The 143,888-nt window shown below is 43.4% G+C and overlaps 5 protein-coding genes across 11 annotated transcripts in view; 2 read left to right on the top strand and 3 right to left on the bottom strand.

Moving 5' to 3' along the window:
• Nucleotides 1-26,550: 26,550 nt before the first annotated feature.
• YDJC (YdjC chitooligosaccharide deacetylase homolog) lies at nucleotides 26,551-102,254 on the top strand. 6 transcript variants are annotated; one of them, XM_024105694.3, is made up of 7 exons: nucleotides 26,551-27,035; nucleotides 27,256-27,401; nucleotides 77,429-77,607; nucleotides 93,271-93,430; nucleotides 95,209-95,308; nucleotides 97,351-97,528; nucleotides 99,615-102,254. In XM_024105694.3, the coding sequence occupies exons 3-7, from the start codon at nucleotides 77,444-77,446 to the stop codon at nucleotides 99,955-99,957; spliced, it is 945 nt and encodes a 314-aa protein (XP_023961462.2). In that variant the 5' UTR covers nucleotides 26,551-27,035; nucleotides 27,256-27,401; nucleotides 77,429-77,443; the 3' UTR covers nucleotides 99,958-102,254. The 6 variants fall into 6 exon arrangements, with proteins under 6 accessions (XP_023961462.2, XP_042697492.2, XP_023961465.2 ...); XM_024105697.3 differs by lacking the exons at nucleotides 26,551-27,035; nucleotides 27,256-27,401 and adding exons at nucleotides 75,081-75,246; nucleotides 76,350-76,499; XM_065568385.1 differs by lacking the exons at nucleotides 26,551-27,035; nucleotides 27,256-27,401 and adding exons at nucleotides 75,216-75,451; nucleotides 76,350-76,499.
• On the bottom strand, nucleotides 38,941-44,117 carry SDF2L1 (stromal cell derived factor 2 like 1). The gene is made up of 3 exons (XM_005281094.4): nucleotides 43,854-44,117; nucleotides 42,179-42,375; nucleotides 38,941-40,068 (listed from the first exon to the last, which is right to left on the bottom strand). Exons 1-3 carry the CDS (start codon nucleotides 44,017-44,019, stop codon nucleotides 39,790-39,792), a joined length of 642 nt encoding a protein of 213 aa, XP_005281151.1. The 5' UTR covers nucleotides 44,020-44,117; the 3' UTR covers nucleotides 38,941-39,789.
• Nucleotides 47,791-60,231, bottom strand: CCDC116 (coiled-coil domain containing 116). The gene is made up of 4 exons (XM_042841557.2): nucleotides 58,593-60,231; nucleotides 56,451-57,062; nucleotides 52,516-53,406; nucleotides 47,791-48,855 (listed from the first exon to the last, which is right to left on the bottom strand). Exons 1-4 carry the CDS (start codon nucleotides 58,650-58,652, stop codon nucleotides 47,815-47,817), a joined length of 2,604 nt encoding a protein of 867 aa, XP_042697491.1. The 5' UTR covers nucleotides 58,653-60,231; the 3' UTR covers nucleotides 47,791-47,814.
• Nucleotides 102,252-128,174, bottom strand: UBE2L3 (ubiquitin conjugating enzyme E2 L3). Of its 2 annotated transcripts, none has more exons than XM_005281092.5 (4): nucleotides 127,651-128,174; nucleotides 118,222-118,317; nucleotides 110,669-110,855; nucleotides 102,252-105,098 (listed from the first exon to the last, which is right to left on the bottom strand). In XM_005281092.5, the coding sequence occupies exons 1-4, from the start codon at nucleotides 127,675-127,677 to the stop codon at nucleotides 104,944-104,946; spliced, it is 465 nt and encodes a 154-aa protein (XP_005281149.1). In that variant the 5' UTR covers nucleotides 127,678-128,174; the 3' UTR covers nucleotides 102,252-104,943. The 2 variants fall into 2 exon arrangements, with proteins under 2 accessions (XP_005281149.1, XP_065424458.1); XM_065568386.1 differs by lacking the exon at nucleotides 127,651-128,174 and adding an exon at nucleotides 124,942-125,030.
• Nucleotides 128,175-138,041: 9,867 nt separating this feature from the next.
• Nucleotides 138,042-143,888, top strand: part of RIMBP3C (RIMS binding protein 3C) — a 7,696-nt gene continuing 1,849 nt past the window's right edge. The window contains exon 1 of the mRNA XM_042841559.2: nucleotides 138,042-143,888. This exon is cut by the window's right edge and continues 1,849 nt beyond it. Coding sequence (XP_042697493.1) covers nucleotides 138,203-143,821 — 5,619 coding nt within the window. The 5' untranslated portion in view covers nucleotides 138,042-138,202 and the 3' untranslated portion in view covers nucleotides 143,822-143,888.

Genomic DNA, 143,888 nt, shown 5'->3' with positions numbered 1-143,888 from the left:
ATTTCTAGTTCACACACAGAAGATAGATTTTGGGTGGAGTTTGGGTTAGGGCAGTTAACAAATGAAAAAAAGATTTTTGATTAAAACCATTCAATATTTTAGGGAGAACTCAATTTTTTGCAAATACAGTGAACCCCTTATTCATTTAATAAAGTCTTAACAAATAAGAATAAACTTTTAAAAACCACTTTTTTTAAAAAAAGGATACATTGATTCCTCAAGATTTATCTAAAGATTCTTTTGCAGTTAAATTATCTCCTTCCAGTCTGAAACAAAATATTTTAATTGCACAAACATATAGTGAAATGAATTATTGAATGACTGTTTGCACAAGGTCACTATTTATTTTAAAAAGACTAAAATGATTGAACAAACGTTTTTTGTTAGTTAATAATATTCCAGTAACCTTTTAAAATTACCAAGACATTTCTGTGTTAGGGTTACTGTGTCAGAAACATCTCACCATCTTTGTTAATACATTTTAAAACGATTCATGTGTTTCATGATTTGCAAGAAAAATATTAGAATACTTTCCCCTCTGCCTCGCAAACTTTGGTATAAATTGTTCTCAGATATGTTGCATCATATGTAGTTTTACAAAAGCAAAAGTTCTTGGTGTCATTAAAGTGTACTGAAGTGACCTGGTGTGTGTAATAGTCACTAACAATTAAATCCCTTGTTTTGTTCGGTCCCATAGTAAGTGTATATCCAGTACAGTGAGAGTGTGAAAAAGCATGGCAATCGACGTTGTAATTTACTAATTTGATACAGGGAGAGAGAGAAAAAGAGGTTCTTACGGGAGGCATATACAAAGTTTCTCCCCCAACCCCAGAAATAAGTAAAAAGCTAAAAATAAGTGATAATAATACAATAAATAAATAATAATAATAGTTTTATCGATTTGTTTGATCAAAGTACAGGTTAGTTTTCTGCTACTAGGAAAGAGGTCAAGATTTAAAAACAAAAAATGTAGAAACTAGTTACAATGTCTTGGGCAAAGCAGAAAACACTGACCACACCTCTCAGATAAAAGCCAAGTGGGGATCAGTTTGTCTCCCCAACACCATCACTACCAAACAAAAGAGAGAGAGGGAAAATAATATTTGTTCAGGTTTCCCCTCTGTTCGCCTTTGATTTATCTGTTTACAACCAGGACCCCCTCAGTTGAAAAAAAAAATCAATGAAAATGTAGTTCGAGAAAAGGCGGGCAAAGTACAGAAAAAAATTTGTGAATGGAAGAATGTGTTTGTGCATTCATTGTTAAAATAAAGAGTATGCCGTGACGTAAGCTCCCGGATGCCAATGGGAAAGGGGATAATATTTTTAAATATCCTCCCCGCGAGCCAATGGGAGAGGCGGTGGCAAAGACTAGCGCAGGGATGCGCCAATGGGGAGGGAGGTATGCTAATGAGGAATTGGTCAGGCAGGAGCTGAATGTCAACTAGTCAAAGATGGAGGCTGGAGCTGGAAGGCCATGAGGTTTGTACTGGAGGATTTTCCCAGATTTTTATTGATTAGAAACTGAAGCTGAAATACAGCCGGCTCTGCCCAGGACCATGGAGCCAAGCCCCCAGGAGATGGGGGGAGAGAGCTGGACAGTTCTTGCTGCCTCTTTTGCTCTTCTTTTGACAACTTTTTTTCTTCTTGGTGAGAGGATCTGTCCCTCCCTTGGCCAGGTACCATTCATAGCATTTGGGGGTTCTCTCTCCCTCTCCCCCTCTCTCTGGCTGTGAGTGAGTAGCATCCGGGTGATTGGGCGGAAATGGCGGGAGCTCAGGGCTAAAAGGGGGAGGTGCGGGGGGGATGCAAAGGGATTTAAATCAGGTTAAATTGGGGGCGATCGGAATATCGGTCCAATGGCCAGGAACGTGCTCCCGCAGCTGCTGCCATGGGAGCGAGAGAGAAGCGGGGCAGGCGTGTGCTCTAGGGAGCAGCTGGGCAGGCCTGGGGTTCCCACTCCCAGCTGCTGAACGGGAGGGATTCGGTTCTTCCCCTAAGCGGGATTGTTGTAACGAGACTCCGGGCTGGAGGATGAGTGTGAGGGCAGGAGCAGAGGAAGGCGGTGTAAGGGGGGGGGGGGTTAAGAAAAGTCCTGCTTTTTCCTTCTTCTTTCTCCTCCCCTCCCATTCTCACTTCTTTCCTTCGAGATCTGGAATCGGGCCTCTGTGCCCCACCAGTTCTCTGACTTATTCCCGTCTCTGATCTGGGACTGGCTTCGCGTCCTGAGGGGGCAACGCTCGGAGCAGGAGCATTTTCACACCCTCTGGCCATTGGGAATGGGCAGGACACTTGTGTGTGTGTGTGTGTGCGCGCGCGCCCGCAATGCTTGGAGTAGATGTTCTCGGTGAGGTCCTGCTTTGTGTGTTTAGATTTCAGAAGTTAAGTTCTTTCTTGTGGTTGATTTTGGGGGTTGTTTTTTTTTGTTTGTTTTTTTACGGTGCAGTAGATACAAAGGATTAAAGTTTGTGAAGCTGTTTAAAACCCGTAGGAGCAGCCCCCCGAAAGGCCAAGGCAACAGAAATAAAACTCCCGATTGGAAGGAGTAGAGCCTAAACTGGATTCCTTTGATCAACTAAAAATTAGGGGGAGGCGAGGCGGGCAATAGCGATCTATTTAATGTACGTGTTGGGTACGTCTTGTGAGAAATGCTTTCGGGAAGGCTTGTCTGAAAAATAACTAGAGAATGGTGAGCTAATTCCCCCCACCCCCAACATTTCACCTATGCAAACACTTCTGAGAAATTGAGTGTGGTCCTACGAATCAAATCCTTTTTGCCAGAGTAGACTCCGTTGCCTCGCCTCCCCCTCCTTGCACACAGACACAGTTAATCGCTGAGTATTGTGTTTCAGGGGAGGTTTTCTCTCTGTGTTGCTAGCTTGTATTGTGCTGTAAAGCTTTGCTAGCCTGGAGAAAAGTGAAACGATTCCGATTTTTAACTTTGAAAACAAAATATTTTTGCTGAGGCATCATCTGTTGAAAATTCATCTCTTCCCTCCACCCCTTAAAAACAAAATAAGCGAGGCAATAAGTCACATGCTATCGCCAGCCAGTATTTATATTGGCTTAATATTTAAATCTCATAAAACTAATGCTTTGCTTAAATAGTCCAGAGTTTTTGCAATAAACCAGGGTGTGCAGCCCAAAGTGTTTCTTTGGCATTCTTGCACTTTGCCCCAATTCCACTCAGCTTCCCTCCAGTGTGTGGTCTTCGAGCCGTGTAAGGAAACCTCGTCCCCTAGAATACAAACCCAGGGCTGTGGAATTTAAAAACCTTCCTAAAGTTCAACACATTCTTTCTTCTTACCTCCCTTTTTTCCTTTAAACATCTCCAAACTAGTCCCGGCAGCCGGGCTAACCACTAAACTTTGTGCAAAAACAATAACGATAATCAAAAATAAAATAATTCGGCAACAAAATACAGATTCAGATTCAAATGGCCTTTTGGCAATTCACATCCAGTTGGATTTCTGCTAACTGCCCTGTAGATTTAGAAAGTAAACCTCACTTAGAACACTTTTTACTCAGGAAAACTCCCCATGACTTTAATCAGCTTACTGTTTTGTCTTAGTCTTACTTCACTACACAGTGTATGAAAAGTTGGTTAGATTTTTTGGTATTGTTTAAAGTTTGAAACCAAAGTATTTAGTTTTATAAAGTTTTATTTGATAATTTTGCCTTATTTAACTAGCAGTTACGTTTTTCAGATTTTTTTTAAATTGAAGTAGTTTAAGGAAACAAGGTAAACAGTTTTAAATCTAAAGAATAACAAGTTGCTTTTTAAATGTTACAAATTAGACATTGTAAATAATTGTAGGTAATGTTTAATTGCTATTTTTCTCCTTATTATCAATATGCTTTTTAAAAGAAAAAGTTTCAATGCTTTTGTTTTATTATGTAAGTGGATGATTTTGCCAAGTTCTCACACTTCTTGATGGCAGTTATTATAAGGCTTATTTAGTAAAAATATTTGTTTAAAAACAGCAAAACCTTATTTAGTGTTTAAAAGATAAATTAATCATAATACTTGGAAATAGTATCAAACGTATTTAACAAGTATCAAACATTTCAGCTAATGATTTAAAAAAATGGTATACGCTGTTCATTTCTTCTAAATCTTGTCTTTAATATAAAGCTTCATATAACTTATACATATTTTTGTAATATGTTGACTCCAAAATGTAAGGGGTAAAAAACAACTCTGGTCTTTCCCTTCCTACAATGTAATACGGTACCTTTATTATAAATTTAAAAAAAAACTAACAAAAAAAACTTGAGTTAAATTCTGGAACTTTTGCTGAAGTTAATGCAAGGTAAAATTTTGATATTTCACAAAGTTAATTTAGAAGAATGATGTTGCATCAGTGTGGCTGTTGAAGATACTCCTGTTGTTGAATTTAACATATCTGTTCTCGAGTAAATTATGCACAGAAGGCAATCTCTTTGAGAAGTTACTGATTTATCATTTATATTGGAAAGTCTCTGAAGTATACTGTTGTCCAGAGCCCTTTTTCTGTTGTACTACTGGCAATTATGATGAGCAGTGCAATATTAAAAGGGCATTGGCTGGCAGAAACATGACCCCCTTTAACAGCCCACCCTCTTCAGAGTGGGCAAACAACCCTAAAATAGATGCCTCCTCCAGTATATTTATGCACGTGTGTGAAAGAAGATTTTATGCATGTGAAATTGTTATTAAATAAGGAGAGATTGTGGATTGTAAATTCTTACATCTCTTAAGATAGATACTGATTTAAATGTCATGTTTACAACATAAAATCCAAACATTTCTGTGAGTTTTCAAGTTATCACACTACCTATTTTGTTTACCGGTATCTTGTGAATTGTGAGTGACTCATTGTTCATTTTTCACCCTATGTAGGGTCTAGCTTGGAATTTTATAACAATTTTTTAGGGTTTTTTTTCCTTTGTATTAAATTTTTCCTATATGTTTAAGGTGATCACCAACCTTCTAAGACTGAATTTAATGCTCTTATTTTGTATGTGAGATTCTGTGATGTTTATATTGGGATTTTTTTGTATAGTGGCACACACAAAAATATACGTGTGAGAGATTGTAACACCCACACCCACAAATACACACTTTGTAGATGTCTGATCACACTGATGTTTAGGAATTCTGTAACATTTTCCATAACACATTAAAGATGTGTATTTATACCATTATATACACCCCCCCCCATGTTTTATAGTCTATGTTGTTCAACCATCATGAAAAGTACAGTACAATCTGGAGAACTTTTAAAATTAATTGTGGATAAATGGCACCTATTGAACATTTATTTTAAATTGTGTATGTGAGATTAATTTACTGCACAATTTGCCTTTTATGGAGACAAATATTTGTGGGGACGCTGAATTTTATACCCATCATTCTTTTATTTCCCCTATTTAAATAAATATCTGTAAAGTGTACTGGGAATGGCTATACTGGGTATATAGTGAAAGACATGAGTGAATTAAGGAGCCATGTTTAACAGGGGTCTGTTTGTTTTTGTTGTTAACTAACTTTTTGTTGTTCTTTTACTTTGTCTAATTATGATCTCAAGTAAACTTTAAGCCATGCAGAGTTTTATTGGGGCGAACAGAAAAACCGTATTGTGGTCAACAATCTAATGTAACAGTCCCTTACAAAAGGATGCAGGGACAGCTGTGCACGATGTGACAGTGGCTGCTGGTATCGCTGGCTCTGACAATGTTGCACTACTGTCTGCACAAATAAAGCAGTGCAATAATATTGTCAAAGCATTTGGTTCCAGTCTTAATACATCCTTATGATCAGTTACTGTTGCACACCCAGTCCCCTTTGTGGAACTTTGTGTAGTTATTTAATGTGTCTTAATATGCAACTCTCCCTCTACTATGTTTTGTTTTTTTCCTAAGGCTTAAGTGACCTTAAGATGCCAAGATTGTGTAAAACCTGGCCCATAATATATATATATTGCTTAGTTTTTTCTTGGTCTATATAGAAATTCCTTGGTTTTGTTCCCATTTGTGACTGCTTCAGTGTACAAAATGGATTTCCTCTCCTGCCACTCGTGTGTGTTTGTGTGTCCAAGTTGTACAATAAAAAGATGGCCTATTCAAATTTAAAAGCCCTCTTGTCCTCCTTTAGAACAAACACCTTTACTAAAAATCCCCCTCGGGTTTTGATCTTCTTTTTGCTTCTGGTTTTAAACCAGGGTTATAAGAAGCTAAGAACGTTACTGTTGTCTATGGAATTCAGTGGCTTTTGTATCTATTCACAGACTATTTAATTTCTTGCTTCTTCCTTGCTGTATTTTTCAGGTTGCATTGTACCTCTTTGATTTTAGAGGAAATTATGATTTAGATTCAAGTAATAATGGCATAGCCATTTCCCTTAAAAAACAAAAACAAAAAATAGACATCTAAATAACAATAGGGGTTCCAAAGGCATGATCCTGCCTGGATTCCTGAATAGCAAAAGTGGAATGAATCGGGGAGCCGCATTGGTGAGGCAGACTTGGTAACAGTAAATTGTGTTAAGAATTGATCTTTAAATAACAGTATGTTGTTGACTGTCACTCGAATTTTTGGAGGCAGATGTGGAATTTTCACTTGCAGCTGCTGAGAAAGCAGTGTTGGGGGGGCGGGGCAGGAGAGGGGACCTTTTTGCTGGGGCCCAGGGCTGTTACCTGGGGGCAGGGAGAAGGGGAACAGAAGAAGTAGAAGGAAAGCTGTGATATTGGAACCCAAATCTATGGAAAAGAGCATTTGGGATTGGAATGCATATCTAAACCCAGCCCAGGGCGTGCTAGTGAGTGAGGCATGGGAGACAGAAAATGGAGTACCACTTCCTATGGGTTGAATCCCATTTCAGAGGGAGCAGGGGAAGCAGTGTCCACAATAACACACTCCAATTCTTTAATAATAAATAAATAAGTAATAATAATAAACCTTGCAGTTCCGATATTTAGTGTGAGGGGTTAGGAAAGCCTCTTCCTGCTCCACAGCCAGATGAGGGCGGGGGAGGGGGAAGAGGGCCTAAGCCTTCCAGTTTGAACCAGAAGGCAGAGTGATGGTGGCTGAAAAGAAAATCAGGCAGCTGATGCGGTATCATACTGAAGAGGAGGTAACATGAGCCTTCTTGGCTCCCTTTCTCCTAGGATTTTTTTTTTAAATGCATCTCTGTGCATTGTGGCACGTTTGCCATTTGTGTGTGTGAAAAAAACAGGAGGGCCTGGTTAGTTTCGGGTCTCCCCTCCCGCCCCCCGCCCCTGATACTTGATTAATCAAAAGCTTGGAGAGACTGAAACCTGCAAAGGCTCCGTTTGTTGGCATGACCATACTCCAGATTACCGAACTGGGAGCACAAGACTAACAACAGCTCATTGACCTGAGTGTATAATAAAAGGGATCCCTTTCATTGGGGGTGGGGGGGGATGGAAGTAATCCCATTGCACCTCGATGCTGGGTAGGGGCACAGACCCATGGAGGATCCCAGCAGTAAATTAAAATGAGCCTCGGGGAAGTCCTTGGGGGGGGTGGGGTGCAAGGATGTAAGATGGCCTCGCACTCATGGCAGCCTGGCTTGTTGTCCAGCGTGCCTGTTGTTTAATGAGTTTAAGTTTATGAATTGAACAAGTTCTAAAACATAGCAAATGTGCTTGAAGATGCCTCCTGGGGGCATCTGGGTCTGGGCGTGAAACTTACTGGAGGCTGTTGGGGGGAGGATTTGTGGGTTGTTGTTTTTTTAAAGATACCTAGGGCAATGCTATACTCCAGCCCTGTTTCCTCAAAGAGGCTCATCGGTAAGGCTCAGCCAGTGCAAACCTAGTCATGCTGTAGGCGAGACAGTTAATTCTATGCATGGGGCGTTTGCTGCTCCAACGCAGCAAAAGGCAGAACCCCAAAGAGGGTAGGGGGCCTTTCTTGGGAAGGAGAGGTGTCCCTGCCGCTTTTGGTCTGGAGATAGAGATTATACATTCCACACCCTCCCTTCCAGGGTTGTGTTGTTTTTTTAAACCCTGCCTGGTTGAGGAATTTTAACAGTAAAAGGGGAGGAGGAGGGGAAAGAAAAAGGGGGATTCGGAAGCAAAGGCCCCTTCAGGAGTCCCTATTTGTGTAAGGGAAACTATTTGCATGTGTGTGTGTGTGGAGACTCCAGGGCTTGTCTCCAGTTGGGCAGTGGAGGGGGAGGGGGTATTTTGTGGAATGCAGGGAATCAGGTCGGGCGGGGGGGGGGGGGGGGGGAGGGAGGGCTTTGGGAGAGCTTCCATCCTGTTGTTGCATAAACTTGTTAAAAGAACCCCTCCTCTGTAAAGGCAGCTTACATAGGGTATTAGTGTGCTGGAGGAGGCCAGACCTGCGCCCCAGCTACACAACCAATTGGAACGGAAAGTGAAATCAGATGGTTTAAGTTTTCAGAGGGATTTTTTTTTTCCAGGGGGACTTTTTGAGTCATTGCATTTAGTACCAGATTCATGTTAAGGTCGCTCATTCTTTGGCTTTTACTTGGGTGGTTTGGGGGAGGGACCTAGTCCTGCAGGGACAGGAGACCCAGTTTTTCTGTGAAAACAGTTCCTGTCATGTGTGGGGGTAATGCAGGGGGAGCCAGCCCCTCCATCAAGGCAAACGCCTTTTGCTAGCTGTTCAGATCGCTCAGGAGTGAAGTCTGCAAGGGGACCCCTTCCATCGTGGGGGAGGGGATGCATGCACCCTCTGATTTGTGAGCAGGGTGGTGGAATTTCACAATGGCCTGGCTACCCCAAAGCCAGTCCCACGTGTTTCATCAGGCAGCAGGGCACTTTTAAGGCATTTTGTTTGCTTTGCTAGATTTACTGGCTCAGCCTTTTGAAGGTGATAGGACTTAGCCCTATTTTGCTCCTGCATTTAGTACCCTGGTGCCACCTTTTTTTTTTTTTTTTCCACCAGACAGCAGAGCGCTGGTAAACACCATGCAGAAAAGCCATATTGTGGGGTTACAAAGTCTAGGCTGTTTAAGGAGCTCTGTCATTCCTTTTAATGGAGCTTACTGACGCAGAGTTGGCTTCTGCCAGCCGAGGAAATGTTACTGCTGAGAAAAGGGTTATTGAAACCCACAAACTAAATATTTTAAGCAAGAATCAAATAGCAGGGCATTCTGGAGTGTAATCCCCTCCGATTTCAAGAGAAGGGGAATGTACTGATAAATGGCTGTGGGTGACAGAATTCCCCCAAGCTCAGTTGAAATCCACTGTGGAAGCTAGTGTTTTCAGAGAGGATTTACAAACTCTTACTTTCTGGAATCTCTTGCACACCTAGACAGGTTGACTCTTGCATGGAGGCAAGAATCACCTTTTTATCTGGAAGGATTTGTACTGACTTGCTCGATAGGCTTAAGGAGTCATGAATGGAATGCTAAGAATTTGGTTTAAAAAAGAAAAAAAATTAAAAAAGCAACACTTCCCCGTTTTAAAACAATGATTTTTTTTTTTTAATGGAAAACTCTAAATCAAGTCTCGGCATCCAGCTGTTTCCACAGGGTTTGGATTGACCTTTGGTAATAATGTCAATTCCTTTTCAGGAAAAACATACTGTAGAATTTCATGCATGCATATATATGTATTGCAAGATGGCTTTTTGAAACATCTAGCTCCCCCAGCTATAAACAGCATGAGGAGGCTGGTGGTTTGTTACCTGGCCATTGTTTGTGAAGTAGCAACTGGTTTGAAAACAAAAATCTGCCTCCACGGTGGCACCTTAACCAGAAAGAAAGGAGAGAGGAAGACAGAAAACCCAGTAAGGGAAGCGGGGAGAGAGGGACAGTGAAATAGCTTCCTAAACTAAACCAGAACATCCAAGGTATGATCTAATAAGTAAGCAGGAGGCCTCTGTGCTCTGGGAGCCAGTTCACTACTTTATTTAGCCCTGAGCTCCATAATAGGGTCAGTTTAGTCTATTCTGCCTGTTAATATCAGGAATGGGGGGGCTGGGTTAAAAATATTGCAATGACTCCAGCACTGCCATGCAGGTTAAAACCTCAACTCATTTCCTTTACTGAGCAGCATTTAAAGCGTTATTTCCATACTAGTCCTGGTGACATTTCCATTTAGTTTCTATGAATGTGATTAAAGGCAAAAGAGTTTTCTAAACATATCTAGAGACGCTCAGCCTTGTGGTGTATAAATAGAATGCATTTCATAATCTCGTGTTTAAATGCTTATTTTAAAATAACCCCCATATACATTCCAGGGAAGCATTCCTGCAAAGGGGAAGGGATCAACACAGGATTTGCATATTGTTTGCAAATGGTGTGATTATTATTGGATGTTGATTCAACCTTTATTTTTCTCTCCTGTAAAACGGGGTGTGTATGTGGGGTCCTACACAAACACACCACCCCAGCGACCCTTGAGTTTACTTGACGTGTTGAACATAGAAATTCTTGAGACATATCTAGGCTACAGATCCAGCAGCATAGACACAAAGTGACATAAATGTGCATTTTCCTAGACTTTTAAGCTATGATTGAAATTCATAATTGTGTCCCTTACTCTCTCCTGCCAGCTGCAGGTTTCATAATAATGTCACAGATCAAAGATGTATAGAGATTGTTGAACAGTGGTTTCCCCCCCCCCCCCTAGATTGCTGAGGCAATAGTAATGTCACCTGAAGTGTGTTAACTGTAACTTTAAGCTATAAACTCACCAGTGGGAACAGTTGTTTGGGCCATTAGAGAGGTTAAAAGGATGTGGGGTTGTTTTAGTTCTGTTTGAAATAACATCCAGGCTGAAGGAGGAGAAAAAAAATGGTAAATGTGAATGAAAGAGAGACTGGAATTATTGGACTAGAATAGATGGAAAAGGTAAGGTTGTGCATAGCTGTATCTTTTAAAGTGTCATCAGTCTAACTAAAGATCTGGCTCTTGGAGATTGTTGAAAAGCAGGATTAACAGAAAATAATTTGCCAGGATAAGGAAAATACTCAACTTTGGTCAAAACCATTCTGAGCAGTTTACAACAACCTTCTGTGAACATGGCCTTTTAATTACTTCAAGGAAAGGTTAATACAAATAAATAATGAAGGGAAAAAAAGCTTCCTATCTGCCTCCAACCAACACCTGAAAAGGAGGTGGGTGGAAAGTGAGGGGCAAATTGGATGTGTTTTTTCTTATCAATCCATTAAAAAAAAAAAATTAATGCTGCCTCTGTCCTGGTCCCACTTTTTGGGTAGTGTCCTTGGTTTTTAGTTTCTTTTGGCTAGTGAGCCATCAAAGGGGATAGAGGGTTGTCTCTCACTAGAGTGCCAAATGCCAGGGATCTTTAATGGCCAAGACCAGATCAATGCGGAATGCATAAATTAGCCAGGAATCCATGAATTAGGGGATTGTCTCTCCATTCCACTCTTATTTAATCCGCTGGAAAGCAGGCTGAGGAAAGAGAAGCTTAAAGTGTCAAATTTGTGAATTGGTTTGGGATGGCCTGGGAATAAGATTTCCTTCCTCTTCGCCCCAGATTCTCAAGTGTTACGAGATAACAAGTATAATGGGGCAGGTTTATTTAATAGCTCAGCTAGAGCAAAGCAGGTTGACTTAGCGGAGCAGCTCTGAATTTGGAGAAGATGGAGAGGTGTCCTGGCTCTTTGATGAGATTTATTCATGTGGTCACCAATGTGTTGAGAACAAAACAACGTGTTGAGAACACCAATGTGTTGAGCAGCCACCGCTGTCTACAGAACCTTCCTGCCCTTTCAGTTATGCACAAAACGTGCTGAAATGTTCTCAGGGAAACATCAGCTTGAATATTAGGTTGTAATTTGTGCATGTTATTCTAAGGACTGAGCTACAGAGCCACCTCCACAGACCTTGTTTTGCTTTCTAATCTCTGTTGTGTGTTTAATGCTGTTGTTTCCAATGCAGGACGCGGAGAGATACTTTAAAACCCTGGCCTGTGTAAGCAGTAAAGCCCTAGAAAAGAAATTCTACAAGGACCTGAAGCATGTTACTATAGGTTCAAAATATAACGATCTAGTAATAAAATAAATAGCAGACTTTCCCTGCCTCTACTGTAGGCAGCTAATTGATCTGGTGTTTTAGATAGAGGGGAGAAATCTGGATTTAAGAAGATGATGCCCCCTCTCCAGGAAAAAGTATACAAATCTGGGTAACATCCATGCTGGAATTAAATATTTGTCATGGAGGGAGGGGGACCAATGAGATTCTATTTTCCAAAACACTCAATAAGTGTTTCTCACACTCACTCACCTTTTTTATTCCCCTTTCAAAGGTGAATAATTATTTATAGGAATGCTCTATTTTGTAGGGATGCTTTATTTTCTAACTTTTTTTACCCCTTCCACATTTGCAGACCTGTAATGGAGATCCAGTCACCTGCTGCAGGAAGCACAATCCAGCTTCCTAACCTTAAGGAAGAGACCCTATCAATATTGCCTCTGCTTTTGTGATCAGGGTAGTAGTGCAATATTGCTTATAGGGTCTTTTCTTTGGAGGGTATTCTTCACAGGAAAGAGGAAAGCAGCGTGCTGGTCAAGTTAAGGCAAAAGTTTATGTAAATTATGAACATTGTTAGCTAGGCAACTGAATGTGCAGAGAAGCTATTGTGAACATAAATGCTCCTGTGACAAATAATTGTGCATAGATGCTAATGCGATGACTCAAGTTGTGAGTAATTGGTATATTTTTGATGTTATTAGGCGGGGTACTAAAACAGCCTGGTATTACAAGCACGAACAGTTGTACATGTTTGAAACTGGAGTAACCCAACATACTTACATTTTAAAATAGTATGGGACAGGAGATGTTTGAAGGGGGCAGATTTTACATAATGCTGTAAACACCAATCAAGGAATGGGAGGATATACTTAGCCACATGCGCTGGTTGTATTCCTGCACTTAGTCTGAAAACCAGCACAGTTCTGTGAAGCAGGATTTTATATAGCAGCCGAAGCTATAATCCCAATAACCTTCAAAACAAATCTAACTTAGCTGATTAGCAAATGAAGTTTGATCCAGTAGCGCCTGGGCACACAGGCAGCAGTTTATGGAGCTGTGATTTATATTATACGACGTGTAAATAGCTGATGGGGTGGTTCTCGTCGATGGCCCCAGCCCCTCTGTCTAATCGTTGTTCGAAGGCTGGGCCCTCAGAACACACAGGCAATAGCTGTGAACCGTTATCTGATTAATAAAGGTTCTTTCTGCGAGCTGTATGGTAAGATATGTGGGAAAGTGGTGGGAGAGAGGGGTGTTAAATCTCTTATTCCTCTTTGTAAATTATCAGCTGAAGGAGGAGGGGTTGACAGAAGCCTGAAATGACTGAGTGGGTGGCCTGTACCAGGATTTTCAGGTGGTCCCCTCGCTCTCTTGTGGGACCTTTGAGGCCCAGGAAAAGGGCATAGAGGGAGGGGACTTCAGACCGGATTAGAAAACAGCAGAGGAGCCCTCGGCCAGAGAGGTTTCTAATCAATTCCCTCCAGCAGCAGGGCTGAAGCCGCCTTGGGAGCGCTGCGCCCCTCCTTACAACGGCAGCTCAGGGCTGAGCTGTCTCCGCAAGGTTGCAACAACAGCTCTGATCCCTTGACACAGAGCTCTGGGGAGTGCAATTGACCTGGGGGAAGCCAGGCTGGGTTTGGGAAGGGGGAGTTTTTCCCCTCCCCCCCCACCCCCCACTTGTTCCAAACCTGAGCCCGGCCTGCACTGGGAACCACCAGGCAGGCTGCCACTCTTTCCCTGTTGCACTACTGTTAAACTTGTAGCTAGCAGTGCAATAATGAAAGGGCGTCGGTCTGCCAGGGACCAGCCTTCCTCCAGTGACCGCCTGGGCGGGGAGCTGGGGCAACAGGCCCGAGGCCCCTCGGCTAAGAATTAGGTCGCTCTCACCTCCTCCACCACCTTAAAAAGGAGGCCTCGTATTGTGTAACTTTGTTTTCAGCCATAAAGCAGTTGAGATCTGGGGACTATGAATCAGTTTCTGCTCCTTCGCTCTGGCTGGGAAAGGTGAGCTGAGCAGAGCTGCTCAGACACTGAAATCAGACGTGCCTGGATAGTTAACAGAACAGAAGACACCTCAGCACAATTGGTATCAATGGGAGAGGAAGCGCAGGCTTCGGAGAGAAATCCAAAATGTCTCTACCTGACAGGGGGAGGAGAGGGAAAGGTTAATGCACTGGTCCAAAAAAATAAAGTAATTTCACTCATTTATTTTTCTGCCTGGTTGGTTTTATTTCAGGTTGCCAGAAACTTACCAATATTCAGCAGCACGATGTGGATTTAAAAAATAATAAAAAAAAATTAAAGGCTCCTCTCGTTGCAGTTCAAGTTGTCATTGGGGGTGGGACTGGGGCAGGCAGAGGTAGTGAAGAGGGGGTGGGGGAAGAGATGTGAAGTGGGGAATAGAGTAATGGGGGCGTTTGTGGGTGTTGCAGGAGGCTATACAAATGAATTAGATCAGAACAGCACTCGCTGCATGTGTGAGCTGGGCTGGGCGGTCCAGGAAATAGCCCTTTGGTTATTAGTGACTATGGTGAAATGGATTTGTCCGGGGGGGCGGGTGAGGAGGGACTGAAAAGGGTATTTCCTTTAGTAAAGGACATTTCCACGCTGGCCTATTGAACCTGCACTTCTCTCTGGCATGATTTCTGCTTCATCATGACTTTTTGCAGAGGAAGATTAGCACAGAAGGCAGGCTGGCTGTACAGGAGGGATGCAATCTAATCCTAATGAAAAGACTTTTACAGTCCATGCTTCATTTCCTATTTCTTTGGGATACTCTCTCTCTCTCTCTCTCTCACACACAGGCAGATCTAAAAGATGGATCCTTCCCTGCAGTCTCTCTCCCAGGGAGAAGTCAGCTCCCTCCCTAGCTTCACCTTCAGGCTTTGCACACATACAAAATGGCTGCAGCAGCATGTGGGTGGGCATGGATAGCACAGGAAACCGCTTTTCTCTTTCCCACCCTGCCTGCCCAGGAAGCCCCTTGTGCATTTATTTGCTGGGGTATTTTGCTCTGCATAACTGAGTGGAAGCGAGGGGTCTCCCAAGTGTCAGTTATGCACAGAATGGGGGCTGGGGAGGGGAATGGCCAGTTTGCATGAGAAGGGGACCTGCCGGGCCCCAGTGTTTATTTTTTTGCTGACCTTCTGGGGATATGGTCAGTGAGAGCTGTGACAGCTGCTGGAAGCGGCAGGGGCTTTGAAGATTGCAGAGGTTGTGACCTGGAGGCCCCTTTCCTCTCTCTGTCCCAGGAGCTGCTGAGTCAATCAGGGAAAAGGGGAGGTGAAGTAGGGGGGTTGCTCTTTGGCCATTTTTCAATCGGTGAATGAAACAGGAAAGGACAAATGCAAGAAGAAAGAGGAGCAATTACTTCCACTGCGGTGAATTGCTGAGAAGGGGGAATCGCTCTCTGGTCAAGGTTTAAAAAATAGTAATGAAAAAAACATGTGCTCCCAGCTCCCAGCCCATTCCAAATTAAGGGCTATTGCAAATCAATATTGATAATGGAGTCAAAAGTCGGTTCTTACAAACTGTTCTGGATCACTGAGATACAACCGCCTGCCATTTCCACCCTGACCCCAAGCTCTGCTCCTTGTGGGGGAACCTCTCCCACTCCCACCCCTTCCAGTCCAACTTCTCCACTGCCCCTTTCCAAAGGGGCTCCCACTGAAACTTCTGCCTCTTTGCAGAACCGCGCTGCACCGCATTGACGGTCCACGACAAAGTGTCATAAATAATGACGCCGGCGCTGCCCTTGCCAAAATAAATGAACAAAGTACATTTTGTGATGCTGGATCCTTGATTTTATTTTTTTTAAATGTTTGTTCACTGGGGAATTTGCACCATTTGGCAGCCTGCCATGGGGCTCCCATGCCTTACCATGAATCGGGGAGGCTCCTCTTGCCATATTTAATTCAATATTTTTTTTAAAGTTGTGGGATGACTTGGGCCTATGTGTCTTTCCTTTTAGGCTAGTAATCAGAATAGCAAACAGGGTGACTGCCTTCAGCTGACCACCATACGACAGAGGCAAGGAAAGCAAACAGCGGGCTTTTCAGTTAGTTTACACAAAGGTCACTTAAGTCCTGTGTGTTGGTTAAATAATACCATTTGGGGTTTGGGTTTTACACCTTCTGCTAAATATTTCTACAAGAGTTGTTATAAAATGGCCAACATAAATCCAGCCCCGGCTTTAAAGGAAAACTCCAGTGATTAGGTCGAATACCCCTAGGTAGCTCATAGGCCATTTACTAACAAACATTCACAATAAGAATGTCCTTCTAGGAATATCCGTCACTGTTGTCAACTGTCCCTTACGGAGAATGGCGTTGGTGGGTCTCAATGAAGGCTGCCATTTTTACTGTTACTTCCCAGCAGGAAGGTGAGTCCGCTGCCTTTCAGGGCCATATCCTGCCATTGATCCACATGCAGAACTCCCGTGGATTTAACCCAGCGTGGAACCAAGGCAGGATATGGGCTGACAATTTGTGACAAAAGAAGTGCTAATGAAGCAGATGAGTGCATGAGAAGGGCTGGAGCCCATCCCAGCTGCATGTTACATTTGATTATTTACTAGAAAACAAGATGGAGGAAATATATAAGCATTGTTCATATTAACAAAACCATCCTCTTCCCTTTGCATCTTCCCCCCTCCCCCCCTCACCTATGCCCCTTTCACTTGGAAACCCAACCCTCAGTCTCCTCCATTCTGTCTTCAGTCACATCCCTCCTTAAAACACACCACACTTCCCTTCCACTAATCCTTCCACCCGGAGTCCCCCAAAGGGAGCAGGATGTGTTAGCAAAACTGCACTGCTCTGAGATTTGAGTCCCCTCCCCCCACAATCCGCCCACCCCAGGTCATCAGAAGCCCGATTCAGAAAGTGCTCTAAGTGCACAGCTCCTGGTCCTCCCTTGTGTGGAAAGCTTCCATATTCAGGGCTTGTCTCTATCTGCCAGATCCTTGTATCGTGCTCATCTCTGTAGTATCTGCGTGGGTGACCAGCTGGAGGTAAAAATCTCAAAGCAGCACACCTTTAAATAAAGGCTCCTTTCTATGATGGGCTGCCAGGGAAGGCTGCACAGAACAAGGATCTGCCCTTTAGAACCCTAGCAGAACTAGGGCTGGGCATTTGTTGTGTCAACAGATTTGTCGAATTTAGAATTTAAGTTCCTTGGGGGCATTGTTTTCATCTGTGTTCTGCAGAGCACCAAGCACGCTGCCCTCAAACCAGACTAGTAAAATCCTACTTGCCCACTTACCTTGGGGTGAGGGGCGAGTATTTTTTTTAAATAGATTAATAAAGTATCAGATTTTTTTCTTTAGAATCATCTGACCTAACTAGATCAGTAAGATGTAAATTGGCCTACACCACAGCTAGTGACCGTTCTCATGCCCATTTTGTAAGGTTGTAATAAACCAATATCAAATTAAAAACTTCTATCAAATAATAGAATTTACCTTGAAACAAATGACAATCCTCAGCCTCTCTCCTATGTTCATCTGCTGATTGCCAACAGTCTATGCAGAGCTCCCAGTTCAAATCAATGGGGAGTTCTGCTTCATAAGAAAAGCCCACCCGTCACAGATCATAGTACAAGACAGACAAGCTGGCAATTTCTTGTTCCTTTAGTATTATTACTTTCATTAAGCTAAGAACAACTTTAAAATACTGGTGATCAGTTCCTCTCTCCTCTACACAAGCAATAGGGATAAAACTCGGAGGGATTTTTAAAATTTGGGGTTTCCTTTAAAATATCTCCCAAACTTTTCTGGGGGGGGGGTTCTAACAAAAGAGATTGTCCTTGGGAGCTTTTACTGATCGGAGGGGCTAAGAGTGGCAGAAAAAAGGTTTCTAGATCCAAAAGAAATGGATCCCTCAGCAGCTGGGTCTAGAACTTAGACTGGAAGTGCAACAAGTGCTTTGTAGTTATCCGTAAGAGTGGTTAACTAGACAAGGCTGAACTAAAACAACATTCCCTGCAGATTTTTTACTTAGAGATTCTCACCTTCAAAGCCACAAATATACTTTGTATTTAGAGTTCGGAATAAACAAACTGACAGTGCTAGTGTCTCCATTATTTCAGGCTCTCCAGTCAAGCTTTTCTCCTGTTGTCAGAAGCCAACCAAACAACCCATGCGTACCATTAGTAAATGGGAATGTTTAAGAAAGAAGTGAGAGAGTCACATTTTGGGCTGAAAGGGGGGGAAAATCTAAACAGTTTCTCACTCATGCCTAGATCAAGTTATGGTACCGTCCTTAAAAATCCAGGAACAGCTGAGCAACTAATCCACCAAGGTAGGTAGGTGATTTGCACATGGCAAAGCACATCTCCTTACAGATGGGTAGGCACCCCATGGCCATGAGAGACCCTGCCATGCAGCAGCAGGATTATTTAGGGTAGGGACAGCTGGGCTGGCTGCAAGTCTCCAGCCAGGGGATGGAAATCACTTCCCTGCTGCCTTGGCAGGAAGATGGTGCTTTCTTGGGGGAAGCTTGAATGAAGAGATGCACTTTCCTGTGGGGGCTCCTGTGAGGTCTAGGCAATGGTATTTACAGTTAAACGTGCATGTTAGAGTAAGTTTCTTGCACTCTTTCCCTAACGTGATCTTGAGCTTTTGTATCACCAAGCTACAAGTCACCTGACCTGACTGTGAGCAGAACGTGACCCAAAGATCATGAATCCGCAAGGGATCCTTTGCCAGGAAGTGGCTTTAGGCCGAAGGGATCCTTTTGAAGAGCCATTAGTGTCCGAGTCTCATCTTTGCCGCTATGTGAGGGATGGGGAATCACAGCAGCCACTGATCCTGATGGTTGTTAGTAAAACCCAAGTGCTGATTTCTGAGAGTCTTCAGGGCAGTGACCCTTGATTGAAAGGACCCTGCTCTTGATAATTAGTCTGACAGTATTTTTGTGTCCATACTGTTGTTTCTACAGCTCTACCCAATGGGAAACTGATGAGGGGAAGGAGAGTGAATCCAAGGGAGTCAGTCTGGAAGGAACTCCCCCACACTCCCTCCAGTGAGTGCTAGGGATTCAAGAGGGAGAGGGGTGGTGGGGTGGAAATTCTGTTTCTTATGGAGACAAAGGTGTTTCAAATCAGACCCCTCCAAATTGCCGATTCCACCGAGTTTATCCCTTGTTAGTGTTTGATACAGCTTACCTTCCACAGGGAGGAGAAGAGGTTAGAAGAGGTGGAACAGTGTCACAAAAGGTGTTGTTTTTTTATAAAGCCAATTTCTAGGCTAAGGAAATGCTATTTTGATGAGCCCAAAAGTGTGCAATAGAAAATAGAGGGGGAAAGGGTACCCACCAGAAGACAACATTTTTGTCCATGCCTTCTGTTTCCCAGACTTCTGTCTAAACCTGAAAAAGCCTGAAACCCTCAAATACATAAACTTTTCTTGATCTGCAGAAACAAATTTGAAATCTATCATTCTCTGCAATCTAGAAATAACTCAGAAAATTATCCATTACAGAATCTACTGTTTCTCTGATATTCTTTCCAGGAACTCTCTCTTGCTGGGTAAGCACCAGGTGCTGAACAGATCGCTGTGAGAGGGCATCAGGTTCAGAGACTCTTCCACTGCCATTTGGGGTTTCCACACACACAAAACACACACACACCACACCAATGTGCTATTTTGAGTCTCTCACGTGGAACAAAAATACGATTGCTTTGATTCCTCTCCCAGTAGAGGGGACGGTAGTGGGGTATAGGACAATGAATAAAATACCTGGCCTAGAGTCTCGGTCCCATTAGAGTAAGTGGGGGGGGGGGGGAAGAGAAAAAACACCTGCATGAGGGCCAGGATTTACACTTTGTGAATAAACTCATTATCCAGGGGTGTATTTTCTTGATCATTTTTCCCCACTGTATGTTGAGGTGTTTAGATTTATCCTCTGTTTAGAGACACAGAGGAAAAAACCCAAAACTAGCGATTCTAAATCCTTAAAGTCTTGAGACCCCAGTCAGGGATCAGAGATCACTTGTGCTATGGGCTGTATACACACCACTCTCTGGAAATGACAGTCTTTGCCCTGGAGAGTTTAAGACTGTGTCTACATTAAGCAATGCAACTGTTGCTAATTGAACCAACAGGATAGCTCCAGTGTTAAGTATGAATCATGCAGACTTTGGTGTGTGACCAGGTGTCCAAGTAGCTATCTGAGATGGGGGACCAGAGTGATAAGCAGTGCACAGAAAAGATCCAAGGGGCCAATGTCACAAGACTGACGAGTGTCATAGAATCATAGAATATGAGGGTTGGAAGGGACCTCAGGAGGTCATCTAGTCCAGCCCCCTGCTCAAAGCAGGGCCAATCCCCAGACAGATAGTGTCAGCACGATGCTGGGCAGAATCCATGGAACCTAGGCTTCCTCACAGCCAAGAGTGCTCTTGGAACACATGACGGCCACTGCTATGGTGGGTGACTACTGTGTGGAAACAAGCTGTTTTACATGCGTGCTAGAGAACAACATGGTGTTTAGCACACCCAGTTTCTCTAGGCCTAGGAATTTCTGAAACCGACAGGCTGCCTATAATAAGACATGACCCTCTCCTGGCTTTATATGCATCTTTTGACTCCAGATTTCCTATCCAGTCTCCCTCCTGCCATGAGAAGAGAAAGGCTTCTTCCCATACAGGAACTCCCATCTTTGGCCTTGTCTACATTAGGCACCTCTCAATATCCTCCCACCAGTGGGAATTCTAGTATAGACTGGGCATGGGTGGCTGCAAACATTTTAATCACAATATCTCCCAGCTCTAAGATGATATGGAGGTCAAAAAGCCAGCAGCTGATCTACACTAGAGCGTCCACCCTCACTATCACCTGGGTAGCTGCACAGGTAGGAAATAAACAGCCTGAGAGGGTTTTCCTGGCCTTCCTTGAACACACATTTCCCTTTGTTCCACTTTTTATTTTTATTTTTTAAATTCCTGATAGATTGTTTCCCAGACAGTCATATAGAGCCTGCATCTTAAACACGATTGTTGGGGTCAGGGATTTGCTGCCTCCTCAAAGACTCACACAAGCAGCTATAGGTAAGAAACAAAAAACTAAAGCAAGCAGTTCAGAGACAAAAGCAGCACCCCTACTCCCCAGAGCCTTGTATGCGATTCCACCACTGTCTTTCCCAGCTATTGTAGACCTTGAGCAATTAGTAAAAAAAGTTTGACTATAGACTGACAGATGTGGGTCCCACTGTAGTAGGCACTGCACACTCAATAATAGTCAGTCACTGCCCCAAAGAGGTAACAGGCTACACAGACAAAACAGATAAAGGAAAGATTATTATTCCCATTTTCCAGATGGGATGGAGGGAAACATGAGGTACACGGAGATTTTGTGATCTTGTGCAAATCAAAGAATCTGTGGCAGAGCTGGGAATCAAAGCCATCTCTCAACAGGACTTCCAGTGACTTAACCGCATGACCATCCTTCCTAGAGGATGTTAGATCATTCAAGGCATATATAAAGTCCCCTTGCCCCTCATATTAAATTGTTTATTTACCAGTGAAACAATGAGTCATTTTCCTTTGGTTTCTTCCGATGTTAGAATGAAAAGTCTGATGTTACACTACCAGGTGCTTTCCTTGTACTGAAAATTCTAGGGTGAACAACCTATGTGTGAATTAAGGTGAAAATAATAATTGCATGGAGATGGTAAGAGCTTTCTTCAATTGTTTCTTCAGAAACACCTTTTAACACATTGCCACACTCAGCAATATCCTTAACAGGGTTGCTTCATGCAGCTTTCTATCCTATCAAGGGATCATCTTCAGCACTGGCTGCTTTCTGCTAGTATAGGATTTTCCACCCCAATTCAATTTTAGTGTGAATCTAAGCACAGACTAAGCACAGAGCATAGGATATTCCTGCATTTGCACAAGGGGTGTTGGAAGGAAGGGTGAAGCAGAATAAGAAGGGGCACAAGGCACAAGTGACTTGAAGGGTCAAGCAGAGGATGACAGAAGTATCCTTTACCTTCACATTTCTTGCCATGTTGCCCCCACAATGCACTCTTACCCTCCATCACACTCATACTCCTCTCACATGCCAATTTCCGCTTTAACCCAACAGCCTTTTTTCCTGTTTCCCCTCCACACACACACACACACAAAATTGATTGGGGGCGGGGCACAGTTCCGTGTAAACTCTTTCTCCAGAGAAGTCAGTGTATTATAGTTAAGGTTGCAACGCAATTTCCACCAGAAGCCCTTGTTTTCACACCAATAACTTTGTGGTTCACCTTTTGATCTGATATTTTCAGTGTTTGATTTTTGCCCATAAGGTGACTTTTTTTCTATAGTATGAGCAAGAATCCTTACATGTTTTTATAGCTATGAGTGTCTGGGGGATGGGACCAGGGAATACTATTTTCCCATTTAAAATCTGATTACTTCCTTTTCCCTCTGTAAATAAAAGTCTAGATAAATAACTATAAGAACTGAATTTTCAAGTTTCAAGCCTTGCATCTAAGCAGTGGTTCTCAACCTTTTCCATACGTGGACTACACTTACTACCTTTTCCATAGGAAGAGCCCCCTTCCCATCTATCTGGATTCCCTTCTCATTGAGCAATATGGGAAGGGCAGGGTGATGGTTACCCTCCCACTCAGACACCTTATTGTAGGGACAATGACCCTCAGGTTGAGAATTCATAATCTACGGATTCCTCACTGACAGGTAATAAAGTTATATGCCATTGAGACATCACTTCTGTGCATGCGCAGTAAGACCTGCTAAGATTTTTTTTTTTAAGCCTAGTGAAGCCATGTTCCCTTGTGATATTTATTATAATGCACCTTTTCCCTGAGCAAAGAGCCAGCGGGCACAGAGGCTGCTGTCAAGTTGCTGCTGGGACTTTTTGTACAAGGGAGACTGTTTCAGCAAGTTGATAATATTAAAAATTCTGCCACAAATCAATGCTTTTGCATCAGGAGAAAATAGTGGGCATTAAAATATGATGTCTCTCTTTCTCCCCTGGGATTTTAGGGCCTTTGTTGTCTCTCTCTGCATTGTCCGGTAGTGTAGAAAGATTTTTTTTTAAATGAAAGCAATGAAATTTCATTGCTAAGATACAAGGCAGCAGCACATCTGCTTTAATGGCTGTAATATAACTTTACAGAAAACTGTCTCCAGGTAAACAATAGCTTCCTTTCCATCCCCATTCCACTGGTGGTACACATTTGACAGCAAAGAGCAATATATTAAAAAGTTACCACTGTAGCAAGACAGACAGGAAGATACACTGCTATGTATGTGCAACTTCACTGAGTTAAGGATGCTGCAGTTCCCGATTTTGATTTTAGCTGGGCAATCTTAATATTGCACTAACTGTCCCCTCACTACCCCCTACCACACACACACACTATATTCACTCATGTTTAAGGAATATGTGATTGTGTAGTATTTGCATGAGTTTGGGATTTGCACATTATGCACAAGTGAAGCCACATATAAATTACATGGATCATCCCAAAACAAGCGTTGATAAAGCCTTTGTACCACATCACACCTGCATATATTCTGTATATGACACATTACAGAAAGAACTATTCTACAAATGTTTTAGAGTTTAAAAAAAATGGGATCGGGACTATTTCTTGTATACTTCCCCAAGTGATGTCTAGAGCATTAATTAGCATGAGGCCAACTGTACAGGGCTATAGAGGAGTAATAAACAAACAAAAACAAACAAACAGTTTTTTAAAACGGCTTTTCTACACAATGTAACTTGTGACATTCTGGGGCTAGAAGTGAGTGAGCTCTGTTGGGTGGATCTGGGACAGGTGCACATTCCTTGATGGTATAAATGCCTGTTCTCTTGCACTCCCTGAATCTGTTCATTGTAACCATCTCTGATAGCTCATCTTTTACATAGATTGTGAGCTCTTTGATGCAGGGACCAACTTTTTGCTACAAGTTTGTGCTAGGTGTTGCACAGTGGGGCTTAGGGCTCTAGGTGCTACCATAACATTAATGACAATACAGCACCCTTTCCAGCCTTTTGCATGGTCATGAGACATCACATTTTATTATTTATCTGTAATACCATAGTGCCTAGAAACTCAATGGGGCCCTCGGCCGTCACTGGTGGTAACCATTATATAAACACAGAGCAAGAACTGTCCCTACCACATGGAGTTTACAATTTAAGTCTAAGAAAAAAGACAACAGATGGATACAGACAAATAGATGGGGGAGTCCAAGGAAACAATGAGACAATACTGGTCAGCATGGTAGGCAGTGAGATAGCTTTAAAGCGGTCACTGGTCAAGGAGGGAATACTTAAGTTTGGGGAACAAAATCCACGTTTGAAGGAGGGGAGGAAACAGTGTACAAATAAATGATGGTTGTTTGAAACTGCTCAGAGATTTGGAATGTTATCAGTAGCCCCAGAATAGAGGGATTAGCGGGCAGGCGAGATGGTCAAAGTGGCTTTATCCATGGCTATGTACTATATCACAAGAACGATACATACAAGGTAGCATGGCTTTTGTTGGTTATGGTATTGAATAATATTGATAATTCCTTTTAAATTCTAGTATCAGAGAAAAGTCTGATCTCCATGGCTACTCCAGTATTTAAAGCATAAAGGCTAATACCACCATGTGTTCTAGCATCATTACTGGAGACTTGGAGTATGCAAGAAACAATCTTTATTAAAAGTCTTGTCACACATTAATTGGTGTTTTCCTATAACTGTCACATAAATTGCAAAGGTTGGGAGGGAGGGGGGAAAAAAAAAAAGTATCGAGCACCAGGATTTCCAATTCTTTCGTACTCACATCTCCATATGGAATCCTGAAGAAGAGTGCAGGTGGCCGGCTCCTGTTGAGGGTCAGGAAAGGATGACCTCCAGGAAGCGGTGACCTCCAGCCATCTGCCAGACCCTATTTATAATAAGTTACACATATGCCCACCAAAGCTAATTAATATGCATGAGGGTTGAACCCCCTCATGTCCATCTTTGGGAGGGTCACCCTGATATTATCAGGAACTCTTCATCTGATAGGCCACTTGGATAGATTAAAAAAAAAAAATCTGTCCACATTTACATCACCATCTTATCACCATAGTAACCCGTGGTTAGCTTACAAGTCTCTAATATTTCCCCCAGCTACCAACACACACCTTGTGGTGTCTACTGATCTCTCAGACATTTTCTTCCAAACTCAGCAGTTTTTTTTTCAAAACAATCAGTATACAAACAAATATAAGCTCAAAAGATTTATAATTTACTTGTGCTAGTTTATCTTTATACTATAGCTAACTTAATCTAAGTCCCAAGGCCTAATAGTGGCTAAGCTAGGTATCTTTCAGGCATAAACCTGTAGGTTTCTTGCATTTCAGCTTTAAACATTAAGCTTTATTTAAACCTGTTACCTACCAGGTATTAGTGTCTTATATCCGGCCCTTATAATAAATTAATTTGTGTTACAAGCTACAGTGGAGTGGTACAAAGTTGTCATTGATACTTGCTTGGAACGCCAGGCGTAATTCACTCCTGCGCCATCACTTGTGGACCATAGAACTCCTGCAGATGAGCTCCCCATCACCATGTATCCCATAGAGAATACTTACACCCCTTGACTATCTCCTATAATAGCCTTATGTCAACGTAAGCTGCCTTCTATCGACCTAGCTGTGGAAGTGTCTTCACTTAAATTTGTCTCCCTCTGGCATAAGTGCCTCTCTACGCCGATCTGGGAACACCACCTCCCCCAGCAGTGTAGAGTCAGGGTCAATGTAATCAGGTTGATGCCCCGTCAGTGTAGACCAGGGGTAGGCAACCTATGGCACACCTGCCGAAGGTGGCACGCGAACTGATTTTCAGTGGCACTCACACTGCCTGGGTCGTGGCCACCGGTCTGGGGGGCTCTGCATTTTAATTTAATTTTAAATGAAGCTTCTTAAACATTTTAGAAACCTTATTTACTTTACATACAACAATAGTTTAGTTATATATTATAGACTTATAGAAAGAGACCCTCTAAAAACGTTAAAATGTATGACGGGCACGCGAAACCTTAAATCAGAGTGAATAAATGAAGACTCGGCACTTCGCTTCTGAAAGGTCGCAAACCCTGGTGCAGACACTGCATGGCTTATATCCATTGTTACTGGCTTTCAGGAGATGTCCCACAGTGCCCTGCAAGGACAATATCATCGATACAAGTGCTCCTGCTGAGGACACACGCCACGTGTCCACACACACAGGCGATTTAATATGGTTTAAATCCACATAATTCTGTTGTGTAGACATGGCCTGTATTTCCTTGCCCACTCTCTCCCAGTCCCAGTGAGCCCTTTGGCCAGCCTTCGGAAATCACCTGACGGCTCATTGGCTGCCTAGAGGGAAGATCAATGCAGGGTCTCCCAGGAACTCCGAGCCAGGGTGGGTTTCCTCGGGATAGATAACCAGCCTACCCAAAGCTGGAGCGGCTCAGCCCCCAAACCCTCCAGCAGCTGCCTCCCGGAGGTGAGTTTTCTCTGCGCAGTGCAGACCCCTCGGTTTCCCTACAGAGCCGTGTTGGGGGCATAGGAGAAGGGCGGGGGGGGGGAAATCTTTTGATGTCTGAAGAGCCGCTAGAGCCTGCAATTGCTGTGGAGGCAGAACCGGCCCACACCCACTGCGTGGTGCAAGGAGGGACAAGCCCCTCGCAGGCGAGTCTCGCGGCCGGGCACATAAACGAGGATCGGGGCCTTTCTGCTCCCCACCCCCATGCCGGTGTTTTGACGTGACCGCAGGCGGGGGCTGAAGAAAGAGACGTCATTTGGCAGCCGGCTGGAGAGAGGATCGCGAAAGATCGGGGAGGAGCGGCCCGAGGAGGGGGCGGCCGCCGAGCTGGGCAGGGTAGGGGCCAGGATCACCGCCGCTGCCAATGGACGAGGGCGGAGCGGGGGAGCACGGAGGCTTGCATGCTGCTGCCTGATGCCGAGGCGAAGGAGGCGATTGCAGAAGGGTCCTAGGCAACCCACACCCCTTCCCCGCCCCACTACACCAGGGCAGAGCGGGCCACAGGGAAGGTCACGCCGCAGACTGGAGTGACCGGTGAGTTTGCAAGGGGGCAACGCTCCGCAGCTGGGGGACAGCGGCCCCGAGAGCTCTGCCTGCAGCCGCCCTTCGCTCCCCGCCGAGCCGGGTGCGAGGCGCAGGGCGGCAGAGGAAGGCGGCCCGGGGGGCCGCCGCACCGCAGAAACAGAAGGAGCAGCTGGATTTTGCGCAGAGGCCGGACGGTTCCCTTGTAACAGATGGACCGTTTCGCACTCAGGTTCCCCGGGAAGGCGAATGTGCGCGATGGATGGCGCGGGCCCGCCCTAGGGGATGGCCGGAGAGTGAAGCGCTCTCTTGCCGGGGCCGGAGGTGTAAGATCTTGGAAAGCATGGCTAATTGCAGCTAGCGGAAAGGAGCATCGATGTAAGTATTACCATGGATCGATGGCCTGTATCCGGCGTTGGCTAGAGACAGACGATGATTTCAGCGCTTGTTTCGGGGAGATCCCAAATGCAAACGATTTGCAATAGTTTAAACAGGGAGCTTTCTTCTCTCATTAAGCCTAGGCCTTCCAGCATATTTCTGGCAACCCCTTTGTGTATCCCTCTCTTCCCCTCCCCCCAAGAAAATTAGAAACCAGTTTGCATTTTAATATAGGGGTAATTGCTTTAAATAAGTCTACTGGAAGCACATAGACTCTAGTTTGGGTTGAGCTTTCCGGGTCCTGTGGAAAGACAGTAAACAGAGACGCCTAATGCACTGCTTTACAGGCTGCGCTAATGTTTTAAACTTTCCTTTTAAATAGCTGAGTAGTATATGACTTGGCAGAGTCCACCTAACAAGCAAGACGCGGCTAGAGGTATTACAGTAGTGGATCGCCTTGGCAGTTGTAAGGCGAGGGAAGTGGATGTTATTTGTTTCCCCCCGAAGAGTATAAATTTGTAGGCAATCCAGGCTACGCTGCTGGGTTGCCAAATCTGCAACATTCCCATGAAGTTCTGCACACAACAAGCGAGCTTTTCATTGCTCAGAGGCGTGACAATCACAGCTCCAAACAGAAAGAAAGAAGAGCAGCGCTAGCTAGTGGCCGTGATAGATACTGCTCAGCGTCCCTGCCTCCGGTACCCTGGAGTGCTGCGTATTTCCCCTGCTAAAAATCTGCCACGACCGTTTAAAGCAAATAAACTAGACATTTGCAACATTTGGGTTTTAGATCAGGCTTCGTCTGAAGCTCGGTTCCCTCCATCTCCTTGCGAACCAAGGGGAACGTAGGACAGAAGTTTTACAGTCCAATCCTGGCTCTCCCACTCTCCAAGCCAGCAGGCTTGCCTATGAGAGGAGCCACCAGTGATGGTCAGGGCAGCCGTTTGGGGTGTGCATCTTATTACAACATAAATATAGTAACTGCCTGGGCGTCCAAGCCTTGGCGATAAAAAACATTGTTAAGAGATACAGAATGGTACGGTTCCTGTTCCCCACAACGAGCAGCAGAGAAAACAGCTGCCAATGCTGTCTAATCCATCATATTTGCCAGGAATTGAAGCAAATCAAAACAAAACTGGAGCAGACACTAAACTGAATCTTAGGCTGTGCTCTGGGGGAGCTGCCAAAGAAAGGAAGTTCCAAAAGGATGAGCGCTCCACTACACCGCTCGGCTGCCAGTTCTGGAACACACAATTCCAGGAACTGGAAAGTAGCATTTTGTGTCTTCATACCATGCTTGCTTGGTATGAATCTAGGGTGATTCCTGTTCATCTCCATTTACCATGGCAGGGTGCAAGATGAGAGGTGGGGGTGATCCCATGCCCAGGAATATTTGTACTAAAGGCAGAAATGAACTGGAGGGAGGGCAGAGAGACATTTGCTACTGGACAGAATATGGGCACAGAATGAATGGGATATGAGCACCCTTTTTAGGGGGGTTACTTCCAGGGTGAGCCTGAAGTGTATTGTATTGACAATTATTCCTTATCCCTAAGCTTCCAACAATATTTTAATATCTCTAACATGCACTTATTAATCGCTAGGCATTTTAAAGAAACCATAACTCCCCTTTGGACAAATGCACACTTATCTATTCATCAACCCTTTCAGAAAGTGAAGGCTAGGTAAACGTATCGGCCCTTTTATGTGTCCTGAAGGTCAAACTTGGGCTGTCTTAGGTAGGATTCCAGACTTGAGGACCCTCCTCCACTGCCAACGCTGTGCTCCAAGGCATACAAAGCTGACACTTGTATGTTAATTTGAATACAACAAAGCTGTATGTCAACTTTTGAGCAAACTTTAAACTGGCATATGCTTCTGATAAATTGGGAGTGTGTTTCATTAGCCTCAAAATGCCACATGGCTCTCCACACTTCCATAGCATTCTGCCATGCCAAGGTCTTATGTGAATGAATTTTTCCAAAGGTTTAGAAGGATCTGAAATCCTTCAAAAACAGGAGTTTGAATAAACAGTAAGCAAGCATGGTATGAAGACACAAAATGCTACTTTCCAAGCAAAATTTTGGAAGTTTCCCTGAGTAGCATTTAGATGGGAGGCTCTCGGGGAGAAAAAGTTCTGGAGAGTGCAGGTGTAATAAGTATTTTCCTTTCCATCTTCTGCTTTCCCCTTGCCATTTGTTCTCATAGACTTTAAGGTCAGAAGGGACCATCATGATCATTTTGCTCATTGCAAGCCACAGAACCTCAACCACTCACTCCTGTAATAAGACTCCTAAACACTGGCTGAGTTACTGGAGTCCTCAAAAAAATGATTTAAAAAGACTTGAAGTTACAAAGAGTCCACCATTGGCACTAGTTTAAACCTGCAAGTGACCTGTGGCCCATGCTGCAGAGGAAGGTAAAAAACTCCCCAGGGTCTCTGCCAATTCCTGACCCCAAATATGGCAATCAGTTAAACTCTGAGCATGTGGGCAAGACCCACCAGCCAGACACCTGGGAAAGAATTCTCTGTCCTAACTCAGAGCACTCCCTATCTAGTGTCCCATCGGCAGCCATTGGAGATATTTGCTGCTAGCAGTCACAGATCTGCTACATGCCATTGTAGGCAGTCTCATCATACCATCCCCCCCATAAAACTGATCAAGCTCAGTCTTGAAGCCAGTTAGGTTTTTTTGCCTCCATTGCTCCCTGTGGAAGGCTGCTATAGAACGTCACTCCTCTGATTATAAACCTTCATCTAATTTCAAGCCTAAACTTGTTGATGGCCAGTTTATAAGCTGTCATGGGATAAGAGGGAAGGTTCTCTCATGCATTGGTAACTGGTTAAAAGATAGGATACAAAGGGTAGGAATAAATGGAGAGGTGTAAATAGTGGTGTGCCCCAGGGGTCTGTACTGGAACCAGTCCTATTCAACATATTCATAAATCATCTGGAAAAAGAGGTAAACAGTGAGGTGGCAAAATTTGCAGATGATACAAAACTACTCAAGATAGTTAAGTCCAAAGCAGACTGCAAAGAGCTACAAAAGGATCTCTCAAAACTGGGTGACTGGGCAACAAAAATGGCAGATTAAATTCAATGTTGATAAATTCAAAGTAATGCACATTGGAAAACATAACCCAACTCTACATATAAAATTATGGGGTCTAAATTAGCTGTTGCCACTCAAGAGAGAGATCTTGGAGTCATTGTGAATAGTTCTCTGAAAACATCCATTCAATAATGTGCAGAGGCTGTCAAAAAAGCAAACAGAATGTTGGGAATCATTAAGAAAGGGACAGATAATATCATATTGCCTCTATATAAACCCATGGTACACCCACATCTTGAATACTGAGATGTGGTCACCCCCCTCTCAAAAAAAGATATTGGAATTGGAAAAGGTTCAGAAAAGGGCAACAGAAATGATTAGGGGTACGGAATGGCTTCTGTATGAGGAGAGATTAAGAAGACTGGGACTGTTCAGCTTGGAAAAGAGATGACTAAGGGGGGATATGATTGAGGTCTATAAAAATCATAACTGGTATGGAGAAAGTAAATAAGGAAGCCTTATTTACTCCTTCTCATAACACAAGAACTAGGGGTCATCCCTGAGCGCTAGCTCCACAGCTCCCATTGGCTGGGAACCACAGCCAGTGGGAGCTGTGGAGGCGGTGCCTGCCGGCGGAGACAGCGCACAGAGCCACTCCTCTGCCTAGGAGCGGCTGGCACAGGTCACTGCTTGCCGGGAGCCACCCCAGGTGAGCGGCCCCCGGATCCAGCACCCTGCACCTCCTCCCGCACTCCAACCCGCTGCCCCTCCCACACCCAAACTCCCTTCCTCTTAGTTAACTGGCATTTTTCACTTACCAACACCCCCTATTCCTCCAACATGCTGGATAAAACAGCTTTTACTGTAAATTAATGAAGGATAGGTCCATCAATGGCTACTAGCCAGGATGGGTAGGGATGGTGTCCCTCTGTTTGCCAGAAGCTGGAAATGGATCACTTGATGATTCCCTGTTCTGTTCATTCCCTCTGGGGCACCTGGCATTGGCCACTGTCAGAAGACAGGATACTGGACTAGATGGACCTTTGGTCTGACCCAGTATGGCCGTTCTTATAGTCATTTGTTCTTGTTCATTTACAGTTTTATGCTTAGTATATATTTAAATTAGTATGTTGCTACAAAATGGTGGAGCCTATCGTCTTACCCTTATAAAACCCCACTGAGGTTAGTGTAAAGCCTGATGTAAGGATGTAGCTCTGGGGATGGCATTTCCTCCTTCCTGCAGGAGGAAAGCGTGTTATTAACTATAAGTTATAAGGGTCTCTCTAAAGCAGTGGTTCCCAAACTGGGGTTTGTGAAATGTTATGGGGGTTCTTGGGAAAAAATTCCCTAATGGCAGACAGAACTGCCCCTGGGGACCCCAGGAAGCACGGGGCCAGCAGCCCAGAGCCCCTGGACTTCCAAGAGCTAAACAGATCAAAGCAAGCATATCTATCACACTGAGGAGATTTAAACTTCAAGACTCCTTATACGAAATGGAAAGAGGTGGATTTTTTTGCGGTTTTTAAAATTAAATAGGCAGCTAGTATTGTTTTTAAAATTATTATGAAGAACAAGTTTAAGCTTTGTTGTAATGTGCATTGTTTGCCTGACCTGCTCAAGATCTGAATGTTTGTGTAGGAGGAACTCTGAGTTGACTTCTTAAATACCTTCATGCTGTTTCACATCTGATACTCCTTGATGAAACATAGGAGCCTTGTCTTATAACAGGCTTATTCAAAGTGATACAAGCTACGAAAGTGAGCTCTTGGAAGAGTGTTGCTATTTTCATAATGTAATAAAAATACTGTAATGATTAATAATAGTGTGTAATAAGCATGTCAAAAAAACAAATTTTATATTTCCAAGATCACTGCCTTTATAATTTATACTCAGGTAAAGGAGAAAATCCCTGGAAATATTCATTTTTAGGAGGGGGTTCACAAGACTTGACATTTTAGTGAAAGGGGTTCACAGGTTGTTAAAGTTTGGGAACCACTGCTGTAAAGGATTGTTACAAATATGGGCGCAATAAAACGTGCTTGGGCTATGTATTAATTTAATCAGACATTCATTTTCCCAGATCTATGTATTTGTTATATTGATTTTTAACTGTACTTTAAGACCCAAAGTCTGCCTTTCATAATTACACAAGAGTACCTGTGAGATATGCACACAGTACATGCTATACACCTTTAGGGATACTCAAATTGCCCTATGCCCCCAAAGCAGCCCCAAGATTGGCCTGTCTGTTCCTTCCCCAGGCAGGTACACTCCATCTCTGCTTTCTTCTCTATGGGAAAATTCAAGGGAAGCTGTATGAAGGGAACCTCATGAGTTTCTGGCTGGTAGGTGGGTGGGTATTTCCTTGTAGGAGCATGATTTCATCCTAAGTTTTTTCCATTGAGTTTTACCACAGCACAGATTGTAAAAATTGAGTAAAGGACCTTATGATGTAGCCGCAGGTCCTAAGAGCACTATGATGCAAAACTTACACATTGTATCACTTTTTATGAACAAACACTTTTGAATAGTGCCCCAGAGATAGATTAGAGTAGGAAGTTATACTTGAACAGAGTACATAAATTCAAAGGTAAGAAATAGAAAGTGAGATACAGAAGGGAAAAATGATCAGGCAACTCTGCATTCTTCAACCCCTGACAGGCTCATGGCTAATTTCCCAGCTGCCAGCAGGGAACCCAACCAAAAAAAAAAAAACCCCAGCAAATGTGCCAGCCAAGGAATCAGACGCCCAACAAGATGCTGCTGCTGGAAAAAGATATTCTGCAGCTTGGCTTCTGTGCAGGACAGCTGTCAAACATGGTCCATCTGTGGCTACAGCTGTTGATTCCATTGCTGAAGGAAAGGAGCAGGCAGAAGACAGACAGGGGGTTTCCACAGGACTAGCAGGATCAGAAATACTGTCAAGTCAGCATCGCAATTAGAGGGTTGTGCCAACTTTTTTTTTTTTAATTGCACATTTTAAAATGTGCTTTGCTCGCTCATTCAGTAGATGCCCACATGTAATGGCTGAAAGAACATGATGGTTCAGGAATAATTCCTCTTCACTGACATTCAGAATAGAGAATCAAGAACTGATAGTTTCTTCTGACATTTTAAAGAAACCAACACGACCTTATTGGTCCCCTTTCATATTTCAGTCACTACAAATGAGACCTCTATAGCTCCTGACGTGGCAAATGTACACACATTGATCAGTTACATAGAGCTGTAAAGTAGAAAGGGAAAGAAAATAGCATTTTCCATAGACATTTACCCCTAAAAATTAAAACAAGGGCATCAATATTTGGTACAGGATACATTTCAGACTGAACTACAAGTGTGTGGAATTAATTCAGCATTAAGCAGATACTTTGAAATAACTACAGCCTGTACATTCAAACTACAGTAATTAGATTTTATAAACAGTCGTCATATCACTTATTTAATAAAGTTATCCCCAATTCTGTTTTCCAAAAGTTTTTCCAGTCCACTATTTTGAATTAAAATGGGTCACTGTTTCTCTTCCAAACTGTCCCTGTTTACAACACTGATGTTCTCAAGGTTCTTTGTGCACCTTTCCCAGTTATTTATACAAATTATCTACTAAAGTCACTGGCCCCAATAATTGAGTTTATGATGTAAGCTTACATGCAGACATTAGTTCCGTTCAGTGACGAATATTGTAAAAAACAGTTTGGTGCCCTAAGAATACAGCAGGGACCAACTAAACAGTGTCCCAAATCTCACCATTTTCATCACAAGTTTCAAACTCATGTGTTTCATAAAGCCCAGCTCCTGAAGTCAGGCAGGTACATGAGAATCTCAACTCCACACACCCACCCCACCCCGCCCGCCCCCCTCATAAGTTGCCAGCCTTCACTGGCGTGGAGGAAAATGTGAATGCTAAGGGCTCCAAAGGTAAATAAAAATGCCCCAAATTAGTTATTTTCTAAAAATCTCATTATTTTTAAGCCAATCTCATGATATTTAATACTTGGTATAGAGGACACTGAAGAATAATAATGTAAATATCTATCTCCAGAGTGCTTCACACATATAGGAGAGCGTGCCATCACTGTTACAAGCCATCCGTTTCTACAGCTGTAGCACCACGTTTCCCAAATGCATTCAAGGCTTTTGAAACTGGTATTTATTAAATTGATTTGGGTCTGTGCTAGACCTTGACAATCCAAGCCTGGCTGTATTTTACAGCTAGGTCAATCTATAACAGTGGTTCTCAACCAAAAGTACATGTACCTCTGGTGGTACACAGAGGTCTTCCAAGGGGAACATCAACTCATCTAGTTATTTTCCTAGTTTTACAATAGGCTATATAAAAAGCACTAGGGAAGTCAGTACGAACTAAAATTTCATAGACAATGACTTTTTTATACTGCTCTATATACTATACACTGAAATGCAAGTACAATATTTATATTCCAATTGATTTATTTTATAATTATATGGTAAAAATGAGAAAGTAAGCCATCTTTCCAGTAATGGTGTGCTGTGACACTTTTGTATTTTACGTCTGATTTTGTAAGCAAGTAGTTTAAGTGAGGTGAAACTTGTGGGGTACTCAAGAGAAATCAGACTTCTGAAAGGGGTACAGTAGTCTGGAAAGATTAAGAACCACTGATCTACAAGATCTTTATCAGTCTGACTGCAGGTATGAGAAGAAATGAATGTGACACAATATTCCTGTTTGGATGAAAGATTATTGAAGCATTTAAATTATGGCATCAATTCATTTAGAATCAGAAAATAAATTAATCTCAAGTTTCCAGATGTCTTATTTCTTAATTTGTCAAGACATCTGGGGGGAAAAAAAAAGAGGAGGTCTTCATTACTGTTAAACTTGTTATACGGAGCATTGAGAAAATGTCAATATCACGCTCAGAGAAAGAAGTGTGCCTACTACAAGAATGATGGAGAAGGGCTTTAGAATGAGATAGCAGAAATCTGTGATTTAATAGAGAGCTGTCTGAATTCCTATCTATTAAATTTGTATTATCTTCAAAAACAAATAATGGAATATAAAGGAGGCTAAAGACCCCTTACTTTACTAGGTTTTTGCCTGGAAATCAATTTCTCTTACATATAAGAAATAGCACTTAGCAGTATGGATTTTTGAGTCTCATCCAAATGCAGAATGATTGCTGTACACACAAAACAATTGTTTATCAAAAATTTCACAAGGATTTTTGTTAAACCCACAAACTGGAAATAAATAGTTGCATGATACGCCACAGTTTCACTATCAAGGAAATGATTAGTGTGTTTAAGGTGTTCTAAACATGGAAACCATAAACATAGAAAAATAGATTGTCTAGTCAGTCTCCCTGTTAGTATACCTAACGAGGTTTTTTCTCACTATTGTTAATGATTCTCTGAATATCCAAGGCAAACTAACATTATTGTATATGGCTCTAATCCTGCAGACACTTGCCAAGGTCAATAGTTTTACACTTCTGAATAGCCTCATTAAACTAACCACAAATTTGCTGGACTAGGGCCTGAAGTGTTTTAAAACTTTGTTAACGTGAAAGGGACAAAATGACTTGTATCCTCCTAACCAAAATAACCATCTCCTGTTCTTCTCGGCTCTAGAAACAGCCACCTCAAGAACAGGGAAGGATATGCTTGTTGTGGAAGTCAAGCTGTATTGCAAAGTTAAAGATCAACTTGCTGAGGGACAAGCACTTCATACATTGACCCTCTGTGCTAAAGACTCAAATGTTGTAGGGAATGAGGAAGAGTGGTAGGGTAGATCTCCTTGGGTATTTCGGTGGGCTTTTACGCCTACATACTCAGAAACAAAAGTATGTGAGTACTTATAGCCCTACTCTCAGTTTTCTCTCTCTCATTTCTGCTTCCAGTCTTCTTGTACCAGTGGTCATAAGGGCAAGGAAAAAGGGCCAAGTCCAGCAAGCTCCTACTCAGTTATGGTAATTGGAGAGCTAAATGTCCAGGCCAAACATATGGAAGAGAGACTGAAGGGATATGAAAAGTTAGGCGGGTAAATCCTCTGGGGAAAACCAGCCTGCTCGTGTCCACAGGCACAATGCTCTGCCCCTCTTTTCCAGCCAACTCAAAATCTTCCACAGGACAATGAGTGCATATGCCTAACCTCCCACCCCCCACACCAAAGCTTCTGGGTTTGTACATAAAGGTCCTTGGCTCCTGGCAACAGTACAGATAAGAAGCTGTAATGCCAACTATCTAGCACATGCTGCCACCCCTCTTGAAGTTATTTATAATGCTGGCTTCAGGGGAATGGTCTTTCATAGAACAAGGAAGGAAAGCAGCAGCTTGTATTGCAACATTTAGAAGAAATATTTTTGTAATTATACATTTGGGACTATCATTTATTGATCTTTATTTTAAAACAGAGTATTAGTAAAATGAATTCATCTGTACTATAATGGGTAATACAAACATTGATCCTTCAGCCTGATCCAATTCCTACTGAACTCATTAACTTTAGTGGCAGCTAACCCTTAGTTCTTGTACATTTGCTAAAATGTTTGACTATTAGTTAACTGATTACATCTCAACTAAAAAGTCAGTGAAAAAGTCTGTGCACCCACAGTCTCCAGCTAAAGTACTTGCAACTTCTGAATAGCAATGTTTAGTGAATTTCTGCAGCATCAACAAAAAACAGTCTCACTCACCTCTTTTTGTAAGTAGGAAAAGCAAATAAGTGCTGCAAAAAGGCATGGCAACAGAAGAATTCTTCCACTGGCAATGCTAATTACAAACAACTCTAACTCTTAAAGGAAAAACTGAAGCCACCATGTGAGGCTTAACAGCATAAATGATCACAGGATATTAAGCACTTGTCACCACATTTAATTGCAGTGGGCTGTGTTTGAGCCAAATAGTGGTATAGCTCCTGCATGCTTCACATTTGTAACAGTTGTGACAGTAGCAGTAAAGGGAGTAAATGTAATAGCCCAAGCCAATTTCCTGCTTCAGTAATTGATAGTTCAGTGATTCCAATTGTAATTAACAGTGTATTCTGGGAGATAAGCGCGCCTAATTTTGTTACCTTTCGCCCACCCTGCTGTGCTGAGCAAAATGAGGGCAATTTCTGTATAAAACAAATAGAGTAAGCAACTTACATAGCAATTTGCATCTTAAAAATATTTTACAAACATTATTTAACCTTCCTCATACCCCATTGTGACAGGTGAGTGTTATTCCCTTTTTACAGGTGGAGAGAAAGAGGCACAGAGAAATTAAATGACTTTTTCAAGGTCACAGAGTTCCTGACCACTACTCAGAGACATGAGGGCTTGAAGGGAGCTCGAGAAGTCATCAAGTCCAGGCCCCTGAAGAGGCAGGACCAAGTAAACCTAGGCCATCCCTGACAGGTCCAACCTGTTCTTACAAAACTTCCTGCGATGGGGATTCCACTTCCCTTGGAAGCCTATTCCAGAGCTTAACTACCCTTACCACTAGGATTTTTTTCCTAATATCTAACGTAAGTCTCCCTTGCTGCAGACTAAGCCCATTACTACTTGTCCTACCTTCAGTGACATGGAGAACAGTTGATCACAGTCCTCTTTATAGGTCCTTAACATACCTGATGACAGTTACCAGGCCCCCACCCAGTCTTTTCTCAAGACTAAATGTGCCCAGTTTTTTTAACCTTTCCTCATAGGTCAAGTTTTATCATTTTTGTTGCTCTCCTCTGGACTCTCTCCAGTTTGTCCAAATCTTTCCTCGAGTATGGCACCCAGAATTGGACATAGTACTTCAGCTGAAGCCTCACCAGTGCCGAGTAAAGCGGGACAATTAGCTCCTGTCTCTTACATACAACACTTCTGTTAATAAATCCAAGAATGATATTAGCCTTTTTTGTAACTTCACATTGTTGACTCATCTTCAACTTGTGATCCATTATAACCCCCAGATCCTTTTCAGCATTTTGTAGCTGTGCATTTGATTTCTTCGTTCTGTGAAGTACTTTGCACTTATCTTTATTGACGTTCAGCTTGTTGAATTCAGGCTGATTCTTTAATTTGTCAACTTTTTTTAATTCTAATCCTGTCCTCCAAAGTGCTTGCAACCCTTTCCAGCTTGATGTCATCCATAAATTGTATAAGTCTACTTTCCTCTCCATTATCCAAGTCATCAGTGAAAATGTTGAATAGTCCAGACCCAGGACTGACTCCTGCAGGATCCCAATAGATACATCCCTATTCTAATAGGGAATCATCGATAACTACTCTTTGAGTACAGTCATTTAGCCAGTTGTGCACCCACCTTATAGTAATTTTATCTAGACCACATTTCCCTAGTGTGTCTCATTCTCAAAAATACATTAGCTGAGGTTTGCTCTTTTTTCTAAAGCTGAACAATCACGAACACATAGCCCTATTTTCAATTCATCTGGTTTCTTCTAGTGATCTTTCAAAGTGATGTGTGAGTACAAAAACCAAATAAATAAAATGAAAAAATTAAAGTTCAAATGCAATTGCTCCTTCAGACTATTTAGAAAAATTTGTTTAATGAACAGAATTCTATAAATAGTAACTTTCTGTAACAGTTCTCAGAACAATCTTACCACTTAAGTAGTAGCAGCAGTATCACTACCAAAATGCAAATTCTTTAAAGCAAAAAAAAAAAAAAAAAAAAAAGCCAAACAAAACACCACACATCTAGAGTGAAAAATAACTGTCTTTACCCCATCTTACACAATATTTACATTTTCCAGTGGGATGTCTTTAAATGCAGATACAGCACACATTGAAACCCATTACAAACATTAGAAGCAATTTTCAACTGAACTACAATTTTTTTCTGGAAGATTGGATTGTTGATTCCATCACCTCTACATAATGCCATGTTTGAGAAATATTTTCCCCATTCTAGATCTATTCCATCTTGTCATTTAGTAACGTTCATTCACTAAACAGCAGAGACTAGTTTCCAAAATTTTAATTATAACTGCAAAAAGAACACAAAATATAAATGTGCATTATATTTGGGATTGATCAGAGAGATGCTTTACTTCAAATCTGTCACTTCCTTTTGGATTGGGTAGAGGGGAAGAAATAAGCAAAGGGAATTACAGTGAAAACTAACAGAAACACAAGCTTTTTCCCACCAATTAAATTAGAAAATTCAAACAGTACTTTGCCAAACAAATTTCAATATGTGATCCAGGAAATTGCAGTTCCCCACAGAAGTGTTGCATTCTTAGAATATCCTAATGCCCTTCTGTTGTACAGAGAGTCAGTTAAACAGATAAGACAGTATTTACAAGAGACCCAGGATTGGCAGCTCCTACTCCTGGATTAACAGATACATTAAAGTCCTTTAACCATTCATAGCTCATCGTGTTTTGCAGGGTCCATGCTGGGTTTAATGAAAACTCCTTCCATTGCCATCCAGTAGTTGTGATGATTAGGAGAATGCATGCCATGAACTTCCCGTTGGCCTCTGATTGGGTGGCCATATTGTTCTCCCGTTATTGAAAGGAAGACGTCAGTTCCTATGTGCTTGAAACGCACTGCATCCTCCCGCTCCCAGTGTGTCCCACTGCACTGTACTGTCCATATATCCAAGTCATCTCCTTCACCATCATCACCAAAGGCACTTACTTCCTGAATTAGAAATAAGGGAACACCAATGATACTTAAGACACCAATCACTCAGCCAGCAGGGGGATTGTAAAGAGAAGGGTAGGTGGGAAACAAAAAGTGATGTTGTATTGCTTTTATGACAATGGATCTAACCCGGATGGGATAATTTGGCCCCTCTATAGTCCAGAGGTAAAATGCCCAAAATAAAGGCATTATGAACAAAAATAAAACAAGGGAAACGGGACAATCCTTTCAAGAAAAAAACAACACCTTGAAATCTAAAGAATAAAATACTCCTCAGATACAGGGCTCACCTTCCTTCCTCTCAGCAAGATAGTATGGCATCAATCAGGTATTTAAGTCATTCTTAAGAAACATTTCCTCTCCGTCATTTATTTTATTACTATTTATATCGCAGTAGCGCCTAGAGATCCCATTGTGTGAGGCACTGTACAAACACACAGTAAAAAGACAGTTCTCAAAGAACTTAGAATCTAAGTAGACAAGACAAATGGTGGGAGACCATGTGACTTGCCAAGGTCACACAGTAGGTCTGTGACCAAGTCAGAAATAGAACCCAGGTCTCATGTATCCCAATCTAATGTCCTATCCACCATACCATGCTACCTCGCAGGAAGGAAGACTCTAGTGAATACTTATGGAAACCCACAACAGCTAAATAAGAAATGTATTTTAAGACATACACTGGAACCCCGCTATAACACGCCCTGTGATAACGCAAATTCGCTTATAACGTGGAGCGAGTCTGGCCCCGGCGGCTGCAGCAGGCGCGGGGCGTTTGGGATCCATGCCCCAGCAGCTGCAGCAGGAGCAACTCTCCCTGCAGCCCCGGCCTGCCCCTGGGGTTCTCACCTCTGTCCCCGGCAGGGCCGGCTCCAGCCCGCATCCTTCCCTCCGCGGACCGATGTAGGGGGCGGCAGCGCGGAGGAGGGAAACGCCCTGCTGGGAGCGGGCTGCAGGGTGGTGCGGAGCCCTCCCGGCAGTCAGCGCGGCAGGCCGGCGGTGGTAGTCTTCGGGGGCCCCGCTCCCCTGGCCAGAGCACCGGCCGGAGCGCGGCGAGCCCCGCGGCTCCGCTCTCCCGGCCGGAGCGCAGCAGCCCCGTTCTGCCGGCAGGACTCTGGCCGGAGTGCGGCCAGCCCCGCGGCTCCCCCCCCACCCCCGAGTCGACAATCTCAAGTGCCGCCCCAGGAATCGGGCCCCACCAGCCCTGGCGGCAGGAGGGGCCGAATGGCCAGCGCCCCAGCTGAAGGAAGCCCTGGCCGCCCCCCTTCTCTCTCTCCCTCCTCCCTCCCTCCCCCTAGCCAGGACGCGGAAGCTGAACACAAGTACAGTGGAACCCCGCTATAACGCGACCCCGCATTTACCGCAATTGAATTTTTTGGACCCCAATGATCGCGTTATAGCGGGGTTCCACTGTATTTTCAAATTTTGCAGAAGCACTTGCTTAATGATGGAGGGAGGGAGCCGGGAGGACTAAGAAGGGGAAACACTGATCTTCAGAGAAATACAAAGATGAAGTGTGTAAGTGTGGAAGCAAAGGGTTCTTTTGATGGGGTGGGAAGAGAGCAAAATGAGGATAGAGAGAGACTTAGGATATGTCTACACAGCAGCTGGGAGGGTTTCCCAGCATGATTAGACAAACTACTCGAGCTAGTGCACTAAAAATAGCAGCGTGGCTAAAGAGCGGCATAGGTGGTGTCTTGGGCTAGCTGCCTGAATATAATTCTGCCTGACCCCTGGGTACGTACTCGGGCAGGTAGCCGAGCCACTGCAGACACATTGCTATTTTTAACATGCTAGCTGGAGCTGAACTAGTGTGTGTCTGTCTACCTGCACTGGGACGCACCCTTCCAGCTACTGTGTAGATATACCCTAAGTGACTTGCCCAAGCTCACACACAAAGTCTGAGGCAGAGTAGGTCTCACAAGTCCCTGGCCAGCATCCAAAACCCTGGACCGTCTTTAGTCTCATGCTGGTCTCTAGCTTCGCAAAAACTTTTACTTTACCAAATGACTGCTCCAAATTAGGGTGAAGACTATTTTAGATATTTTTTCCACACACAAGAGAAATTAATAAAGCACAAGGTTTGAAGCACAACTCACCATCTTACCTGATTATTGGACAGCGGTGACGGGAAGTGATGTGTGTGTAAGTTTTTTCCTGTGTTAACATGGGTAAGTCGGATTGCTTGCCCACACTTCACTGGTGTTCCTCGTTGGCAAGTGTCGTCATTTTTCCCTCGAATCCGCCAGTAACTGTTAGCATCATCTGAAACTTCAACTCCAGTCACCGACTGCTGCCCACTTCCTGTTTCAAAATAATTTAAATGGTAATTGACCTAACCCACCTTTCTCCAGTTCAGGGAATCAAAAATACTTTATTACTAAAGAACATCAATCTATTCAGACTAATAATTGGAGGGGAACAGCAAAGGAGGGTTGCAAGACTAATTTCCCTTCTCGCCCTATTTTTACACCACTCCTGAAACTAGTACAGCTTCTAGATCAACATCCTCACCTGTGATGCAAACCCAGAAAAAAATATATACTGAACAGTTGAGAAGCAGAAGAGTCACTAACACACAAATATTACCAGGGGATAACACGATTTTCCCGTGCCAGGATTCTCATAGGTGTTGTGCCCTCACATCTCCCCTACTGACTTCAGTGGGAGTTGCAGGTACTCTGCACCTTAGAACAGTGGTTCTCAAATCAGGGGTCCAAGGCCCCCAAGGGGGCCATGAGCAGGTTTCAGGGGGGCCGCCAAGCATGGCCAGCATTAGACTTGCTTGGGCCCAGGGCAGAAAGCTGAAACCCCACCGCATGGGGTTGAAGCCTGGGCCCTGAGCCCCGCCACCTGGTGATGAATCCAAAGCCTGAGCAATATAGGGGGGGGGGGCGCAGCATGAGGCCCCAGGCAATTGCTCTGCTTGCTATCCCCTAACCCCAGCCCTGGCTTTTATATGCAGAAAACCAGTTATTGTGGCACAGGTGGGCCATGGAATTTGTATAGCCTGTTGAGCGGGCCTCAGAAAGAAAAAGGTTGAGACCCCCTCCCTGCCTTAGGATATCAGGTTCTGAAGCTGTTGAAACTGACGACTGCTCATTAAATGAAGCATTTTTAAATTAAAGTGACTGTTGCCAATGGCTCCAGACCCCCTTTTGGATACCCCCTAACTGCTCTGAGTGGCTCAGTCCTGGATATTTGCTTACTCCCGCTAAGGAAGGAGTCAGGCTCCGTGGTAAGTGCTGCATGTGAGAACTTGGCTGGTGATGTGGCCTCCAGATGAAAAACGAAACCTGTGGGATACTAGCAGGACACTTTTGCATTTTCTCCCCCCCCCCCGGCTTTGTGCCAGCGGCATTTGTCCATGGGAGCTGCCCTTCCTTTCACCCTCTTCCGTCGCCCCGTGCGAGCCCACTTAGCAGCACTTGCCTAGCAGCCGACTTCTTCAGGAGCCAGCCACCCTCCCCACATCTCCCGCCCCCTTCCGGCGCGGGGAGCGCCCGGGCCAGCCCGTCAGCTCGGCGGGCAGGGCCCCGTCAGGGCTCCCCTCCCAGCCAGGGCAGCCGATCTCAGACCGCCACAGGGCCGGGCTCCGGCCTTAGCCCGCGCCCACCCCGGATACCTCCCCGGCATCCCCATCGCCCTCCTCCAGTCCCCGCCTCCGAGTTCTCCCGCGCGACCCACCCGCCGCCCCCTTCCTCAGCCCGGCCCGCCGGACCCCTCCCCACCGCCCCCTCAGGCCGCGGCCTCCCCCCCCCGTCTCCGGCCCCGATCCTCACCCGATCCGTACTTGACCTCGTGCGAGTGCAGCCGCACGTTGTGGCGGGTGTTGAGCAGCTTCAGCACCGACCCGCAGGTAACAGCGCCCGGCCCGGGCTCCCTGCCGCGGCCCGGCCCGCACAGCAGCGCCAGGAGCAGCAGGAGGCAGCAGCAGCGGCGCCGCATCTCTCCTCAGCCCGGCGGCCCCGGTGCCCAGCGGCTCCACACACAACCAACCCGCCCGCTTCCGCAACCGACCGGCACCCCGCTTCCGCATCCCGGCCAATCATACGACGCCAGCACCGCAGCCTGCCAATCCCCGCCCGCCTCTCTTCCAACATCGCCTCCGCATTGGGCCGCCACCTGCTGACCGCACAAAGCGTACACGAAGGAGGAGCCCATTGGCCTAGGGAAGATGCCAAAACAACCAATCAGAAGAGGCGGCGTGGCACCTCTCAGGGAACGGACCCAGAGGGAAACTAAAAGTTGGAGTCCAAGGGAATTAGTCAGTGGGGGCAGGTGGGAGCTAACAGGTGGGTTGGACCTTTGATACGTGGGGCTACCTCATGGCCAGTCCCTGCTATAGGGATTGGCAGCAACAAGAGGCCCAATTGTCACTCCTTGCGGTGCCACATAGCCAACCCACTCCAAAACATCAGCGTGTTAACCTTGTGCTTCGCCACCCTCCCCTGGCACCCGCACATCAAGCAAAGCATCAGCATGCTTCAAGGCCAGGCAGGGACACTCCCCTTGCACTGGAACATCAGCATAGTACCATGAGTAGAGTTGATCTGACTCTTTTTATCCACTGAAAATTCCTACCTTTCAAAAATAAACAACCCCTCCCCCCCAAACTGGAAACTCTTCAGTTTTCAGACAAAAAACCCAACACAAAACAAAAAAGATTGCTTTGAGGACAGCAAGCACGTTCTGCTAAAATATTTGTTTAGTTGAAACCCCAATTTTCCGTTGCAAAAATGTAAATGGAAAGTTGTTGCCCAGCCCTAATGATAAGGGGAAAACGGGACCCTCAAATGGCCTGGCAATGAGACTGGGCTATTAAATAACATGGCATCCTGGAAATAACAGTTCCAAGAAGTTCAGTGAGCCTCTCTGCCACATAGTTCTTGTCGTTCTCAATGCCACATTTAACAAAGGGCTGAAAAGAAAAGTCAAAATATTGTAGCAGATTGGTTAGTGTGTGTGTGTAACACTGCCCCTGTACTGGATAAAAGCTTCTCAACCATGTGGCATAGCCAACATATTGCTAACAGCTAATAATGACTTTCATTCAGCTCAAGTGATTGTGTGCCTGTGCTTTTGGAGCAGAAATGTCACTTTTTTATCCCAAGTGCTACTATGAAGTTATTGTAGCATAAAGCAATTATTAAATTATAAAAACTATAACAGAAAAGTACTCTGTATAGAAAGTAACTGAGACAATGAATGGATCCTTTTACACTTCTAGTGCAGTTCTGCAGACTGAAGCAAATTTTTTTTCCTTACATGGTTCTGGAAAGAAGAAGAATGTGTTTCTCATCACTTTATCTACAGGAGCAGCTGGGGCAAGAGGTGACACTGAGGGAACTATAATGTGGGCTCTCTTAGGTATGCATCTGATAGTGGATACAGGGCCTGTAACAACATACCATGTTCATTGCTGGAAGCATGGTGTGAGGATGCCAAGCTACCAATTTAATGCTCCTATGAGGGCAACATAGGTAATTTTCTTGGGACAAAGCAAAAAGTCTCCAACCCTCCAAGCCACAAGGAGGTAAATAGGAATGGAATTGCATGTGTGCAGAAGTGGGCTCTCCTCTAAGTTATCCTGACCTGGATAGTTTGGGCAGCACATCACCATTTTGGGCTAGTGAGAGCGTCATGAGATACTCAGCTGACTCCATTTTCCACCAGTGCTGAATCCGTCAAGCCCTTTGCGCCCCACATGATGCAACTCATTCATTCGCTCACTCAAAGGTTTGTTATTTGAGTTGTTGATATTAACCTATTACATATGTAGAGAAGTGTCTCTGACTTTTGGTTCATGCGTGTTCAAATTGCCTGTTTTAAATTAAGCTTCAGTCCTAAATCTCCCTCAACCACAACTGTACCCCTACTCCCTACACCATGTACATTTCTGTTCATCAGAAAATCATTTTCTATTGCTTGATGTTTGTGTCTGATCCAAAAGAATGCAAATGAGTATGGTGCATTGTTTGGCACTTGAAACCTTATTTCTGTTTCTTCTAAGAGGCTTTCCTCTTCTTCTAACTAAGACAACAGCTCACTTTTGTTACTGTTTTTTAAACAGGGCAAAACAGATGTCTGTGGTTGCCGTTTTAGCCATGGAAAATCAATCAAATGGAGCTTTAGCTGGCACCTGTTTATCTTTCTGGGAGGTCACTAACTCCGAGTGCATTTAGTACAGTTTATATGGTGCTCCCTACAATGCGTTTCAGTTGTACTTTAGAAACATAATTGGGTTAGAAAGCTTGCCAACAAAGAACCCCATTGGTGCCAAACAACTAGGGCAATTAACAACCACATTATTGCTATAGGAACTGTTGTTGTTTTTAGTAGGCTGCTGTGAGCTGCAGGTAAACTCTCCCCTGAAATTATATGGTGGGGGTGGGATTGAGATATATGCTTCTTGGAGGGGAACATTATAATTTCTCTTTATGCACATGAAACAAAAAACTCAGTGAAACTGAACCAGTATAACAGACCAGACCAGCAAACAGCTAGAATGCTTTAGGCCCTTAGTCACTTACAGGGCCGGCTCCAGGCACCAGCTTAACAAGCAGGTGCTTGGGGCGGCCAAGGGAGAGGGGCAGCACCTGCGGCAATTCGGGGGCGGCAGGTCCCTCACTCCCTCTAGGAGCGAAGGACCTGCCGCTGAACTGCAGCTGCCGATCGCGGCTTTTTTTTTTTCCCCCCCCAATTGCTGCCGCCGATCGCAGGGCAGAAATGCTGGAGCCAGCCCTGGTCACTTAATCTTACAGTCCTTAAGTTGTAGTCTTGATTTTTAGAGATACTAAGCACTCAACTTCCTTTACACTGTACTTGTGGCTACTGAGCACCCATGAAAATCAGGCCATAATTGACTTTGCAGTAGGAATCAGTCCTGTATTAGAAGTGCAGGGACCCATAAGATACAGGGGTGTACCTTGAGAGGAGTATTTTGGCACAAAGCACTTTATTTTACAAGAGGATTTTCCTTTCTATTATATTGGTCTTTGTGAAACAAGCTTTGAGCTTTCTGTTTAGTGTGTATGACAAAAGCACTAACTGACAATGAGGCTAACATGGCAGGCAGCTCTCAGGTTTGATCCACACCAAATTGTACCGATTTAACTGGACTCATGACACTTCATATACAAGTGCTTGGGTATGAAGAATGTGATAGGACTCTTGGCTTCTAATCCTCAGATTCCTGCTAATCTGAGGCAAGACATTCAGGGCCTGATCCAAAGCCTGTTGAGGTCAGTGGGTGTAAATTAGGAGTCATTCCACTGAAATCAGTGAAATTACAGTGGGAAGAAGGAAATTACCCCCCTAACTGCTCTGTGGCTCACTACACCTATTTTCCTTTGCCACCTTCTTTCCCCCCACATTGATAAACTGGTTGTAATGATGCTTCTCCAGATTGAGTACCGTAATTTTATTATCTCACTTCATTTAGCATAATGGGGCCCTGATCTCAGCTGGGGCTCTAAGCACTGCAGTACTATAAATAATAAATAATAGTAATAATCATAATAGGAGTCAATCACCCAAGGAGAGCTAGATGTAGTTAAAAGAAAGGGTAGATTGCAAAGAATTTTTGGAAATGCATAGCTCCCTGCCCCCTAACTGACATGTCATTTGTGGAGTGGGGGCCGATAATAGGTATTCAGGTGTGTTAGCAATACATGCAAATAAATAGAAGAAATTTGACAATAAAATACAAATATATTTGTTTTATTTTAAACTGGTAGGGTTTCAAATTTTGGGGAGAACAGTTGATGATTTTCGGCTGCTGTCCCCTGTGATGCTAGTCCTTTGAGAAAATGAGGATTGCCTTAGAGATTCTACAGAATTCTGGCCTTCAGTGTCCGGTAAAATAGTCGATGATTTTCTATTGCTCCCCTCCATGATGCTAGTCCTTCGAGAAGATGAGGTTTGCCATAGAGGTTCTACAGAATTCTGGCCTTCAGTGTCCAGTAAAACAGTTGACGATTTTCGGCTGCTCTCCCTGGTGATGCTAGTCCTTCTAGAAGATGAGGCTTCCCATAGAGGTTCTACAGAATTCTGGGCTTCAGTGTCTGATAAAACTGTCGGTGATTTTCTGTTGCTCTCACTGGTGATGCTAGCCCTTCGAGAAGACAAGGATTGCCTAGAAGATTCTATAGAATTCTGTCCCTCAGTGTCCAGTAAAGCAGCAGATAATTTTCTCTGGCTATCAATGGGAATGATAGACTTTCCAGAAAATGACATTTGTCTTAAGGCTTCAACAGAATCCAGACCTTGCAAATCCTCTCCACTTTGTGGTATATCATCGGGGAATTTTAGAGGAACTATTTCAGTTATTTCTGGCAGAGAAGAGATGTTTTGTTCAGTGGGTTTCTCAATTAATTTTACCTTGCCAGTGATCATTTTTGGTTTAGAATGAGCAGTTTTTTTGTCACCACTCTTTGAACTAAGTTTTGGGGGTTTAGTGGGTCTTTTTGCATGTACCTGCTGATATACCTCAGCCCAATCAATCTGTGATGATAACCTTATGCCGCTGCCCTTTAATTTTTTAAAGCCAAACATTATCTCAAGGAGTATCTTTGTTACAGGAACTGAAATAAACCCAAGTTTCTCTGACAGTGACTTTTCATAGTTATACTTGTACAATACATGTCTGGCTGCATTTTCAACAAGAAAGTCAACAATCTCCTCTTGTCTTCTGTAAAGCTTGCCTTTCAAGCGTCCACCTGATAGATCTTTTTTTAAAATCTGTCTGTAAAACCGATGTCTTGAAAGAAAACGACCAGTAGACTATCCATAATTTCAATGGGCAAAACAAAAAAAAAGGTTATTCATTAAAAAGTCTATTTAATACCAACATTTTAAATGTAAAATTTAGTAAGTTAAGTGTTTTAAACCTATGGGGCCCAACTCTGCAACCACTCACTAGTATATCTCCATGGATTTCCATGGAGCTATTCTTGATTTATACCAATCTGAGAGCAGAATCAAGCCCTTTGGGCCAAGTTCTGCTCTCTGTTAGGTGTAAATTGAAATCAGTAGAGTTAGTCTGGATTTCCACCAGCCTAACTGCAAATAGCATTTGTTCTATCAGCTGTGCATATTTTGCAGCAGATCCAATGTGAAGGGAATCTTCCAAATTTTGGTTTTGATTGCTGTTTGTATTTGATTTCCTTTTAGTTATTTGAAGGTGGGGGAATGCAACATTTTGGGCTAGATTTTTAAAGGTATTTAGGCCCCTAAAGATGCAGATGGGCACCTAGTGGGATTTTCACAAGTGTTGAGGCACCTACCTCCCACTGATTTCAATGGGAGTGAGGGCACCTTTAAAAATCTGGCTCGTTGTGATCTGCATGAATGTGATATGCTACATACCTTCTTAGGACACTTTCCTTTACATATTTACATTAGAAAATGATTAAGAATTTCTTTTCAGACATTGTCATTTCATCTGCATTTGTGAAGTAGTTTTGCTGCGATGAGCCTGTCACTCGGATTCGAGATGAAACCATCACTCCTACCATTTAGTCAAAATGTTTGTATGTTTGGTCCCATTATTTTACTCTTTGTTAGGGATTCCCCTCCTTCTTCCTTCCCCCTCCCAATCTCTTTTAACTTTACAAACCCTTTTATATTTTCTAATTCTTGTAAGAATGTGGCATAAAAGCCGTTTGTGGTAGGGACAGACAAACTTATTTGACCTATTTTCAAAAACCATGGACTCCAAGTTCATCTCAGACTCAAATGTTAATGGGTTTGCATTATATGTAGGAGAGACTATGAGGAAGAGGAGGGGGGATGGAGTAAAATCAGCTGTAAATGAACATTAATTAATTTAAAATATAGAAAGGTTTGGACATTCTGACTTAAGGGTGGTGTATGAATATTAATTCTAATTAATAGCCAAATCTTGGTCCAGTTGAACTTTAGTGCAGTGGTTCCCAAATTCTATTGGTATATGTACACTTCCTTAAAAACACTGATGTTTGAAGTGCTTACCACATGCAAATTTCTCCTTTTTGTGCACATATATTTTAGCCTTAATAAGCGTAATGTAAGTATTTATGGATTCACAGTAAAATAAGTTTTGAATTTGGCTGGTGGAGATCTGCCTGGGGCAAATTAGAAGAGAAGAGAGTTTGCCTGAGGGAGTCTGGGTGGAAGAATTAGAGGCCATGAGGTTTAAATCTGGTAGGGAATTTTCTGACAAAACCATTATTCATAAGAAAATGCCAGTTTGTCAAAATTGAAACTTTTCATGGGAGCATACCAGTTTCAACAAAACTTTTGCTGGGAAAGATTTTGCAAATCCAGGATGGAATTTCTAGTCAAAACCAAAGAGAGCGAGAGCGAGACCCACCCCATGATAACCTGGTGACAAGGGCACTCACTTGAAATGTAGGAGACCCAAGTTCCGGTCCCTGCTCTACTGCATATTTGATTTATACCATGTTGAACAATTGCACCTGAAGATATTGAGAAAGACCCACCCACTGAATAGTCTGTGGCCAGGGGACTTACCTTGGGTGTGGAAGATCCAGGTACAAATCCCTGGTCTGGCTGATTCAGACCAGGGTCTTGAAACTAGGTTGTGCACATCACAGGTGAATGCCCTGTTCACAGGCTATTGGCTAATCTGAGCGAAGGCAGAGGTTTCTCACTTTGTTGTTGTGGGACAGTTTTATGTGAGTGTTTGAAAGTTCTCAGTTTTGTCCTGATGTGAAATATGAACATTTTTGAAATCCCCAAAAATGTCACGAGATATGAATACCATTTCTTGGCTAGCTCTAATGAGGTTAGACTTATGTTAGTGGTTCCAGCTGGAGTGCAGGGGAGCTCTGGTGCTGTGTGTGTGCGCAGCCCCTGGATTCTCTCTGGATTGTCTTTCCTACATGTCTCCTCCTCCTGTCCTCACAATTCTTTCCTCTTGGTTAAGGGATTCCACAGCTCTTCTCCATGGGATTGTGCTGTGATTCAAACAGGTTTCCTCATCCCACCAGTATCCAGGTTCCAGCCTTATTCCATGAAACCTCCCTTGGTCTCATTCATTTCTTCCCTTTGGTGTAGGCCTCCACAGCCCTCCTCTGTGAGGCTGTGGAGTGATTAAGGCAGGCTTCCTTAGCCTGCCAGTCTCCCTTCTGTTTCTAGGCTCCATCCTAGGGATGCTCCCCTGTAATTCTCCTCTCCAAGTGGCCTGCCCTCTGTCTCCTCCTGGGAGCCATCTAACATCAAGGTTTTATCATGTTAAGGTGATAGCTACCTGATTAACACTTGGTCCTATTCCCCAGCTAGTCTACTGCTCCCTTGAAAACCTTTTTCCTTAAAGGGGTCATGTGATGGAATAAAGGTTGCCTGGCCTCAGCTCCCCTCCTCCCGCTTTTAGAGGGGACAGACCATCCTGTTACAGTGTATCACTTCCAACAAGACCACCTACCACTGTTTGGGAATCCCTGATATAGGGTAAAACTCCAGTTGACTTCAGTGGGACTAAGATTTAGCCTTATATGCATATTTAGGTCCTGATCCTGCAAGATACTCCAGCACCTATGCAGAGTCCCACTGAAGTCACTGGGGCAAAGACTCTGAAGTCTGCCCACATGCATTTCCTTGCAGAATCAGGGCCCGAGTTTAACATTTTCATACTGGAAAATTAGCCATTTAATATTAAACCCGACATGACAGTAAAAGCCACCACAATCACCACCAAAGGCCAACTCCTCCCTTCGTTTACACTGTGCAGCCTCCCGCCCTTCCCCTGGACCAGGTTCTGATCTAATTGACCAAAGTCCATGATTCAGCATGGGAATTAGAAACCGAGTCTCCCACATCCCAAGTGAGTGCTCTGAGCATTGGGATAGAAGGTTAAAGGGGCGGAGGCACCACTAACACCATTTCCTCAATTTTGTAAATGGCTCCAAAATGCGCTTGTGAATCCAGCCCTTTGTTTCCAAATTTCCCTTGCCTTTATTTAAACAAAAAAGCCTGAAATCTAAATGAACTGTTAGTTCTGGGTTGAGTTTTGTTCAATTCAAAATTAAAATGTTTCCGACTTTTTGATTCACTGAAAATTCCAACAAGTTTTGGTTTCGGGTTGACACCAAATAATTTTTTTTTCAATTTTTCAGAACTGCCAGCACCCTAAAAAATCAGTTGTTCACACAACTCTGCTCCTGCGTGGTTGAAGTATGAGGACTGCATAGTGACCTCTGTGAGCTCTCCTAAATTGAACACAGTCCTATAACGACTGAATCTGAGTTTTGAGTCCACGCTGTTCAAGTGGGCATGAAATTAGGCAAAATGAGTTAATTCATCCCTGATTCTTAAATAGACCTCATACACTATGAAGTAGGTATAAACAGCACCAAGCACTATGGAATGATAACAGTACTCAAGTATTCCACAGATATATGATTATAAATAATTTGGTTGAGCTAAAAAATGCAAAGGTACCTGGGAAAATGAAAGTTCCTCTTCTACCATCGCTGGTTTCTTTGGTTTAGGCTTAGGAAGTGGGGGTGGCACATATTTTGGTTTGGGAGGAGGTTTCTCAACTGGCGGCCTAGGCTTGGATTTAGGGAGTGGAGGCGGTACATATTTTGCCTTGGGTGGAGGTGCCTCATCTACTGCCCTAGGCTTGGATTTAGGGAGTGGGGGTGGCACATATTTTGGTTTGGATGGAGGTTTCTCAAGTGGTGATTTTGGCTTGGATTTATGAAGTGACTGTGGTCTATGTTTTGATTTTTGTGTAGATTCTTTTAATGTCTTCTTTCCTGTCTTTGACTTGGATTCCTTTCCCTCTTCTGTCTTTTCCTCCTCTGTCTTTCCCTTCTCTGCATTTTCTGAAGCTGTTTGAGTCGACTCATCTATTTTTCCAGGTGAAGAACTTTTTTCATAGAGACTTGTTACATTCAAATCATCACCACATGGTTGGGAATCACCAATAATGCCAGAGTCATCGGCCATGTTAAATAAAGGGGATCCATCTTTCTTTGTTGTATTCAATAATTCTAGAATGGCCTGATTTACAATATCTTGAAGAGCAGAGAATAATTTATTTTCTTCTAAGAAATCAAGCGTTTCAAATGGTTGCTGACCAGGATAAGAGAGAGCAGTATCAGATGGAGTGGGTCGTTTCTGGACATTTGTGATTTCTTTTTCAATGTGTTTAGTATCAAAAGATGAGTCTTTCTCAAACTGAGACTTATCTTTCTTCTTAATCTTAGAGAAAAAATCTGATGTAGCTCGTTGTTCATGGAGGCCAACAGAAGACTCTGCCAGTTGTGCCCAAATGTGAAAGTGTTCTTGACGGAAATAATAATCAGCTGATTTTTCTGTAACACTCTGTAACAGAACAGAAAGAAGGTGAAGATCTGAAAAGAGTAAATAATGTCATGGCTAGAAGCAAAAGGACGCATTAGGACATTGTAGCAAAGGAAGGAAAAGAGGTAAGGTTTCAATAGACAAATCCCATTTCAGATTTGAGAGATGGGTCCTTGAATCTGAACCCCTGTGAAATTCAGTGAAGACTGGAGTTTAATCCTTGTATCTGAACCTGTCCTTTTCAAATATTGGTTCTGGGATGGATCCAAAACCAGAGAGACCTATTTTCTGTTTGGATGCAACACAACTCTTATGAGAACGTTCCCATGAACTAGCTGCATGTAGGGTGGAATTGTTCTTCCAGCACTTAGGTTTAAAATTGCAAGATTGCAGTATAATAAAATCAAAGCCTGAACTGCAGCTTTCATTCGGCCTCATATTCTGTTACCAACTTTTGCAATTTTATCACAAATATCGCAAGATTTGTATTATGCTTGAAGCCCCAGCTCCTGGAGTCATGTGAATACAGGAGAAGCTGAGATTTCATATTTTTAAATAAGTAATTTTGTAGCATCATGATTGTAGAGAAGAGCCTGAAAATGTGACCCAAGTACACCCTAAAGAAACCAGAAGGCAAATAAAAAGAATCACAAATTAATTATATGTGATTTTTAGGTACATGATTCATGGTTTCTGAACCGTTGGGCTAGCAATGCTGCCCACTCCTGAACCTTTAGAGTAAATCAGATCCAGACCCAAACTCCACTTTCTTGGCCCATTTCCAATTTATGTCCCTATTTTACAGTTTATAGCACCAGTTAGCTTCATTGGGACTACTCAAAGTGCATACTGTGGTGAAGGGAAAAGCAGTGGAACACCCATCCAGGGGAACTCTGCAGTTCCACAACAGGTTTGAGCAAAGGAAGGGCCCCCACGCCAGCTCAGGAGATGAGCGGCAGCCCATATCTGTAGTGCAGACCACAGTCCCTTCCATGACTATGCAGCCCAAGCCAGGACTAGGGAGCCTTCTGTGGTGACATGAGGCAGTACACACTGTGCTTAGTGAGGCTGGAAGCTGGAAAGCAAAGTGGGTAAGGTTGCCCAACGTTTTCTGTTATACGACCCTGTTTTCAGTGGTTTATAATTTTGCCAAACTTTCACCATTCAGGCTGAAATTTTCCATGGTTGGTGTCTGCCTCAGGATAAATTGTTTTTAGAAAATTTCGACAAAAAATATTCAGCCATTTCTCAGAATGAGATGGGGAAAAATATGCTGTTTTGCCCTTATTAGAAAATTAATATAGCTGTTTCATTGACAAGTTCTAGCATCTTCATGCTTTGGAGAAGGCCAGGGAAGGGGGACCTTGGTGTCAGGGACATGCCTTTTTCTTTCCCCATGAAAATAGACCCAAATTTGGTCAAATTATGAGTCTCTGAAAATCCCAGTTTGCATAAGTAAATCAGAGACTTGTTAAGAGTCTGGCAGCTAAATTCTGCAAACAGTCCATTTGCACAGGGATGCAGGAGCTGAGCAGGACTCTCCTGGCAATTGCTCCTCGTGGGAGCCAGGGGCTGCTGTAATGCTGGGCATAGGAACTGAGAGCAGGGAGACTTTCTCTCTTGTGGTCTCAGTGGTTCCCCTGTCACCCAGGCAGCAAGGAGAAGGAGGAGGAAATAGCCTGACTGGAATACAGAGGGATGAGGAGTCAGGCCTGGGGTAGTGATGGGGGATGTGATGTGTTGAGGAGCTGAGGGAGAGTGGAGAGGCACTGAGACATGGCACTGTGGCATGGAGGAGGAAAACAAGCATGAAGAGTCAAGGATGTGTGTGGGGGGGAACTGGGACAAGAAGCAGTTGCAGGGACTAGGGTGAAAAGTGGTCAGGTTTTGGTGGGACAGGGGCAGATGGGTCTGTAATGACTAGAATACACTCCCCTCAACACCTGGAACAGAACCCAGAATTCATCCACGCCAAACAGCTCCACCCCTTCAGCAACTACTGTAAAATATTTCTAAAGTTTCTATCACAATTCTGTACCTTCATTTGTTAGATCTCTAGTCTGCAATGATTTTTGTTGGTTCCTTGGCTAATGGCATAAACCAGGTTTCCCTGTATCTTCAATGCATAGCTTTGGTGCAGAGAATTCATGGCTCTTTTAATAGCTGGATTCTTCTACATTGTGTTTAATTTCAGAGATGGCTATGCCATTCTTAACTCACCATATTGTGCCGAGATAATGCAATGCCCTTCAAACAGGGGGACACATACTCCCTGAATTTCTTTATGGTAGACTAACATGAAGCCCAAAGGAGAAAGTTCAGGATGAAATTTCAGCTGGAACTTGGAATTGCCTTGCTTTTATGGCAAGTATTCACAACTGCATGTGTACACAAAAACTTGTATGCATTTGCACCCATAATTTGTATATGCAGTTAGTGCATTTGCATGTGTATTCACGGCACTGGTGCATGCAAAAGGCAAATTAGATACACACTTATAAATGCATATGGATTAGGTATGTGATAGATTATGGGTCAAATCCAGTGCTGTGCTGCATGAGTAACCTAGCTTGGGGGTGGAAGAACAGGGCATAAGAAACCTCTTACCTCCTACCTCTACAAAGCAGCCAGCATACCACAGAGCATTAGGGTGGGGGAGTTTGTCTGCACAGGCAAGCACAGCACAGGCCTCATGGGATATGATCTGGTGACTAGATGGCATGGCCAAGTCCCCAGCTGGTGAGCGTACATGCTCCTTGGTATGTGCTACCCCAACTGTGTATGAAAAGGAGGAAAAGTATGTGCTTGGAAGCTGCCTGCCCTGAGCCATTTCATCACGCTCTTGCAGAATGACTCTTGCGCTGAGTAAATAGTGGGCACAGATCCTTATCTCTTCCCCTGTCAGTGAGGCACCTACTGGTAAGGGCAGTATTTTGCTGCTTGTGTATGTCTATGATACTATAAAAGTAGTGTCAAGTAAAAATTGGGAGTACTTTCTTTCCTACTTTAATCTTACGGAAAAGAGTCCTAGTGCCCAGAGAATTAGAAGAGAGGAGTAGAAATACCTTTTTGTGGACTATCCCAGCCACTTCTTCTGTCCTCCTCCTTGTTTCTTTCTTTGGGGCTTGAGCTACAAACTTATCCAGCATGCACTGATTCTGGAGTTTGGTTTCACTGCCCAGCTTATCCCCGGCCTTGCTTTTGAAACATTCCTTCCAGTCTTCCTCTGAACTGGATGTGGAGGGATAATGACTTGAGCTGAAACAATCACACTGCTTTCGACAGGAGATGGTCCAAGACTCACTTTCTGGACTAGAACTGACATCCTCTTTGAAATCAAGTAAACCCTCTTCATCCTCCATTATTACTTCCCTTATTTTCCGGATTGCCTCTTCCATGGTTTGCTGGAGGCTGTCCAATGCATCCATGTCGACCAAGAAGTCCACAAAATTGGAGAAATCCTGTGCAGCCCTGTGGACATTAGAGATGGGATCATCCTGCTTCCCTTTTTCCTCCACTTTATTGTCAATCTCAAATGTGCTAAAAGCCATAACAGCTGGTGATACAGTTGGATTCTGACATCCACAGGGAGAAGCTGGTCTCAGCAGGGCTTTCCAGTCATGTGTTTTTCTCACTTGGGTGACAGTTGGCTTGTTTGACGATTTGTCTCTCTGTAACTAAGCAAAGCAGGGAATGTCATTAATGAGGAGACTGGGAAGATCTGAAGCCCCATTGCTTGAGACTGTGAAAAACTAGATTGGCTTTTGCAGTCTTAACTGTAGAGTAACTATTGTAACTCCATAGTAAAGCCCGAGAAATTACACTAATTTTGGAATAATCCTGCATTTGCAGGAGGAAGGACTAGATTATTTAGTAAGTCTTTGATTAATAAGAGAATAATCATTTAAGAATACTTTGCACTTTTCTGGTGCTTTCCATCCATGATCTCTAAATTTTACAAGCATTAATGAATGTAACCTCACAATAGCCCATGAGAAAGGAATGTTTTATCACCCCGATTTTACAAATGAGGAAACTGAGACACAGAGCAGTTAAGTGACTTATCTCAGCTCACACAGTGAGTCAATAGCAGAGCTGGGACCAGAGAACCCAGATCGCCTGTCTCTGTGCTTGACACTTTCCTTTGCCAGTTCTAACTGTTGTGATTCTAATATTCACTTTGCAAGGAAAGAAGGTTAAACGTTATTTCTGGTGAACAACTTTGAATGTGACCCTGAAATTGGTTGCAGGTGTGGAAAGGCCAAGTGTCAAAACTGATGCATTAATGGGGATTGTTGAAAGTTTATATAAGTCCAAAAGAGGAAACCATCTCACTCAGCTGAGGAAACATTAATATAGACATTGTGATGAGCTGTAATAACCAGCCTGTTCTTTACAAAAGCTACTTGTCGTCTCTCTCCTCCCACACTGCCCCCCTGCCCAAAACATATGTTTTACCTACAGCAAGTCGAACAGAAATATCATGGGCAAAATATAGGCCTGATTCTCCTCCCTTTACACCTCTTTCACACCACTGCAACTTCACGGGAGTTACAATTGATCTACACCAGTCTCAGTGAGTGGAGAACCAGGCCCAAAGGACAAGTCAGGCTGTCTCTGGTGTGTGCAGGGTGGAAGGGGGAGGGGGCAAGGAGCATGTATGTGATACTGGTGTATATAGGGGGTGAAGATGAGGTCTGCTGGGAGGTACTAAGGTATGTCTGGATGGTGTATGAGAGGGCTGGGGCATCTGCTGTGTGTGTCTGAGGATAAGGTGTGCAAGTGTGGGCAGTGCAAGTGGTGGTGGGGATTGAGGTGGGTGAGGGGGTAAACTGGCAGGGAAGGATGACTTGCACATGTGGAGCGGTGAGGATGTTGTGTATGTGAGTGTGTTGGGTGCATGGGTAAGTGGGGGAGGCAGGTGAGGTGTATGGGGAGCAAGGGGTGTGTATGAAGGATATTTGGGAGTATTAGGGTGGTGGGGGGGGACAAAGATAAAATTTGTGGGGTGGGAATGGATGTATAAGGTAGATGAGAGGGACCAGAAATCTTTCCCGTGGGATTGGAAATAAAAGGTTATTGTGGTGACTCCGGGTAGGAAAATGTTGCAGGCCCAGGGCCCACAACCCCCATTGTGTAGACCCATGGCAGGATGTGTCCCTAGAAATGCAAGCTAAGGGGATGTTTTCTCTTTCTCTGTTTCTTACCTGGGCTCCTTGAAGATCTTCATCATCTGCCAAATAGCCTGAGTAGTAGCGGCCCACCATGGTGCTGAAAGGACAGCGACTCTCCGTCCTCTCCTGCCTGCAGCTCCCTCTTCTTCCTCTTCCTGCTGCAGCTGCACAAGGCTCTGGAAAGAGTTTCCCACACAGAAGGGCTCTCGAGGGATGAGAGATACACAGCACTGGTGAAATCCTGACCCTATTTAAGTCAGTGGCAGTTTTGCTATTGTCTGCCGTGGGGCCAGGATTTCACACCATCTGTCAAATAACCCCCGCCATCTCCCTCTGCACACTCACCCCATCCAAAAGCCTTAGCAGTACCTCAGGAGAAAGTCTAAAAGAAAATCCAAGCACATTTCTAGATCAGATGAATTTGTCACAAGGGCAATAAAACAGTGTCAGAATAATTCGAGCCATTCTTGATTTACCCCAGTGTACCCCAGAATTTAGCCCCTTATAGCATATTTAAAACATCAAAATGCCATCAAATATTTAATTGCTATAGGTCATTTGTTACCAGCAGATAAGAACATAAGAACGGCCATACTGGAGCAGACCAAAGGTCCATCTAGCCCAGTATCCTGTCTTCTGACAGTGTCCAGTGCTAGGTGCTTCCGAGGGAATGAACAGAACAGGTAATCATCATGTGAGCCATCCCCTGTCGTCCATTCCCAGGTTCTGGCAAACAGATTTACTCCTTCCAGCTGTGTTTAATACTTACAGCTACTTTCGTAAAGGCTGAACTATCCGGGCAATTAGAGAGTGTGGTATCCAGGACTTCGGTTCCTTACGATTTCTTTCAGTGCCATAAGATTTGAATATGGAAAGTGCCTAATTCTGAAGTCAGCAGAGTTTCAGTGGACGAGACCTTGCAACCATGAGGGAGAAACCTGACTCGAAAGGTTCAGATGGAAGCCAGAGAGTTAAGCACATCACAACCCCACCCTCTCTTCCAAGCAGTCTTCCCCAGTGATTGTTATGCAGGAGATTCTATTTGTTTGTGCAAAAGATTCCATGCATTTGCATAGTGGTTTCTGTGCATTTGCATAGAGGATTCCATTCTTTTACATAGCATGACCTGGCTGGTGAAAAAGCAGTTCCAAGCTCTCATTTCACTGATCCTAACAATCATCTCTCTTTAATATTCTTCAGAAATCATATAGAATGCTCTGAATAAAATGAAAGGATGCCTAGTTGTGCATTAAAAGTTTGAAAATATGTCCAAAGATAAATGATATAGAGCCTGATCCTTTTCCAGTTGAAATTTGGGGGCCCCCACCATGTGAGACTAGGAACTGAACTTGAGGAAAGTGAATGGTTCAGGGAATATGGAGCCTTTCACCTCTCAGATGCTGTTTCAAATTAGGTTTGATTTGTTAGGGACCAAAAGTCATTACCAGATAATGACCTACACGAGGACTTGAAGACATATTTGTTATGGGGGCCTATGTGAAAGGACTTCATGGTTGCAATCATAGGTGCCGACTCTGTGGGTGCTCCGGGGCTGGAGCACCCACGGGGAAAAATTGGTGGATGCTCTGCACCCACCGGCAGCCAAGCTCCCCGCCCCGCCCCGCCCCTCCAGCTCACCTCCGCCTCCTCCCCTGAGTGCGTGGTGTCCCCACTTCTCCCCCTAGCTTCCAGCACTTGCTGCCGTGAAACAGCTGTTTCACGGCAGCAAGTGCTGGGCGGGAAGGGGGGGAGGGGGAATGCGGTGCACTCGGGGAAGAGGCAAGGCCGGGGTGGGGATTTGGGGAAGGAGTCCAATAGGGGCAGGGAGGGGGTGGAGTTGGGGCAGGGACTTTGGGGAAGGGGTTGGAATGGGGTTGGGGAGGGGGTGGGACAGGGGTGGAGTCAGGGCAGGGCAGGGCCGGGGGAGGGGGTGGGGTCGAGCACCCACTGGCGCCGGGAAAAGTTGGCGCCTATGGTTGCAAGCCAGTTCCTTGCAGACAACTGCCTTTATCACAAAACAGAGTGTGACAACTAGCCTCCTTTTGAGCAGTCCCACGAAGAGCAAGGATTGGGTGAGCATAGGAAATGAATTGGTGGCCTCTAGTTACCATGCCACAATTCAACCATGAGCTGTTCCAGATTGTGACTTCCCTCTGATGTGACAATTCTAGAGAAAGGAGGAGAGAGAGAGAAACAAGGAAGAGGGGGAAGAGAAATGGAAGAGGAGAGGAATAGGGGGAACTGCCTCTGATGTCACAATCCTATCACAAGATAGGATATTCCCAGCATGGAAGCAGAGGGAGAGGGAAGAGAAAAGGCGAGGAAAGGAAGGGGCCAGGTAAAGGCTGAAAAGAAGATCAAGATGGGACATGGCAGGGGGATCAGAAGAGAAGAGAGAAGGAAGAAGTCAGGGCTGTGACCTACCCCTGATGTAAGTACCCCCCCCAGTCAAAGTGAAACAGTGAGAAATGGAGGAACGGGCAGGGGAAAGAAGAAAGCTGTTTAAGGTGCAACTTGCCTCTATTGTTGCATTCTCACCACTTATGAGTGATCTGCGGAAAGGCTTAAAGACAGTGTTGGCTTAGGGCCTCAGTGCAAGAGCAGCAGAAGGAGGAAAGCTGAGGAAAGGCAAAGAAGAAAGTAGTGGTTGGCGGCTACTTCTCCTGTCAAAATCCCACTAACCCACCCATCCTCGATGAGCTACCAGCTAAGCTGGCTTGTATACCACAGTTTCTTCAAGGTTGTTACTTTTATGTGTGGTGAGCACAAAATCATCACCTTCATCCAGTAAAACACTCAATCCTGCTTTCATTGAAGTTAATAGTAGTTTTGCCATTTACTCCAATGGTAGTGGGCCTAGATTCAGAACACTTTACTTTCCATGCCCTTTAAGGGGCATCTGAATGTGTAAAAGCACCCATTTGAAAACAACCTACATATACAGCATGGGGCACAGGACTTTCAGCTCAGACTGGTATATTCTAGTGCAGCAAAAGCTGTATCAATGTGGGGAGAATTCAGGCCCAGTTACCATCTCATGCAGGCTGGAGCTCTTGGGCTGCCATATTTCTTTGATCATAGAATATCAGGGTTGGAAGGGACCTCAGGAGGTCATCTAGTCCTACCCCCTGCTCAAAGTAGGACAAGATTTTTACCCCAGTTCCCTAAATGGCCCCCTCAAGGATTGAACTCACAACCCTGGGTTTAGCAGGCCAATGCTCAAACCACTGAGCTATCTGATGTGATTAATTTATGTATTTGTTTCAAGAAGCACTCCCTAGGAATGGGGAAATATGCGCTCCTATCTCACTAAAGCAGTGGTTTTCAACCTTGTTTCATTTGTGGACCCCTAAAAAATGTTGTATGGAGCTGTGGACCCCTTTGGAAATCTTAGACATAGTCTGTGGAGCCCCCGGGGTCTGCGGACCACAGGCTGAAAACCGCTGTTGTAGGGTAATGACAACCTTTCACAGACCCCTTAGACATATTGTGTGGACTCCCAGGGGTCTGCGGACCCAGGTTGAAAACCACTGCACTAAAGATTGGAATTCACCTTTCCTGTCAAATTGTATGAAACATGGTCCCAATGGACCTGGCCCTCGGTTCCCGGAGTAATTATGTTTTTTTAATAATTCTACTCTATTCTATTTAGGTTCTATCACAGCGCTTGATAATGACAGATGAGCTGACATTGCCAAAACAGGCTTTGCATCCAAAGCTGTTGGAATTAAAAATAAGAGAGAGAAAGACATTTAAAATCCAACATTCTTATGCGAGCCATTAAACTGTCATGAAATATATTTCGTAAAACAAGTGAGACTGGGTCAGAAAAGAAAATTATATTTTCTATCATTTTAAAAACAGTTCTTGCATCATCTCATTAAAATGTCTTTCATATTTTATGAAACACACTCATTTCAAGTAAATTTTATCCTAGGGAAAAGATCCTGTCCTATTTAGCAACCACCATCATCTCAAGTGAACATTAACTCACAGCAGCCGAGGGAACAGAAAAACAAAATGCATTTTAATGTCAGCATGTACAAACAAACAGATTTCCCAGTTTGCTGGAAGCATTAATTGTTGGGCAAATGACCTTCCAAAATGCAGGAAACCCTTGACAGTGCTATTGTTAATCAGGAGTTTAACAGATCTCTGGGGAAAGTGAGTTAGCCCCTGAGCCAGGAAAACACTTAAGCTCACGAGCAACTTTAGGCATGCAAATAATCCTATTGAGTTCAGTGACTTCAACTTAATTCCATGAGCTCAATAGGTTGGTTAAAGTTACGCACATATTTAAAAATCTGATCTAAAGACCTTTCAAGTCAGTGGGAGTCTTTTCATTGACTTCAATAGTCTTTGGATCAGACCCTAAAGCCCAGATCCTCAAAAGTCTCCCAAGCAATCTTATGGGACACTAAGGGTATGTCTACACAGCAAAGAAAAACCCGTAGCTGGCCCCTGCCACTCAACGCCGGCTTGTGGAGCTCGGGCTGTGGAGCTGTTTCATTGATGTGTAGAGTTCCTGGCATGGGCTGGAGACCAAGCTCTGGGACCCTGCTTGTATGTGGAGGAGGAAATTGTAGCCCCACCACCATTAGGATTAGTTCTAAATTCAGACTTCTACTGTTTCCCTAGGGAGAAGTTGGTCACAATTGTGGCTATAGGAAAGCCTAGTATCTGGTTGCTTCTAAATTTAAAAGCCATCCCTTATTATATTCAGAGTCTTCAGTCTGGGGTCACTGCAAAATTTCAGTTGCCCATAGACCCATTCTGTGGCCCCATTGAATTAAAGAAAGGGATTTTGAACATTCACCCCATAATTGAAAATGATCCCTTCATGTTCTTGCCTCGCTTTAGGGAGATTCCCACTGGCCCCAAGCCCCCAAAGAAGGAATAACAATACCTTCAACTTAAACATAGACTCATAGACTCATAGACTTTAAGGTCAGAAGGGACCATTATGATCATCTGGTCTGACCCCCTGCATGCTGCAGGCCATAAAACCGTCCCTACCCCTTCCCTGGACTCTGCTTGCTCTGCAACACCAGTGGGGGCTGGATGCCTTTGAAGCACCTGACCTCTGAGACTTTCTAAAAAAGTTACACTACCTACCGAGGCCATTGGCCAGTCTGTAGCCATATCGGGCAAATTGGCAATCAGCAGTGCCAATGTTATTAAGAAAGGGGAATGTGAGCTGTCAGTTTCCCTTACCAACATTGTTGCATTCCTTATCAGTCTCAGACCTGCTTATCTGTGACCGTGCAAACCTGAAATTCCTGCCTCTGCAGCACTCCTCAATTATATGTAAAACAAAACTATGGAAAGAATGTGCCTCAACCACATACTTGTTATGAATAGTGCTATTTATTTACAATAAAACAACTTCCCTATTGCATTTTGACTGTGTTACAAAAATGTTCCAACCTAAGTCTACAGAAACAATATCTATGTATAATGGTAATTTAATAATAGTAGGGCTGTCAAGCAATTAAAAAAAATAGTCATGATTAAAAAATTAGTCATGATTAATCACACTGTTAATAATAGAATGCCATTTATTTAAATATTTTTGGATATTTTCTACATTTTCAAATATATTGATTTCAACTATAACCCAGAATACGAAGTGTACAGTGCTCACTTTATATTTATTTTTATTACAAATATTTGCACTGTAAAAAACAAAAGAAATATTTTTCAATTCACCTAATACAAGTACAATCTTGTAGTGCAATCTCTTTATCATGAAAGTTAAACTTACAAATGTAGAATTATGTAAAAAAAATGCACTAAAAAAGGAAACAATGTAAAACTTTAGAGCCTACAAGTCCACTCAGTCCTACTTCTTGTTCAGCCAATCTCTCAGACAAACAAGTTTGTTTACATTTGCAGAAGATAATGCTGCCCACTTCTTGTTCACAATGTCATTGGAAAGTCAGAACAGGTATTCTCATGGCACTGTTGTAGCCAGCGACGCAAGATATTTACGTGCCAGATGTGCTAATGTTTCATATGTCCCTTCATGCTTCAACCACCGTTCCAGAGGACATGCGTCCATGCTGATGTTGGGTTCTGCTCGATAACAATCCAAAGCAGTGCGGACCGACACATGTTCATTTTCATCATCTGAGTCTGATGCCACCAGCAGAAAGTTGGTTTTCTTTTTTGGTGGTTCGGGTTCTATAGTTTCCGCACTGGAGTGCTGCTCTTTTAAGACTTCTGAAAGCATGCTCCACACCTCATCCCTCTCAGATTTTGGAAGGCACTTCAGATTCTTAAACCTTGGATCAAGTACTGTAGCTAGCTTTAGAAATCTCACATTGGTACCTTCTTTGCGTTTTTCAAATCTGTGGTGAAAGTGTTCTTAAAATGAACATGTGCTGAGTCATCATCGAGACTACTATAACATGAAATATATGGCAGAATGTGGGTAAAATAGAGCCGGAGACATACAATTTTCCCCCAAGGAGTTCAGTCACAAATTTAATTAATGCATTTTTTAAACGAGCATCATCAGCCTGGAAGCATGTCCTCCAGAATGGTGGCCAAAGCATGAAGGGGCATACGAATGTTTAGCATATCTGGCACGTAAATACCTTGCTGTGCTGGCTACAAAAGTGCCATGTGAACGCCTGTTCTCACTTTCAGGTGACATTGTAAATAAGAAGCAAGCAGCAGTATCTCACGTAAATGCAAACAAACTTGTTTGTCTTAGCGATTGGCTGAACAAGAAGTAGGACTGAGTGGACTTGTAGGCTCTAAAGTTTTACATTGTTTTGTTTCTGAGTGCAGTTATGTAACAAAAAAAAATCTACATTTGTAAATTGCACTTTCATGATAAAGAGATTGCACTACAGTACTTGTATGAGGTTAATTGAAAAATACTGTTTCTTTTGTTTATCATTTTTACAGTGCAAATATTTGTAATAAAAATCATAATATAGAGTGAGCAGTTGTATTCTGTGTTGTAATTGAAATCAATATATTAGAAAATGTAGAAAAACATCCAAAAATACTTAATAAATTTGAATTGGTATTCTATTGTTTAACAATGTGATTAAAACTGTGATTAATCGTGATTAATTTTTTTAACTGCGATTAATTTTTTTGAATTAATCGTGTAAGTTAACTGTGATTAATTGACAGCCCTAAATAATAGGCATACTAAGCTTTGATAAAATAGTGTTTGGTTAAAGAAATAAACTGAAAGTCAAGGAACTTTATTCATTGGTATGTTTATGATTGATCTGTGATCACACCAAAACGTCTGGATTTCCACAAGTCTCATAATATCATAGGAGAATTAGTTGAATTCTTGAATAAGTTCCCTTGAAGTTTTTTTTGGAAGACAATAGTGTACTTAACTGACTAGTATTTATGTGCAACCCTGCCATCTACTGGAAGAAATTAAAACTGCTCAGCTGCATGTTAGGTCAAAATGGGCAAATAATTCACAGAGAATTATTTCTGCAATGAATTTCACCTTTTTCCCCCCCGCTTGTGAATCGTCCAAACACATCACAAAATCCTTGAGCATATTTGTTGTTCACATTCAGTCACAAATTTCTTCATCAAATTAATGCTAGTTTGCAGATTGCTTGCAATTTGTTACAATATTGTGATATTCACAGTTATTGGAGTTTAAGCTAGCAACAGCCAGAGCTCACAGCAATAAAACACAAATAAACAAGAAAACTGTACATAAATGTTTTTGAGAGTTTCCCAAAACAAAGTTGGGAGGAGCAGTGAAATTAGATTTTCTTGGACAGATTTGGAATCCAATTGGCAATCAAACTATATATAGCTCTTCTGCCTATCTAGATCATGTACTTATAGCCTTTATTACTATAGTATGTGAGTATCTCACAATCATTTAGCATCACAACACCCATGTGCAATAGGACAGTGCTACTTATCCCCATTTTACAGACAGAAATGAGGCACAGAGAAGCTAAGTAACTTGCCCAAGGTCACACAGGAAGTCTGTGGCACTGCAGGAACTTGACCCAGAACTCCTAAATCCTAGGCTAGTGTCCTAACTACTGGACCCTCAATCTTCTCTTGTAAGCTACTGGTTGTCCCCTGTAATTTTATGCTTCTGAGACCCCTGTTTGTCCTGACCACAAACCAGACAGATCACTAGCTTTTATCTTTTGGAGGAGACAATGTTAGCTCACAGGAAATACAGTTTTTCTCACAGAGATTTCTCAGCTTGGTTGGAGAGAGGTTTCCAGCCCTCCATCAGCAGGTGTTTGCACAGAGGGTCAAATTCAGAAATAGTGTGTAAGATGGTGTAAGTTAGGCTATGCTTCCCCTAGATCTACACTGCTACATCGATATAACGTGACCTGATACAACATGAATTCGGATATAACGCAGTAAAGCAGTGCTCCGGGGGAGCGGGGCTGCGCACCCGGTGGATAAAAGCAAGTTCAATATAATGCGGTTTCACCTATAACGCGGTAAGATTTTTTGGCTCCCGAGGACAGCGTTATATCAAGATAGAGGTGTACTTACTCCCACTCTACCAATGTTTGAGGACACTGATTGTAATTTACATGCTTAGAAGCTGGAAGAAGCTAGTATTATTTAAAGTAGAGTAGAAGATTCTAAAATTTACACTTTCTTCTAGCTCCTTAGCATGTAATTTACCTAGGGAGGTGATGGAATCTCCTTCCTTGAAGGTTTTTAAGGCCTGGCTTGACAAAGCCCTGGCTGGGATGATTTAGTTGGGGATTGGTCCTGCTTTGAGCAGGGGGTTGGACTAGATGACCTCCTGAGGTCCTTTCCAACCCTGATATTCTATGATTCTAAGTTCACCAAGTTTGCTCCTTTACTCCTCAGCTGAGTGTGTGTAAGTTGAGCTAAGGCAGTCTGAGGGAATGAAAGGGGGTCTGTACATTACACCACCTTATGCAGCACATCTGCATTTGGGCCAAAGGTTTTGTAGCTGGTCCACATGAATGAGTTTATTAGTCAAAGACAACTTCAGCCCTCTGTATTCAATAGACGTGATAGTCCTGGCTGCATGTCGGATTAGGTCCTTACAACCTGTGTGGGAGAGCGAGCTTGTATAGTCCCACCACCACCAGTCCTGCCCTCAGCTAGGGGAGCCTAGAGCCCTTTCAGTGTAAAGTCAATGTGGAATATTATATTTTTGAGTGGATCAGCTGTGTGGGGAAGGGAAGAACAGCCAAGCCAGGTGGTTGTGGGGAGGGGAGAAGTGTGCAAGGGGCAGGTGTGGGCAAAGACAGAGGGCTGGTTATGAAGGGAGGAGGAAGGAGAGACAGGCCTCTACTACCCACTTAAAGAAGAACTGGAGAGAACTCATTTATACTTCTGAAACGATTCACCCCTCAAAATCAAGAGAGGAAACACCCAGGCATTTGTCGCTTCTGCCATAATCTTCCTAGCCAAGAAGCTCTGCCTGCCCAGGAAACACTTGAGGGATTTAACTCACAAAACCAGACTCACTACTATTTGATCCACCCTGGAAAATGCAGATTGGGTATTTTTTCAAAACTTGCTATTTTGGAAACAGCAAATAGATGTCTGGATATTAGGATACGGGCTATGGACAATCATATTGCATGTAGAGACAGACAAAGGCCCAAAACAGAATTTGAGAAGCCTGGTAATGAAGGTATCACAGACATGATCACTTTGATGGACAGCCTGGTGCTCCAAGTTCTAAAACTTAACATTCACAAAGACCTGAGTTAAAGTCCCTAGAAATACCTTGTTCTGCGTGTGTCTAAAACGAGGAGACCAATTTTTAAACTTGGGCTTTGTTAGGGGACTCAGTTCTCCATCTGGGCACTCACATTGGCACCTGAAAGAACAACATGTCTATAGTTCCTTCCGTCTGAGGCTCTCAAAACACTTGGCAAATATTAAGGAATGAGCCTCCAGCTGTCCTGCGAGGGAGGTGATTATTACTATCCCCATGCAGCAGGTTGAGAAACTGAGCAACAAGTTTAAGCGACTTCTCCACTGTCTCTCAGTAAATCTGTGACAGCTGCGATTGGAACTCAGGTTTCCTGATTTCCAGACCTGTGCTTTAACCAAGGACTATTTATCCTCCTTCTATAGTCACTCCAGTTCTTTATGCATTTTAAAATGTCGGTCTCTCTTTCTGTCTATCTTAAGGTTTTAATCTATTGCCTATCAGTGTTGTGTTTGAGCACCTTCCCCGTAAAACTGATAGCGCTCAATTTCTTATCATCACTAACAATTTCTCTGCCACTAAAACTGAAAAGGTTATTTATTATTTGACAGTGCTTGGCATGTACTAGGTGCCTCCCAATACAGATAAAAGAACAAAGGAGCTTACAAGCCATGTCACAGATTCAACACATCTCTTAAGCATGCACTTAACTTTAAGCGTGTGAGTAGTCCCATTGACTTCAGTGCCACAACTCACAAGGTTGACGTTAAGTATGTATATAAGCCTTTGCAGGTTCTGGGCTTTGTTTCAGACATCCTCCCTCCCTGCATAGTGTCATAAGAAGGACCTGATCCAAAACTACTGAAGTCAATGGGAATCTTTCCAATAACTTTGATGGAATCTTGATCAGACAGACCCCAAGACAGCAAGAAGAGCTACAGGCAAGAAGGGCAGGGGTAACATTAATATGCAGTTGCTCAGGCCAGATCTATACTAGGAAAGTTTTGCCAGTATAGCTACAATCGGCAAACTCCCCTAAGCTTTGTCTACATTAGCACTTTTGTCCATAAAATTTTTGTCAGGGGTGTGAAAAAACAACCCCCCTGACCGGCATAAGTTTCACCAACAAAAGCACCAGTGTGGACAGCGCTATTTTCGGTGGGAGACGCTCTCCTGCTGACATAGCTTCCACTGCTCGTTAGGGGTGGTTTAATTATGCTGGCGGGAGAGCTCTCTCCCACCAGCATAGAGTGGCTACACAGGAAAGCTTACAGTGGCAATTTTCTTCCTCAATCAGTGCCACTGTATGGTCTGTAGTGTAGACAAAGCCCTAGTGTAGATACAGTTTATATTGAGGGGAAATGCTTTTGCTGGTATACCTTATAACAGTTCCTTGACTAAAATAAACTATACTGTCAAAAACAATTCTATGCCACTATTACTCAGTCTACTCTAGGGTTTTTGCTGGTATAGGACTGTCATAAAATAAATCACACCCCTAACTGACACTGCTATACTGGCAAAAGTTTCTAGTGTAGAACTGGCCTCTTTGAGGCTAATGCCCAGCACAATGGAGTAAAGAACTTGTGCTTGGTTAAATACGTGCAATATATGAGAGTCCTTGCTGGCTAGTTTTCTCATGGCATAGGGTAGTAGCCTTGGGATCAGCTCAGGAAGTGGTTTCTGGGAGGAGGGGGCAGCATGGAAGGGATTCAGAAATGTCCTCAATTTGCTGAGAGAGAGAGAAAAAAAAAGATTTCAAAAGGGGGCAAAATGGCAAACGATAAATGTCTCTTAAGGTGTAGCTCTACCTCCTGCAGCCCTGATTCTGCAAAGGTTTAACATGTGCTTAGCTTTAAGCATGTGAGTTTTTCCAGTTAAACCTGCATGAAAGTCTTTGCAGGATTGGGGCCTAAGAATAAAACATAAATAAGAAGAATAAATAAAATAATAAGAAGAAAACCTGTGTTACTACAGCATGCCTAGCAACCTTCTTTGCTCTTCTCTGTCCATAATGGCTCCTGACAGCCCTTCTGTGGCACTGATTGAGGAAGAAAATTGCAGGCTCCTTCTATCTAAAACCTTGTCCCCAAGCTGTTACCTAATCCTAGCTTTGCCTCCCCTGTGATTAGAGCTCAGTTCCCCTCCCCAAGGTGCCCATATATAACAGCTAACAGTTACTCGTTTCAGGTCATCTTATAGAATCATAGACATGTAGGGCTGGAAGGGACCTCAAGGGATTATCAAGTCCAGCCCTCTGTGCTGAGGCAGGACCAAGTAAACCTTGACCATCCATGACAGGTGTTTATTCAACCTGTTCTTAAAAACCTCCAATGCCGGCGATTCACAGCCTGCCTTGGAAGCCTGTTCCAGTGCTTAACTATCCTTAGAGTTAGATTTTCCTAATATCTAACCTAAATCTCCCTTGCAGCAGATTAAGCCTGTTACTTCATGTCCTACGTCTCGTAGATATGGAGAACAATTGATCACCATCCTCTTTATAACAACCCTTACATATTTGAAGACTGTATTCAGGTCCCTCCCCCTCCCCCACTCTTCTTTTCTCAAGATTAAACATGCCCAGTTTTAAAAAACTTTCCTCATAAGACTCCGTGGGTGCTCCGGGGCTGGACAAGATGGTCATTTCCTTTGTGGGAAGCTTGCTCACACGATACATTCCTTTTGGAAACCATTTTCCACTGACTCCTGTTTAACTTTCGCCCTCTCCCAAACATAAATGACTGTTTTCTGGGTGTGTCCATGTCTCATCTCTTTCTCTCTGAGAGTTGTGTCCATATACAGTCATTTGTCGGGCTAATGACTCTAAACAACATCAGCATCTGCAAGGAACTCCCTGAGATTTGGATTTCTTATTCTCAGATTCCACAGAATTGAGAAAAGGCTTTTGGTTCCTGGAGAAACCTGCCAAAAGGGATTTGTCTAAATACAGGCAATTTTAACAGGATCCCGCATACAACAATGGAGTACTTCGGTTAGCCTCTCCTTAGTCCAGTGGTTCTCAAACTTTTGTACTGGTGACTTCTTTCACATAGCAAGCCTCTGAGTGCGACCCCCCCCCTTTTAAATTAAAAACACTTTATAAATGCTTTATAAAACCATTATAAATGCTGGAGGCAAAGCAGGGTTTGGAGTGGAGGCTGACCGCTCACGACCACCCATGTAATAACCTCCCGACCCCCTGAGGGGGTCCCGTCCCCCAGTTTGAGTACCCTGCCCTAGTCCAACACCAGCTACTCTATTTAATCTTGCTACTTCTTCTTCTGGCCTATGCAAGAAGAGTACAGCAGTAGTCTGAACATTTAGGAACAATCCTAACAACTGAGGTGAGGCTCACTGAACACTGATGAAACTTGGTCCCCTACCTTCATAGTTGAGAACGTTGATAATATGTCTTACTCAACATTTTTGGGACTATTCACACAATCTATTAAACCTTTTTTCTCTCTGTATTAAGGAAAAGAAGCAGTTAAAAGCCCAGAGAAACAGGATTTTACATACAACATAAGGGATAGGCCTGAATCCAATACTAAATGGTAGCTTGTGATCTAAGCTATGTTCCCCCAGACACTTATCTATTCCACCCAATGCCCCTCCCCATCCCAGGATAGGAAGTTTAGGCACTTCCTGATTAAGGTCTATTGGATTGGATTTCAGCACTAGATCAACACTTAAGCTCAGAGCTGCAAACAGACAAAGGTAGGTAAAAAACAGGGCTGAGTGGCTACCCTGGCAATTCATGAACCAAATGTGCCAGTGAAAGAAGATTTTGATTCATTTTACACTGAGGAAACAAAAGAAAACATCTCGTGTGATTGCACTAGTCATGCCATTTACAGCTGCAGGTACAAATCTAACTTCATCAGTAGGTCTGAGAAAGGGAATCATCTCTTTGTATGGTGAGTGTTGTGGGCATGTTGTCTGGGAGAAAAGGATATTCTATCTATCTGTCTATTTCAGGGCTTTCTATACCACTCATTACTGTAGTGTCTAAGCACTTCCCAGGCATGGTAAGGCTGTGTTTGGGAATAGTTTTATATGTGAATCCATTGGGGCATGTTGGGGTGCAACAGGGGGAAATATACACCAAGGTCATATCAGAAAATATTAAATACAGTATAACCTCAGTTTTATGAATGTCTCACAGGACACCCAAGACCTTTGTAAATGTGAGGATTCAGATAACTCAGGTTTTCTTGATAATTGGTTGGTTGATTTAGCACACAAGAGCTTCAGTTTCATGGATCTTAGTGGCCCTGTAGAGCTTAGCAGATGGCGAGGAGTGTAGCTTCAGTCTGCAGCATTTGGGGGCCTACCTGCTGTATTGTTGGATAGAGTTTGGACAGTTGGATTTGCTCTAGGAAGCCCAGCGTAGTTGATCCAATAGGGGTTTCTTTCATTCTGAATAACATGCATTTCCTACTGGTGGGATTCAGGTTCTCATGAACCTGAGAATGCAACACAAAACTCAGCTGAAACCAGAGCATTTCAATTAGTTTTGTGACAAAGCTGTACAACGATGCAAACTGATGTGAAACCATAAATCAGCCCCAGGTTCAGCTATGGAAAAAAAAGTTAGCCCAAGGTCCCTGGAAACATCCAGCATTTTAGTGCATCTTTGCATAAATGTAGACTGAGTTTTTGCATTTATAACAAAGCAGGAAAGCAGGAGAGGTGCCTGTGTTTTCTAGTTTCAGGAGTAAAGTTTGGTAATAATACCATCCAATCTTCTTACCGTCTCGTACCATGGTGCTGGGTTAGGAGCACCCCGGCCTTTTGGTATAAATGAGGACACCCGCCATGCTCAGGTACTATGGCAATGAGTTCTATGGAAATGCCCACCAACAATGACAAGGTAAATAAAATATCTTTTATTGGACCAACTTCCAATGGGGAGAGAGAGAGAGACACAAGCTTTCCAGCCATGCAGAGCTCTTCTTTAGGTGTGGGAAAGGAACTCCCAGGGTCAAAGCAAAATCCAAGGTGGAACAGATTGTTAAGCAAAAGTAGTTCACACATATTGTAAGAGACCATTCAGGGTAGAGTGGCCTGTTAATACCTTTGCTGTCACAGGACAAAAAGTGGGGGTTAGTGGGTTATATATTGTTGTAGTAAATCCAGTGTCTCTGTTCAGTCCATGATTTTTGATGTCTGGCACAGTAATGAATTTAAGCTCCCAGGCGCATCTTTTGAAACTGTTGTGCAGGTTTCCTGTGAGGATGACAGGTCAGATATACAGAAATCGCTTTGTGAAAAATGTTCGCGCACAGGTGATATGGTGTTTTTGTGTTTTATCATTTTCCTGTATGAGTTCATTCAAGAGCATAGTGATTGTCTGGTTTCATCCACATAGTTGTTATTGGGGCAGTTAGTGCACTGGAGGAGGTATACCACATGTGTAGGACCCATGGATCTTGAAAGGTGTGTTGTTTGGGGGTGTGGATCGTTGTAGCAGTGTCAACATGTCTGCAGGTTTTGCATCTGTTGTTCTGGCAGGGTCTGGTGCTGCTTTGAGTTGGTGTGTCCTGGTCTGTGGGGAGCTTGCTTCTGATGTGAGCTTGGAGAAGTTGTGGGGTTGTTTGAAGGACAGAAGCGGGGTTTCAGAAAGATTTCTTTCAGGATGGGGTCCCCATCGAGTAAGGATTGTAGGTATTTGATGATATCCAGTATGGTTCCAGTGTGAGATGGTAGGTGACAACTAGGGGATGTAGGCAGAGGGGGGTTTATTTCTGTATTGAAGCAGGACAGCTTTTCTTGGGGTATTTGGGTGGCCTATTCCATGATGCAATCTACTTCTCTGGTGCAGTGTCCTTGTTTGGTGAAAGTGGTTTTAAGTGTGTTAAGGTATATCTTGGACTTTCTCCTTGGAGGATATTCTGTGATATCTGAGTGCCTGGCTGTAGATAACAGATTTCTTGGTGTGTTTGGGGTAGTTAGTGGATCTATGAAGGTAGGTGTGGTGATCCATGGGTTTCTCGTATATAGTTGTCTGTCGGGTTCTATTATTGAAGCTGATTGTGGTGTCCAGGAAGTTGATGCTAGTTTGGTAGTGTTCCAGGGAGAGTTTAATGGATGTGAGTTTGTTGTTGAAGTTATAGTGGAAATCTATGAGGGAGTTTAAGTCGTCTGTCCAGAGGAGAAAATATCATCAATGTATTTCAGGTATATCACTGGTTATGTGGTGCATTTGTCTAGAAATTCTTCTTCAAGGTGGCCCAGGAAGAGGCTGGCATATTGGGAAGCCATCCTAGTTCCTATGTCTATGGCCGTGGTTTAGATAAAGTGTTTGCTGTTGATTGTAAAACTTATGGGTGAGGATGAAATGGATGGAGGTGTTATCTGGCCACTCTACCTGGAATGGTCCCTTATAATCACTGCTAACTACTGATGCTAAACAATCCCTTCCACCTTGGATTGTGCTGTGAGTTCTCTGTGTGGCTTGAAAGCTTGTCTCCTTCACCAGCCGAAGTTGGTCCACTAAAAGATATTACCTCACCCACCTTGTCTCTCTAATATCCTGGGACCCACTTGGCTACAACTACCCTGAATACAACAATGACGCGGGAAGTGCCCTTCAGAGCTCTGCCAGCAGTGCTTTATTTGTAAGGAAAGAGGTGATGGGGCTCAAAGAATTTTTTTTTAACATTCATAACTGAGGCGCAAGCCCAGAGGTGCAGGGGCTATGAACTCCCAAGCCCTAGAGGTGCCCGGGCTCAGCCCTGACACAAATTAAGCACTGTCTGCCAATCACTCCAGTGCACGGGGTACATCCCTCGTTTTACTGCCTGCTGCTCGGCCAGTGCCCCAGCTCCAGCAGGGCCCTCGAAATCCGAGCCACCGCCGCCCGCTTTCACCACTGGGGGGCGCACACGCCACAGCCCGGGAGCCGCGAGCCTCCCCGGCGGCTCTGTGCAGCGCATCACTGCGGAGGCGCCTGGCTCGGGAGCGGGTCACGGATGCTGCAGCTGCTGCCGGGGCGGTGCGGGCGCTTCATGATGGGTGAGTCCAGGGACCCTCCCGGCCAGGGGGGCACGTGCCCTGGCTTGCACGGGCCCCGCTTCCCGCCCTTTGCCCCGGAGCTGGAGGGAGGGAAGCGGCAGCGCCGGCTGGGGCGTTCCAGGGGAGGAAGGCGGCCGCAGCGCGGGGCTGGCCCTTGTGGACGCCGCAGCATGTTGGACACTAGCTTAGCGGCCCAGCGCTGGCTGTAAGTACCTGGGCCGGGGGCGGCGCTCCTGGGAGTGGCAGCCTCCCTGCTCTCCGCAGCCCCCTTGCAATGGGGGGGGTCCCCCTCCTTTGCTCAGTGCGGGGGAGCTGGCCGAGGAGCCCGGCTCGCAGGGCAGGGATTGGGCAAGGGAGTTGTGGGGCTGGGGAGCCTTGTGTGCAGGCAGGGGGCTTAACTCAGGGACTAGCCAGGAAATCATTAGGGCAGCGCCTTCACCCCAGGACTTTATAGGGTCTACCAGCAGCTTGCAGGGGTCAGAAGCCCTCCCATCCCTGATTGATCAGGGGCTTTTTGGTGCCTGTCTGTCTTCTCCAGGACAATTCCATCCTTGCCCCAGGAGGGGACCTCCCCTGCTCCTGATTGTTTCAGGGGATCAGGGCATTTGCTGTCACTCCACAAATGGGATCTGAATGTCCCTGCAGTTAGGAATTCTTGTGATGAAATATTGTAGCGGGCAGTGTTAAGTGCTCCAATTAGGGTGACCAGATGTCCCTGATTTTATAGGGATAGTCACAATATTTGGGGCTTTTTCTGCTATAGGCACCTATTACACTTCACTTCCATCCCGATTTTTCACACTTGCTGTCTGGTCATCCTAGCTCCAGTGGGGGGTGGTTTGTTGCTATATTTTTATATGATTTATGAGCAAAGACAGCATGGCCCTATGAATAAGCCGATTAATTATACTGAAAAATCACTTACAAAATGAGACAAGTACGCTATTGCTTCAGCCAGTTACTTTCTGCCCTATTGATTTTGGGCCGCTGTTATGAATTCTAGGTCTCTTACCCTCTTTGTAAGCAAACACTGTGTGGCGTATATAAATAGCTCACTTCTCTGCTGCTTGATTCACTGCTCCACACTTCCTGCTTGTTCTCAGCGCATGCACCGCAGCCTCCTTACTATTGCTGGAGTTCCAGCTCAAAAACAAAGGCACAGAGATGATGAACCGCTTCTACATGGAAAAAAGAAAGGAAGAGCAATAGAAGGGGTGAAAAAAACCCAAAAGAGGGTGTGATTGACTCCCAAGGTGAGTTCTGCTCTCAGAGCTGTTCTGGTGAAGCAGAAAACCTCCAGCTTCCTGTGTGTCAAATGCTGAACAAACACCATATGCTCAATAGTTAAACAAACCTCAGATCTGTGTGACAGGAAAGTGCGAATACCGATGTGAAGGAATCTTGCTTACTCTTCATCAGAGGAGGCATGCAAATTGGAAAGGGAGAGGCAGCGTGAGGAAATTAAGACTCTGACTTCGTTCCCTTGTCCACTGTTTTACTTAAAAAAACCCACCCCAAATGTAATGCCTGTTTGAAACCCTGACGTAGGAGAATGTAAGCTGCTTCTGTGGAATAACTGCAGAATTCAGACAGCATATACAGAACCAGGAACCTTCTTTGGACTGGACTTTCATTGAGATTTGGCTATTGGAAGAAGTCAGTCTTTTAACATAGACTAACGGTTTAGTTTCTTCTAGGGTCTGAGTTCTGCATTCCGGATGTTTCTCCTCTTCAGATACTGTAAGCTAGCAGCTCAATATGATGGAGTCCAGAAACCAGAGGGTTCTGAACCTTGATGTACCATCAGTCATTTAAATCATCATGTAAATCAGTGACCTGTTAAACTGGAAAAACTACTCTTAATCCAGATGGGTAATATAGCATGACACTCCTTCCTTCCCTGAATAGAAAAGTGAAGGAGGCTGATCTTGGCACCGAGGGAGGGACAGAGTACTGTCTGTGAGAGCCACAATTACGGTAAAATGAAACTAGCACGCCAGTACATTAGTCATTACCATTGTAAACAGCTAAGGTGGAGCAGCAGATCTGGCAGGAGGCAGAGTCACTTCTCTATTCTCTCTCTCTGTCTCATTCATATATACTGATCCTGCCTTTTCCTGTATCCCTTTAATGTGCTACAGCGATCCTTGCTTTGATTTTGTCTCCTTTGATTTCCTCTCAGGGCTGACCCCTAAGGATGCTTCAGGCCAGAGTGAAGTTAATTGTAACCGGAGATGACTTTGGCTACTGCCCAAGGAGGAACCAAGGAATCGTGGAGTGTTTCCTGGCTGGAGCAGTTTCCAATGTTTCCCTTATGGTCAATGGCAGCGCTGCGCCAGCTGCAGCACAACTAGCAAGAAGGTGAGCTACTTACTTAGTGCAACCTCCCCAGGCCATATGAGCAGAGCCAAGACTGTAACATTCACTGAATCCATAACATTCATAGCCAAATGGAAAAACTCAACTTTCCCAGGCTTTTGCAGGAAAACTAGAGCTCGTGCATAGAGAGACAAGGTGGGTGAGGTAATATCATTTATTGGACCAACTTCTTTTGGTGAAGAGGAGAAGTTTTCGAGCTTACAAAGAGCTTTTCTTCAGGTCTGGGAAAGGTACTCAGAGTGTCACACCTTGTATTTAGTTGTAACAACTTCTTTAGCATAAGGAAGTAACACATGTTGCAAGAGTCCACTCAAGGTCAAGTGGGCAGTAATTTCATTGCAGTTGTAGGACACAGGAGGGTTAGTGGATTACAGATTGTTGTAATGAGCCATACATCCAGTGTCTATCCAGTCCATGATTTTTAGTGTCTAGCACAGGTATGAATTTAAGCTCTCAGGCTCGTCTTTTGACGGTGTTATGCACATTCACCAACAGAAGTTGATCTAATAAGAGATATTACCAGCCTGACCCACCTTGTCTCTAATATACTGGGACTGATATAGCTACAACACTACTTTATTAACATAGTCAAACAAAATATACTAATCTGCAAATGTTACTCTAAGGGTGCATCTACACTGCAGTTCAACACCTGTGGCTGACCCGGGTCAGCTGACTCGGGCTTGTGCTAAGGGACTGTTGAATTGCAGTGTAGATGTTTGGGCTCAGGCTGGAGCTTGAACTCTATGACCTCCTTCTCCTGGGATCCCAGAGCCTGGGCTTCAGCCGGAGCTCCAACGTCTGCACTGCAGTTAAACAGCCCCATAGCCCAAGCCCCACAAGCCTGAAGCAGCTGGCACGGGCCAGCCGTGGGTTTTTAATTGCAGTGTAGATGTACACTAAATGGTTCTGCTTCCTCTTAGCCACTACTTTGCACATTTTTCCTCTGACATGTATCGGGGGTGGAATGGAGATTATCCTGATTGTTATTTCTTTCATTGTCACAATCTGGGTTTGTTGGTCTCTCGCTTTCCAGAGCACTTCAAGGGACACCATCAGGTGAAAAGTCCATGCTTTAAAAAGCAAATGTTCATTCCGAACTGCTTACACCCTAGATTATTAGAACTGAATGAATTTTAAACATCTCACTTATTTTTATCATTTATGCTGTTTGTTTACTTTTTGCATTTCACTCAGCTTGGACACTGAAAGTAAACTAGTGGGTTCCACTCTCTGGTTCTCAGGCACTAGCACAATTCTGCAATGTTTGGGTTGCAAACCTGTGCAATTCCAACCAAAAAAACATTTTTTTTTAACAGTCATGAAAGCATTTTACTCATATTAGGTTTTGTAAAACCATAAATAACACACACACACACACACACAGAATGTTTTGGGGTGTCAGGTACCTGAATTATTTTATATATTCCTGATTGCTGCTGAAGCTCTTTAAGAGATGCTGTCACACTTGGCTCTGTATCACATCACATGGTATGTTCAGGGCTCCTGGACTAACCCAGCAAATCCTTTAATATGAAGTATTATTTGTAACTCATTTAGAAGGTAAAACCCAGCTTATACCGCAGCTCCAGACAGGGTTAGCACTTGGAAAGAGAAGTAAGTCCTGAAACAGTGAGCAGCTCGGTAACCTGGACAGCACTGTGTAGACTAAAAAGCATCTTTTTAAAAAGAGGGCTCTGCTGGGACTCTGAAACCTTGTGTCTCATTTCCCAACTCCAGTTGTTCACAGGAGACAGCTTTATATTAGCAACTTCATGCTAGTTCTCTGTGCGCAACCAAAGCCACCTTTGGAAGAGGTTTGGATATGCTTGGAGGGTGGCATGTGTGTTTTGCATGATGTGTATAACTGTAGTCATATTTTTAAAGACAAGAATGTCTTCAGTGAATTTGGCCATCAGGGAAGGGGCCCAATTGGCAGCCCTACGGACTGTGATCTTCTAGCCACAGATCATAGGTGGCACCAGCGCAGGTTTCCCACCATCATACATCAACCCTGAGCTAGGGACTTTCTCTAAGGGAAAAGGCCTCCAGGCCCCTTCAGTCCACGGCCTCTCTGCCTACAAGAGACCAATTATTAGTGGCAAGTTTGTCTGTTGTTAGAAATGACATGGAACTGTTGCCAGGAGAGCAGATCAGGCAGAAGGAAGTGTCAGGGGGAAATGTAACCTAGAGGCCTGCTTATTAGTAAATCAAAAAAATCACGTAAAACAGTGAGGTTAATCAAACACTTTCCCAAGATACAGATATAACATGAAAAGCTTTAAACCCCGGCACTCTGGTAATAGTCTGGCATTATAACTCTACTTTTGAGCCCTACTCACTGCCAGGTTTTTAAATATAGACTCCACCTGGCCTAGTTTCTGGTTACGTACACTTCTGTATTCAGAAAGTAGGCCATGTGACTGCAGTTTAAAAAGGCATAACTGAATCCAGGTCAGAGCATTTATACTATCAGCTGACTAAGTGTGCTAGGGCAGGGTTGGAGGGACATTTGTCAGTACAAACTACAGCCCTCCTTTCCCCTCCCTTATTTTATTAGCACAAACAGGGATTGTTTTGGATTCTAAATGTGTGAAATTGATTTAAATCATTTCTGGGAAAACAAGCTGGTTGGCCTGGGAAACATTTTAATACTGACAAGTGTCAGGGGGTAGTCGTGTTAGTCTGTATCCAAAAAAACAACAAGGAGTCCGGTGGCACCTTAATGACCAATAAATTTATTTGGGCATAAGCTTTTGTGGGTAAAAAACCCACTTCTTCAGATGCATGGAGTGAGAATTACAGGTGCAGGCATTGTTATACTGACACGTGAAGAGAAGGGAGTTACCTCACAAGTGGAGAACCATTGTTGACAGGGCCAATACAATCAGGGTGGATGTAGTTTACTCCCAACAATTAATGAGGAGGTGTCAACTCCAGGAGAGGAAAAGCTGCTTCTGTAATGAGCCAGCCACTCCCAGTCCCTATTCAAGCCCAAATTAATGGTGTTAAATTTGCAAATGAATTTTAGTTCTGCAGTTTCTCTTTGAAGTCTGTTTCTGAAGCTTTTTGTTCAACTATGGCTACTTTTAAATCTGCAATAGAATGTCCAGGAAGATTGAAGCGTTCCCCTACTGGCTTTTGTATGTTACCATTCCTGATGTCCGATTTGTGTCCATTTATTCTTTTACGTAGAGACTGTCCGGTTTGGCCAATGTACATGGCAGAGGGGCATTGCTGGCACATGATGGCATATATCACATTGGTAGATGTGCAGGTGAATGAGTCCTTGATGGTGTGGCTGATGTGGTTGGGTCCTCTGATGGTGTCGCTAGAGTAGATATGGGGACAGGGTAGGCAACAAGGTTTGTTACAGGGATTGGTTCCTGGGTTAGTGTTTCTGTGATGTGGTGTGTAGTTGCTAGTGAGTATTTGCTTCAGGTTGGACTGGCCTGCCTCCCAAGGTCTGTGAGAGTGAGGGATCGGTTGTAGATCGTTGATGTGCTGGAGAGGTTTTAGCTGGGGGCTGTATGTGATGGCCAGTGGTGTTCTGTTATTTTCCTTGTTGGGCCTGTCCTGTAATAGGTGACTTCTGAGTACCCGTCTGGCTCTGTCAATCTGTTTCCTCACTTCCCCAGGTGGGTATTGTAGTTTTAAGAATGCTTGATAAAGATCTTGTAGGTGTTTGTCTCTGTCTGAGGGGTTGGAGCAAATTCGGTTGTATCTTAGGGCTTGGCTGTAGACAGTGGATTGTGTGATGTGTCCTGGATGGAAGCTGGAGGCATGTAAGGAAGTATAGCGGTCAGTAGGTTTCCGGTATAGGGTGGTGTTTATGTGACCATCACTTATTTGCACTGTAGTGTCCAGGAAATGGATCTCTTGTGTGGACTGGGCCAGGCTGAGGTTGGTGGTGGGGTGGAAATTGTTGAAATCCAGGTGGAATTCTTCAAGGATCTCCTTCCCATGGGTCCAGATGATGAAGATATCATCAATGTAGCGCAAGTAGAGGAGGGGCACTAGGGGACGAGAGCTGAGGAAGCGTTGTTCTAGGTCAGCCATAAAAATGTTGGCATACTGTGGGGCCATGCGGGTATCCATCGCAGTGCGGCTGACTTGAAGGTATAAGTTGTCTCCAAATCTGAAATGGTTGAGGGTGAGGACAAAGTCACAAAGCTAAGCCACTAGGTGTGCCATGGCCTCATCAGGGATACTGTTCTTGACAGCTTGTAGTCCATCCTTGTGTGGAATATTGATGTAAAGTGCTTCTACATCCATGGTGGCCAGGATGGTGTTTTCAGGAAGAACACCAATGCATTGTAGTTTCCTCAGGAAGTCGGTGGTGTCTTGAAGATAGCTGGGAGTGCTGGTAGCATAGAGTCTGAGGAGAGAGTCCAAATAGCCAGACAATCCTGCTGTAAGAGTGCCAATGTCTGAGGTGATGGGGCGTCCAGGGTTTCCGGGTTTATGGATCTTGGGTAGCAGATAGAATACCCCTGGTCGGGGTAGTGGGGGTGTGTCCGAGTAGAGAAGGAGCCTTAAAGTAACTGGCCTCAAATTTATCAGACGCAGACATAGCTTAACTATTGAGTACAAATAAATGAGGGCTCTTCTCTCTCTCAGATATCTCCTTTCAGAATGACGTGGGAATTAGTTTATTTTTGTGCCACACTATGGATTTGTCTAAATGAATACTTAGTTCATTGCTAGCTGGGGTGTGAACGTACCCTGCTGCAGACTGTCTGCGTGGACCCTGCTGCCATGCAATAAGAGCTCCCTAGTGCATTTTAATCTATCATGGTTTGACACAGGAGTAGATCAAAGTACACTAGGGAACTATTAGTGAGCGTCAGCAGGGTCCACATGAAACTTAGCGCACAGCAGGCTAGTGCGGGGTAGATTCACACCCCAGCTTGCTGCAAACTAAGTATTTGTTCAGACAAGCCCTATGATGGTGAAGTGTGTGTCATCCTAGACTTCACTTCGCCACCACTTTGCTAGGCCTCCTTTGGAGCACCATATGTTGCCTTATGCTGTGGTTGGGTGACTCAGCAGGAGTAAGACAGCAGGAATTAGCAGGTCTTCATAGCAGCTACAAAGCAAAACAAGCGACTGTAGAGTGTGGGAAACAGCAGCAAAAAAATAAAAATACCAACTCCCCCCAACTTGCAACATCCAGATGTAGATCTTTGCCTTCCCACAGTGTCCCCTGTCTGGCTGTTCTCCAGCCACTCATATCGTCCCTGAGCCCCCATGCAAGGAATACCGGAATTCAGCCTTATTTGCTGTGGAGCTGTACTGCGTGGCCCTCTGCCCCAGGAAGCTTTGGGGGAAGTCTGTGTGTAGGTTTTCAGCATCTGCAAAAGTCTATAGTGAAGTGTTGCTCTAAGATGCCCGTGGATCTGCACGCATTAGTGTTGTAAGGAACAGTGAGCATGGGTGAAATCCCACTGCAGAGAAGCAGTAGCTGTCAATGGCGTCTCCGGGAAATTGCTTAACCCTGCACTTTGACGAGAGAAGCTGCTTCAGCCATGGGGAGTTCTGAGTATGGAAGTATTTAGCCCGTCTCTGTCCCAGGCCATCCACAGTGGGGACAGATGACTTGTGTTTTCCCCCCAAGCATCTGCAGCCTTTGTGAGCCAAACAGCCAGCACATAATTATTCCCGTGTACAAGGCAGGGCTGCCTTGGGTAATGTTAACTTGCAATGTCTTTGCAATCAGAAATTATGCAGTGTTGAGATGGACAACTTGGCAAATATCAAGTTTCCCATCCCTCACGGCCCTGCTTTGCAGATCCCACCCTCACTTTCACTGAATCTATGACTGGGATTATCGATTCCAAGGCCACAAGGGACTATTGTGATCATCTAGTCTGACCTCCTGTCTAACACAGGCCATGGAACTTCCCCAAAATAATTCCTATAGGAGAGCTTTTAGAAAAGCATCCAATCTTGATTTAAAAATTGTCAGTGATGGATAATCCACTACAACCCTTGATAAATGATTCCAATGATTACGGTAATTATCATTACTGTTAAAAACGTACACCTTATTTCCAGTGTGAATTTGTCTAGCTTCAACTTTCAGCCATCGGATCACGTTATGTCTTTCTCTGCTAGACTGAAGAGCCCATTATTAAATATTTGTTCCCCATGTAGGTACTTATACACTGTAATCACATCACCCCTTAACCTTCTCTTTGTTAAGCTCAATCTATTTAGCTCCTTGAGTCTGTCAGTATAAGGCAGGTTTTCTAATCCCTTAATCATTCTCTTGGCTTTTCTCTGAACTCTCTTCAATTTATCAACATTGTTCTTGAACTGTGGACACCAGAACTGGACACAGTATTCCAGCAGCAGTCACCCAGTGCCAAATACAGAGGTAAAATCACCTCTCTACTCCTGCGCGAGATTCCCCTGTTTATGCATCAAGGACTGCATTAGCTGTTTTGGTCACAGTGTTGCATTGGGAGCTGATGTTGAGCTGATTATCTACTCCATTCCCCAAATCTTTTTCAGAGTCACTGCTTCCCAGGATAGAGTCCCCCATCGTGTATATAAGGCCTACATTCTTTGTTCCTAGATGTATACATTTACATTTAGCTGTATTTAAACACATATTGTTAGCTTGTGCCCATTTTACTAATTGATCCAGATCACTCTCTATCAGTGACCTGTCCCTCTCCATTATTTACCATGTCCCCGTGTAGACGTCCGGGGTAGGGGTTCGTCCCTTGCAGGGGAGACTGGGAGCTAGGCCGCCTCACGTCACGAGGCCGGGAAACCGTTCAGTCTGGCAAGTCCAAGCCCTAGGTCGGGGCGGGGCAGCAAACAAGCAGTAGTTCAGGGGCTCAGGCCCTCAGGCAGGGGCTGAGCAAACAAACAGTACTTCAGGGCTCAGGCAGGGCTGAGCCAACACACAGTCGTTCAGGGCTCAGGCCCTCAGGCAGGGGCTGAGCAAACAAACAGTAGTTCAGGGCTCAGGGCTCAGGCCCTCAGGCGGACTGAGCATTGGCATGAGGGTAGGGGAGGAGGAGAGACTGCCACCCAGGGTGGGGTGGCAGGGGGGACACAGGCCCACCCACCCCACTGTGTCCCAGCCCGGAGCCCTAACAGCAGCAGTCCATCTGCTGCTGGGTCAGTGGGGATCCTGACCGCAACACACTGACATGGGCTTGGGGTCCGTTATCCCCGAGCCACTTCCAATCTCCCCCTCCATGGGTACCTGCACGTCCTCAGTCTCCTCCTCCGTGTCCCAGACCATGGGCTCCCCAGGGCACCAAGCGCAGGGTAGGTTGGGCGGCTCCTCTGGACCCTTGTCGAGGGGAAGCTCAGGCCGCTCCTCGGAACACCGGGCTCGGGGCCGGCTCGGCCAGTCCTCCTCAGGATACCGGGCTCGGGGCAGGCTCGGCCAGTCCTGCTCAGGAGCTCAGGCACCTGCGTCTGTCCTCTCCCGTGGCCGGCACCAACTGAGCGCTGGGGCCGCGCCTTTATACTTCCTGTCCCACCCCTTGACTTCCGGGGGGGAGGGGGGGAGAGGGCGGGGACAGGCGGCGGTGACTCCGCCCACTCAGGCGGCTGTTCTGGCTCGTCCCTCGCAGGGGCGACCGGGAGCCAGGCCGCCTCACTACACCCCAATTTTTGTGTCATCTACAAACGTTATAAGTGATGGTTTTATGTTTTCTTGCAAATCATTAATAAAAATGTTAACTAGTGTAGGGCCAAGAACCTTGATACTTGCAAGACCCCACTAGAAATACACCTGTTTGATGATGATGATTTCCCTTTACAATTACATTTTGAGACCCATTAATTAGCCATCTTTTAATGCATTTAATGTGTGCCATGTTAAATTTATATCTTTCTAGTTTTTTAATCAGAATGTCATATGGTATCAAGTCAAATACCTTACATTAGTCTGTAAGTCTGTTACATCAACACTATTACCTTTCTCAACAAAACTTGTAATCTTATTAAAAAAAAAAAAAAAGATATTGTTAGTTGGACAGGATCTGTTTTCTGTAAACCCATGGTGATCAGCATTAATCATAAAACTCTCCTTTATTTATTAATTTAGTCCCATATCAGCTGCTCCATTATTTTGCCTGGGATTGAGGTCAGACTGACAGGCCTATAATTACTCTGGTCATCCCATTTACCCTTTTAAAATATTGCACAACATTAGCTTTCCTCCAGTTTTCTGGAACTTCTCTGGTGTTCCAAGACTTATTGAAAATCAGCCCTGACAGTCCAGTGAGCTCTTTAAAACTCTTGGATGCAAGTTTATTTCAATCCATACATTTAAAAATGTCTAACTTTAGTAACTGCTGTTTAACATCCTTTGACATATTAGTAGAATGGAAATAATGTTATCATACGATATGACTACATCATCTGTTTTTTCCCTAAATAGAGAACAAAAATATTTATTGAACACTTCTGCCTTTTCAGCATTATTATTGATAATTCTATCATTTCCATCTAGTAATGGACCAATACCATTGTTAGGATTCTTTTTGTTCCTCGTATACTTAAAAAACTGCTTATTGTCCTTAACTCTGCTGGCCATACATCTCTCCTTGTGTCCCTTTGCTTCCCTTATCCATTTTCTAAAATTCCTAGTTTCTGATTTATATTCATTACTGTCAACTTCCCCTTTCTTCCAGTTGTTGCATTTTTTATAGCTGCTTTCATATCTCCTCTAAACCAGGTTGGTTTTTTAATCAATACAGCCTTCTTCCTCAATTGTGGGATTGTGGCTTTGGGGCATCTAGTAAAGCATTCTTAAACGATTTCCAATTTTCATTCACATTTTTCTGATTAAAGTCTTGGTTTGCATATGGGAAATCCCTTTGCATATGTGGGGTTTTATACCACTGTTGGGGTTGTGTTCTGGTTTTGTCTCACAACACTTAGCTTGTCAGTTTTCAGTATTGCTTGGCTTACTTTGTACTGCTCTTCTTTGTTCCATAGCTCACAAGACACTAGTCTACAGCCATGTCTGCAGGTTTTAAGAAGCTGAATAAATACAGCTTCAAAGAAATAAGATGCTGGTCTAGTAGTCTGAAAAAATATATACAACCTGAATGTCCCCGGGAGTCAACACCTACAAAGTTTGAAACATCTTTTTTCCTTGTTAGGCCCCTCATTATATCCTGCTTTGAATATTGGCTCCCAGTCTAATGTGGCACCTCCCATCATGCCCCAGCTGAAGACACCTCCACAGCCACAGTAGGATATTGGGTGTTCTTGCAAAGTTATATTAAAAAAGCACAATGAAGCCTGGCTTAAGACAGCCACCCAATGGGCCAACAAAATTTGGTTGCCTGATGTAGACAGGACGTTCACTGGAGGTCAACTTAAATTACACTGGAAAGCTTGGAGACATTTTAGAGATATCACTGAAGACAAGGCTTGCCTATTGGAAATGGCCCTGAGTGCAGGTTTCACTGTATCACTCCCCAGTGGGACATAAAAATATCTAAGGAACTGAAGTATACTTAAGGGGAATTCCCTGCCCCCTCTGCTGGTTTGGTTGGACCAGCTGTGTGCTACAGCAGGTTTGTGTGGCTGGTGGGATGCTGCTAGCATCAGTGCAGGAGTTGGTGATCAGAACAAGGCCTGGATGTTGCAAGACTTGAAAAACAACTTTAATATCTTGTCTCTCTCAGGTAGTTGTGTGACACTCGTAAAAAGTTTATTGTTCACCCTGAATTGCAACTCCACCAGTATCAACCGCAGTACATAGGAGTGGAGGAGACTAAGACCTGCTATTCTTAGGTTATTTTGTTGCGCTATGTAGATAGATTCCAACATCTTATCTTTACTGGTCTTTTTAAACATTTTCCACAGTATTTTCTTCATTCTTTTGTCAGCTCAATTGTGATTGAACATCAATGTCCCTTATCTGTTACGAGCGGCTTAAACCAAAACATTCGATGAAAAAAATTAAACACTGTCAAATGGAAGTGGATAGTCTTCTCTAGTCTCATTTGGTTTTTTGTAGCTCAGGTGCAGAATGTTAGTTGCACAAACTCTACCACATCTGGGTACATTTAGAAGAAAAATTCTAACCAAACCACATCATTGCCCTCTGCTTTCACTTCCTTTCCTGTCAACGCTAATTGCAAAACGTGTGTGTAAACAGTGACTTCATTCTGATCCTCCTGCTTGACATTTACCTAATCTGGAAGTATTTCTGCTGCTCCCTCCACCCTCTTATCTGCTTGCTAACCACATCGCCCTCACTTTCTCAGTGAGCTGTGATGACCCAACCATTGAATGAATGGGGGCAGCACAGTATAAGGCCATGTCTGCCTGCAAAGTAGCGTACTCAGCCTCCAGATCACCCCTCTGACATCAGGGTGCAATGCTGCAAGGGGCCCTTGTCGCCAGTGACTCCTGGAAGCTGTCTGCCTCTCACCAGGTCTCTTGTGGCTCAGCCCTCTGGCCAAGTCAGAAAGTTCAGTCCCCTTCTGGGGTAGCACAAGGTCCAACTGACAGTCCAAGCTAAATGTCCAAATAATAATTCTTCCACCCTCTCAGGCTCCATTGCAATGTTTCTATGGGCCCTTCCTCAGGCCTCCCTCACAGGAGCCTGACCTGCTCCGGCAGAGCTCTCCCTTTGTTACTTCTTGTCCTAGCAGGTTTTCCCTCACTGCCTCCTTGGCAGGTTCCCCATGACATCTCCTTACTCTGGTCAGCCCTGGTTCAGGGCTTCCCCCACAGGAGCCTAACCTACTCCCTGGGGGCCCTTCTACCTGACTTTGTCCTTGGTTAAACCCTAGCCCAGAGCTTCTACCCCCACAGGTGCCGGACCCTGCTCTGCAATCCACTCTCCCCCCACTGAACTCCTAGCTCTATGTAAGTAGCAGTTCATGATTCCCTGCAGCTGGGATCACTAATGATTATTAAACTGCCATATCACTATCAGCTGGGGGCTAGTTAGTATGTGATCGAAAAGGCTGAGCCTGGCTTGCCTCGAGGGCCAGCCAGTGGCATTACCCTAGATAGGGTTTATTGGGATAGCTATTCCAGCAAACCCTCCTACTGTAGGCGTAGCTTATACCAGCAAAAGTGTGCTTTTGCTCTGTCGTTTATTTCATTCAGGTAATTGGTATCCGATTACTCCAACAAAAGAGTGCTTTTACCGGTATAGCTTATACAAGCTCCCCACATGAAGTAACTTATATGGCAAAAGGACTTTTTTGCAGGTATAAACTGCGTCTACTTGAGGGCTTTTGCCAGTATAAAAGTGTCATAATAAAACTACACCCCTAACCAACATTACTATACCAACAAAAGTTTTTAATGTAGATCAGGCCTAAGAAGCCTGGTCTCTGTATAAAAGGCTTTGTAATCAGAAATAATGGGAAGAAAAACAAGAACAAGATGCATGACAATTAGATGTGTTCTTTGACCAGAGGGAGGCAGTGACCAACTCTTATGCAACAACCTTATTTGTGTAAATGTGTTTGTATTTGCCAAGCAGAAATCCAAAGGTGTTCCGCTGGCATAAGTTCTTGTAAGCATTGCACAGCAGAGCATTGCTTTCCCTGGTGTCAGACACTGTGATATTTACTAACGTGACATCTGTATGCAGATATTTCTATCTTTATCCTGTCACCACTTGTAATAAAAGCCGACAAGCCCAGCCAGCTGGCGGTTTCCAAGGTAGGGATATAAACAGGATGCCAACAGAGATCCATTTACTTATAAAGGAAGAGAATAGCATTCACCCACCAGCACTGCTATTCGATGACATGCAGCTTAAAGCAAGAGCTCTGTGTGAGGGCCTAGGAAGATCCCTTCCAGATTCCCAGCTAGGAATTCAAAACAACTGACGATACTGGTCTCAAAGAATGAATCCCAGGTTTTGCACTGGGCCCAGCATATGGCTGGTCAGGACTTGGGGTCAGGAGACAGACATGTTCAGAAAGCTGATGGATCTGTTAACAGCAAGTTTAATGCAGTTATGCATGAAGCTCCCAGTAACCAGAGATACTCAACTACATTCTGAACTCGGCATTTATTGTGACGGCGGAAAGGTCAATTGTTTCAGCAGGAACATTTGCTTAGAGCACTCACGCTGAGAAACAACAGATCCTTGAAAAGGAAACGATTCCAATGACTCATTTACCTGGTTTATTCCCCTCCCTTGTTTGCATTTACCACAAGAGTGTGTTCTCCTTCCCTACCCCTGATTTGGATGAGGCATAAATCGCAGCCAGTGGGCTGGCTTTGACAGTTACCCTTCACTCAGGAGAAGTAACTGGATGCTGTCCCATTATTGAGTGCTGACAATATGCTCAGTGCGGTACAGAACACAAAACAGACTAGAATTCTGCCCCAAGGAACTTACTAAATCCTCCTTGTCTGATTCCTATGGATAGCTCCATTGGGTATTAGTCACGAGGTGTGTGCCCAAGTTCACAGAAATTGTGTTATTTAGGCTTTGTTTAATCACAATTTAGTTAAACCCTGATGCTGCACAGCTGTTGCCTCTCTGTATATTACCCAGAGATTATCCAGACAATCTTGTAAACATACATTTGCAGGTCTCTGTCAACTGATCACAGAATTGTGGTTATTGCTTAACACACTGGGTAAAACTGATTTAGAGACCAAGTGAATTCCCCAGCTTACTTTAGGGACTCTCTTGAATATGTTCAGTGTTTTGCATTTCAGGCCATTGACAGCAACTGTGGTTGTGATAAATCAGCGGTGTCATCAGATACAACTATTCTGCTTTACAAATAGTATCAGTTGAATTAGATGGGGTTTGGATTCGGATTGTTTAAAAACCATTTGTGTTAGTGGCCAGGAGTGACTGACAATGCTCATTCCGGAAGGGGGCCCGTGCATAGTAAGTGGGTGGAGAGGGTACCAGACTGCAAGCCAGGAGAGCTGCATTCTGTTTGGCCACTGAGCTGCTGTGTAACCTTGGACAAGTTATTGTCTGTGTGTGTCAATCAGTGCAGTGAGGATAACATCCCTCCCCTCCTTTATAAAGAGCCATGCAAGAGGAAAGTATTGCTACTGTGTAGGTGTGAGACAATTATCTGCCCCAGGCTGGAAATTTTCTTCTAAGGAAGAGTAAGGGTTGTCCGTCCCTGTTCCTAATGGACGTGAGTCTTTGGGATCCCCCCCACATATCTCAGCTTTCACCATCCCTTTCCGTTCTTATTGCTCATCAGTGGCTGGAGAGGTTCCTTTTCGGTGCCGAGAGGTACTGCAGCCTGTAGACGTAATGCCCATTGGAGTCCGTGGAAAAGCGCCTATTGAATTCAGTGGACACTGGGTCAGGTTCTGGTGGTGTTCCCTCCATACACCTGTACCCCACTGACCTGAATAAAGTGTGCCTGGCATCAGGAACAGAGCCCTGTCCCCTTGTGGCAGTGCAGATCACTGCCAAAATATTACTTTTGCTTTCGTTTTCCATCCAGTTTAGTTAACGTGGGAGAGTCTCTGTCCCCAGCGTTGGAATTGTTAGGAACACCATTGCAGAGCATCTGTTGCTGAATCCATGCAGGGACTCAGCGTTAAATGGCTTATGGTATCCCAAAGAAAACACACACATATAGAACAGGAAGATGACACGTTATCAATACCCCTCACAGGACTATAAAGTTAGAGATCTACAAGAGCGGAGGGTCAATCCCTTTGCCAGAGCAGAATATAGCTCCTCAATAGAGGACTTACCAGATGGTCAACTGATCTTAGCCAAAGTTTTGGAACATGCTCTGGAGTTACTCAGAGCCTCCTTTTACAGTGAAAACAAGCCCAGCTCTCTTACCCTGGTGACTTCAGCATATCTGCTGAGGGGAAGGGAAGCCAAGAAGCAACACAGTTGGAGCGGGATGTGCTCATGGATTCCCCACAGTCCAGGGGACTGTCCACTGCATTCCCTATGGATCCAATGGCCACTAGAGCCTTTCTTCAGGCTTTCCTATCCCCGCCCCACAACTAGAAAACTCCCACATGCAAACCAGACAGAATATCCATTGTAAGTATTCCAGCCTCATCGAGTGCCCTGTCGTTGGGAAAGATCAAACCCCATAAGCAGAGCTACACCGGGGAAGGGTAACATAGTTCCCAGGTGGGTTCAGCTGCATTGGTATTAACTGCATTGGGGCCCTTGTGTAGAAGGTTCTCTGGCTCCAGCAGTGGTTTTCGGCGCCGTGTCAGGTAAATGTGTTCAGAGGACGTGGCTGGAAACAGCTGCTGGAGCCAGAGCCCTGTCCATACTAGGGCACCCCATGTAGCTGACACCAGTGCTGCCGCCCCAAGTAGTCGAAAAGGGGGGCTTATAGAAGTCAGGACACACTGGCCCAGGAGTGGGGCTAGTTAGTGTGTGGAGTTTTGAAATAATAAGTTCACTTTCGCTGGCTTTGTTGTGGAATCCATCATGCCGGAGAGTTCCTACTGCCCTTTGTAGCAGCTACATGGAAAGGTCACATGAAAGGTTGGATTTAAATTGTTAAAAACCCGACAATTTTCAGTTATGAAGGTACAATGGCAAAGTCCCTCAAAGTGGCCACTCAGAGACTCGTACTTGAGAGAGTTGGGAGTGCTCTAACACAGCTGCCTGGTGGCAGCAGAGCTAGAGAGAGAGGCACTATATTATTCCTTTAGGAGACCCAGGAGTAGCTCTGGGAGAGGTTTCAAAGCAGAATTTAGCCAACACAGAAGCGTTTCCAGAAGCAATAGAGAAACTAACAACATATCTAAGCACTTGTGGTTCCTGTATTCATTGTAGGGGAAACCATAATAAACACTGAGCAAGAAAATGTAATTGCTATGCAAAGCATTTCAGTAAATTACATTTTAAGAGATCTGCTGGCTTTTGTTAATTTTTAATCCGCAGTTATTAAGTCAGACCCTTGCTGTTATTTAAGTATAGGCTTTGCATTTATCCTCTGCCAACTCTCTACTGTTACCATCCTTCTCTAATAGAGAGAAGTGCTAATTTGTACACCACCATCCATGTTGTTCAGTCAGCAATTGTCCTTGTACATAAGAAGACGACCTGGGCACTGTCTGTGATCACAAATCCAGCCTGTTGAACTGAGTTGCCCTTAAACTCTGGTGTTTCTTACCATACGCTCGTAGCTTGCACTGTTACCATAATATCTATATGTCTTATGTACTGTCTATAACTGGATTTTATCAAAGGGCATCTTAAAAATAAGCTGTCAGACAAACCTGGAATATCCCGTAAACAATGTATTTTAATGTAATAAATGCCATCTCTGGATGCATTGTCTATGAAAATACCAATGAACTGCTGTCAGAAGCAGGGTGATGAGGGCCAAATTCACTACAGTGGAGTTACAGCGGGGCAGAGTTTGGCCCAAGATGTTTCATTGCTACTGTTCCTGCCAGTCTGTCGCACAGAATCAAAGACATTTGAAGTGGAAGGGACCTATCAGATTGTCTCCCAGCAGACAACACCGGATTGATCCCTGGAGAGGATCTACTCTTGTTCAGCATCTCGCTCTGCCTCTCTTTCCAGAGGAGCAGCATCTCTAAATTCCATAATTAAAAGAGACAATGAAACCCCTCCACCTAAATCCAGCTCCTTAACTAGGCTCTCACCCACTGGCTACAGGAAGGGGAAACTTAACCAGCCTTTTGTTCATATTCTAGGCATAACATTCCAATAGGTCTGCACGCCAACCTGTCCGAGGGCTCTCCTGTCTGCATGGCACTCAAGAAGAACTCCTCCCTGCTCAACAAAGACGGATTCTTCCACGGAAAGATGGGATTCAGGACGGTTCTAGCAAAAGGTCTCCTGAAAATGTCAGAGGTGGGAGAAAAAGCAGCCGACGCTACCCAAACACTTTCCATAGACATAACTTGCCCTAAAATCATTTTGCTTTATTGCTCACCCATAGGTCATGTGGAAAGCTTCTCCAGGTCAGAGCTCAGGGTGTAGTTGGAGCAGGAGCCTGGCAGGCAGGCGCTCTGGGTTCTACTCCTAGATCTGCCTTGTGACTATGGGCAAGTCACAGCGCTTCTCCGTGCCTCAGTTTCCCCACATGCGGCTATGTTATAACCGCTTACCTAAGTGGATGGGGTTTTACAGGAATTATTGTTTATAAGGTGTCCTGAGATCATTGCATGGGAAATCAATAGAAGTGCTTATTAGGATTAATTTGCCTGCTGAGAAACTGTTTGATTCTGATAGTTGTCAGCTTGAATCATCAGAGTATGTTAAACACATTGACTTGGTGGGTTGGTGCAAGAGGTTTTCATCTGTGTTCAAACAGGATTTTGGTAGCAAGCGAGAGACATTTCGTGGCTTAAATCTAGTCCCCAGTGACTCTTTCAGAACACGAAGCCACCACACAATTTAACACCTCTGGTGTATCTTCAGGAGAGGCCCAGAAGCGTAGTAACAAGTGCTAAGGTGCATGGGCAGGTCAGGGTAGGAATCACCCATACAAAGGCTGGCGAAAGCCAAGAGCCTTCACTTCCCTGTTGCTTGTGAAGAGCTGCGCATTCAGCCATGGATAACAACATTCAAGGATCAGAGGGGTAGCCCTGTTAGTCTGGATCTGTAAAAAGCAACAAAGAGTCCTGTGGCACCTTATAGATGACAAGGTTAGTTCAATCAGGGAGGATGAGGCCTTTTCTAAAGGCTGTGAATGGCTAGCCAACCACAAAAGCAGCCTTTCCTCCCTTGGTGTTCACACCTCAACATTCAAGGAAAGGCTTCTCAGCGAACCTGGCAGTGGTGTCTAAAGGCCCCAGCCAGGACAGCCCCATTGCACAGACTGAAAGGTCGGCAGTGCCTGCCTCAAAGAGCATACAGGGATGTTGGACTGAGATTGTCAGAGCTGAACTATTTCCCATTCACTTTAATGGGAACTGGAAATCCAGCTCCCGTAGGAAGAGCTGCAGCAAAAAAACTTCAGGACCAGACTTCAAAGAGAAACTGCTGATTGACACCATCAGATCAGGATTAAACCAAGACTGTGCATGGCTAGCCAACTACAAAAGCAGTTTCTCCTCCCTTGGTGTTCACACCTCAAGTGCTAGAAGAGGGCCTCATCCTCCCTGATTGAACTAACCTCGTTATCTCTAGACTGATTCTTGCCTGCATATTTATACCTGCCTCTGGACATTTCCACTGCATGCATCTGACAAAGTGGGTATTCACCCACGAAAGCTCATGCTCCAATACGTCTGTTAGTCTATAAGGTGCCACAGGACTCTTTGTCGCTTTTTACAGATCCAGACTAACACGGCGACCCCTCTGATACTTAGGTGGCTTTGACAATCTCACTCTGCCTGTATAGCCCCGTGCACACAGATGGTGCTCTAGGGGCCTGATCCTAGAAAGCTAATGGGAACCGAGGGCCCTTGGCAAATTACAGAGCAGAGTCCAGGGTTGGCTTTGCTGCCAGTTGAGGGTGCTCAGCACCTCCGAGGAGCAGGCCCTACATGAGTAATAATGGATGGTGTCATGGATGGGGCAGGGTTTCCTCCAGTGAATACCTTGTACCAGACGTCTCCTATTCGCTGCACTAGTGACAACTCTCTCTTTCTCCCCCCCCTTCCCCCGCCATCTTCATTATTTAGGTGAAACAGGAGCTAACGGCACAAGTTGACCTCTTTCGTGAATTGACAGGTCATGTCCCTCATCACATGGACGGACACCAGCATGTTCATGTTCTCCCAGGTAGGGTGGTGGTGATATTCCTCCCAGCCCCCCAGAATTAAGGATAATTCTGCTTTAAGGGAACCCTCCCACTCTCGGTTTGTTGAATGATCCTTTACACAAAGGTATTTGGTCAAGAACTATAGCATGAAATGTTCCCATCCAGCACGAGAGACTGGTGACTGACTATATTTTGTGCCTTTGAACATCTTCCCTTCTCCCCCCGGATGTCTGTGCTGGGCTCTCCTTTAATGGCAAGGCTCTCTGGCTTGTGATATGCAGGAGATCTGGCTAGCTGATCGCAAGGGTCCCTTCTGGCCTTAAATGCTCTGAATCTATGAATCGTTCTGACTCCCTACCCAAACCAGCAGTTGTTTTGCTGCCATTCACTGCAGCTTTATAATCTCAGCAGCACATTTCTTATAATTAAGAAGCAGGAATTGCACACAATACATTAGAGCTCATACGTTTCTCCCTCTTCACTGGGCACAGAGGAGAGATTTGTGGGTGGGAGGAAGGGAGCTATGCTATACCGTCCTGTGCCCCTTCCTGTCACATACATGCAGTGCAGAGGTCTGTTTTCAAAGAGGCAAGTGGTAGGTCCAGTCAGAGAGGAGTTGGGAAGACATATAATGCTGCCCGTTTCCCAGACATGTCTGGATCATAGATGCTGAAAACATCCAGGGAAGTTAAAGCTTCTGAGTGGAGGGTGGAGATTTCCCTGGCTTCCCTTCTTACAGAACAACTCAAATGCTGCCTGTTAATATTTAATTATAACAACAAAGGGCAATAAATATTAGATTTAATTATAATAGGAAGAACTGATCAAATTACACTTCCAAGAGGACCCGGCCTGATGAGAGAAGTTATTGTACTGATCACACTGTCCTAGGGGGATTTTGTGTAGCAATAGGAGATGCCAAACCTTCTGAAGTGCTAACACCAGAGCTTCGCCTGCAAATACCCCGAAGTATATCATGCACTTTTGAAGGTTTCAGCCAAGCTATTTATCCACCATAGCTATGGTGCTGGCTTCAGGGAGCAGTAAATGGAGTACAGCTGCTGACAAGACTGGAGAGGTTTTCATTTCTGCCAGTCTCCCATGACAACAGTAATTGATCAGCTGAGCCTCGCTCAAAGATGTACATTGGGAGATCTGACAGTGGGCCACGGAGCTGCTACTTCTAGGGTGAGGAATTTCTAGGGTGAGGCCCCACTCTTCCAGCAAGTCTCTGAGAATCACAGGGCCTGACTGGAGTCACCTTTCACCCGTCAGCAGAGATTCAGATAGAGAGCGAGCCTCATTGTAGGCCAATCAGCTCATTGCAGCAATGGAAAACTTCACTGGAGGCTGGTGATTTTAAAGCAACTAGGTGAAATTGACACATAAAGTGCACTCAGAGCCAGCTCGTATCAGCAGGGTCACGATGTATGAGGCACAATATCTCAGGATGTGTCCATCCTGAAGAGCCTCCACTGCAAAATCCCATGTTAGCAGATCACATTAAAGCTGATGATGTCTTCAAGGACAAACAGCTCCTAGTGCCAATAATGCTTTGTATTTATGGAGCACTTTCCATCCAGAGATCTCAGTGTGCTTTACAAAGGTGGGGAGAGCATCTTTATTCCCATTTTACAGCCAGTGGCACTGGAACCCTTTTAATAGTGGGGATGCTGAAAGCCAGTCCCCGTACCCCTGTCCGCGCCTCCCTCCCCCCCACAGCTGGGACCGGGAGCAGTGCCGTGTCTCCGGGAGTGGGGGACCCAGACAGGGGTAAAAGGCTGGGGGCGGGCACGGGGCCTGCAGCTGGCACCGCATGTGCGGGGCCAGTAGCACAGCTCCGGCTGCAGAGTAATGTTACCAGGTGCTGATGGGATTCTTTGGACACTGTGCTTTGTGGGTTGGAGGGAGGTAAAGGGAGAGGGTCTTGGGACGCCCCACCGCTCACCCTTTCAGGGGGAGAAAGGCCATGTGGGATTATATTTTTCAATCGTAAGGAAAAGGGGAGCTGATTTCCTAGTTATCTAATTTCTAACTACATTCTCTCTGGCTTTTCTTGTAGAGGTTAGACATGTGTTTGCACAGGTGTTAGAAGAGTATGGGATCAAGTATACACGTGTGCCAATAGAACTAGGCCTTCACAGCTGTGCGTGGATAGAGCCACCTCTAATGGACTTTTATCTGGGAGTAGAAAAAGATTCCCTTGACACAGTAGATGTGTTTACAAGACATGGAATAAGGTAAGACAGACACACCCATCGCATATATACATTAAAGAATTCAGATCCTACCAGTTCTTGATGTTCTTCATCTTCCCACGCAGGCCATTACAGAAACAGAGCGCAGGCATTCTCCTACCTCAAAGGGGCAGTTTCTGTAGTGTTTTGTGTCTCTCTTGGACTCAAAGGCACAGATACAAACACTAGGTTTCTTACAGGAAACACCACCTTGAATCAGGCAATTGGCCTACAACTGCTGCTGATTTATAGCCTCCCACAGCACCACGGGGTGGTAGATATGTGGCACTGCAGGTTCCCACTGAGACATGAGGAAAAGTGTAAATATCAACTTCGGTTTGCAGTGTTGTAGCCATGTCAGTGCCAGGATATTAGAGAGAGAAGGTGGGTGAGGTCATATCTTTTATTGGACCAGCTTCTGTTGGTGAGAGAAACACGCTTTCAGCTTCAGGACCTGCAGAAGAGCTCTGTGTGGCTTAAAAGCTTACCTCACTAACAGAGGTTGAGCCAATGAAAGAGATTACCTCACCCACCTTGTCTCTCTAACTTATGTTTGTTCGTGTCTATTTTAGTTCCACTTCTCCATCTGGCTCCTGCTGGCCAAAGGCGGCAAACTGTGCTAAAACAAACACATGCCACAAAAAACAATCACAGAGAGATGGAGGGAGACAAAATGGCTGAAGCCAAAAGGAAGCAGAGCCAGAGACCCATGAAACTGATCTCTAGCATCTGTGCAGGCCGTTCAAACCCAAGTTCTTAAAGTGCTCTGGGCACGACTCTGTATAATTGATATGAGCCTGTGTTTATTGTGTAGTAATGGTGCTATGTCAAATTTCATCAGTTTACAATTAAAAAGACTGAGTTGCTGTCAGACCTGCAAACTCAGCCTGAAATCTGAAAGTCACGTTGGGGTGACTGCTTATGCACCGTTAGCAGTAATACAGATTAAAGCAGCCACTCACACGACATTCTGGTGCTTCCGGGAGCAGCGTGGGCCTGCCCCTGCTGGCATGATCTCATATGCCCAGTGCGTGAGGTCACGCCACACAGAGGCGGCTCCATCTTTAAGAGTTTGCTGCCCTGCCCCCATCGCATGATCTTGTACGTATGGTGCATTCAAGGTCATGCCACACAGAGGTGCCATTTTTAAGAGCTGGAGGGGGCAGAGCAGCATTCTCCCAGCCAATACCAGACAAAACCACATCCAGTACCAGACGGGACAAACCTTTCAAAAAGAGCACCGTCCAGTTTAACACCAGACAAGTGGCCTTCCTAGGCCAAGTTCTGCCCTCAGTTATACCTGGGAACTTTAATTCTGCACTCCCTTACGCCTATCAAACCCATTTGGGATTGCACAGGTGAAATGGCAAGTTTGGCCCTGCAGCTGGAACATAGCTAACAATTCTGTTGCTAATGCGTAAGAATACATAGCCTCCCTGTTGGGTTTGTTGGCTCTTCAGTACGAACTGTAGTAAACCCCTGTAATTTTGTCCCTAAAGTAAGCAAGCACGTCTCTGCTATACATGGGGGCAGATCTGTTAGCAAGCTTTCCCATGTTACAGAGTCAGCTTTACGCAAAATTAAGCTATTAGAGGGAACTCTAACCTGAAATGATGATTTATTCATTTTTTAAAACTGAAACTTTCAATAAAAACACACTTTTCATAGACAGTATCCTGCATGGTCACCACCCTTCCTCCCCCCATTCTAAAGTGGGTCTACAGCCACAGGGCCCCAGCAAGCGCTGTATCATGCCCCCTTTAAACATTCTCCCACCAAAGCAGCGGGCCAAGGGTTGACTTCATTGGGGCTCGGTGGGAGCAGGGTCCTCCCACACCGCACAGCCTGCAGGAATGGGGCCTTTGTTCAAAAACTGATGTGTCAAATGACAATGCTCTGTGGTGGTGTATGTTAATAATGAAAGGATGAGTTATCCTGTTCAGTGGTAGTTGTATTTGGTATTATTCTGTATTTAAATATTTACACTAACAGAAGATCATTTGAAATTAACTTTTTTTTTTAAAGTCTACACTACAGCTACATTTCATGCCTTTTGTTCATATTAATTTTTGTATCCTCCCCCCAACAGGTGGGCTGACATATATATAGGTTTGAGTACCATGGGCAAAAACATGTCTGTCAGCAACATTCAGAGCGCCATTGATACTGCCGTGGCGGCTTTTGCTACCAAGGAAAACTCTCTGATGACTCAATTTTCACCTCAACATCAGCAAGGCAGAACAGTCACAATTGAATTGATGGTACATCCAGGGTACCCCACTATTCCACCTGTTGGAGGCTGTGGAGAAGGACCAGACGATTTTTCACAGTCATGGGAACGCTTGCATGAACTCCAAACATTAATGAATCCAGAGTTGCAAAGCTATTACAAAACAAGGAACATTCAACTTTGTGCATTTAAAGATCTTTAAGCAAGAGAAGATAAATATAGCTTGTACCGAGAGGGGGGAAGAATCTGTAGCTGATAGAATACCTCATTAACGCAGAAGGGAACTGTGAATGGACTGGGAGCAGCCTATAAACTAATTAGAAATACCTGGACTCTCCAATGCACCTAGCGGCAATATCCCAGCCTGTATCTCTCTCATTGTCATCAGATTTGTAAGACACCTCAGCTGATTTGAAAGTGATGGATTTCTTTTGTGTATCATATTCACGCTCCACCCCAAAATTTAACTTGAAAGCCAAGGCCCAACTGTCAGACTAACAAAGAGTTCCTGCAGATGCTGCAATAGCAGATAGCACATCCACCCATGGTTGACAATCATGCATCAACTTTTTGAAAGATTTTTTTTTTGTGCGGTGGCAGGGAGTAGTTACAAAAAGATACACAGCCTAGAAAGTAAAGCCTCACCTGGCCAAGGGAGGCGGATTTCTGTAAGCCTAGTAACTTTGAGCATTCCCTTCCGAAATTACTGTATTGTCCTTTCATTTTTTTACTTGAACTGTTGCATCTTTACTCATGTCTACAGAAAAGGAATGGTCATTGCAAACATTTTTTTCTTCACTAAAAGTATCAACTTATATTAGCCTTCTGATGTCTTCAATCATACTCCATGCAAGTAGCTGGATGCAGAGTTACTGTTCTATTTAAGTAGGCTCTAGCCATTACACAGTCAAAAGAAAATTTTAATGCCAGCACTTCCAGACAGGCTTTTTAGATGATTTTACAAGAACAGCAATCGTTGACCCAATTAGCTATTTCATGATGACTGTTACCTGTAAAAATCCTACCATCACCTGTCAATACACCACACTCTGCCCTTTCTACGTGCTGTGATGGCCACTTATTGTAAACATAAAGATGTTCTAACATCTAGAGGGGGCAATGACAATGAGAAGGGAAAAACTCTGATTATCATCAAAGCTTTCTAATTTCTACAGTTCCACTACAGGTCAGTTTTCATTCCTCTGGTACTTTCTGAAAAATCCTCCTTGTTGTATGAGATTTTTCTGAGCTTCATGGCTGCCCAAAGCGTAATTTAATATGTCAGTGCTGTTCAGCCATCTTGGCTATATAAAGAGATGGAAAAATGCACTTCATCCAAGCCTGACCAGTATTTTCCCGCTTTTAGCTAATTCGAACCTCATTTTAGCACAAAGCCTTTATTTTTATAAAGTCTTAACTGTTTGATGCATAACCTGTAGAAAAATCAAAGTCTACAAGAGCCCAGTCATACCAGGGCTGTGTGCACAGAGGGCATGATTAACAGGACTTATTTGGCCTCCGGTTCCTAGCCAACTGGGAACTTTCTTTGTGTAAGGAAAAAACAAACAAACTTAACATTAAGATTGCTATATCAAGCACCTTTCAGGCAATTCCATAACCTTAGATTAGGCTACAGTATTAATTCCAGATTTACAGTCTCTATTGTAATAGGTACATGGTGTACAAGGTGGCTGAGGCAAAACTACAAAAGAAACCAATTTTTGGAAGTGCTTGATATGTCAAATAACTTTACATTAACACCAGTCTTTACATTTAGTGGTAAAGTTTCCAGGTTACTGATTGTGATAAAGTATAATAAAAGAACAAAGGATGTAAGAGTTGCACTCAACAATGAAAGAATGAGATTGTAAAAGTGCTGTTAGAAGTATGAGTGCCACCTAGTGTTTACTATATGTTGTTCATGTGCAGTAATATGCCTGGAGGCACTGTGGATTATCTAATACTGTATCTCAGATTTTTACACGACATGACCTTGTTTTATTACATAATTTTTAACCTTTGATTTAGTCTCATGAGTACTTACTATGAATTTGCTTTGATCACACAATCATCAGAACATCCCTTCTCTTTTCATGTATTGTACTGTTATTTGTACTCATTTTCTGCTTCCTTCACACTAACTGAACCCTGTGAAATCAGAACGAGAGCAGCCTTAACCCATTCAGTTCTGTACTGTGAATATTAGACAATTTTGTAAATGTCCATATTTCTAAATAAATAGGACAAAAACAGGATTTTAACATTCAAATGAATTGAAAGCACTTTAAAGTAGAAGTGTGAGTAAAGAACTCCTTGTTTTAAGTACCTGGACTTTTAGCTGAACTATTTTTATGTAAATAGGGAAATGATAAAGTGTTCTGAGAAAGTCTTGAGAGATACGAAGTTCGCAATAAGAACATTCAACAAACCAACTCTAAGCTTTCCCTGTATACAGATATTTTCAAAATTCAGTCTAAAAATAAACCATGCCACAAAGCCTTTGAGAGCATTTTTATTACAGGTAGCAGAATGGAATTGCAGAAAGCCTATACCAATACTCCTGGGTGTATAGTTTCACCAGTATGCTGTAGTTTTGGGTCTTAAACTGCACGTTTAGAATTGAGCATGGCTTAGGGAACTAGAGAGAACAGCTTGAATTCCTGAGTTAACACAGGACTGGCTTAGTACTTTTCATTTGTCTACTCCCACTTCAACCATACAGTACACACACTTATTTGGTCTGTATCTTTTGCAAAGTCACCTGTAAGTAAAAGCTACTACTTGTGTTTTACATCTTGTGGTTTGGGTACTGGACTATAAAGAAAGCAAGAAGAGAATTGAGATTAATATTTTCTTCCACCTGATCCCTAGACATAAAATTAGATAATAGGCATGACCTTGCTATAGGCTGATGTGAATTTGAACTGCAGTTCCTGGAATTATCCAACCTCTTCAGTTCCCTTTAAGTGGTATCTAATGGCACCAATTCACATGTATGCAGCATTTAACCTGAGAGGTTTACAATCAGAAGGTATATTCACTTTTTTTATAGAAACAAGAGTGACAAACAGGTGCTACAGTTTTTATAAATATGAAAGGATAATTTGGGCAATGGCAAGTTTCCATGCTAACAGACGTGATCAAGAGGAGAGAAAAACAGTGGGTCATTTAGGTATCTGATGCAGAAGTTACACACACTTCAGTTTGACAGATAATTTGGCTTTTTTTTTTATTATGAATCAGTGAGCGTGAATGAAACAAAATCAGTACCAACTTTCTGCAAATGAAGACACAAAGATGTGAAAATTTGGTAATAGACAGTGCTCTCACCAAGCCTGAAAACACTTAGGAAATGAAAGTTTCCTTAAATAAGGTGACCATGGTTTAACTTTATTTACCTGCCAAAGAATCTGTCTAAGAATACTTAAACATAAAAGTTCTTAAGCTCCCTCACTTATAAAATGTTTTACTTTTCAACAGAGGTACTGGGCTGTCATTCTTTATGCTAAATTCTAAATCAAAGCTGGATCTAGATAAAAAGGGCTGAGCAGAAAAGACAGGAAACATACAAGACATTAAAACCAAAAGGGTCTCTCTACTGCTCCCCACACACACAAGTCCTGAAACATTGCAAAGACAGATGCTGTACTAATGCTGATCGTAGGAGTACAAATAACCATCTGGGTGTGAAGAATTTACTAATACAGCTTCCTGCACATCAAAATGATATGCACTCCTAATTTCTGGAAATAACCCTGCTTGTTCAATAAGATATCAAAATTCTAATGGTTGGGAAGAGAAGGCGGTTTGTGTGGCTATGACCTCACTTTAGATTTGGGGGGGAAAAACAGGCAGCTAAAAAATATGAAAAACAGTTAGATTATAAAGGGTATTGAGTCCTGAACAGTCCTTTTATCTGAGCAGGCATGCCTTGGATTGAAGGGAAAATAACTTATTCAAGTAAAAATAAGGTAGGAGGGAGTGTTACTTTAAATACTCATTGAATCATCTAACTCAAACGTAGTATATTATTTCTTACAGATATTTATGAACAGTACTAGTGAAATGTATTCTATTTATTAGTTTATTGCTTAATGCTATTCTCATACCATTTTCAAAAAAAAATCATACAATAATTGGGAGGGGAAGGGGCAGGGGAGGGCCCATCCCAAAAAATACAGATGGTTTCATAATACATTTTGATGGAAAGATGTACTCAAATGACTAGCCGTGGTGTCAGATTTAACTTTTAATTTCAAAATTAACATTTCCAAAAAGTATCGATTTTTAATTCAAACACAGTTTGTTACTTTGGTACCTATTGGTCCCCAATTTCTGAAACTCTTCTGAAGTGGTTGCAATGCTGTTCTGTGCAAGGTTTTCCTAGCTAGTCTGCATAGATATTAAGAATTAAAGTGAAAGAACTTCATAATCACATTCCACTATTCATTTGCTATAGAATTTTGTTTTCAGTTTTCCGAAACCAGCACATAAGTCATATTTTAATTCAATCACGCACACAAAACTTGGGTTTCCCCATTTAATAAACATTATTGTGGTAACATCAGCCAGATTTACATAAGACCTAGGCTTTGTTTCTGATTGTTTTTGTGGGGGGTTGTTTTTGTTTATTATGTTACAAACTGAAGTTAAGGGGAACTTGCAACCTAAGTTCCACAAAGCACAGTGCAACATTTAAAGAGAAAAGTAAACAGAACTGCCAAACATTCAACCATTTTCTGTCAGGACAGGAATATATTTTCTAAGACATCAGTTTGGGGGAAGAAAATTAAATGAAAAATTAAATGAACGCAAGATAGTGGGAACTGCAAGGGAAAAGAAGAAATAACAGCCACAACCTTTTGAATTTTTAAGGGCAGAATATAAGTCTAAGATATTTTTGATAAATTCTGACAAGAAAAAGAAACAGCATCCTTTAAAGTATACTGAAGCAGTGATTTTTAAACAAAGAAAGCAGAACTAGAACATCTTAAATGTTTAATCCTTTCTTTACAGGTTACCTAGACCACTTTTGATTAAGAAAACTGTAGAAAGTTAGTAACAGCCACAAGTAAACACCAAAAGGTGGCACTTGTCAATTTTCCATAGAGTCCTGCTTTGTGGTGTGTCTGAAATGCACTGCTCCGGATCTTCTAACACACGTTGCTGACATCAATTGTGTCAGATTTTAGTCCACTGGTCGCTTTTCACCATATTTCTTTGTAAACTCTTCAGCGTTCTTACAGAATTTTTTACGGTCCTTAGAGTATTCTTCAGCTAGGTCAGCCCGAAGGGGGTGCTCGGGCTGTGGGTCATTCACCAGTGCTATGAGGGACTGGATTACTGTCAAAAGAAGTACAAGTACTGTCAGTGACTTGAACATTTAATTTTTAAATAGCCAAAATGTAAGTGATGCACTAAAAATAAGAGTTTAAATGTGTTAAAGAATGCCCCTATAAATCTGTATGCTTTCCAAAGACAGACCAAAACATTATATAAACAAGTACAAAGCAACTGCACACCGTTCAAAATTGTAGTTTGGTAGTGATTCTGAATTCATAGTTCATCTCAAGAAGGAAAAACTGGAAGTTGACACTAGAAAACTAATAGACAAATCCCATACAGCTCAAACTGCATTCCAGATTTTCTGGCTAAGTAATGGGCGCGATTGATGAAATATATTTTATCTAGCTACATATGGATGAAACTACCATTGTTACAAACAACCTGGTCTAAAATGAATACAATAAATTGGATATTCTCTCACTTCCTGAAACAATTTCTACCATTACTCCGACATGAATTGCCAAATATACCTGCTGGTGAAGATATACTGGATGAACAAACTGGTAATACTTCAGGGTGATTCTCACCCCAATATTCATGACCATGCTCTAAAACAGTCAATGCTCTTCATGAGAAATATCAGTCTCAACTAACCACATGAAATTAAACTAGACACGGCACTCAAATGATGGATTTGACATACCGCTGTGAAATCTAAAGCTACTTTTTTTTTTTTTAAATGAAAAGCAACAGAGAGTCCTGTGGCACCTTTAAGACTAACAGATGTATTGGAGCATAAGCTTTCGTGGGTGAATACGAAATATGTCTGACATGCGTCTGATGAAGTGGGCATTCACCCACGAAAGCTTATGCTCCAATACAGCTGTTAGTCTTAAAGGTGCCACAGGATTCTCTGTTGCTTTTTACAGATCCAGACTAACACGGCTACCCCCCTGATACTTTTTTTTTTTTAAATGTTCCTTTGGCCATTAGGAACTAACTAGCTAAACAGACAGGCTGCAGCAATCACAAATTCTCATACTGTACTACACTGTGTGCAGTCATTAAGAGGAGGATGCACAAATGGAAGGTAGGTGATCTGCGATAAATATCTTAGATCTACAGAAAACAGGTGTGTGGAAAAAAAAAAAAAGAGTTCACTGTCTGACATTCATTCATAATACCCCAATCCAGTCAATATACAACACTGCTCCCATGCTTTTCAGGCAACTATGTCAAAACTTTATTAACTGAATATTTTCCACACTGGTAACCAGCTGTCATATGGAATGGAAAACAGCTCTCTGGAATGTTTGGTTATAAAAATCGTTTAAAGGAAGCTTCCTTCCCTCAACACCACAGTTGCTTGATAAATATAGTACTTGTATAACAGGGGGAAGAGGGAAGTCTCTACTATAGTAAGTACTGTAGAACACTAATGCTGCTTCTCTCTACCGCAGTGGTTTCCAACCTGTGGTCTCTGGACCACTGGGGGTCCGCAGACTATGTATAAGATTTCCAACCAGGTCTGCACCTCCATTCAAAATTTTTTGGGGTCCGCAAATGAAAATTGCTCTATATTTAATAGACAGGAAGTAGTTTTATAGTAGCAAAATTTTGAAATGCCCTGGAGGTCAGAAGACTCCAGCTGAAAGCACACTGCAGACAGACAACTTACTTTTTGCTATGGGATTATCAGACTCTTGCAACAACTATCCTGAACTGCAAGTTAAAAATAAATAAATAAATAAAAAACCACCAACCAAAAAACTACTCAGACTTCCTGGGAGGAAGAAAAAAAACACTGACAAAGGAAACCAAGGGAAATAAGTGTAATAGGATTAAATCAATCACTGGTTTTGCAAAGTTTTATAGGAGATTACATAGTCAAAAGTACACAAATTAGTAAACATCCAAAAGCTTTAATTCACTTTTATATAGTGTCAAAAGCGAGCAGGAGCTTTGGGAAATGAGACCAAGACACATTACACAGAAGGGTGATGATCAAGAGGCAGGTGATCTCACAGTTTCAGGCAGCACATTCTTGGATATCAGATACATGCCTTGGAATATAATATATAGGGACAAAGGCAAACTAAGATTTGTTTTTTAAACACCTGCTCTGAAATAAGATGGACAAAGTGTCAATTGCAAGTTTCTTGGGGTAGGGACCATAACTTCCTCGTTGTTTCGTACATGGACAAGCACATCAGTAGTGCTGAATGTCGAAATGAGCTATGCTGCATTGTCAAATAGTGCAGAATAAGCCTAGACAGAGAACACTTACAGTAAACTGACCACTACATTCCTGTATTTATAGTCAACCCTTCCACACAATATATGACAAAGCCCAATTTTAAACAGGTCTGTTATAGAAATAACACTGGTTAAATGAGGATTTCTGCCCTGTAATTATTTCTACGAATGGTATGATGGTTACGGCTATGATTCTGTCACAGACAATAAACAAAAATTCACAGAAGTGTGACCTGTCCATGACTTTTACTAAAAATGTCCATGACAAAGCAGGGCGGGAGGAGGGTTGAGCACCCTGCCCTGTTGCGGCTTGGAGCTGCGGCCCCTCCCCCACCCAGTGGCTGGGAGGGACCATCGCCTGTGGCAGCTGGGGAGCTGCAGGGGATCCCCTGCCACCCAGGGAGCTCTGGGGGATTCCCCCCCAGACTGGGGAGCTCCAGGGGTCCCCAGCACCCATGGGGACTGGGGAGCTCCGGGGGATTTCCCCACCGGCAGCAGCAGCAGCTGAGGAGCTCCCAGGGATCCCCCGCCACAGCTGGTGAGTGGACATGGATTCTCCACAACCTGCGGGGGGATCCCCACATCTGCGGTGGCTGGCGAGCTGCAGGGGGCCCCCGCCATTCTGGGGCCCCCGCAGCTCCCAGCCACCACGGGAGGTGGGGGTACCTTGCAGCTCAGCTGCTGCGGGCTGAAGTCATGGAGGTGTGCGGAAGTCATGGATTCCGTGACCAAATCATAACCTTAATGACGGTGCATGAAAGACTATCATGAATATGTATTAGAAACCGAGTTTGACAAAAGTGGTCTTGATAAGTTATATTTTCTCTATAAAGTACTGAAAGAGGTTCCCAATGTACAAGACACATCACTCCCATGTTAAATATGTTGACACTATAGTCCCAACTACACTGTACAACAACCTTTACAATACAACCTATTGTGGTTACAACACAGCATCCTGAAATGTGCTACAGACTCTTGTAACATGTTGCAAAGGCTGTAGCAAAATTCAAGGGGCATGGTTAAAACACGGTTCAGTCTCATCAATGCTATAAGAATGAACCAGAGGATAACTGTGTTTGGACATGTTTTCGAGAGTTTGGAACAGCCTCAAATCAGGCTACAAATTACTGTTCTCCTGCAGGCAAATCATCTTCCTTCTCCATACCTCCCAACTTTAAATGCACTCAGATTTCCCCATGCTCCCCTATTCCCTCAAGTCCACAACAACGTCTCAGCAGATGAGGATTTGGACTCTGTTCATCACTCCGGCATCCATCACGTCATTTCAGAGTTCACCAAAGTGGTTACTAGAATACTACATGCGGTGCTTCTGCCAGAGGGTGTAACACATTGCATTCACATCACTCTTCATCCCTTGCCAACCTGAGAGCAAGGAACATAGCTCGAGACCAAAACTTGGATCCCAGCAGGATAACCTATTCCTCTACTGCTAAGGTAGGGGCTGGCTTACATGTGCTTACCTTAAACTAGAGTTGTTTAAATAAAGTATCAACACTACATTTCTCATATTGGCTGATTTCACAATTGACTTATGAGACTGCTGCATCTGAGAGCTGTTGCCATAGTAATGCTTGCATACCAAGCCATGTATCAACACTACAGGATGCCACAGCTCCTCTGTCACACACATTACATAATTCAATTAAAAAATATTACAGCAATATTTAACACACACAAGTCAGACCCTAAAATAGTATTAAGATGAGTCTTAACAGTAATTCCATCACACTGCACATGTATCTTTTTTAATATTAAGCGGCTGTAACCTTAATATGTAGTCTAGCCTTAAGAGGTGCACTTAGTATATGAAAGGTGGGATGAGTTGAGACCCCTAACTTTCCCCTTTCCTGACATTTGTGTGTTTAAAGCTATCTTGCTATTGCATTGAGTGATGTTGCTTTTTTTCCTTTGGTTCATGCAGACTTTGAAAGTCGTATCTCACAGCACGGAACGGGGATGAGGAAGAGTGCAGGGAACTGGACTAGATGACCTCGAGGTCCCTTCCAGTCTTACGATTCTATGATAAGAGGAATGTGCACCTCAGCCAGACTGCCAATATTTGGTTGCAGACAGTTTTATGCAAAGCTGGGGTAACAAGACTCTTTGCCACTGCAAGAGAAACTGAATTCTTTTAAACACAGCTTAAACTTGCAAAATGCAGCAAAAATGGTGGGATCGGAAATGTTTTTTCACATTCCTGCTTTTAAGCCAGTTTTATTTTTTCCCTTTGTTTATTTTAAAAGAGGATTTTTCAATTATTAGTATCAGTTGAAACTGCTGAGCAAAGTCCAGGTGTAAGGCCAGGTAGAGAGACTGTATAGTTCTCCTTTTACTCTTCTGTACCAGTCAGCAGACTGCTGTAGCACCACCTTAAGTTTTTAGCAGATGCACAGTTCTAACTTAAATTTTTCCTCAAGTTTGGCCAAAGGGCTATTCCTCCTGGAGGACTCACCACATAATAGATTTGGTGGCTTTTATTTGGCTATTTAAGTTACTGGTGGGCAAAAATACCTCAATTATTTTCCTAAATTCTTTTCTGGGCTGAGCTCAAGTATAGTATTAGGAAGTTATGAGTATATGGAAGTGAAAAGGGGAGCTCAGAGATGTAAGGGTTTTCATGGACATCCATAGGTATCTGTAGTATTTGGTTCGGTCAACACATAGTTCACGGCGAGAAACTGACAGATGGGGGCTGGGAGAAGGGAAATTTTTGGTCAAGGAAACCTGCACAGACTCTGCCTCCTACATAAAAAAAGCTCTTTGTGGTCACTAAAGCACTGATGAAAGATAGAATCTCTCTATTATTAATTTGGGTTTATAACACTAAAAAACCCATACAAAAAAGGAGCTCCCTAACAATAGTTATACTTACAATAATCACCCAACAGCATTCAAACGGAGACAAATTCTCACCCTGACAACAAATGGAAACAGAAAAGTCCTTCAAACCCAATCGTACCCTAAAATGTTTACGGTCTTATCCAAGAGACCTCCACACTAAGTCTGATAGTACTCAATTTATCATGTTTTAAGAACTAAGAGAGGAGCCATCTCTGGTAGGATTTGAATCTGTAGTTCTATGGTTTCCAGGTATTTCAGACCTGATGCTCTGATCATCAATGACAGAGCTCCACAACAACACATGCTAAGTCACTGCATTATCCTAACGTATAACTGAAGATCAACTACCATTGATTCACTACATTCCCAGAGGGAGTAATCCATTGCACAAACCTACAGACAACTGATACCTTGGGATATCAGCCACCACACGATAATACCAAGCATCCATTGGCTTTAACCAATGCAGTTACTTGAGATTAAGTTCACCATACAGAGTGTCTTACCTTGGTCAGTTTTGGTTGCTGGCTTCCAGTTTTCAGCACTAATTACTGGCAGACAAACCTGCCCCTTTTCATCGATGTTAGGGTGATAGATCTTTGTTTTAAATGTAATCTTAGGAGGTTTGAATGGATACTCTGCTGGAAAGTTGATTTCGATTCTGAAGGCTCCCTTATCATATGGAGGATTGTCCTGCAACGAGAAGACAGAACATTAAGGGATTTCAGACATCAGAACAGATACACTTGAAGGGACTGCGTGCTATAGATCTCAGTCTTTTGAATGGTCCATGTTTAAGATACACCTGTTGTCTGTATAGGCCTTCAAGTCCATTCACATGTCTAGATTTAGGTTTATGTGCCAGAAAACATCAAAACCAGAATATTATTTTGCAAAGGGGGAATAGTGTTTTATCAGTATCTGTATTTATCTTGAAAGGGGGAAAAAAAAGCCACACATGTTATGGCAGCACTGAGGGGTGACTGACATTTCTACTAGGTGAAAGCAGAACTTTGTGACATTGATAAAGAGGCCTCCAATCTCACAATTGTTTGTTATTCCCAATTTCATAAAGTTTTCAGGTCCTTTCTTAGATACCAATTTTCTTCCTCAAGTTTTCGGTTTCTGTCTCTAAACCTAGTTATTTCATTTCTCCCGAGATGGTGGTACAAACAACAGAGCAATTTGACTTGTCAGGTTTCCCTCTATGTTCCGAGAGAACCTTTTTGCTTTAGCTGACTGCATAAAATCTGCTGACCATTCATTTTTTTTTTTTTACTAAACATAGATATTCACTGCATCTGCTGATGAGAACACTAAATTAGTATGCAGTTTCAGGTTCCTTTAATCAGATCATCTTGGGAGGAGTACGGTGAGAGGACTATGAAAGTAGGGAGAGTGATTCTTCATGCTGAAACTGAACAAGACAATGCTCAGAAACTGATAGCAACTCCTGCTAGACATTGTAGTCCTAGTTTCAAAAATGTTTTTCAATTATTTTTGAGAAACCCAGAAGAAAAATCAACTTGATATTTTTAGAGTTTATCAAAATATTACATTTTATATTGCAAACAATGATTTCAGCATGATAAAACTACTCAGGATACTGGGGAAAGGGAGATGCAGAATAGCTGGAAGTGAGTTTTTACTCAGCGTACAGTTTGACTTCCCCCACCTAGCAGCCAGTCAGTCCAATCCCTTTAATCAAAGCCATTTTAGAAGTTAAAAATGAGCTCTCCAGTATTAGCATCTTTAGGAAAAACAACAACACTCTACACGGAAAGAAAAATGGTATTAAACCTATGGGAAGAGATTCTGTGTTGTCCCTGAAGACAGAACAGAACTCACAAGCCAGGATGTGGGGTGGCGAAGGTGGCTTTAAGCCACTTGACATCCATCCAGTCTTCTCAAGTGACCCTGGAATAATTTTGGTCAGCCTTGGAATCTTGTTTAACTTACAACAGCGTGCACAGGGTGTCCTATGGGCTGTAGTGCTGCCTGGAATCTCTGCAACACTTCATACTGAGGCTTCACCCTGGCCCAGATACACTCTTGAGTCAGGGCTTGCAAATCTTTCACAGATCCTGTGCTGGCCAGATCCTGGGCTTTTACAGCTACTTTATACAGCTATAACCCTTATTCCCAGAATCAAGAGGTCAGAGCAGGGGTAAGGATCTGACTCATGAAGTGGAATTAAAAGACTGCATGCAAAGGGTTGTTCTTCACTTACACTTTAACATGAATGACTGTAATGCTCACTTGGAATGTTTGTGCTATACCTTTCACTCCCCAAAAGGCCATCCATTGTGACCAGTATTTAAAAAGAAGATTTTGTTAATGATACAAGGGCACATGGAGTCTCAGACAGGTGTTCTTTTAGGTTTCATACGTTGAAGTTGAAACAAATATAGTATAGAAATTCAATGATATGCATAAATTTATATCAATGTATAGAACAAGAAACTATCTTATCCTGAAAGTTTTTTTTTTAAATTAATGTCCTGTTATAAATCATGTAAAACAAGCAATAACACACAAAAAAATCTGACACACGCATCTGTAGAGGAAAAACCCAAGATAACAAGCTGTTTTTGACTTGTTTCATAACCATGTGACTGCTTATATTTCTTTAACAATGTTCTAGGGACAAATATAGCAGGCTGGGCTACTTCTAGAAGTGTATCCTCCACAACAACCTTAACTGAGCATTACACAAAATATCACTCAATAAGCCTGCCTACTGCATATGCCAGATAAATGCTCAATTGTACATCAAGCATCATTTCTACAAAAGCTGTGGAGAGGGGCTGCCCAGAAGGGAGATTAAAAATACACAACTAGACAATCAATAACTAGCCAAAGCTAGTTGAAATACTGATAATTTGTTTTTAAAAAGTGCCGATAATGATTCTAAAAAAATACATATACCTGGTACTTCAAAAGCAAATTTAACATCAAAAAGCTTTCCTCTGTACCCAGATTATGTCTGCCGATTAAAAAAAAAAAGTTTATTCACAGTGCGATAGCTGAATTTCAGACAATTCTAGACCAGTGAAGCAAACAAAGGATAGGAATATTATTTGTATTGATTGTGTCCTCCCTTTAAATGGTGACCCAAGGTGCTTTTTAAACACGTAAAAAAACTTAAGATCCTTAATACATGTAGATTCAGTGACAAAACGTTATTTTAAAATAATTTCCTCAATCCTGCCAAAACACGAATTCAAAGTTCTGTTTCGCCTGCAAAAGCACGTAACAAAAACCTAACGCTGTCTTTGGGATGCAGCTCCCTGCAATGCTGTTTTTGGTGTTTGTGAGGTCATGAACCTTTGCAGAGGAAAGTATTCCAAATTCAAGTCTTAATGAGCAGAAATCTTTATTTAAAACAGACACCTCATTTTTAAAGCTACATATTTTCTGTTAATTTTTTTTTTAGCTCAAACATTTTGAGGTGGGTTGTTTTGTTCTTTTTTATTTGGTTTTTAAGGAATAGATCACCATAAAATGTTTTTCTTTCAAAAGAAACGCATACTCTCAGCTTTATACTGGTTAGGAAGAATGCCAAAGCAGTAAAATTCTGTACAAGAGCCATAAACAGTGTTTTATTAAAAAGATATTACTTAATAGAAATCTCCTCTCTAAAGTTCAAATCCTGCTCACTTTATTCACAAAAGAGGCACCAAAGACTCAAAGGGATTATTTGCATCAGTTGTTCTACAGTGTTTCAAATCCAAAGGATCAGTAGGAATCTTGATGTAGCAAGCATGATCCATGTTCAGGAGTGGCTTTTACCTAACAAAGCCAGAAGCACTGTAGAGTTGCTGTTGAAAGTTTTTAAGATCACATGCAGATTATATTTCTCTCCAGCTTTCTACTGCATCTAACCAAAAGGTAGCATTGATGTCCAAGTAGCCCAACTCTCCTTTCCGAAGACTAGATGCAGCTGTTCATCCAGGAAAGGGAGCACGGAACTCGGTAGTGGAAAATTCCCAAAATAAAGGTGAAAATCCATACGACTTCAACCAGACAATCCAATACACTGGATTCCTCCCTTCCCCTTTCCAACAAATCCCTCTCCGGCTCCGCTTTAGCTCCAGGCAAAAACCTGCTGCTCCATGCTCTGCTCCAAAGCCATGATTTTGACTAGTATAGTAGTAATTTACTTTTAGGGTTTGTCTAAACAGTGGGGTAATGCGGTCTACAGAGGTGTGATTTCTAAAGCGCTCTAACATATCAATTTATCCCTGTGGATCCTGCTGGTGCGCACTAAAGGTTCCCTAGTGAGCTTTCACATAATACAAAAGCATGCTGTTAAAGCACACCAGCAGGTTCTACACAGACCAATTAATGCACAGCACCTTAGTGCACTTTAGAAATCATACCCCCATATAATGCATTACCCCACCATGTAGACAAGCCCAAAAGTTGCCTATTAACACTTCTCTTTCAAAGATACAAAATCATGGGCAAGGTTTTTAAAAGTGGATGCCTAAAGTTAGATACCTAATCCTTACCTAAGTGCATAAATAAGTGGCCTGTTTTCCAAGAGGTGCTGAGATTTTTTAAAACCCAGCGCTTAGAGCCTAACTTAAAATACCCAATCCTGAAAATCCAGGCCAAATTCTTTCACACACCTTGGACTCCAGTTATTTTTGTACTGCCTGCACCAGTTTAAGACCTGTTAGTTTAGGCCCACCTACACTGACATAAAAAGCATACTAGCAGAGCCGTTTTAAAACAATTTCAAAATTATTCCTGCTAAAATGAGGTAAATATGGTTTGCCTGGCTCAGGGCCGGCTCCAGGGTTTTGGCCGCCCCAAGCAGCCAAACAAAACAAAACAAAAACAAAAAAAAGCCGCGATTGCAATCTGCGGTGGCAATTTGGCGGAAGGTCCTTCGCTCCGAGCGGGAGTGAGGGACTGTCCCGAATTGCCGCCGAATGGCTGGACCTGCCGCCCCTCTCCGGAGTGGCCGCCCCAAGCATCTGCTTGCCAAGCTGGTGCCTGGAGCCGGCCCAAGCCTGGCTACTATGATACAACCATAACTGTTTTAATACTCTTATCACCATGTCATAATGGCCAGGAAAACTATGTTTACACCAAATTAGCAGGAACCATTTTAAAATCGTAAAAATAGATTCACTAACATGATTTAAGTGCCAACATATACAAAGCATTAGAGCTTTTGTATCTGCTTAGTCTAGCTGTTTCAAAACACAAGATTCTTTACATGTTACTGCCTGACCCACGAATTATGAGCTACCTCCACATAAACAGATACCTGGAAAATAGTAGCGTGCCTACATCTCTCTCTCTCTCCCTCCTCCAACTAAGTTGACAATAAGTGATTGTTAAGCAACTTAAATGCTCAAGTCACTTTACAACAGTGTTGGTTTTATAGTCTACATAGCTTTTTAAAAATCTCATTTAAAATGCATAATGCCTTTGAGAGCAAGTAAAATTCTTGGATAAAATTTTCAGAAGTGCCTAAGTAACTTAGAACCCTAAGTCTCATAGAAAAATCAATGGGACTTCAAGTGCTTTTTAAAACGTTACCCCTTATATATACACTAAACTCTAACTTCCCCATCTCAGACTAAATTATGAAAAATTCTAGTTGCTAAATTTGGACACAATCTTCATACCTCCGCATTCAAAGCCTCATCTAGCTTAAAAGATGTTAAAACTTAATGTTAAATAGGAATTCCATGACAGGGTGTTTTTTTAATTGTAAGATAACATTTGTTATAAACATGATTTTTTTCCCCCAGAGAAAATTCTGGTCTCAATACTATGATAGAACACTGGGACTATAAAACAATGCCATTTGGGGACTAGGACACTTCAGTTAAACATACTTTGTTGATAAATTAAAAAAAAAACTGTATCAGGTTAGGTTAACATTTTAAGATTAAAACTGTCTTTACACTAAAAAAGCAGGGCAACAACATCACAATCCGACTAAGGCCCCAATCCTGTTCACATGGAGCCAGTTGCAGGATCAGGCCTAAAGTTTTCAAGCATCTAAGTACTAATATGATGTCCATCACAACAGCATTGGAGCCTCTCCCAAGTATCTATGGATTTATCCTCACACCTATGTGAGATAAGGTAATACCTACACCCCAATTGTCTCAGATGATAGGAGATAAGTAACTTGCCCAAAGTCATGAAGGAAGGAAGTCTGTGACAGAGCTGAAAACTGAATCCAGATCTCCCAAAATCCACTTTAGCACCTTAATCTCAAAACCTCCTTCCTCCCTTGAGGCTTCTAAAAATTTCATTATGCATCACATACAAACCTAGGTTACATTTAGTGCTGGCAGAACTAAATTTTTTCTATTTTTTATTGTTGAAAATAAAAATAAAATTTATTTTTTTCAAAAAAGGTTTTTTTCCTATTTTAAACTATTTTGATTTTTACTGTTGTGGAGGGTAGGGCTGGGGTTAGGGCAGCGCTAACAGCAGGGTTGCAGGGGGTTTCCTGTGCAGCTGAGGGACCCAGGACACCAGGTACATGTGAGGCTGCAGTCATCCTGGCCCAGTGGAGATCTCCTTCAGTCCTGGCCAGGGTAAGGATTAGCCCCAGGGAGGCAGGCCCCACTGCTGAACTGTTCCTGCTTGGGGATGGCTCCCATGCTCTGGGCTGGTGAATCAACAAGTGGGGCTCTGTCAATGGAGCTGCAGAGGGCTCCCTGCAAGGCCGCAGGGTCGGTGACACTGGATCCCTGCAAGGCACAAGGTGCGGGGAAAGCTGGGGTCCTGGCGGGACACAGCAGAGACCCCCATCCAGGACTGCAAGGAGGAGGAGGATGACAGACGAGTCCCTGGCTGTGGGGGAGGCCACCCCACTGCTAAATGGCTCTTGCCCAGCAATGGAGCCATTCAGCAGTGGGGTGGCCTCCTCCATGGCTGGGGACAATACTGACTCCTCCTCGCCAGGAGGTCCTGGCCAGGGGTCTCTAATCTGCAAGGCCAGTATCACAGCTTTCCCTGCATCTTGTGCCTGCAGTGATTAGGTGTCACCAGCCCCACTCACTCACCCTCCAGCCAGGAACGTGCAGGCCATCCTCAAGCAGGAACTCTTCAACGACAGGGTGGTCTCTTGCACAGCCAGGGGCTTGAGGTCCTCCTTTGCAATCCTGGCCAGGGATCTCTGTGCCGATGGGCCAGGATAATTGCAGCCTCCCCCGCACCCAATGCCTGCAAGGATTGGGTGTCACTGGTGTTGCAGCTGTCTAGAGAGCCCTCTGAAACTCTGCTGTCACACAAGTAAGGGAGTGGGGCGGAGACAGCGAAGTTGCAGTGGGCTCCCTACATGGCCACAGCACTGGGGATACCCAATCCCTACAGGTGCAAGATGCAGGGAAAGTTGCAGTCTCCTGGCACTCTCAGCTGGTGTGTGAGAAAGCAGGTCCGTGCTAGTGAGGCTGCAGAGGGCTCCCTGAACTGTTGCAGGAGCCATTCAGCAGTGGGTTGGTCTCCCCCACAGCCAGAGGCTTGTCCTCCTTTCCCTTGCAGTCCCAGCCAGGGGGCTCTGCTCTGTCCCCATTGTGGGATCAGGTGAGGCGCACAGAGCCCTCTGCAGCTGGACCCACTCACTCACTCCCCTGACAATAGGGCTCCGGAGTACTCCCCGAATGGCCGGAGAGACCAGCGACACTCGATTGCTGAAGGCACAGTGACTGTTACCCAATGATTTTCTTTTTTTGTCAGTTTCACTGTATCATCTGAAATCAACATTTACCAACAGTTATAAATTAAAACTGAATCCTGCTAAGCCTAGTTATTTTTATAACCAGTAAACAACAGGTATGTTTTCAGTGCAACCATTCACTGGATCTTTTCTTCTTCAAACATAACCAGAATAACCAAAGTAATGTTTTACAACAGCAAATAATCACCCATTTGTCAGGGTGCAACAATGATGTAATGGCCACCTACAGTACTAATAGACTATGGATTTGTAAGAGTTTTTTCCCCCCTCAACACAAATCATCACCAGGTACAAATGGTCTGTGGATTGCTTTAAAGCACAATATAAGTGTTCTATACTCACAGGAACAATAAGCCCTTGCCAAGTCAATAAATTAGCTTCATCAACCTGGATATTACGGAAGTTTTTCATTCCACATTTGCGGATTTCTTCAAGCTCCTGAAAAGCAAGCAGAGGGTAAGTCTACATTAATAACAGTAATAAGCAGCACGTTCATTTATTTTTTTCAAGAAGCTTAGAGATGAAAATGGGTTCCTTTGTTTTATATTAAATGAGTTTGTGGTCTCAGAAGTGACAAGCCACGTAATTAATAAAACAAATGGAATTCCTGCACCTATAAAGAATCAAGGTTATCTAAGCCAGGGAATCAAAATCTTTATTTGTTGAATTAAGAGATAAGCCATGAAGCTACAACAGAAGCACGGTTAATAATATTGCATCATAGCTATATATTTTATTTACACTTTTGTTACACTCACTTATATATCAGATATTCATTTGTTTAAAAAGTTTATTCTCAAAGAATTTGTGGACTGAGAATATTGTATCAACTTGCCAGCTACAAAAACAAGTAACAGATGTGTTAGGACTTGTTTACATGAGAAAGATAATACCTTTAAATAAATCAGTGTATTTTAAACCAATCTAATTAAACTAGTACAAACCACTGTGTGGACACTTATTTTGGTTTAAGATTTAAGCTAATCTGAAATATGCCCATTTTAAACCAAAATAAGTTTCCACACAGAGGTTTGTACCAGTCTAATTAGATTGGTTTAAAAACCAATCCAGTGCACCTCCATCATGTAGGCAAAGCTCTAAGTTAAGGTTGAAAACAAAATATAAAGTTAACAGCAATATTACAGCCATTTGGATACTTACTACCTTCAGGAATTGTGATATAGTTAACTAACTGCATGAGCTAAGAAACTATATTTTCCCTTCCTTCAGAACTTATTTCTGAGAGAATGACAGGCCTTGTGAGCCAAAACGTTATTAATTAGTTTTCAGTGAAAAATAAGCCAATTATATACAAATGTACACAATATTTTGAGAGAGTTTAGGTCAAGGAAAACAAACACTGTGTTTATTTCCTTTATTAATAAATATATCAGTAGTTTACAAAGGGCACTTCCAGTGAAACAAAAAAACTACTCTTATTCTTTCAGAACTAGAGCGTTACTATGGCATCATGACTAAATGAAGTTCAACAGGAAGACCAAAGTCCAAACTCACATACAACATACACTAGAAAATGAATCTTTAAGTATGTCAAAATAGATATAAGCACAGCTAAGGAGCATGTCCAGAACATAAGGTTCAGACTGGTCTTCGGGACACGAGAAATGACTAGTTAGTCTGGTTCCCTGGCTCCATTGCCATTAAATGTACCCCAACTTGTTCAATATTACAGAAATAGGGTTTTTTGTGATAAGATTATGCTTTAGAGCATGAAGTCACACATCAAGAGTCTCATGGATTTCCATTCACAGGGATATGCTAAACCTAAGCCACGCTGTTCAGTGGAAGATAACCTTTATTAGCAGCAGCAGCAAGGCATCACATGTCCATTTTAACTAAGAATCTAGTACTATGCTAGGTATTTGGTTTTGGACACTGAAAGTACAAAAGGTCTCAGTTCAAAAGCGCAGACGATTGTGGTGTTTTTCTGAGAGGCTCAGGAAGGTAAGTAACTAATTCAGTTGCGTTTTCAGCTGGTTCATTTTTTTGCATGTAGCACTGTCGTAGAGTCACACTGAACTACCCTTTTTCATAACCCACAATTTTAAACAATGAAACCCATTCTAAACCAAAAATAACTTATGAGATATCATGAAAAGGGCAAGTTACAGATACAGATAGATCACCAGCACACATTTAAAGCAGAACTTATGCATGACTGATGCCTTCTCCCACAAAACACAGATGGATAGAAAAATTGGTTATTTTAGACATTATCTAACTCTTAATAGATGTTTATATAATATGTATAATTTACATTAGTTTCTCTCAAATGGCCCCCATCTAGGATCAAAATCACATTGTGCTAGATGTTATACAAAAAACACAGGAAGATATGGTTCCTGACCAGAGAGCTTACAATCTAATACATATAAAAACAGATGAAGGATGAAGTAGTTATACAAAGAAAAGTTAACTATCAATGTGATCAGTCTCTTTGTCTCAGTCAAAATAATTAACACATTTAAGTGAGGTGAGCTTTAGAATGGAAAAAAAACACAAATGATGTTAATTTAAAGAGGTAAACTCTCACTTTTGTTTTAAAAACTTGACATGTCTAATGTGGTTGATTTAAGAAATGCAATAAATACAATGCAGAAGTTAACTGTGATCACCACAATTTTATTAAGCTTTGTATGTAACCAAAGAAAGTTTCAAATGAACCAGCAAGCCTCTCTTTGGTTTCCCTAAAATCCTTCACTCAAAATTGAGAGAATTAAATTTTTTCACCCACTAACCCTACTGGCTCTGCAGCGCTTCCATTTGAAATGACATAATAGTGAAACCCGTTCAAGAGACCCCCCGCTCCATCAAGTATCACCAAATATCTGAGCCTGATTTTCCATGACCTTTCACCTACTGTAGCAACTTCTACTTATGCAAAGGAAGTACAAAATAGGTATAAAAAGTTGCCAACTCAGACTAGAATCTAATACATATATTTTAAACAGGCATGGACTAGACAAGGTGCAAGATTGTGGAGAATCAAGTCTTTGAGTACAATCCTACTCTGCCTTTACTAGAAGACCAAGTCCATTAGACAAACGTTTTTTGTCAGTCCCTTGTGTGGTTGCTTAAAGTTTCACTTTATACTCAAAAATGACTGTCTGAAAGTAGCACCTTGAGGTTCCATATTTATTGCAAATCGGTAACTTCCATATTAAAGTTATTCAGTTTAGAAGAGGCTTTTTGCTTACTGACCCCCCTGCAAATTCAACCAGGAATCTGCAAATCAAATTGTATTCTTTCTGGCTGGTGCACTGCCAGGAATAAAGATTTTGTAACAGAAATGTAGTTACTTTTGTTGGTGAGACACAATTCATAATGCAATACTAGCACAGCAAAGGCAACATAGATAATGAATAAAAACATAATTTTGTCAAAGAAGAAAGAAAATATGATTCTGCTGAATGTCCACAGGCAACAGGCTGGTAAAAGGTAGTACCATGTTCAGAGTCAGAAAAATGACTAATTTCATCTTAAGATCACTGACTCTGAAAGGACAAAAAGGACTTTTGGAAGTGAGAGAATGAGGCCAAACATGCATTTTTTTTCTAAAAGAAATCTTAAGATTAGAAAAGTAGTGAATAGCTGAATTCCCATTCTCTCCCATCCCCTTTAATGTTGTTGTTTTAAATAATATAAATTAGTGACTATGAGAGAGTGCACTAATAGCTAGAACATAGAAGTGGGAGTGCACACTCCTAATTCTATTTCCAGTTCTGCCACTGACCCTGCGTGTGACCTTGCTGAATCAGATTTCCCTTTTATAACATGGAGATATCTACTGATTTTATAGGGATGTGTTCAGACTTCAAGTTTGTAAAGCATTTCAACATGTTCAGATAAAAAAACAAAGTACAGTATATAAAATGGAGAACATACTGTTTGATATGTAATATTTAATCTTCAGGTATAGCACTGAAGGGATGTGATCACAAAAAGTATTTAGTATTTTTCCTTACGCATGTTACATTACTGAAAATGAAAAAAGTACTTTTCACCATTTATGCTATTTGAAAGCATAAATTTCAAATTCAGCTTAAATTCAAAATTCAAAAGCAAGCAAAAAGTAAAAGAAATGCCACCAACTTGAAATCTAGTCAATTAAAAAAAAGTTAAAAGTAATTTCAAATACCTGAGTCCCTCTGCCAGTTTGTGATTTTATAAACAGGTTTAAAAAAAAATTGAAAAAGATGTTCGGACTCCTTTCTGAAAAAGCCACACAAACAAGGAAAAATGACTTCCTTCCCAATCCTGAAAACTCTTGCACATATGAACCATCCCAAGACTGGTGTCTGCCTCAATGATTGTCTACACAGGCAAACTGACTATACACAAAGGGTTTAAACCCAAAGCCCATTGAAATCAATGGGCAGACTCTCATTGACTCCAATAAGCTTTGCATCAGGCACAAAGTAAATAAACTGAATAGAGAAAAGATATTCTGTAATCTGTTATTTATGAACAAGAGTAGGTAAACAATTTCTAAACATAAGTGTTTTTATGATGAATATGTCCCTTAGCCAGTGGTAAGAAGTTGATCTATTTCAATTTCTAGTTCTCTGGTACTGCAAGGTAGTGTTTTTTTGTTTTTTGTTTTTTTAAACTTCAAATTTAAATAAAAAACCATGAGAATATTTAATGTTCATAAAAGCTATAGCTAAGGCTCCATTGAAATATTACAATTTTGTGTTTTCACATATTCTTTATTTTCTGAATAATTCTTTCTGGCAGAAAGTTTCTATGTTTGATCTCTGCTCAAAAGTGAATTTTGAGTAAAATATCATCACGCATTTTTGAGTTATAAAATCACACTGTTCTCACTCCTGCTGTAAAATGTGTAAAAAAAAACACCAACACGAAAACAGACAAAGTTTGTTTCTTCTGACTAGTTGTTACTGAGGAGTAAAGGCCAGAACAATTAAAAACCTACAAATACAAAGTATCAACGCTATAAACTGAAAAAAATTGATTAAAAATACAAAATTCTCAATAAATTTGGCGTTGTTATACTGTTTACAACACTAAGGCATAATGTAAATACGTGCATCAACATTAATTACATGGGTGTGGTTCTGATATTTATTTCACTGTGGAGTTCATTGCTTCATAAATGTTTGACTATGCAACTGTGGGAGTACACAAAGAAAAGATTAAAATAATCTTCCTTCTGCCCTTCCTCACTTCCTTAAAACACACAAAAACAAAAGCTTACATTAACAGAATATTAATTATACTTTTTTAAACATTAAAACAAAACAAAACAGGAAATGGAAACATTATAGACCTAACAGAAACCTTTACTAGGCCATATTATAGTTGGGACTTCAACAGGAGCTTTACCTGAGGAAGGAGGGTCAGATATTGTCCAAGAGAGTCTTCTGGACTACTAATTATATTTTTAAGTATATATCTCTATAAACAGTAGTCCCAACCCAATTTAATAAAAGTACAAGTTCCATACATGGTATTTTATATTAACATGATATATACCTGCAAAGACAAGTAACGTCACCACCTTTGCCATATAAGCCTCCCTCCCATCTTTAATTGTAACCCCAGCTAATGTCATCTCTCCATCCATCTATCTTAGGGTTTTATACCGGTGCCCATCACTGTGGTATCCAAGTGACTTCCGCATAAAAACAGTAGCAACAACAAAATCCTTTATTATGGATACCATGGAGACTCTGGCACTCCTTCCTTTCTGGGATCAAAACTCTGCTTGGGGTAGGGTTTTTGTGGTGTTGGTGGGTAGGGGTTAGTAACAGTTTGGAAATAAAAGAGGTGTTTGAATTGTGAGCATCAGCTATGGTGTAAAAACTCTCTCAAAAGGGAAGGCCTTACAGGGTTTCCTAAGACAGACTCCAGATTTACCACTTCTCTTCTGAAAGACTGTTCCATAGCTGGATCCCCTCGACAGAGAATGCTTTGTCGCCAGCTCTCACATGCTTTGAGATCTGCACTGTCCTAGAGCACAGCTGTCACGGTGGCTCATAGATTAAAATTGGGTCTTTGATGTACTCGGGGCTTAATCCGCTAACTGCATTTGTTATGATAAACTTGGGGCCTGATCCTGTAAAATGCTCTTGCAAGTAGCCCCCAATGACTTCAATTAGACTATTCAGATGAATGAGAGTTTGTGACAAAAGGCCCCTATCTATTTTCTGTTTGTACAGGGCCTAGCACAATGGGGCTCAGGCCCCTAAACACCACCACAACACCCCCCTCCCTGTTTTGAATGTTTATTATGGTAACCATACAATTGCATTTGTGTAAACTTTAGTATGTCATATTAAGATTTGTAAGTTATTAAATATAATTTTAGAAAGATTTGATTTTTATTGGTAAATATCAATTTCACTGTCACAAAACAAAACATATTTCAATCAATAATAACTAAAATGTATAGCCAGGCAAAGAAAGAAAAATGCAGCTTGAGAAAAGAGTCAAAATCCAGGGATTTAGACTTTTGAATTACACTTGTTACAAATGGACTAACGAATGAACTAATAAAAACAGCTATGATTTGTTGATTTAAGGATATTTACTTTGTATATTTTGACATGTTGACAATTTGTATTTTAAGTTATAAAGCTTGAATTTTTTGAATCTCAGTGTCTACTGTCATTAAAAGTCTTCTGATTCCCCAGTGCTTAAGACCCATAATTTCACACAAATGTAAAAAATTAAATTGATAAAAATCTAAAAAATGCTCAAAACAAACATCAATATTATCTATTGAAATTATAACAAATAAAAATTGAATTCTGCCAAGACTAAATAAATACTGGCTCACTCAATTTAAAGAGAGAGATCAGTTTTCACCTGTAAAGTGGGGATGATACTCCAATCTCCCACACTTTGTCTTGTTTATTTATACTGTAAGCTCTTCACAGCAAGCTCTATCACCTACAACAGGACTCTGATCTCAAGTGCAGCCTCTTGTTGTGGGTATAATACAAATAAATAACCATGATCTCAATGGTTCCAAACAACTCCAGTACTTTTAAAATAAAACAATTTCCATTCACTTACATCCCTGTTCACGTGAATGTTATATTTTGAACAATCTGCAGGAGGTTCCAAATTTATTTTCAGTTATAAAACAAACTATATTTAGTTCAAAGATCTGTAAGAAAATTAAGAGATTTTAAAATTATTATTATTATTATTATTATTAACAAGTGTGAAAATACAGAGCTAAAATTGGGTTTCCTTTGAGGTTTCGAGCATTCATTACATTTTATGACCCTAAGCTTTGTTTAAAAAGTATAATTTAAATAACTGAGAAAACATCCAATTATCATCACTATTTAAAAAAAAAAAAAGACAATCTGTTTGGCAATGGAACACTTACGGGTGCAGTTTGTGGTACTGTGGAATTGTACTATAGTCCAAAATCCTGAAACTGGGAAGGGATGATGGGGGTGAGTAATAATATCTACTAATCATGGTGTATAAGAAGGTAATTTCTGAACCGTTAAGAGCATAATGCAACTGCTGGACTCCTGGGGAAAAGTTTCTGATTACCACGATTCATGAACACGAAACAAAAATGAAAGTAAAGTCTAGTAATAGATTCTCTATTCCCAACACCACGCTCCCCAATCAATCAATGTCTGGCCACAAATTTCTTCTAGAAGAGATATGTCTAAGTGCAGACAGAAGAATCAAGTACTTCAGAAAACTAACATCTATATACTGTCTCCGTAAAAATACTGCAGCAATACCATTAACACCATAAAATGTAGCAGAATGATAACTAGCTTTGGTAGCTACTTAGCAAGATTAACTATTGCCTGCCTCTGCAGCCCTCCAGATTTTTAAGATTTTATTTTTTCCTCCTGTTTAGAAATGTACTAGGAGTATTTATGTACATTTTTTTACTTTACAAAAATTTTAAAAGGGTAAACATGGCTCTGAATATGAAATTCAATTTCAAACAAAACAGAAAAGCTAAGCTTATTAAAACATAAAATAACTACTCTTGTTCACCATGTAAAATAGAGGGGGTTCTTATTCTGACATATTTGCAATAGCTTCATAGGTGGTAGCATGAGAGATATTATTAAAAACAGAATATATCAAAAAATAAACAAAAAAGCAAGTTAGTTCAGTCTCATCAAGCTCCTTAGGAGCAGTTTGTGTTCCTCGCTGAGGTTATGGATGACTCTTGTGTGCATGACTCTGCATCGAAGGTGTTCTACTGTTTAAATTACAATCTACACTCAGAATAAATTTAAAATAGCAAAGCTAATCTTAAATGAAATTAATATTAAACTATCACAATTCTCTTTATCATTACAATCCTCTGGAACTTTTGAATGTATAAACTATGCATCTGTGTAACTCAAGTTTCAGACCCCAATCCAGCATCGGAGGTCTATCCTTGTCGAGCCAATGTCCGGGTGGAACCCCATTGATCTTAGTGAGGCTCTGGGCAGGGCTCCACCTGCCCGAAGCCAGTTTCAGGATCAAGACTTAAAAGAACAAAACTAATGGACGTGGCACCAAACTTCTCTCCCATCAAGTACAGGATATGTAAAAAAATGAAGAACATTTCACAACAGTCAGTTTGGTCCTTGCATCTATGTATCATGTGGTTAAATTATATCATCTATCTGAATTAGGTTATGAATACCTAGGTGCAAAGATCATAGTATCTTTGTACAGTACCAGGTACACAGATAATTACAGCTGTTGCAGTCCCACTAGGTGCTATACAGAAAGTGTGGCAGATCCCTGCCCTGAGTAGTATACAATCTGAACTGATGATCATGATGTCATCCACTACATAAAACTGTAAAATTTTAGGGGCAGTGACTGTTTTCCTAGGCATCGGAAAATCATCTTACACATTGTGAAAGCTATTGCAAGAGAACAAATAATAAAGATACAACACTGAACAACAGACTAGAATAAAACTATTAAATAAAACCATTCTTAAGTAAAAATCAACCACCACAAGCTCCGGCCACTCTTTACATCATTATACATAGGTCAGAAGGAATAAATGTTTAGAAACATAAGGATTTATGTTTAAGACGAACTCAGTGAAGTAACTTCTGAACCCAGGTCCATATTTCAACTTGATAAACCAGCCATGTCTCCCTCACAGGCGGGGCAGATTAACGTTAAAAGCACAAAAACGCCTGACAAAAATAAACTTAAAATAAGCTTGGGAGGGGAGAACCCTCAGTCCGTCCCACCCCATCCTAGCCTCATGGTCCCGGCGGGTCGGGGCTCCTGCCGGCCAGGGGCGGCGGGGCGCTCGGGCAGCACTGCGGCCAGTTCGGGCTAATCGTCCCCATCCCGGCCCGGGGGGAGAAAGCCCCAGCCCCCGGCAGGAGCCCAGGCGGCATTTCCTCCCGCACCAGCTTCCTCTTTGCTTAGTCACGGCAGGAGCCCCCTCGGGGAGGAGCATGGCCCGGCCCGGGGCACCCCAGCGCCCTTCGCTGGCTCCCCACACGGGGCCGGGCAGCCGCAGGGGCTCCGGGACCCCCTGGAGCCCGGCCCCGGGCAGAGCGGGTGGAGCGAGGCCCCTCCGAGGCGCGGCCTAGATGCCGGCTGTTCCCGTTCCGGTCTCCTCGTCCCGCGGGCTGCCGCGGTGGGAGGGGAGAGCTGCCCGCGCGCCCCGAGTCGGCGGGTCGCTGCCCCCCAGTACGGCAGGGGCCCGGGGCGGCAGCGCTCCCTCCCCAAGCCACCCCCCGCCCGGTCCTTCCCCGGCGCGGCGCTGGATGTTACCTTCATCAGCCTCCTGCTGGCCGCCATCTTGGATCTGCTAGTGCTGCCCCACAATGCATGGCGGCTGCGGGCAGGGCGGCTAAAGCCCTGCGCTTCCTGGAACGGAGGGAGGGGGAAGCGAGGGGCCCCCGTCCCCTGCGCCTAGGCTGCTCCCCTCCCCCGCCCAGCGCACACCTCGGGGGGCAGGAGAGGAGAGGAGACGAGACCCCTCCCAGGGGAAAGGGGAAGCTAGAGGCTCCCCACCCCACCCATCTCCCTTGGAGAGCCTGCAGCTCTGGGCAAGGGGAGAGTAAACACCCCTTCCCCTCCTAGGGGGTCTGTACCCGGGGGACAGGAGCGAGGGGGCCCCCTCCCCGGAGGCCTGGATGGGAAAATAAACTCCCCTCCCCCAGACACACACGGCGAGTGAGAGCTGCACACTCATGGGAAGGGGGGCCATAGGGGCTGAGAGAGAGAGAGACTCCCCTGGACCCTTTGGGGGGGCTCCCTCTCAATACTCCTGGCGGCCCCCGTGCGCGTGTGTGTAAGAGCAGAGATCTGCGCACACAGTCCTCTTGGGGCACAGGGGGGAAGAGGGGAGGGGACCCTTCTTCCAGCTCTCCAGCCCTCTTGGAAAGCCCTGATTTGGGGCAGAGGAAGAACCCAGCATTCACACTTCTGGGTTGAAGGGAGAGAAAACTGGAGAGTGCATTGCACACACCTTTCTTTGGCACTAGCTTTAAGACCGTTTTAAAAGCCTCTTCCTTTATGCTGTTTGCGTTGGGCTGTTTGGTATTTTCCAATTTTTACTGTCTTTTTATTGCTGCTGCTGCGTTGTATTTTATTTACTGTACATCATCTTCCATGGAAACATCTGTGGAAAGAGGAAATGTTACTGAATAAATCCATCTGATTCTCTGAGCCACAAATACTCCCTCTTTGGGTACCCTTACAGGAGTGGGGAGGGGGGCTGCAGTTCGAGCATAGACCGGGAACTATCATATGCCCCACTGATATCAGAGAAGATGTGCGGAGTAGCCCCACCACAAAATACACTAGTAGCACAGCTAGTTCAGGTGCCATCATCCTGTTGGCTTCCCCTCTGTAGCTATGCATTCCTACTTTCTCCAGGAAGAATGAAATCTTTGGAATAGTATAGTTAATACTAACCAACACAACAATTTGATGTGCTTTATAGCCTTTTCCCAAGTCTCCGAACATGGCTGCTCCCCAACTCCATCTCTCCCCAGCTGGGTTCTCAATTTTCAGTAGACCCTCTAATGCATATTGTTGGCACAATCCTTTCTGGGAGTACTACCCAACTCCATTCTGTTTGTATTTGTGCCCCTTAGTTCCTCTCTGCATTGGACATGTCCCCAAGTGACTGAGACTTGGCAAATCTAACTCTTTAGGAAATGCTGTTCCTCTTTCCTGAAAAGCTTTAAGTCTTACAACAAACTTGTAGAGTCATGTCAAACTCAGGCAATTTGAGAGGGTGAAATTTCAAACTGTTATGAGAGATTTTAAAAGTCTCATTAAAACATACAGAATAAATTCCTTTGAGTGGCATAGAATGAATCCACCAAATAATAATTATTTCATCAAATATTTTGCCTTTTTGTAGTGCTTTTTGTTCCAAGAACTCAAAGAATGTTACTAACATTAGGTAATGAGTTAAATCATGCTACACCCTTGGCAACTAATTTAGTACCTACCTCATCAGGGTGTTGTGAGAAATAATTAGTTTGTAAAATGCTTTGAAGGTTAAAATGCTATATAAATATTAAGTGTTATGATTACTTTATTCTAATATTAGGCATTTAGGGATTATTATATCCATTTTGCTGATGGGGAAAATGAAGCACAGAGAGAGGTTAAGCAAAAGGAGCAGGTTGACTCAGAGAGGTAACTGTATGTGTAGAGCAATTGCAGCTGTGCCTAGCAGGTACACAGCGGGAGAAAGCTGAATATTGCTCAGGAAAGAACGGAGAACATTGATATTTGATTAAAAAGGGTTAGTTGAAGTCTTACTGTACTGAAACCTGAAATATCCAAATCTGATACCATACTGACTGGGGAGAATATCACTTATGATGTGTCTTCCAGTCCTGTAAATATGTGACACATCAACCATTTCAAACACTATCTTCATTTCTTCTTTGCCAAAACTCTTAATCACACGTGGGCTGTATAGTCCTTCAAAGACACCATAAATCCCTATTCGTTAAACTTCAGTTTTTCCAAAATACAATTGCTCAGATCCCCACCTGTTGCTGGAAAAATCCACCATCTTCTTCTTCAACATGAAGTCCTAAAAGCACTACATGAAAACTGAGTCATCATCTGCAATTCTGATCCATGCCCTTCATGGCTGGTAAAACAGAGTCAAAAAAGTATCTGTGACCCTTACTAATGGAGATAGTCAGCACTTCCTTTGTAGAGGAAAAGCTACCACCCATGCTATAGTAAGCTATAATCCATCCATTCTTAAGGAACCATTGTTCATTGCAGTTCACTTCCCAAATAACCACCTGATATCTAAATCCCTTTTCTAGCCAGATGATTGAGAAGCTTGCAAAGAACTATGTACATTCCACCTACCAATATCCTGCATACCCCTCAAATCAAGTTTCAGACTGAACACAGAACAGATACAGTGGTGATCACACTGGTGGATGATCTCTTGTCTGTGGACAAGGGCTGTGTAACAGTGGCCGTGCTGCTGGATCTCTCCAGGATATTTGTTATTGTCAGTCATGAAATGCTGCTGTATCATCTCAGAGACGTGGTAGGGGTTTCCTCCCACAGGGGACTGCTCCTTTGCCTTCAGAGCCTGTACCACCATTCTTCCACATGTAATGAGACCAGGACCCTCAACTGTCCTGAATTCGGAGCATGTTCTGCATTTGCCTAATGTGATCCCTGCTTTTGTGACCTTCAGGCTTGACTACTGCAATACGCTATACCCAAGAATGAAACTTATGACTTAAACAAAAACAAAAGAAAACACCTCCAAGAAATTCAAAATGCATGATTGAGTTTACTTGACAATGAATACTGTCCAGAGCACGGGTTTCAGTCCTTATCTTCCAAATCCTCCAAGGGCCTACCCTAAACTACCTTGAGGGCCTCTTCATGCTCAAAGATCATGATCTCCCATGACAGTTCCATTGTTGCAGGATAGATAACTCATCCTTGAGAGGAAATAAAGTTTTCTCATCAACTGCCCACAACAGCAACTCAGTCCCAGAGGATATATTAGACATATCTTACAGTCTCATTAGACAAATATAAAACCCATATCTTTGATTAAGCTTTCTCATAAAAACAGAACAAACACAAAAACCCATGCTAACTTGGGGTGAGGGTAGGTGGGGTGGAGCAGAGAGAAAGAAATCCTTTATTATGTTTACCTGTAGAATTTGTATATGCTTAAATAGAAATTCAATTAAAGGCTCTAGCTCTATGACATTCACTTCCAATAACTACTAATGATAGGATAAAACATTTACAAAAATCCATTTTCCATGTCCCAAACCGTTTTATATGCCTCTGAATTGCAACTGTTAAAAGAATAAAATGGATAAAAGAATGAAGACATACTTTAACTTTTTTCATTTGAAATTCTTCACCTTACGTTCCCATACATTTGCTGACAAATGCTGTTTTTATATGTGTTGTCTTATCTCTTGAGTTGTTTTCTAATAGTAAGCATTTTTAAGCAATGAATTATGTATTGAGGTGGTTATTGTGACTTTTACTCTCTCATTTGAGGATTTAATACAAATTTATAAACTTGTTTTTTCTCCCTCTGTCTTTCCTTCTGTGATTTGTGTGTAATATACATTGTCATATTAATTCTGTTTTAGGCAGATGCTCTCTATGTTATGGAACATTTCTTAAAGCATTCATGAAAAAAGTAAATACAGTCTCCCAGTCCCTCTCCCTCCAGAAAAAAGGTTCACAAAGTTCTCCATCCTGAGAAAAAGGCTGGATGAGTTAACTTAATTGGTATTACTTGTGTGTATAACACTAACATGAACAGATGCACAAAACCTCTCATACAGAGGTTTCTCAAGCTTTTAGATAATATGGGCCATGTCTTAATGGAGAGATTGACTCACGGACCACTGTTCCTCCCATTCACAGCAGTCGCCTACCCTTCCATTCATGGTCACATAACACCCTTGTCACAACTGCAGTAATTGCCTACATGGAAAAACAATATTTGAAAATATGAAATATATTTTTAGCTTCCTTTTAATGTGATTTACCAGCTGGAAACAAGGAAAGCCTGCACCAGGTGACCAGCCTGTTCTGCACAGACCAGCAGTCGAAGACTGAGAATTGTTGCTCTAAGAGCTTGCAAGATTTCAGGTAATACATTACATGGGATCCACATATACATAGTTTCCCCAAAGCTAGGAAACAAGTTAAAACACCATTTCTTCAAATACATTTATGCTGGATAAGGTGAACGAAGCATAACTTCATTGAATACATTTTTGAAAAATGTCCTCAAAACCTAGTCTTGTGAATTGTTTTATAGATAGATATAGATACAGATATATATTTAAAAAACAATTCACAAGACTAGGTTTTGAGGACACTCTATCTATCTATCTATCTAGTTTTAACAGAGATATACCCAATTTACACTGGCTGGCATGATAGTTTTTGCAGAAACCATGTTTAAAAATGGTTGGCTGACACAGGAAACTAGTGTACAGAATTCAAAGCTTTGGTGATGTAAACTTGTACAAAGTATTAAAATCAATGTATGTATAAAATCAATTTTTAAATTTGTATTGCATCATTGTCTAGATGCCCCAATCAGGAATTGGGGTCCTATTGTGCTAGGACTGTACATACATATAATGGAAAGACAGGATCTACTGAACTGAACAGAGGCCAAGAGTACATCCATATCTGAATAAGCTATGGAGTTTGATGGTTCTAAAAAGTAGCATGACATTTCTTGCAAGCTATTTAATTATATCTTAAAATAGATAACTTTATGGCTAATGTTACTCTCTACATGTTGTGCATATTCTTTAGTTCCTGTTCCTCTCTGATGGAAGTTTGATTATACTTTAGTTCTAATCATATGAACACAATAGCAGGTGTACACATAATCTCAATTCTAGAAATTGCTTTATATTCTGGAGATGAGGCCTAATTTGAGCATTTGCTACACGTGCCATCTATTTCATGAGCAACTGGTTTGTGACTATGTGTACCAGTGCCCTCTACTGGACGTTTTATGTTTTTGTCTTTTGCTTTTTAATATTTCTTTTTCTTTCCACAACTAAGATTTATACACAACAGAACCTATTCCAAAAGCAGCATGTTGTGCCAAATCTGAATTTGGTCCACCATGAATCATAAGATGATAATATAAACAATACATCCAAAGAAACTCTTATGTGTAAGATAATAAAATTACAAAGTAGATGAACAAGAAATATTAATCATAAACTACAAAAAATGGGAAACAGAAAGAAAACCCAATGAACAAATGTCCCATAAATTCTTCATTTTTATCAGTCAACTGAAAGGAATCCCACTGGCTAGACCCAGGTCAACCTCCATCAGTTCCTTCTACTCTCTTTTCTCTGACTCTAACTCATCAGGAAGTTGGCATCAGTTTGGCCCCATCTACAGTGGTATTTTACATTTTATAGAAATCATATTTAAATTGTATTTAAAGTAAACAAGCAAAATATTTTAACGTGGTTTAGCCAACCAGCCTGGGAAGGGGCAACCTATTTTAAAACTCTATTTGAAAACATGATCTAGCATAGCATAGACTGTATTCTAGAGAGCTAGGCTTAGATCTCCAGGCCCACATTCTCCCCTGATTTCAGGCTGCTTTGCAAAGCTGACTCCAGGAGAATCAGTGAATGGTGGCACAGAGCTGGTATAAGCACTTCTTCCCTCCCGCTGTAGCTGGGGCATTTCTGCGCTAGTTGCTGTGATGACCTTTTGCAAGCAGCATAAACTTATGACAAGAGACTGGACTGGTGCACAGACATCCCCAGAATGAGAGTGTGGCTTAATGTCACCTTAGCACTCTTTTTTCCCGAGTTGTGCTGTGCGTTCCTCAGTTGTAGCCAAGAATCTATTTTTAAAAATGTCTTTGTCAGCTCCATCCACAGTAGCTTAGACAAACTGTATTTCAACTGAGTTGGTCTGAAACAGGCCAAACTGGTCAAGCAATATGGTTCCTCATCCAGATGGAGCCTAAAGGGTGGCTACAAATCTGAAACATGCATCTCGACTCTTCCCTTCTGCTGGGAATGAGAAGGTCACTCATCTTACTGTCTCTCTTCTATTGCTATACCTTACTTTAAAAGTTTATTTGCACTAGGAAAGCAACCCATTACCAACAATCTAAGGCCTGATCATAGATTTACCCACACAGATTTACCCACATGTTTAACTTTACACTTGTGAGTATTCCCATTGAGCTCACTGGAACCACTCATATGCTTAAACCCATCCATAACTCTTGGCAAGATCAGGGTCACTGTCAATAATGGGTCCTCCTGAACCAATGTTGCAAATGGTTTGACTGCTAGTATAGACAGGACAGATCTGTTTTCAGCATCATTACAAAAACTGACAGATACTTTCAGAACCAAGAGTCCCTACTATATGAGCACTTAAACCATTTTCAGTACTCGTTCACAGTGACCTACTGATAAACATTGTCAGCAACGATCACTTTCCTAATGCAGAGGGAGTTTTAGTAGCCGCTGCCATTACCTTGTTTTGAATGATAATGGCGTGTGTTAATGACTTTCTCAAAAGCAATACATTCTGATTCATGAGGGGACAGAGGATGGGGCATTCTTAAACAGCAATTCCCAAATGTGGTCCTCTGAGCACTGTTGCTCTGAGGAGCTTTCACCGGCTGGTAACATAGTTGCTCTTGTCCTTGTTTCCAACTGCCCGTACATGAATTCAGGTCTTTCAGTGCAAAAGAGTGGAAATCTGTAATACTTCCAGATGCCTGGCATAAAGACAGCAAAAAAAAGTACACAAATATTTTCCGAACAAAATTGCTGCATTTGCAACAGGGAATTTAAGGCCATGTGTACACTACCAATTTGTGTCAACAAAAGTGATGTCGACACCCATAAGTCGACATAATAAAAATCACAATTTCATGTTCACACTTGCTCCCTCTGTCGGCAGACCGCATCCACAGTGGGGGCACCATCATCGACAGTGTGAGCAATGTACAGTGGGTACCTATCCCACAGTCCTTCCGTCGCTAGGTGTTATGGGATGATGGAGCAGATCGTGGTGTATCTGGGGATAGTGCTAAATGTCCCATGATGCATTGCTTTCTGTCCCAGCACTCCATGGGCTTCTGGCTTTCTTTTGCAGTATTTTTTCAACAGCCCTTCTTTGCTGTGAACCCCGGCATCTTTGTGAGAAGGGATGGATCCCACACTGCTCTCCTATACTCTGTTAACTGTCATGAAGACATCATGGATGGCAGTGCAGTTAATCGTGAAGTTCCTACCGAAGAAGACTCGCAGGTACCTGACCTGCTGCGTGATATGGATAGGAGCAACTTTAGATTGCTTTTGTCATTCACAGAGCAAGTGCATAGGGTAGGCCGTCGCTTTTGGGCTTGTGAAACAAGCACTGAATGGTGGGATTGTATCGTCATGCAGATGTGGGATGACGAGCCGTGGCTACAGAACTTTCGGATGCGGAAAGCCACCTTCCTCGAACTGTGCGTGGAGCTGGCCCCAGACCTGCAGTGCAAGGACACCAGAATGAGAACTGCCCTCTCGGGAGAGAAGCGTGTGGCAATTGCTGTGTGGAAGCTGGCAACTCCAGACTGCTACCAGTCAGTCACAAATCAATTTGGAGTGGGGAAGTCGACTCTTGGGGATGCGTTAATGCAAGTGTGCAGGGCAATAAATCGCATCCTGCTACGAAGGACTGTGACTCTGGGAAATGTGCGTGAAATAGTGGACGGCTTTGCAGAAATGGGTTTCCCTAACTGTGGAGGGGTGATAGATGGCACACATATTCCAATTTTGGCACCAGACCACCTTGCGACGGAGTGCATTACTAGGAAGGGGTACTTCTCCATAGTGTTGCAGGCACTTGTGGATCACCGTGGGTGTTTCACGGACATCAACGCGGTGTGGTCTGGGAAGGTGCATGACGCACGCATGTTCAGGAACACCAGCCTGTACAGAAAGCTGCAAGCGGGGATTTTCTTTCCTAACCAGAAGATTACAGTGGGGGGTGTTGAAATGCCCATAGTGATCCTGGGGGATCCTGGGTACCTCTTACAGCCGTGGCTCATGAAACCTTACATGGGACACCTGGACATCTTGAAGAGAAAAAAATAAAGATGATTTACCATTATAAAAATTTGCACAAGAAATTAATTTCGTCCTCCAGGTTAGGTCCACTTTCCGCCACCTCCATGCCCTATGAAGTATCCATGGGGCTCTGGGTGATGGAGGTGGGGTCACCACCAAGGATAGCGTCCAGCTCCTTATAGAACTGGCAGGTCTTAAGTGAAGCACCTGACGGACCGTTTGCCTCCCTTGTATTACGGTACACCTGCTTCAGCTCCTTTATCTTCGCTCTGCACTGCAGCGTGTCCCGATCATACCCTTTTCATACAAGCTTTACAAAATTAAAGCGATGAAATGAAGCATGGTGTCTACACTTGCACTTTGTCAACAAAAATGTAGAGGAAAAAGACATAACTCTCTCATAAGGGTGGATGCATTTTCCTCAATAAAAGTTGCCTCACTGTTCGGATCGACAAACGGCAGTTTTGGCAACAAAGTGGAGATAAGGCCTTTGTGATGGTAAATGGGAGAAAAGGTGATTCCTATAATCAGGAATGGGAAGGCTGCCAATGAGATACTTCTTGTATTACAAAGTGGGTCATGCCATTACAATGTTTGACAACCCCTGCTCTGAACGCAATGCAGCAATTCCTCTGGAGTTTTAGCATATGGCATCTTTGGGTATGTCTACACTACGGGATTAATCCGAATTTATATAATTCTAATTTGGAAAACAGGTTGTATAAATTCGAATGTATGCAACCACACTAAGCACATTAATTCGGCAGTGTGCGTCCATGTACCGGGGCTAGCGTCGATTTCCGGAGCGTTGCACTGTGGGTAGCTATCCCATAGCTATCCCATAGTTCCCGCAGTCTCCTCCGCCCATTGGAATTCTGGGTTGAGATCCCAATGCCTGATGGGGCCAAAAACATTGTCGCGGGTGGCTCTGGGTATATCCTCCCCCCTCTCCAGGAAGCAACAGCAGACAACCGTTTCGCGCCTTTTTCCTGGGTGAACAGTGCAAACGCCATACCACGGCAAGCATGGAGCCCGCTCAGCTCAAGACAGCAGTCACGAACATTGTAAATACCTCGCGCCTTATCGTGCAGTTTATGCTGAACAAGGACCTGGAAAACCTGGCGGCGAGGAGCAGGCTACGGCAGCGCGGCGAGGAGAGTGATGAGGATATGGACATGGAATTCTATCAAACCGCGGGACCCGGTGCTTTGGAGATCATGCTGTTAATGGGGCAGGTTATAGCTGTGGAACGCCGATTCTGGGCCTGGGAAACAAGCACAGACTGGTGGGACCACATAGTGTTGCAAGTGTGGGACGATTCCCAGTGGCTGCGAAACTTTCGCATGCGTAAGGGCACTTTCTTGGAACTTTGTGACTTGCTTTCCCCTGCCCTGAAGCGCCAGAATATCAAGATGAGAGCAGCCCTCACAGTTGAGAAGCGAGTGGCAATAGCCCTGTGGAAACTTGCAACGCCAGACAGCTACCGGTCAGTCGGGAATCAATTTGGAGTGGGCAAATCTACTGTGGAGGCTGCTGTGATGCAAGTAGCCAAAGCAATCACTGAGGTGCTGCTACGAAAGCTAGTGACTCTGGGAGATGTGCAGGTCATAGTGGATGGCTCTGCTGCAATGGGATTCCCTAACTGTGGTGGGGCGATAGATGGAACCCATATCCCTATCTTGGCACCGGAGCACCAGGGTACCCAGTACATAAACCGCAAGGGGTACTTTTCAATGGTGCTGACTTGCACAGTTTTTGCTGTCTCAAGGGGTTGTTGTATTAGTGGGAAGAGTAGCAGCCTTTCATTTTTTGGAAGATAATCTTGATTTGGTAACAAACACTTTATGCTTAATTGTGCATGCAGTCTAATTCATGCTGCTGCCTGTGTTAACACTACACACAACGGGAGAAATCCAGGCACTGGGGATATGGGAGCGGGGTTACCTAGGGCACACTGAGGTGAACTCTGATGACTGCCAATATGCTGAATGTTAACACCCGCTCCAGGGGCTGGGGGAAGGCCGGGGCAGGGGGATGGAGGCAATCGGGGGATCGAAGGGGCGGCTGCCCCGCTCGGGAAGCCGTTAGTTAGCGCCTCGCTCGAGGGGCCCGAGCCCAGCGCTGAAGGAGCCGCGCGCGCGGGCGGCGGTTGGCGGCCGTTCCCCGCCGGGCTGCGCTCCTCGGCCGGCCCTGCCCCGACGCCGCGTCTCCCCTGGGCCATGACCCGGGACAGCCCGGGCGGGGGCCCGCCCCCGGGGGGCCGGCTGTCTCCCCGCAAGACCCCGGCGCCGCCCGCCGGCAGCCAGGCCCAGCACGACGAGCACAAGCGGGAGCTGGAGGCGCTGCGGGCCGAGCTGGACGGGGAGCGGCTGCGCTCGCAGGAGAGCCGACGCCGCTTCGCCGCAGAGGCCCGCGAGCTGCGGGAGGCGGCCGAGCGCGACCGCCAGCTGCTGGCCGACCAGCTCCGCTCCAAGTGGGAGCAGCAGCGGGCCCGGGAGCTGCACCAGCTGCGGGAGCTGAGCCTGCGGGAGCGGGAGGCCGAGATCCGCCAGCTCATCCGCTGGAAGGACGCCGAGCTGCGCCAGGCCCAGGAGCTGCTCCAGCGGGAGCGGGACGCCGCCGTGCGGCAGGCCCGGGACCTGCAGCGGCAGCTGGCCGAGGAGCTGGTGAGCCGGGGCTACGGCAGCACCCGGGGCTGCCCCGCGGGGCTGAGCAGCGAATGCCGCGGCAAGCTGCAGGAGGTGCTGGGCAAGCTGCGCTGGGAGACCGATGGCGACCAGGCCGCCCGCATCCGCCACCTCAGGGCCGAGCTGGAGCTGGAGCGGAGCCTCTTCCTCAAGTACATCCTGGAGCGGTTCGAGGGCGAGCAGCAGCCCGCCGGCTGCCCGCACAGGGCCAGGCACGGCCCGCAGCCCCGCCTCAGTAGGAGCCTCCTGGAAGGGCCGAGGCCCCGCTCCTTGGAAAGCCTCATCGCCGCCGCCTCCCCGGATGGGGGAGCCGCCAGGTCTCGCTCGCTGGACAGCAGCCTAGCCAAGCCCGAGTCTTCGCAGGCAGGGCACCAGGCCCCGCTGGAGGGGAGCCCCCCGCAGAGCCCCTGCCAGGGACAGCCGGCCCAAAAGGCCTTAGAAGAAGATGCCCACCCGCAGGAAGGAGCTGCCAAGGAGCTCCCCCTGAAGCCCACCAGTAAGGAGGGTCCCCTGGAGTGCTTGGACTCGCCTCCGGAAGGGAAGATGGGCAGCTGGGGGTCTGCAGGAGAGGGTGGCACCCAGACAGTGGGGCAGCCGCAGGAGTGGCTCTCTGGCAGCAGTTACAGCCAGCTGGTGACACAGAACACCGACCTGCTAAGTGCCCTGGAGGATCTAGAGCGGCGATGCACAGCCCTTAAGGAAGAGAACGGCCTTCTGAGGAGGAGCAGCTTCCCCGAGATGCAGGAGAAGGTGAAGCGGCTCAAGAGGAAAAATGCAGATCTGGCCATCATTGCTAAGCGATTGGAGGAGAGAGCCAGGAAACTCCAGGAGTCCAACCTCAAGGTGGTCAATGCTCCAATACCCCTATCCCTCAAAGGCTCCAATGTGGAACTGTGCAAGAAAGCATTTGCCCGGCAGCGGGCTAAAGACCTGAGCGAACAAGCTAGCATCCTTCTGGCCAAAGACAAACAGATAGAAGCCTTGCAGAGAGAGTGTTGGGAGCTGCAGGCCAAATTGGCCACAGGCAAGGAGAGCTCATGCTGGCTCCATTTAAGTGACTTTGATCGTTTGTTGCGGGAGTCTCAGAAAGAAGTGTTACGATTACAGAGACAGATCACGTTGAAGAACCTGAAAGAGTCTCTACAGTCCTCCAAAATGGGTCCAGACAGTTCTTCTCCAGCTGCTACCATGTGCCTAATACAGGAAACACTTGCACCAAACATTGATGCAAGCTTAGATGGTTCATCTTTGCCAAAACAGACACCACCAGGATCAATCACTTTGGCCAAGGATATTAAGCCAGTAGCACTACCTCTGGGAAATGTGTCTGAGGAACATGAAAACATCCCTTTAAAAACAGACCCAGACAGCAAAAATCAGATACAGCATTTGGAAGTAGAGCTTAGTAAGAAATTTAAGCAGTGTGAAACCCTTGAACAAGAAATGGAGAAAAGGCAGAAAAAATGTGAAGAGTTGGAAATGCAGCTTCAGGAGGTGCTGACTAAAAATGCCAGAATGACTGAGGAAAATGCTCAACTCAGTGGGAAAACTAAATGGACAGAAAAGGTTGAATCTGAAAATGCTGACCTGAAGGTAAAATTAATGGGAGTGACAGAGGAGTGGAATTCTGCTGTCCAGTTGACTAAAGGACTTCAAACCAAGGTGGACGATTTAGAGCATGTACTGAAGGACATGAAAGAAATGGCAAAGAGAAGGCAACAGCTGGAGGTTGACCATGAGAAAACACTGTTAGCACTGCAGAAGAAAGAAGAGGAGGTCAAATATTTGCAGCAGGCCCAGGTAGAAGCAAAAAGGGAACATGAAGAGGTAGTACAGCTATTAGAAGCCCAGGTGAGAGAATTGGAGAATCAGTATCACAGTCAAACTAAACATTTTAATCTTCTGTCTCAGGAACTCGAACAATTACAAATAAAAAATTCTGACCTTGTGACTTCAGACTTGCCACACGCTACGTGCTGTTCCTCAGAAAATTGCCATGTTCCTCAGTGCAGTAAGAATATTAATGATGTAGACTTTGTATCCACTCCTGCTGCTTTTAAGAAGCAAAGCAAGAAACTGGAGTTCCAGTCAAACTCCTCAAAATCAGAATCCACACAGTACAGTCCTAAGTCCTGCCCCACTCCAGAGGGGGATAGTGCAAGTGAGATGGATGAATTGGAGACGGACAAATTTTCCCTAATCTTGGAGCCTGAGAGACAAGGTCCTGCAAAACTTCAAGTGTTTTTAGCTCGATACAGCTATGACCCTTTTGATGGTCCTAATAAGAACCCTGAGGCAGAGCTTCCACTGACAGCTGGAGAATACATTTATATCTATGGAGAGATGGATGAGGATGGCTTCTTCGAAGGAGAGCTGATGGATGGCAGAAGAGGGCTGGTTCCCTCTAATTTGATAGAAGAAGTTTCAGATGATGACCTCATGACCTTTGTGCCTCCAAAGACAAGTGACGTCTCTCATACTTCAGATCATGAAATGAGTTTCCTCAGCAGAAGTGCTAGTAGTGGAGAAAAGAGTGATTGCCATGATGAAGAAATCAGTGTCAATCTATTGCCTAATAGATTAGAAGGAGACATGGAAATGCCTGATCATACAGCGGTGCCTTATCCAAGAAATTTGACTATAATCAAACTGTTTGCAAGAAGTGTTGTTATAGGCTGGGAGTCACCACTCATGCCAGCTGGCTGGGGAGATGTGCAGAGCTATAACATATATGTAGATACAGAACTTTGCCAAAATGTGAGTTCTGGTTGTCAGACTCAAGCAGCAATTGAGAATCTGGATTTAAAGATTAAGGCATATCGGATCTCAGTACAAAGTGTGACAGAGAAGGGAAACTCGGATAAGATGCAATGTACCTTCCTTGTAGGGCAAGGTTTCCATATAGCACCAGCACTTCTGAAACTTAGGAGCATCACTGCCACTTCAGCAGAGGTCACCTGGTTACCAAGCAGTAGCAACTACACTCATGCAGTGTACCTTAATGAGAAGGAGTGTGATGTGACAAAGGCAGGGATCTACTGGTACACTTTCCATAACCTGCAACCCAACACTCAATACAATGCAAAAGTGGAAACACAGCCTCAGAAGATGGTATGGGATTTGCCTCAAGAGAAATGGGAGCAGAAATCAGCAATGATTAAGTTCATTACTCCATCAGCGGGACCACCTGATGCTCCACTTGATGTCCAAGTACAGCCTGATCCCTCAGCAGGCATTCTAGTTATCAGCTGGCTACCAGTGACAATTGATGCAGCAGGATCATCCAATGGGGTACGAGTTACTGGTTATGCTGTGTATGTCAATGGACAAAGAGTAACAGAAGTTATATCTCCAACAGCGGGGAGTGCCATAATAGAACTGTCCCAGTTAGAGATTCTACAAGGGTCTCAGAAGGTTTCTGTGAGAACTGTCTCCCCCAGTGGAGAGTCAGTTGATTCTGTGCCAGCTCTGATTCCCTCAGCCATGTTGAATGTTCCCAGTTGTTGTTCATCATCAAAGTCTATGTCTACCAGCCTGACCTCTGAATTACTCTATGGGGAATTCATAGACTCTCAGCATGCGGAAATCCCTTTGATGCACTGCACATCTTCACCCTCTTCAGAGATGTTCATGGCCAGTCAAGATAACAAATTCACCATTCACTTCACCTCCAACTGCGGAGACTCAGTAGCTTCTCTGCCAGCAAGCATCCCCCCACACCAGTTGTTCTCCTCTCAGAGTTCTTCTTTGATACATGAGCTTGCAATGTGCAACATTGGTGATAACGTAGCAAGAGATAAAGATGATAAATGTTTAAAGTCTTATCAGCAGACAGCAGTCAGTGTGCAACCTTCAGGCCTTGTCTTTCCAACTAGATGTTGTGAAGAATCAGTCAATTCCAGGATGTCAGCATTAAAAGAACTTGCTGAAGACAGCCAGAGAAAGAGGATAAAAAAGCTCTTTGTTACTAAAAAAGCTGTACTTGAAAATCAAATGGACACTAGCAACATGAAAATGTCTATGATCACCCACTATGTGCACTCTGACGACAAGTCTGTGAAAGATTCAACCACTCAAGATATTGAGGCATATGATGTGAGCTGCTTGAGTTCTGGGCCTCAGCTGTGTTCTAGTCAGCTTGAATTGGAGGACAGTTACAGAGACATAGGTATACCTAATATCTGTGTTCAGGAAGTCCCAGATATTTCCACTGAGAAGAAACAGACGAAAGAATTATCCAAAGAAGTCCCCAGCCTAGGGATGTCTAGAGATGAAATACAGGAAGACCAAACATCAAGAATAGGAAACTGGCAATTGAATCCTGTTGGTGACCACAGCCACAGTTCTGATCTTTCAGATATTTTGGAAGAGGAAGAAGAGGACCTGGATTTAGACACGCAGGAAGAGAATAGAATAAAGGTGTTTGGTAATGATTCCAGGCTGCCGGAGCTTCCAGAGTTTCCCATGCAGTGGGCTCAAAACAGAAAAATGAGCAAGACTTTAAGAATAGGTCAAGCAGGGACATCTTCATTTTCCAAAGCAGGCCCTCTGAGAAGCTTCGTCTCAGAGGAAATAGTTAATGATGATTCAGTAAGGATATTTGTGGCCCTTTTTGACTATGATCCCATATCTATGTCACCTAATCTTGATGCAGCTGAAGAGGAGCTCCCATTTAAAAAGGGGCAGATTCTAAAGGTGGTTGGTGATAAAGATGCTGATGGCTTTTACAGAGGTGAATATGCAGGAAGGGTAGGGTATATTCCCTATAATATGGTGTCTGAAGTGCAGGTGGAGAGTAATGAAATGAAACAGCACCTGTTAAAACAAGGTTCCATTACTGATGAAAAATCTGTGATTAACTTAGTGGAGGTGGATACAAAGAATAACAATAAGTCTCACACAGAACTTAGCTGGCAGGATAGCAAGGCTGAACAGCTTACTTCTAAGACAATGGTGGCTGTCTTTGACTACAACCCAAGGGAGAACTCATTAAACGTAGATGTGGAAAGTGAGCTGACATTTAATGCTGGAGACATCATCACAGTATTTGGGTCTGTGGATGATGATGGATTCTACTATGGGGAGTTAAATGGACAGAGAGGCCTTATCCCGTCTGACTTTCTAAAAGCTATCTCTCGGGATGAAGAGTAAAAGAGGATTCATTTAAAAGACAGCTCTGCAGAGAGTTATAGAAGAAGGAAAAGAAGAATCTGATATA

This window comes from Chrysemys picta, chromosome 15 (genome assembly GCF_011386835.1).
Source record: "Chrysemys picta bellii isolate R12L10 chromosome 15, ASM1138683v2, whole genome shotgun sequence".
Lineage (NCBI taxonomy): Eukaryota > Metazoa > Chordata > Testudines > Emydidae > Chrysemys > Chrysemys picta.
Note: the sequence above shows the minus strand (reverse complement) of the source record. Positions and strands in the feature narration are given on the sequence as shown.

Excerpts from the sequence above, each read along its gene's own strand:
- UBE2L3 (XM_005281092.5), bottom strand. The coding sequence starts at position 127,677 with ATGGCGGCCAGCAGGAGGCTGATGAAG. Across the intron at positions 110,856-118,221 it reads GGCAAGGGCTTATTGTTCCT|GACAATCCTCCATATGATAA; the intron begins GTGAGTATAGAA and ends TTCTCGTTGCAG. Across the intron at positions 105,099-110,668 it reads AGCAACCAAAACTGACCAAG|TAATCCAGTCCCTCATAGCA; the intron begins GTAAGACACTCT and ends TTCTTTTGACAG.
- YDJC (XM_024105694.3), top strand. The coding sequence starts at position 77,444 with ATGCTTCAGGCCAGAGTGAAGTTAATTGTAACCGGAGATGACTTTGGC. Across the intron at positions 77,608-93,270 it reads GCAGCACAACTAGCAAGAAG|GCATAACATTCCAATAGGTC; the intron begins GTGAGCTACTTA and ends TTCATATTCTAG. Across the intron at positions 95,309-97,350 it reads GCATGTTCATGTTCTCCCAG|AGGTTAGACATGTGTTTGCA; the intron begins GTAGGGTGGTGG and ends CTTTTCTTGTAG.
- CCDC116 (XM_042841557.2), bottom strand. The coding sequence starts at position 58,652 with ATGGTGGGCCGCTACTACTCAGGCTATTTGGCAGATGATGAAGATCTT. Across the intron at positions 57,063-58,592 it reads AAGATCTTCAAGGAGCCCAG|TTACAGAGAGACAAATCGTC; the intron begins GTAAGAAACAGA and ends TGCTTTGCTTAG. Across the intron at positions 53,407-56,450 it reads CTGGGATAGTCCACAAAAAG|AGTGTTACAGAAAAATCAGC; the intron begins GTATTTCTACTC and ends GTTCTGTTACAG.
- SDF2L1 (XM_005281094.4), bottom strand. The coding sequence starts at position 44,019 with ATGCGGCGCCGCTGCTGCTGCCTCCTGCTGCTCCTGGCGCTGCTGTGC. Across the intron at positions 42,376-43,853 it reads CGAGGTCAAGTACGGATCGG|GAAGTGGGCAGCAGTCGGTG; the intron begins GTGAGGATCGGG and ends ATTTTGAAACAG. Across the intron at positions 40,069-42,178 it reads CACCGCTGTCCAATAATCAG|GAAGTAAGTGCCTTTGGTGA; the intron begins GTAAGATGGTGA and ends TTTCTAATTCAG.